The sequence below is a fragment of the Durio zibethinus genome, chromosome 5, assembly GCF_047325235.1.
Source record: "Durio zibethinus cultivar Kanyao isolate XHJ-2024 chromosome 5, ASM4732523v1, whole genome shotgun sequence".
NCBI lineage: Eukaryota > Viridiplantae > Streptophyta > Magnoliopsida > Malvales > Malvaceae > Durio > Durio zibethinus.
The window spans coordinates 1,525,872-1,627,115 of record NC_143166.1 but is presented as its reverse complement, the minus strand read 5'-3'; the positions used below and the strand labels follow the sequence as shown (position 1 = coordinate 1,627,115).

The following is a 101,244-nucleotide window of genomic DNA, read 5'->3' as shown; positions in this document are numbered from 1 at the left end:
ATCCCAAAACTATATCATCACCTTGATTAGTGAGTAGTCAATCTCTACTGATAAGAGATACATTATATGTCCAAACTTCTCAGAAAAAGCCTCCTGCCTTGAAAGGGTCATACCACTTTATATGTCTAAGAGACTTTTCAAGTTATTGTGCATGAGGAGTGAATGGACTTCTCCTAATGTAGGGGTATGGCCAGGTGGCAAACAATCTCTTTCTTTCAACTGTCTCCTTTCTAATTCAATCTTCACCTCTATAGGAGAATCACATTTGAACAGCATAGATGAGGCATAAACCTGATATTATGTGAAATCTATGAGGACATTTGCTGAAATAGTTTTGGGGCAAGAATTCTATGCATTATGTGAACATGTTCATGAATGTGTGCAAAAAAAATAAAAGGAAAACAAAGAAATTAGTCAGTCATTTCAAGGAAAAACAAGAAAAATATAACAGTTAAGATAATAGCATGACTTAGAATTTGGATTTTCTACAGAGGGTGGGAAAATAAGGCTCTATCTACGATTGGGCTTCCAAAGTCAACTATATATAGTTTGGGCCATTTCTAAAAGGTTTCCAAATTGTTTCCTACATCATGGTCCATTACAGACTAGTAAAACACCTCAATCCTCACCCATTATAGGCTTCAAATGGAAAGGGTTCAATCTGAGTGGGAGTGTTTCACAGGTCCATGCGAAGACATAAAATCTCATGAGGACATAGGTACTTCACTCCCTCTTAAAGGTAGAGCCCAAGTGGAGGGCTTATATTATGCACTTGCAAATGAATGACAAATATAATAAGCATGTATTTAGGTAAATAAATACTGAATAATAGGGCAAACAAATAAATAATAATAAAGCAGAATAAGCAATGAATATGAGTAATTTTAAATTTGTTAAACAAGGCCTGGATAATAAGCAATCGTTTACTGGCTTGACTCTCATAAGGTCTCCAATAGAGTCACCAAGCTGTCATAACATATAAATCTGTGGACCTACCGCTAGACTTAAAATGAAAAGAAGTCGCCACCAATCTTTTTTGATTAGGTGTCATTGGTCACTTGATTGAAGCTAGTATGCAAAACAGAGGTTAAATTTGGAAGTCGATTACGCTTGGAGAAAGTTGTAACACCCTCATAACGCCTATCCAAGGATGATACCAGTTTCGATGTCAAATTATCCAAGCCTTATTCATTTTTATAATATACCAAATAGTAAATTTTATATATATTTTTTTTTTGAAAAAGTTTTTTTTTCTTAAGAAATGACAGAATAATTTTTTTATTTTTTTTGCTTTTTTTGTTTAAAAAAAAGAAATAAAATATGGATAAAATAAATAAATAAAAATAGAAATAAATAAAAATAAACAAATAAAGAAAAACATGTGGTCGGGTCAGGTTGGGAAGCGGGTCAGCACGTGGATCCTCAGGTTGACGCGTCGATCCTGGCTTAGCAAAACGACGTTATTCTAGAGCGTTATAAAAGGGCTCTTTCAATGTTTTTTCTCGTAAACCTCAGAACCTTTCTCTCTTTACCTTTCAAAATCTTTTGACCTCTCTCTAGAAAACTTATCGAAAATTTCTACCGAACACTAGAAATCCTATCAGTTTCTGAAAACTTAATCAAAAAATTCAATCAAAAATTAAAGAACCCACCGATTTTTGGAAAGCTTACTAGATTCTAAAAATCTCATCGAAATCTCATTGAAAAATTCAAACCCTGCCAAAAAATTTATCATTCATCAAAAAATTCATCCCAAACCTAAAAAAGCCTAGAAAAATTTCAAAAAAAATCCTGAAAAATCTTGAAAAATTAAAAAAAAATCCTAGGTCATCTTAAACCTCCCCAAAACCTTTTACTACTTTAAAATCACTTCCAAAAATCCAAAATCCCTCCAGAACTCCAAATCAAAACCAAAGTCCCAATTTTTGAATCCCAAAAGCCCCTTCTGCCAGAAATTTCCCAAAATTTCTCTAGTAATTTTTTTTTGCTTTCTCTTCATTTCTGTGTTTTTCTGTGTCATAATGAGTCCAATTTATAGGCAACCTAGGATCAAATTCAAGAAACAGACAGAATCAATCACAGGCTTGAGTTTTTATATTGCATTTTATCCAGACAAGATTTTAGGTCCAAAATTTTAGTCGTATTAATTTGATTCTATGTTGACCCAAAAATATGGTGATTCTGATTCTCATTCACATGCAAATTGAGCAAAAAATGAAACAAAAATAATAATAATAATAATAATGGTAACATAATCCAATTGGACCAAAATGGGCCTAATTAGGTTTGACCAAAATGGGCCCAACTAGGCTTGGACCAATATAGGCCTAATTGAGCCCGAACCAGAATGAGCCCAATTGGGTGAAGGACAGAATGGGCCCAGTTGGGTCAGGGCCAGAATGGGTCCAACTGGGCTTAAACTAAAACGGATCCAACTGAGCTTGGATAAGAATAGATCCAGACTGAAATGAGTGTCTACAAGAAAAGCAACACCAGTGAGAGGAGTACTCTCGTTAATAGTAGTGGAAAGAATGACCTCAGCTTCAATGACATCTATGTCTTCCTTCTCTGTCCTTATGGCATCCTCTAGCTCTTCTTCTAATGCCTCATCTTCATCTTTCTCTTTCTTTTTTTCTTTTTCCTCATCCTCTTCAAGCTGATTTTGAACAAGCCTCGATTTGATATTATTTATATCAATATCAGAGAGATCGAAGTTGAGAGAGGAGAATTTAAATTGCACCTCTTTTTTGGCTAGCTAGAAGGCACTAAGAACATTTTTCTTAGAGAATTTTACCTTTACTCGAAGACACTCATTAGAGGCCTTATTTTTCTCTATAGCTTTCATTTTCAACTCTTCTTCCCTCTTGTCTCGATCTTTAGCTCAGACCTTAGCCTTGCAATTTCAGTTTGAGCATCATTTAGTTTCAACTTAGCCTATTCCTTCATCGATTTAGCTGAGACTTTGTCCACCAAGATGACTTCTAGCTTCGTTGTCAGGTCATCTACTTTTCTCCTTAACTTTGCCTCTTTTTCGTGGGATGTAGTGAGGCTCAATTTGACACTATCCAATGCCTTCATGCTCTTTGTGTGCTCCTCGATGAGGGCGATCATGTCTTTTTCAACCCTTAATATATGTCCCATGGCCAGATAAGCATGATAGAGAGCCTAAATGTTGTTCCTCACTAGTTGATAAAGGAATTTCTTTTAGATTGCACAGAAAAACCTTAAATTTAAAAAAATAAAAATAAAAATAATAGTAAGAAATCGAGCTAAGGTCTAGAGATACTCATAAAGAAGATAAACCACGACTTTACAGAACCTCTTAGTAACATCGGGGTTAGAGACAAGATTATTAGTTAGAGCAAACTCTAACCCCACAGATATTCTTTTCGAGCTAGGTATCAACACCCTAGCCTCAGGGTTCTCAGGAGCAGAGGATAACATCTCCACCTATAGTTTTTTAGTTGGAAGAGGTGGCATTGGTGCTGATGTGAAAAATAGGTCCTGACCTGCTCTAACCTTTGATTTTTGACCTGGGAGAGTATGAGATATAGATATGCTGACAACTTTATCTCCCCCACACAACAGAGTCCTAAGCTGAATTTTTCCCCTTTTTGAGCCTCAGGGTGTGTTGATATAGGGCAACGTTGAAGTCTACCCCGGCTTCAGCCATATATGTAAAACCAAGCTAACAGTTGGATGAAAAATTAACTCAAAATAAAACCTAACAAGGTTACCTTAAACCTACCCCAATATTTTATCATGTTTATTACTTTCGAGGAGATCAGCTTATGAACATTGATACAAGCTCCTTTTACGTGTAAAGTCTAAAATTTTATCCCGATTTAATAGATCAGGAATAAAAAGGGTCAGCGGTGCATCCACAAAGGAGTCGGGTGTATTTCTTATTTTCCAAGCCTCAATCTCGAGCTCATTATCTTTATTAACTTTTTATTTTTCAAAGCATAGGAAGAGTAGCTTTCAATTCTTTATTGAGCTCAACCAATCAGCAATAATCTTTTTATTTGACCAAGCTATGATATAAAATCACCCATTATCACTAGGATTTTTTTTTAAGAGAAAAGAACTCTCTGAATAGAAAGAAAGAAGAAAGAATATTTAAATGTTGACAAAGAATAATAAAAGAGACTATGAACCAAACAAAATTTGGAGTGAGCTGAGTAATTGTTAAATTATACAAATTAAAAATTGAAATAAATAAAAGATGAAGTGAAAACCTTAGACCAGCCATGAACGAATCCCAATATATGTAGATTCGATGTGGCTCTAGTCTATTAGTGACTCGATTTGAAAAGTTTGGAGTTATTATACTGTACCCCTCTTTAGAAAAGAACAAAGGTACCCAAAGCTCAAACGTGATAAGTTGAGCACATGTTAGGATGGTCTTCGGGATTTGTTTTACCTTTTAGCTCACTTATCACATCCTTAGGGATCACGCTGAGTTTACATGTAGTATATATAAGAACTTCAATGAGTTTGTTCTACTCTATAAAACTCTCTCTCTCGTCATCACTTTTTTTGACTGAGGTATTCCTTTTTTTTTGTCCTTTATCAGAACCTCTCTCGTCAGAAGAATCTAACTCTTAGGTAAAAGATGGATCCAACAAAAAAAATAGTGGATAAAAGCAGCTCAATTTAGAAGAAAAAAAGATGAAGTGAAGACCCCTAAAAAAAAAGATGAGATGTTAAGAAAAATTAAGGGGAAAAGTAAAAATGGCAAGAAGTGAAAGAAATTAAACCCCAAAAGAAAGAATACTTAAAGAAAAAAGAAGGTCGACCATAAAAGATCGATCGACTTAAGAGACAAGGAAAGCAAATGGATTTTAAAGCTCGAAATTGATCTGAGCACACAGTTCTTCAGTGCTCAAAACTCACTCACCTTTTGCCAGAGCATTCTTTTCATTACATCACTGCCCTTCTTCAAATATCGAGTTAAACCAATAAGCCTTTTCTTCGTAATTATGGCTCTCAAGAACATGAGGGATCAAGTCATTATCTTGTTGCTTTTGCTAACCTTCCCTCAGTTTATGCTATAACTCTCAACCCCTACAGAACTTATATTAGAAGACATGGTTAGAAATACATACCGAAATGAGTGTAGAAAAAACTTTAAAGGACAGAAAGTTGTAAAAATTAAAAATTTTAGGTTCGATTGAAAGCAAAAAAAATGAAAATAAAAAGATGAAGCCCTACCAGCCCTTTTATATAAAAATGTTTCAGCCTAGAGGGATGGCACGATCTGTTCCATGTGTCAGACCACAAATAGGTAGACGTCTTTTCATCTTTCTACTTTAAATCTCATCGCTTAAACCATCTCTCTTTTCATTTAATACTGTCAAATCGACCTAATTAGATGAATCTCAGATCGGACCAACTAAACTGGATAGCTGTCAAGGATAAACATAGAGCTTGATTCACTTTCAGGGTTTAAAATAAAAACTTAAGCCCAAATTTTTGAAAAAAAACACAAGTCTCATTACGACCATACGAACTCTAACAATAATCTTGAATCACCCTAGATAATTATCACCTTGGTAACCTTTTAAATCGATTATGCACTCATCTCGAAACACATGAGCAAGATTGAATAACCACTAGGTCAAACCGCGGCTCAAAGCTAGTCATCGTCCATAACCAACCTCCCCCTGTAACATTCACCTTCGATGAAATATGCAGCCACTTACCCCACACTGAGGATGTCGGTAACAAATTTGATGATTTGATACTCAAACTGCTTGATAGAGGGACAGAGTATTAAAGGCATATAATGGTCAAAAGGGCATAGTAATCTTTTTTTCTCTCAATCTTCAACAAACAACTAAAGGTATCTTGATCATTTATGTCGACTTGACAAGTCAAGTTGTTCTGACATTTTTAGTGCCACCTCAGCTCGGTCCTATCGTAATTGTCTCTTTTTTGTCTCCCTCAGCTTACTTAGAAATATAAAGATTCAGGCATCATGCAGTCAAGTTCATCTAATTCATATATTTCTCTCCTTCCTACTTTTTCACTTCCTTTCTGACCTGATTATTACTAACTTGCGTATTGAATACAAATGCAGGAAACACCTTTTGCTTTTACCTCTAACTATCTTTTTTTTTTTTTTGCATTCACAAAAATATCTTCAAGTCAAAATTCGATACCAACCCATACTAACACATATTTTTTAGGGTGTAATAAAAACATATATCTAACAGTCCATTAATTTACTTATAAAATTAAAAAATTTTGCTGTCATTATATCAAAATGAACTTTTTTTATGATTTAAAACTGTGATTGATGCCATTAAACTTCCTATGGTTGTTTGCTAAGACAATAACATTAATAGACTTCATATACTATATTCTCTCACCCTATTAATTATTGGGATGGATGAAGTAGACTGACCAAGCTAATAATGGTGTAATATCCTTTTCACACACATGACACCACAATAACAACATCAATCAATTTTTTTTTTCAAAAAAAAAAAAAATCTTGCTCTGCTGATGCAAATATATAATTTTCCAAAATGTGTGACAAATCAAAATTTAAGTAAAATTATAGCTATCTAGTATTGAAACCAAAACTACTTGAAAACAATGAGAGTAACCCTTTGAGCCCATTTTTTAGTGGCTATGGCTGCAAATCAATTCTTTGTGGTGCCGTGCCATTGTTTTAGTTGTTCTAGAAAATGAGAGAAAATATTAGGACTGCCTGTTTGAATTTGATGGCAACTTTTCAGGCAGTCCTAATATTTGTGTCCTATCAGTCCTATCAGTCTCAATCATGGACCTTTCATGTTTTTATCAACTTCTAAAATTGGAATTGATCATGATTTGTTGACTTGAAAATCCAGTACCCCATTCGTTTCTTCATCATCAACAATGTTGAATCAGAAAAATTGGAGGAAATTATCACCAGGAAATCTATAATTTATTTGTCAGTTTAAGATTTTCCCGGTGAGTAGTTAGTGCTATGTAGTAGAAAACCCAGGAGATATTCTTCTACAAAATACGTTCTAAAATCGAATCTTGATCGTTAAAATTAAAATTTTAATATTTTTATCTTCGACTGTTAACTTTTTATAAGTTCTTTAAATATTGTAAAAGATTCCAACGTTATTTTCTTTGGGATGTGAACGAACTTTAAAGTTTAGATAGGTAGATGGAGACTGATTTTGTGCAGAAAGGGACCCTCAGTGCATAAAAGCCTTTCCAGCCAATAAGTTGGGTAACCTAATCTTGCATTTGTCAATTACTGAGAAAAGAAATGTCTAAATCATATGATAAAATAAGAAAAAAATCTACCCCCTTGCTCGTGGTCCACTTATCTAATATTATCATGCTTGGTGGTAGCTTAAGGGCCTGCCTCAAGATGAATGTATCCCCTGTCAATTAACATATAACTGTAAGTCGACAGAAAATGAATAGAAATTTTAGCATGACAAAAACCATTTTGATTGTTTATTGTAACTTGCAACAAACTAACAAAAATTCAACCTAAAAAAATCATTAAATTTTCACAAATATATCCAAAATTTGGCATAGAGGTTCTTGAAGAAAATAAAGTTACTCTTAAACACACATTAACTACAAAATCCATAATTAAATTGGATTGCCACCTGCTAAGGATAGAGAAATTATCATTAACCAACCAATGATCCAATATAGCATGTCCTTTACCATATGACTGCAATCTCACCCAAGGCCAAATTGGACCTAATAATCTGAGAAGTGGCACCTGGGAGGCTGGGACTAGGCCAAGAATAATGGGCCAAACGACCAGCTGGCAGCTAAAGAATTTGTCACCATAGAACTGGTTAGTCGGTCTAGCTATGTCAAAAATTCTATCTCGTAACTTTGGGCTTCAAAATCCAAGCTTTCACGAATGGATGGATACCATCACCAACCAGATTAGGATCTCTTTCATGATTTTCTAATGCCCAAATGAAATACCTGACCGGTAAGCCAGATGCTTCTTCTGAAGTTTCATACAATTGAAACTTTACAATAACACAAGTACTGAGGCCAGAAAAGCTACCTGATGATAAACTTCAAAAGAAACTACGACTTCCTGCTATGCCATGGAACTACTTTAAAATGGGGAACAAAGAAAGGGATCCAATGTAATCAAACTGTCATTGCTGTTAGTAATCAGTAAGAAATTTTAAGCACTACATAGGTTGTATGAGGAAAATAGCACCGATACCAGAATTTTCGGTTTTCATACCAAAGCCTTATCAATAAAATTGATAAGAAACTCTTAGCACCTTTCTCCCTATAACATGGCAACCATTGTTTCAGTATTCAAGATATAGCATTATCATCCTATGCCTGTCAAAAGGCAGTTTTAATCTCCAATCCCTCTGTTTACGACTAAAAGGTCTACCCTTGCTGTTGGGGTCCCTGTTTTCCTTCACATCTGCCAACTTCCATACACAGTTCTCTTGCTCAATGGAATCTAGTAAGAAGACTCCACTCTTTTCGGTACAGTTAGGCTCTGCATCTTCAATATAACAAACTCTCATAGCCATATCTTTGAACCGATCTAAATCATCTGGTACCTTTAATATTCTCTCTGCACCAGGAGATGATACCTTCAAAACATAAACATCTTGTTTAGATAACAAATACATTAACAGTTTCATGGCAAACTTCAGTGACAAACAGTAGAGACTAGAGAGCCATATCTGAGCCTCTGAACGTAAGAACTAGCCACTTATTACCTCTAGAGCCAAATCATCAGGTATTTCTCTCCGTTCTCCAGCTTCATCTAATCTTTTCTTGTATTCTTGACTATAGCTCTCCAGCTCCTCCATGCTGGGACAACCATATCTGATGAAAGGCAGATTGGTCTTTTAATATTAATATTAAGAACCCTAGAGATTCAAGTTCCAAGCTAAATACATTTACACTCAAACACATATCAAAAGATTATCCATCACAAAATGAATACATAGTTCCACTGAAAATTTTATATTTATAAAGAGAAACTTCCTTCTTTCTTGATCAAATACCAATGAATTGGGTCAAGCACAAGAAATTAGACTACTTGGTTATTGCTTTTGCTACTTATATTTTACTTTCTAAAAAATTGGTTAAAAGCTGCACAACAAATGAGAGAAAAAAAATACCGTCATTACTGAAAATGAACAAATGATTAAAATGTAAAATTCAAAAATTACTGTTCTATGTAAAAGTAAAATCATGTATTGCATATTTGCGGTCTAAAAGAACACACAGACACACAGACACACAGACAGATATATATTAATTTTAAATTCTTCAAAACCATTATCTGCCTTTGTATCCAAAGGTGATTTTTGCTTTTCATTTCAATAAGCAAAATATAAGTGATAAAAACAACAATCAGATGATAGCTAGTTTCTCAAAAAAAGATACTCTAGTTTCTCACATTTGTAATCCCAAATGAAGAATAGAAATAGTAATACTTACTCATTTGACAATTTGTCTAGTCTGACATAAATGTATCCTCGAGGTGTAGTCTTGAAAGCATAAAGTTTAATGTCATCACTCAACACCTTTAGAACATCATGGGCAATAGAAAGAACAGATTCACCCCATGGAACACCTTGGAATACAACACCACCACCATCCCCTCCATCACCAATCTATATAAATCAAACCAACTCGTTATCAAAAAGCAAGGTAAATTATATAGCATCATACAAAATCAAAGAAACCAGAAATAATGTACCTTGGGCTCGACAACTTCATCCTCTTCTTCCCACCCATCTGTGGTTTCCCCATCATCTTCAATTGTTTCATCTGCAAAAACCAAGAAGTTTACAGTAATCAGTTTTAGACACAGAACTTTGATCAAACACTAGGAGCCAAAGCAGAGAAGTACTAAAGAAACAAAGAGATAGAGATATACAGAGCAATGGGTCATCTTCTTCTGGCTGGTTCTCGTGCTTGTTGTGGCTGGAAGTGGTGCTGCTTAATAGACGGTGAATAAAGGAAGAAGAGGAAATGGGTTGTAGTTGTAGAGAAGAACCAACAGCAAAACGAGAAGGAGAAGCAGAAAAGGGAGGGTCAAGGGCGGTGGGGAGAGGTAAAGGAGAGAGCCTTACGGTAGAGAAAGATGAAGCAACGAAGCAAAAGGGAGGCCTTCGAGAGCTTTGTAACAGAGACTGAATAATTCTACTATTGATCATTCTTCTCTGTTCCCGTCCCGTCTTCAGCTGCTATTGTCGGCTCTAAACACAGGGTTTCGTTCGTTGCCGACCCCTCTAAATACATGTGAATGCCAATACAAAATATTATACTTTTCCCAGTCTGAATTTCTCAAGTTACCATTCATATATTTAGCTTAGATGAATTCCATATATTACTTTTTTTTTAAGATAAATCTAAAGTAGATAAATTACTCACTCCCAAGTTAGGAAAATTTTTTTAAGATAAATATGAGAAAAATAAATTACTTAATCTTTAAATAAAAAAAATATATTATAACTAATAATTTAAAATAAGTAATTATAAATTGTATCTTTGAAATTATTTCAACAGAGATGAAACTCAAACTCAAAATCTTTGAATCAATAAAAATGAATTTTAATCAATTAAATTAACTATTTATTAATATGTATTTTAAATTTATGAAAAAGTTATACACTCCAATAATTTCCCATGGAACCAATTCAAAGATACATAATTATACTAAATTTATTTATATTAAACCTTACGAATTGATAAAAAATTCTTCCCATAATTTCTTTCATCGTGTTCGTTTTCTCATTTTGGTTAGCTAGAGCTTAATCCATCAACAGCCAATCTTTGCACAGACGATGATGAAACACCATTGGTTTGGTTTTCTTATCATAGATGATGAAGGAAATATATGATAGAAGAAAATTTGATTACATTCATTTTTGCTATCATGCAACCTTACAACATAAGGAGATAAGAAAAATAACATGAACAAAAAAAAAATGTAGCATATAAACTATCTACAACCGGAGAATGGTTCGTAGTGTGTCACATAGGTTTTGAATGGTCTGCTCCTCCTGGGTCGCCTGCAGCTCTTGCAGTGGCATCTCATCATAGCACCTGCAATGAATAGAAGAAAAATGGGGTAAAAAAAATGGTAGCTGATAATTGGTGAAGTTACCGATACTTACATTTTATGGTAAGCTAGGGCCTGCGCCAGATTCATTAGTGTAGAACTTGAAGTGAGTCTTTGGTAAACGCTAGGTGGAAGTGGCATCTGTAGCATGTTAAACTGGCAAACGATTCATAAACCTCTGAGAGATATAGACAAGGAAAAGGAAAGGGAGAGAGAGAGAGATATGGAGAGAGGAAGATGGGAATCGACCTCGTTTTGTGCTCTTCGACCTTTCTTTGGTTGCCCATCACCAGCAAAAAGTTCCTGCAGTGCTTCCACTGCCACAGTTCCATTACTATCCTGCTGCGTGCTTCCAAGGACATTGTCCGACAGCAGGGCAATTGGGGATATGTCCGAGGCCCTCAAGAATGGAATGGGTACTGTATTACCAGCTGCATATATCGAAAATAGCTGCAAAAAACAAGTGTCAATTGGGGGAATGAGCAAAGCCGAAAGGGAATGGGCTGGAACCAACGGGAAGCACATATTTACTTGTTAGTTAACAATTGGGGGAATGAGGAAAGATGAAAGGGGAGAACCTTGTGAAGCAGAACGTACTAAATAATTGCAAATATCAAGACAAACAACCCTAAGTGCCTCACGCTTAGATTCAAGCTAATTAAACTTTGAATAAAAGGGCAGAAAACTTCAAAAGCAGAAAAAATTCAAATTCATTGTTAGCAAACAAAGATTCACTCGAATTCCATGAAGACCAAGACCATCTATTAATTGGTGCGGATATAGGTGCAGAATGAAAATAACCTTATCTTGCAAAGCAAAAGCTTTCTTGCTGACAGTTTCATTCTTCAATGTGCTACTGCGGATTTCACTGCCACCTTTTGCCTTTGCCTGCTGAACAATATCTGAACTCAGTTCAGGAGGGACAAATATTGAAGGAGAAGATCCCTGAGCCATTAAATGTGATTCTTCCATTGTAGTATTGTTTGCCAAAGCACCCCTTCTGTTATCCACCCTATAAAACAGGCCCACTCAATTGAATGCTTGAGTTGGCAACTAGATTAAAGGCTTCACTACTTTAGTGATACACACACACTTACAAGACATGGAGCAAAAATATATAGTAATTAAAACCTATGGTGTTTATCAAGTATTTTTTAATAAAATTCACTTTAAAAAACCTACACACATAGAATCATGAACTTGGAACTTATTAAACTCAGAAGAGTATAGGAAGGGAAGTACCCTGATTCAGCTAAATGGCGCCCTGTGCCATTAATCAAGGAGCTGTCAGCATGTTCAAGAGCAGTTGAAGCTTCTTTACCTCTGTGAAGTTGACTTTGAGCAAATGACTTCTGCAACTCATCCCCACCATGAACTATTACAGTGCCAAACTCACCTGTTAAACATCAAATTAGAAAAAAAAAAAAAAAAAAAGGGAGAATACAAGACGACAAACAAAGTTTATCCAAAAAAATAATGAAGAAAAAAGTCGACAAATTTAAAAAAGTACATTTATGTTAGTTCCAGTCCGCTCCATTGAGATGACAACCAGCAAAGCAAACCTCAGAACTTTCTAATTGGCCCTTTTTTTTTTTACGAGTTTGAGCAAATAAATGCATTATTATCCCTAAACCGTATGGTACCACCAGGACGACTAGATATTGTCTAACAAAAAATAAATTCGGTAAACAAAGCTTTCACTATTATTTTCTACCCCCTGTAAGCAAAACATAGAAATAATATTCTCGTAGTTCTACCATTCACTACCAGATTAGGTCCACAACAAACATTCCCTGCAGCAACTCAGAGTAATTAAGGTATTCTATCCAAGATTTATCGAATAAAAGAAATCCGTTGGAGAAATAAGTACACTTCTGACTTCATAGCTTCACCATTATCCTCATGAATGCAAGCTAAGGAATGAATTCCAAGCCCCATTAAAATGTTATACCAGTATTACAGCTCAGCTGTTCATCCACATAAAACCTGTCTTCATATATCTAAAAATTTCTTTTAAAACAAGAAACCGAATCCCATGAGTTTAATTATAGATCTCCCAAGCAAGCCCCTTCCCCTATCCCCTTTTGCTACAAGTACATTTGCACAAGCATTGACTACCATCAGCCCTACCACTGAAATCCAACTAGATTATTAGATATGGCATGCAAAAAAGAACTCCATACCTTCACCTGTCACTTCCACACCATCTGATAAGTGATGCTTCTTCAAAGTGCCAGTTGCAGGAGCCTCATTTGCAACTTGAAGACCCATATTCTGAGGCATTGATGGAACAGTATCTCCATAATCCTCATTTAACTTTGAACTTACCAATGGCTGCTACAAATCGGAAGCAGTTAGAACCAGATGAGATACATATGCATGCACACCACAGACGATAGTTAGTTTGTCCCTGTGTGTGAGAATATTTGCATATCCACAATTATGTGGTCATTTTGGAAAGAGGGAAAAAAAAAGATATAAGTGCATTTAGAACAAGAGAATTCATACATTAAGTCCTGAAACGGTAGGAGCAAGAATTTGTGCTTGATGAACCATTGCAGCCCTTATTTGCTTAGCCTTCTCAATCTTTGGCAACATTACAGAAGCTCCACATTTGCATTTCTCAATGAATTTGTGCTAAGTTTGAAACACGGATGATGATTTCAAGTCAGAAGTATAAACATAACAGAAAATAAAATTAAAAAAAGCCAAAGAAAATGCAGGTAAGGTGGAGAAGAAATAAGTGAATAAGCATATTGAAAAAACTCCTTTGTTTCCCCTTTGCTATCAAGCAAATGCTTCATTTAAACTCTATTAAGATGGTGTATGGCTATTTTGAAAAAAGCAAAGCAGTAAGCACAAGATGGTCATTTATATGCAGGAAGCATTGATGATAGATGAAGCTGATGTCATGGGCCGGGAGCTTAAGCCTAGAGGACCCGTGCGGCCTTAGGCAGGAAACTACAGCCTAAGTCAGCCTTTTCCCCGACTCTGTGCCAAGCACTTGTGCTGTCCACTCCATTGGCTCCCTAAGAACTTGGGAGAAAGCTAGGAAGGAGAGAGTTAATGCAACTGTACTTCTATTTACTTGATCTTATATATAATTATTCAATGCACATACAATGACTCTGATGTCTATCCCCAAGTGTCTAAGTATGGCTAAGTCTAGGACTAACCAAGTACTTCTTCTCTATGATGTACAAATGAGGGGAGGGCCTCCCCGGCACATGTGACCCTTATTGAACCAAGTGTGTGGCCATCATAGTCCTTCTAGACCATTCCATGGTCCCTAGACACTATCTAGGTCAGCTAAGGCCTTTGCAGAATCCAGCTGGTTCCAGGCTCCCTACTGAGCCTCAAGTCTGAAAGGGCCCAGGCACTCCCACTGAGTGCCTGCACTTAGTGGGTTCCAGAACCTTCTCCTTCTGGTCGCTACTCCACCCACAGCTAGGGCCTTAAATAGCCTTCCTTGTCTGGATGCTACAGTACCCGCTACTGGTCCCGCACCTGGCCCTTCTGGAACCTTCGGTGCCTGTGCACCTGACCTGCCTCCAGGCTTCTCTAGACCCTTCATTGCCCACTCGCCTGACCTATCTCTAAGCTTTTTTAGACTCTTTTGCACCCACGGGCTTGGCCTGTCTCCAGGCTGTTTAAGAGCCTCCTGTGCCTGACTGCCTGCACCACTCTTCTAGAGTGTTGTAAATCCTTCCAACGAGCAGTCCTCGTAACCGGCTCTAGGCTGCTCACCTTGCCGTGCTCTCGCACCTTAGCCTAAGCCCTGGTCCGCACACTTGGGTGTCATATGTGCCTTTACGACCTTAATTTTGATCCTTCGCAGTCCTTTGCCCGCACCAACTTGAACAAGCTGTGTCTCTCGACCCACTTGGCTGAGGATTTGTGCACTGACCGTGACACTAGCACATTGTAATTCTTTTCATTCTAGTCTTATACTGCAGGTTCGTAACTCAGAATTCTCCTGCCATGTTAAATATTATTACCATTTTATTCAAACATAAAGCTTCTGTAAGAGGGCCTGTCACTGCCGCTTGCAACTCCAATGGTAGATGACCAGAATGAAAGGGACAAGGATGTCCTTGTTCCAATGTCAACATCCCACAGCATGTTAGTTTGGGATTTTCTATGGCCAAATAATCAGGTTGAACCTCTCCGCCTAATGTCAATTTGGTTTAAGCTAAATGTTTTAACACTTACTAGCACAGATGACAAGTTGAAAGTAATAGAACAGATTTTAATAATGTTTAATCTGAGAACACTTCGACATTCCAGCATACAAAACATATATATAAGAAACAGTAAGATGAAAATTCCTAAGAATGTGAAATTCCTGCAATAAAGGTAGACAGATTTATTACCATACCTTCAGCATCTCAGATGCTGTAGGGCGTAGTCGTGGATCCTTTGTAAGGCTCTTAGCAACAAAATCATGAAATACAAGAGACCTGAATGTCAAAACAACCTAAGTCAGAACACAGAGATCTATGATGTTTTTAATGAACTTAACCGTACTTAAATCAAATTTATTAAACTCATATTTGACAGCCACTTGTAGCTTAAAACACCCATGGTCAAATGTGGAAAATCAAGTGTAATCTACCTCATTTTAGCATGGAGAAATACTGGAGAAGGCTACCCAAATTAAATATTTTACAAATAATGGTTAACAGCTGAAGTATGACATGTAAAGAAAAGCACAAATTGTCAACTTGATTATTCTTTGAAAAAGGATCTCTGTACTGCTTATTCGAAGAGTGAATTACCATTGCTGGATGTACATCAATCTAGAAACAACAACCAATCATTCTCCTCTTTTAAGTTACCATCTTTCCAAAAAATCAATCATGAAAACATAACCTCACAGAAATAAACAAATAATTAGAAAAAAATCAAAGTTCAAAACATAAGATATCATGAAAATCCATCACAATGAAAGTTGAAAGCCGCCACATCTGTTCACAGAACTTTTAAAGAGGGAAGAATAATAAGACTCTTCCTCTCCCTCTTAACATCAGTTCTCATAGCTAATGTCTATATTTTCTTATGTTTTTTGTCAATGAAAAGCTACATGAATACTGGCAAAAAAACCTTGAGAATATGCAGACATGTGATGTGAACTGATCATAAAAGACCCAAAAGGTCACTACTGATGGACAAAGGAAAGATCATGAATTGGATAGCATAGAGTAACAGTGACAACTATCACGGTAGAAGGATTTTGTGAAGTTGAAAGATAAAAAATGATATAGCAAAGTTTAAGAAAGTCAGACTATTGCACATATAAGGATTTTGAAAATGAGTCCAAACTTCACAATAGTAGAAGGATTGAACTAATGAACCCATTGGAAGTTGCTAAAGACAATTCAGATTAAGCTATTATCTGCAATTGAAGAGATGACATTGACAACTTGAAAAGTAAAATGGTGGGGGGAAAATCATGATGAGGCAGCAAAACAGCACTATGCCACATGGTTAAGCTAAAGATAATTCAGGTTATGCCATATGGTTAATGTAGTGGTTGGAAGTTGCTAAATAAAATTCAGGTTAAGCTATTATCTGCAATTAGACAGATGACAACTGGAGAAAGTAAAATGGAGGGGAAAATGGTGATGAGGCAGTAAAACAGCACCATGCCACATGGTTCAAAACACAATATTGGTACATGATTTACTCATAGTGGCCAGAAATTCACGTAGATGGTGCTGTACAACAGAAATAAGAATCTTTTAATTCTGGTCATCAGTTTTGACGTTTCAGAGCCAACTTGTAAGCTACCATTCTTTAAGCAGCTACAGAAAATACTGCTCATAAAAAGGACTAGAGAGACAAACCATTTTTCTTTGTCCTCAAGCATCGGAGCTGGCTCAATCGATATCATAAACAAAACCTATTACAGACAACATTATGTTATCCTTCAAAGACTAATTGAGAATGATGGAAAAAAAAAATCATCAAAAACAACATTAATAAGAAAGGCTTGAGGATCCAGAAACATTGAACATGATATTTTATATATGCAACAACAGTCAATCACATAAATATAGTCACCCATATGCATCCCCTCTAAGTGGCCAAACACTCATTTTCGGCTGATATTCCTACAACAACAAACACTTATTTTCACATTTTATCCAGCAAACACATGCCCAAAACTGGAAGTGAAGGTCAGAAAACCAACAGAGGTCCATTTGAATCAATTTATAACAGTAACGTGGTGCCATAGGTGAAAGTCATGCTCCCATCCTGACCATCAAAATCCAACTGTGTCAACAAATTTTAAAAATATAAACCTGAAACACTTGATAATTTACTGAATGACTAAAGAAAACAAAGCATCTATCATCAATAACCTCTACGGTTCAATTTTGCATGCTAACTTTAAAACAAAGGCCAGAGTGTACAATAACATAAGCCAAAAGAATTTCATATTTGGCAAAGGACATTGAATGCATACAATGTAGCCACAAATCATACTTAAGGCTATCTTTTGACCCTGGATAGATGAATTGCTTTAATATGTACCATTTCAGAAGATCCATTCCTGGAGGCACTACTTTTAAAGCCATCCTACGCAATATTATTAATCAAGACTTAATGTCTCTATCAAGGAGAAGTAATTCACATTGAGAGTGGTTATGGCATGATGTATCGTGCATACAAAAACCAAATTATCAAAGTTTAAATGCTTCATATCATGCACTTACCCTCATTGGATGCACTGCTGATCTTGGAGGAAGCCCCTGAAAAAAAATCGAAGATGTCAAGGGTTGTTATCATTGAGTTTCATTCACCTTCAATAATTCTTTCTCAAAAGTCATTCAATAGAGACAAGCCTCAACTATTACAAATAAGAGCTACAACAACTATTAAACGAGTTTTGCTCTTATTTCGTCCTCAATGAGTGTGGTCCCACCTTTTTTATCCTAAATATTGGAGCTACTAATAAAAAAATCTTTATCCAAAATTGCTTGGGTAACCAATAAATTCAATTCAAGCAACGAATCCACAAAGTCAAATACTTCTTCTAGAATATCAAAAACAACCAATCAGATGCCATTTACAGATTTTGCTGGGAGACAAAAATAATAAGAATACCTCTGCCATTTCAACTGCAGATACACCAAGTGCCCACACATCTACCTGGAATTAAAAAATTTAAAATGAAAAATGAAGTTATAACATGAACGACTTTATCATTTCAAAGATATTAAATCCTTTTAACAAGAATCAAATCAATGATTCATACTAACATTTCCATTAATCTAAGCAATATTTACTAGCAAGAAAAACTTTCAATAAACATGCTGAAAATGCCCAGCCTTCCTCAGGTTTTCTTGAAATTTGGGATTTTACATACTATTTATCTGGTTTTTTTATTTTGGTAAATCTGTTTTATATCCAAGTTATTTCATGCAATTCCAAGTTTTCAAACTTTTAATAATTGTTATACATCTCTATAAATGAAAAACCCCCAAACATACAAAACCAGTGTGAAAAGGCATGCCATGATCATCTCAAAGAAGCCCCATCCTCCAAGTACTAAAATCTCCACTTTAGGTGTCATACTTAAGATTATACTACAGTGCTGCTGCGTTGGATAGCAAAGTCATTTATACCTTTTGTTTTCACAAGATAAATGAGGTATAATTTCACATAAAGTTTTTTATTGCTTCCTCAACTGATCCTAGGAGCTCATAGAAGATTATTAGTTTCCTTTCTTCCATTCTCTAGTTCTATTACAAAATGAAAAAAGAACAAGGAAATCGGCAAAGTGGTAAGCCAAAAAAAAAAAAAAAGATCAAAACCATTGAGATCAATGTATATGATACCTTTCCATCATAGCGACTTTCCTGAATAACTTCTGGAGCCATCCAATGAGGAGTGCCAATAAACTGAAAACAAATAAGAATAATATTATAAAACACACACATATACACACTTCCATTAATTTAGGACAAATAAATTATCAAATAATTATAAGATATCAATGATGCAAGTCAAGAAATCCATCAATGTCATTTACTATGAAGGAGGTAAAAGATAGCTATTACTACATGAGCTGCAGCACTCATCTGCAGGACAGCTGTCCCCGCTTCCAGAAAAGTGCCACACACCATAAGATTCTATAATAAAGGAAGTTAAGGGAGTTTTTGGTATGCTTGTAATGTGTGATCTCTTACACTTGAAAGACTGGTTGATGGGCAAACTAGATGAAGAGTTGCCTTGTTTAGTATATTTAACATGATATCTAAAGAGCTGACCTTATAAATAATTTATTCACCTATCACTTTGACATTAGCAAGAAAGTGTAGGATGAAATTGATTTCTCTTAAGTCATTCAGAAAATTCTTCCAGAATATCCTCTGGCCTAGATACACCAAAACACCGAGATATAACGCATAACCTTTGTCAGAACGTCTATATTATGCTCGAAAGAAGTGAAAAAGTTAGACACATTGCAAAGTAGTTAGAATACTACATACAGTATTACGCTTTGACATGGTCCTTGTAAGCTGTGCTGCTACCCCAAAATCACCTGTTCAATGGTCAAAATAACACCAGATTTACAGATCAGCAAGTTGTCATGGAGAAAAAAAAAGGTAAAACATTAAGCCTAGAAAGAAACAGGATTCATACAAATTCTCTCCCTTCCAATTTGTCTCAGACCTCAGACCTTCTTGACTATCTTCAAGGCATGTCTAAGTCATTACTTATATCTACTTAGGACTATCACCCAAATTCAATTAAAAAGTTCAAGATGTCTGTACATTCATCAAATTTGTCTGCTTAATATTATCATTGAAATTCAATTTATAAAAATTCAAGTTCAAGAAAAAAAAGCACTTTCATTGAAATCTTTCTTTAAATTAAAAAGCATCATCCAATTCAATATAGAAACAGCATAATCCCGCAAAAGGAAAACTACTACACAGACTCACTCCTAAAATTGCAGCCAAATATAGGATATCACAGGCCAAAATACAGAGAATTTCGGTCAACATTTAGTTCTGTAATTTCAGAGTATGCAAATAAAGATAGGCAGAATAGTCACATATGCTTGGTGGAATACAACAACTTTCAGGCCAAGAAGTGCAAGGGCAGATCAAGTCATAAGAGAAGTCATTTCATTCAACAATTTTAAGGATAGCACCACTAGTGAATAACCCCTACAAAGACCTCAGTTTGGGTGGGATCATTAACAACTAATAATCCTCTTATTTAGTTTAGAAAGTATGGCTAAATTAGGATTCTAGTCTAACAAGCATAACCAATGAGCAATCCACAGCAGGTGGTTCCTGCACTGCAGAATCTAGGGCAGGATATGTATAAATAACCATCCTTAACTTCATAAAGAAACAAAGTATAAGATTTCTCAAAAAATATATTTGAATGGAAAACTTCAAATCCAATTTAAGAAGAACGAGAAACTACTGATGAATATCTATTTCAAGTTCAACACCCTAAATCAATATAATAAGAAGGCAATAACTACGTAAGAAATCTTGTTTTCTGTGATAACCTATGAAGCATTAGCTTTAAACAATCTGACAGAAACCTTTAAGGACAGAAGAGGCTTTAAGAAATCTCAAAATACACTTTTAATGACAAAGACTGTTGTTTCTACTGCATTCTTGTATACAAAGGGACTGACAAGTAAAATGTGTTTCTAGGGTGCTTTTTTTGGTAAATACTAAGGATCAAAACAGATCAGATATAAACTTCTTTATGATGGAAATTTCTGTCAAGGACAACAAAATAGTTACTAATCCTACCACATGGCAACAAATATTAGGATGGATGCACTAACTTCAAGAATTTTAACTTCCAGAGTTACAAAAGACTTCAATTATATAAATTTATGCAAAGTATACTCACCCAACTTGACCTCTCCTTGTTCAGTTAACAAGATATTACCACCCTTAATATCTCGATGAACTTTGAAAATTGAGTGCAAATAATCAAGGCCCTGAATAAGAAGAAATTGAAAGGCAATATGTTAATTAGAAAATGGATACAAATTAGATAACGCATGGACATTATTATGGGTAGTTTGCTAGACTTTAATTGTTATTGTCTGGGGCCCCAGTCGTAACAAGCACATGTGACAACAAATAAGCACACAAACATGCACATGCGAACACATTGTTTCTGCATGTAAGAGCTGTTAATATCCTATGACCGCCGAAGATCAAGCATGACAGCAGAAAAACACAAAAAGAGGTACTCAAAGTACACAGAGAAAAAGAAGTTTGATAACATTGGTGGCAATTTCATATTAAGTAAATATGGTTAAGGAAAGAATCTCCATTTTGACACAATAATAGAAAGGAAGAATGTCACTTTGGTTTTCTACATGCTTTAAAAGGAATCTCTACAACCATACGATACTTAGGTTCCTTGTGACCAGTATTATTTATTTCCAAACTCAATGGATTCAATAATACCTTTAAAGCTTCCCGACAGATATATGCTATCTGATACTCCTCTAAAGGCTCCTCCGTAACATTCATCAAATCAGCAACACTTCCACCTCCACAGTATTCCATTACTATCTGTCCAAAACACGGAAATAAGTTATTCCAATAACCAGCTATCAGTAAAGAGCAAATGCTTCAAAAGAACTTACAAAGCAATGCACCTAGCAACTGAAATTAACTCAAACTATCCTGAAACAAAAATTAGATGGAGAAAATTGCTTATTGCACCAACCCAAAGATATTCTTCCCCTTGGTAGCTCCCAAGGTACCGAACAACATTTGGATGACTACATTGTTGCAACATCTCAATTTCACCACGAATTTCTTCATACCCTTCTTCCTACAAATAAACAAACATAAAAGTTCAATTGCCAGTGATTCATCCTGCCAACGCCATCAAGTATATCAAATACAAACAAGAAAATCATACACACCCCTTCGCTTAAAGATATAACTTTAATGGCAACAAGCTCTGAAGTTCTTATATCTCTAGCCTTGTAAACAGCCCCGTAAGATCCTTTCCCTGCAACCCAAAAATCCAATATCAGTTACAAATTTTTCCTTTCGTTTCAATCTCAATAAAATCAGATGAATTCCCATTCATTAAAGAAACCACAGTTCCCTTAGCATTTACATGATAATTATCATTCAATTAGCTTTAAAAAGTACAATTAAAAACTCACCGAGCTCATTGAGCAACTCATATTTAGTGGAAGGATCTTCTCTAGTAACGCTATCGGGAATCGAGCTTGAGGAAACCTTACTGTTTTGAAAGAACCGATTCTCTTCCCCTTGCAAAGACGCACTCGAAGTAGATCTCTTTTGCTTCCCAAACCCTAACTCTCCCATACTCGCCACTGCTCTCTTCACCACCGTCCCGCTCCCTTCCTTCTCATTCCTCACCGTCGATCTCACCACAAACGTCCCAAAACCTTCCCCGTCACCATCCTCATCCTCCTCGTCATCATCAACGTCCACTTCATCTCTCCTTGCCCTCATCGGGCTCACCACCGCCGCCGCCGGTGGCTTAAACAAATAGGACGTTTGACCGCGAGTTTTACGTCCGCGATCGGTTTTCACGATCACAGTTCCGAAATCTCCAGCTTCGTCATCGTCGTCGAAGTCGGCAGGACCGCCGCCTCCGCCGCCGAAGTCTTTAGGCAGACGTTTAAGGAGAGGAGGGAGGGAGGAGTCGTCTTCGTCTTCTTCGTCTCCGTCTTTAAAAAGCATTGTGGCGTAAGGGTCCGGTTCGCGAGGCGGTTGCGGGTTAGGTTTGGATTTACGGGAATCGGAGTCGGATTCTGATTCGGATCCAGAGTGGATGACAACCGTTGAGTATAACTCGTGTTTGGCCGCGGCATTACGGCCCCGGCGAGAGCCGTGCGGATAATCCATTCCTTTCCTTTTCCCACTCGGGGAGTGTCAGCGCGTCAAAAGTCAGAGAACTCAGATCAGTGAACGAGAGAATCGCAGATAGCCGTTGCGCTGGATCAAAAAATAATAATAATAAAAAACAGTAATTTCTTAAATGGAAAATTAAATGGGCCCCTCCACGTGAGATGCGCTGGATTCTTTTGGGCCTTTCCAGGTCAAAGCCTAATTTTCTTTTCAAATAGTCAGTGTTTAATCACCAAGAAATATGAGTCACAGAAATTCCCTTAATTGGGCCTTCCATACACATGGCCTCTATAAGTAATTATTAAAAATGATTAATAAATAAATATATGAAATCAACGTTCATCTAAAAACACTGCGATTACCATAATTCAAGGCTCTTGTTTTCTAGTAATTTTGTAAAAAAAGATGAAAATTATTTTAAATAATTTTGCATTTTCCTGCAAAATGAGTAGGAAAAAACAAGAAATTTTCTTATATCTTGAATTAAAGTATATATAAAGAATAACTTGTCCAAATTTGATCAACAGTGACCAAAGTAAAGGGTTATATAGACTTAATTTTTCATGTTACAATGTCACACTTGATTCATATCAACACACGTAAAATACATATTAACACATGTAAAACACAAAAAATATGCAATCGACACATGCTAGATGATACCAGAATCGAACACTTTTAGCCTTGTACTTGTAACTTGAGGATAAAGAGACTGAGAGACAAGGTAAAATGACAGAATTATACATATATAACATTGTTTTTCATAGTAACTGAGCTCTGAAATAGATGTTTGTGCATCTAATCTGGAGAACTCTTGATTGAATACACTGAACAACAACCACAAAACCTGTATATTACACCACATGCGACTTAAGTTTTCATTCCTCATATATGAAGACACAATCTCATTTACTACCCCCAGGTCCCCCACCAAAAAGGTAGCCCAGAGAAGATCCACCTCCAGGGGCAGCATGAATTTTGGTGGAAGGTCGATCCTGCATCCACGGGAAAAAAAATGACAATGACATAAGTTATTATAGGAGTTCAACCTGTCCCGTAAACTTAATTTCAATACACCCTGAATAACCTTAGGCGGATGAATACAGACATTAATCCATAAAAGGGTAGTAACTGGTTGATTTAAACAGCAAAATCAATTATAAACACCATCAAAGCAAGTATTTATCTAATATCTTACCACAAGTTTTACAAGCATAATATTATAGCTTCCAACACACATTGGAATGATATCCTCCCTGTATATTCAATTATCGATTTTCCAAGCCAATTCCCTTGTAAAATAGTTAATACTTCAAAGTTATTTAGTCATTTATCACTAGGGTCAAGGAAGGAGAGACGGACACTTGGGATAAAACATTACATATTTCAGCTATCTTCGAACAGTAATTAACGAAAAGTGTACAACTATAAAAAATTATACTTTTACTGGATGTGTTAATCCCAAACAATAATTAAACTATAAAAAGATTCAAAGCTTCCAACCTAATTCCCGGAACTTTGATACACATTACTTAAAGATGCAGGCATGACAATTCCTCACTTATTGTTTCTCCTCAATAAGATTTAAGTTTCTAACAAGCACAAATCATATTTTCAAGGCATTTATCAAAAGCACATAATTAGCTCTTTCTGAACTACCCAGACATCTATTCTGCATAACTACTTACACCACCAAAAGGGCAAGCCTTCTAGTATCATACAATTTTAAGGACTGATAAAGCAGTCATAAAGGGGTTATACCGTAATGAAACTGCCAGTGTTCTGACTATCAGCATGCATACTGTTAATACCAGCAGGAATTTGCTTGGTAATATCTACTGGCTGAGGAGCAGGAGCAGGAGCAGGAGAAGGTTTTGAGACAGCAGGTGCTTCAGTTGGAGCAGCTTGGGAGTTGTTTGTGGCTGGTTTTGGAGCTTCTCCACTCCCAAACAGATAGCCCAATGAGCTCTGCCCACCACCACTGCTAACTCCACGACCCATCTTTTCCAGCTTACAAGGAAATGAAGTTAAAAACCTATCACACAGGGAGGGATGAAAGACAAAGTAAAAATCTATAATCCAATTTTACCACTAAAGGAATGAATATAAATCAATCGACAACACCAACGGACATTTTAAACGATATCGTTCAGTACAAGCAGAAGACATGAAGCAAAACAAGCATACTGAAGGAACTTCCATCACAATTCTAGACAAAAAATATTTTCAGCAATGTTATTCCTAGACTTCACAGTTCACACCCCCTTTCACTTCCGAAATGCAATGCCGGTCTTGAATACCACTTCCAAACAAGATTCTTTCTATCCAAGTAACACTCAATGAAATGCCCCAATGCTTAGCCATAAAGGATAAAACCACATATCGCGAGGTCCTATGAACATTTGTTCCATTATAACACACTGGTTCTCATTTTTAAACCGTCTCCTTTTCCTTTCATAGTTTGATTTCGAGTATAGCACATATTCCTCACTCAAAATCAAGAAGATTGAATACTCCATAGCACAATTGAATGCCATTTACATTTCAACTACAGCAAACAGAGCATATAATTCATAATTTCACAGAATTTCCCATACAATTAACATAAAATAAAATAAAAAACTAATAATTTCTAACACATTAAAAAAAATCAAATAATATGACAACAACATCGACATAATCAACGATTCAGAATAAGAAAAAAAACGTCACAATCAAAAAGCTTTGACTCACTACTTCTAATCCAAAAAGAAAAACATCAAACAAACAAATTGAAACACAAAAAATGAGTAGCCAAAGTGAAAAGCATCGAATCAGATACAGTAAATAAAACGATTAGAATCAAGAAATTGACGGCTGAACTCAGTGAATGACACACTAAACCTTTGAAATACGACGAAGAAGAGGAGATCTAAGGCTAGGATTTTGAAATTACCTTGATTTTTATTTTTTGAGATCAGATCTGGAGAGAGTGATAAAGTGCAAGGGCGTGACAGTATGTATGTCACAGAGTCACAGCAACTGGCCAACTGCACCCAAAAAAGAAAAGCGAGCGTTTTTGTTATTTGAGGATTGAAAACGACTATTCCTTAGTAAATGAAATATGATAAGTTCACTTATGATTTTTGCTTATTCCACGTTTTTTGATTTTGTCTTGTAGTGGCAAGTGTGAGGAGTTTGAAATTGTTTATAGTGAAATTAGCCAAAAATGGGGAGCGAAAATTTTAGCTTAGCTTGTAAGTTAGGATTGGTATGGATAAGGCTGATAATGACAATTTAATTTTGGATATAATATATAATATTATAAATTTTTAAATTTTAATATAAATTTAAATTAATTCTTTTAAAATCAATTCGATTCAAATTAAATTTTATAAATTTAATTCAATTTAATTCATCTATTTTAAAAAAAATTTTTATATATTAATTTAATAAAATTTATAATATATTAAAATTAATTTTTATATAAAATAATTAATTTATATTATAAAAATTTAAAATATATAAAAATTAAAATATATATATAATTAATTCGATTTGATTTGATTTTTTTATTTTTTACATTTTGGTCTAAAATATAATTTAAATTTAATATATAAATTTAATCCAAAGATAATATAAAAAAATATTAAATGTGCCATAGATTTTTGTGCTTTTTTATTTTTAAAAATTTAATTCTTATAGTATTATTTAAAAGAATATAATCTTTATAATATTATTTTTTTAGAAAGTTTAATTTCTAAAATTATTAACCATTAAATTGAAATTTTTAAAAAATATATATTACAAAGATTAAATTTCTTAAAATAACATTAAAAAGATTAAATTCTCAAAAATTTGTGACACATTTTGATAAAAAAAAAATCAATCCCAATCAAATCAAATATTATAATTTTAAATCAATTTTCAATTTTTTTTATTTTTTTTCTCTCCCAAAGATGTGGGGGAGATTATCTGGCATCACCTGTGCAACCAGCAATCTGCAAACTGAAATGATGAGAAAACGCTGTCGTTTGTCTCCTAATATTGTCTTTTTCTCTTCTTTTTTTTTTTTGTCACAAGTGGAACTTTTTTTTTTTGTAGAATTTAAAAATTTTTATATAAAATGATCAAAGGTATCTAAGTTTTATTGGATGAATGATTTAAAAAATGTAATATTTATATCAATTTAATACATTTAAAATTTTATTTTGGAAATATCCATTGTAATGATTGAAAGTTGGTAAGAAAATAATTCCTCCCTTACCAAGTTTATTAATTACTATCCTCAAACTAAAAAAAATTAAAGGGGGATGAACCTTTTAATAGCATATCACCAAGGACAAAGTGTGTTGAAAATTTTGGTAATGAAATTTCAACAGATTCATAATGAAGGGAAAATGGGTTTCATTAAGTTATGCACAAATTCATTGCATCTAACTTGGATTTGAAATGGTGTTAAAATTTGCTAGGCTAAACATCTGAAAATCTGGTAGGTAGGTATGATGGTACCAAATCTAAAGGCAAAAATCTCAGCTACAGGTTTTTTATTCTTCCCTTATCATTTTGCATTGGTGGTTGGTGGTAGATTCTTGTTAGCAAGTTTTTTGGTAGGCCATGGCACCAATGAGGAGGCATAAACTCAGCTTTTTGCTGTATAATTTAGTTATTTTCCATATAATTATCATGTAATTGACCCAATTATGTAGCTGGCCAAAGCAGAGGAGAAATCATTTTGTTTCTTTAGTACAAAAGAGATCATAATATGAGAATAAAAAAAGCAGTTGCAGGTGTCGAAGAGATAATTGCATGAAGTTACCGAAGTAACTGAGTTGAGCTGTGGGTTCAAAATCATTTTGTTTTTGCTGTAAGGAATGATGTCTAAGTTGGTTTATGTTCCTTATAAAAATGGTTGTTAATACGGGAATCATAGATTTTATCAACAATATAGAGGTACAAGTAAAAATGCTGGATGACAGAATTTGCACATTACAAATAGGAATACAACAGCATATATATATATGCATGCACATGATTATGAATAATTTGATGGTGGGTTAGTTTTAATCTCACATGCATGGACATGGTTCTGATCGCAAATATCACAAAATGCAGCAGTTGCAGATCAGAATGTGTCATATTCCCAAAGATGCCTTAGCTCAGGTGTACTGCCACAGGCTTGCTTTGGTGGAATCTTTGCTATTTCTGTAAGTATCTTGTGTAACCCTTGAGGCCTTGCGAAAAAAGGGGCATGATCAGAACCCTTAAGCTGGAAAACTTGTTCTGGTGGGTTGGATTTTATCATGGCATCCTGTAAAGGGATGGTAATGGCACAATCTTCTTGAGTTTTTATATAGAAACGTCGGATGGAGCCATAGTTCATATCAGAAAGAGAAAGCTTCTCTAAAACCGGTGCGAAAGGAATTGGTCTCATTGATACTGATGCCAGGGCAACATCCTGGAAGAAAATCATTTATCATCCTTTGCAATGACATTACAATCCCAAATTCTCAATGTAACTATGATGTTTTTGGAAACAATACCTTGGCAGAACTTTGATTGAAGAACAAGTCTCTCAACAATGTTTTGTCGAGATCAACAGCTGTTGGAGGGTTATTATTACCATTGGCATACAAAAATATCTGAGCCTGTCGCATTAGATCATTTGAATCCATCTGGAATAGAGCAAAGTATTAGATTACGTTGCACAGCAGTTCAATTAACTTCATATCAGGATCAGGAACTTAGCCTTCGAGTCTTAGCACTTTCTATAACAGCAAGATAGGGTTTCTGTTCATTTATGTTCATTTATTAGTTTAACAAACAATCACAAACAATATTTTAGGGTACATTAATTAAACAAACAGATTACGAATATAGTAAAGTTTTTCATATTCTATTCGTTTGCAACGTGGAAGTGAACGATTTGACAAACAGTTAGTGAATGTAACCTTTATCTGTTTGTTAATATTTGTTTATTAAACTTAACAAATGATCACTAACAACATTTCAGAGTTCGTTAATTAAACCAACAAATCATGAATGTAGCAAAGTTTGTTCATCAGTTCATCAGTTACTTGAGTTGTGTCTGATTATTAAGGTAATTAATCAGAGGCAGTTTGGATCTTTCTATTGCTAGCTGATTCTTTCTTGAATTCAATGTACAAAGTGCCGCAAATCAAACCTGTTGGGAGAACATATCCAGGGTACTCTGACCACAAGTTAACATTGCTGCAGCTATAAAAACAGCTTTTGCAATCTTAGATGGATATAACTCCATCACAAAAGATATACAAGCGCCACCAAAATCATGTCCCACCAAAATGACCTGCATGTTCAAACCAAGGAACCAAATTCTGGCATGGTCAATCAACCATAATTAATCTACAGGCTGCAGCATTTTTTTTTTTTTCTCTTGAAGTAACTTTGAAATATGAAATTCACCAACCTTCTTCCCGTCTTCTAGCTTATCAAAGATATCAGTGAGTGGTTTTACATACTGTGCCAAAGAAGTAATGCTGTTGGTATCAAAAGAACTAACTCCAGAACCAGTTAAGTCAACAGCATCAACTTGAAATCCATTTTCCTCCAAAAGTGTCATTGTTTTATACCAACACCAAGCACCAAACCCACCTCCATGGACAAGCACAAAATGCTTAGTTTCAACACCATCCGTGTTCTCTACCTGGAGGAAGAATGTTGATTAACTAGCTAGCTAAGTTCCAATATATCAATCATTTTACTTAAATTTATATATACAAACATAATAAATATGAAAAATTTTATTCATCAGTTTTACGGTTCGATCCTAACAATCTCAAATATATATGAAAAAAAATAAGAGAAATTCTATTCATGGAAAATATATACTTTCTTTCTGCAAAATTCAAAGGTGGCCAAAGTCCACCTATCAGCCCTATTTTGTTGAACTTTTCAGTTTTCAACCATATGACAATTCCAAGATGGAAAATAAATGTGGATTAGACAATGAAAACTTTGAAATTTTGAATGATGATGATCTCATGTACTAATTTTATAGCAATATAATGGATGACCAATCCATTTGAACCAAATAGAAAATCTCCCATGACTACAATTTCTGCAATAATATAAGGTCACCAGTCACCACTACCAAATGATTTCTAGAAGAGGTTGATAAAATATCAGAGAATCAACACTTTGACCAACTTAGTCAACTGTTATGGCTAAAAATGATTGACTGAGGCAATATTCAAATTATAAAAGAGTAATTCACCACCTAAATTCACACACACACACACATATATATATATATATATCTAATATTGTAAGATTTTATTATAACTTTTTAATGATAATATAGTAAATTAATGTAAAAACTTCTTTTAATATTTTTTTATAAAAAGTAAATGTTTTTCTGTGTTAATGTGTGTTATGTGACAAAATAAAAATCAAGTTAGCATTCATGTCAAAAAGACTTTGTGGTCGAAATTAATGACAAATAGTTATCAATTGTTTTTTAATTAATTTTCAATAAAAAATTAAGAATTAAGTTCATTAAAATTGATGTAATCAAGTAAAATCGTAAATTCACACTTCAATCTAAAACAAACTTATAATGCATTTGTCAAAATAATTTATTTATTTATTTATTTATTTAAATTCCTAATTAAAATTTTTATGGTTAATTTTCTAAGCAACCCTTCGTGACTTTTCAATTAATATAAAATAAAACAAAGAATTAAATTGAAATTATTCATGAAATATCTTCCATATATATGAATATATATAGCTGCTACACTTTTTTTTTTAAATAGATTATGTTCAAACTAAATATTATGATTTATAACCATGAGAATATATATATATATATATATATATATATGCAACAAATAAAAGAAAAATCTAAAAAAAACCCAAAGTTATTGAATATCATCGAAGTCAAACCTGCTGGCTATGAACAAGTTGTTGACGGTTTATCATAGGATCGGATAGTGAAGGTTGCCTGGTGCTTGAACTCCTCGGGAAACGTTGTTTCTTTGAACCCGGTGAGGGATGAACAACCGAAGTTGATCGGATAAAAGGAAGGGAACCGTTTATCTGATGATGTCGATACAATAAGGCAGCGGCAATAGCTTGTTCTTGGATAATAGAAGACTCATGGTCGTCAAGGTCAAGACTCCCTGACGATGATCCCCTCTTGTTTTTCTTCTTCTTCCTTGAAGAAGTAGAAGGAAATAGAGATGACAAGCTCGGCCTGCTTCCATTGAAGAAAGGAGTCCAGGAGGAAGAGGCGGAGGCAGAGGAGGGGAAGGGTAAAGTTAGAGGGCGTGGAGGGGGCGGAGGATCCTGCCTGCTTGAAACTCTCTTCGATGACGCGTTTGCACCGTCAGGCAAGATGCAACCAAACGCATTTCCCATAACAACCTCCGCCTATCTTCTGTTGTTGTTCTTCTGAATAAAACAGAGACAGAAGCTTGAAGGTTGCTTTTGCATGAAATTTTGTTGGCCAATAAGCTCTTTAACTTAATAATTTTATCAAGACAAGTCTTTATTATGTTTTTTTTTTTTATTCTTAATATACCTTTAAACCTTATTATTTATTTGATTGAAAATGACATTACATAAATAAACTTTTTTGAACTTATTATTTTCAAATATCAACTCTAATGATATATTAATTGATAAAAAAAAATATTTAATAATGGCCGGAGTTACATCATGGGTTTAATTTTGTCCTTAACGAGTTTTCTTACATATTTATACAAAATCAAAGCAAAGACTTAGCTTATAAACCAAGACAGCAAAGTTGCAATATAAATCCGTTGTCCTAATTTTTTTATTAATTATATGTTGAAGATGTTAAAAAAAAAAAAAAAAACAATTGAACCATCTTACAAGATTAATGTTGGGCGGTTTGAGTAGAAACAAGAAAAAAGAATGATAAAAACATGTCTGAAAAGATGTAATCTTAATCTTATTCTAATGTAAAACTACATAATTAGGTATATGATGAATCTTGGACCAACCCAATCTACTAAGTTCTCCCCATGAGATTCCACTTTGAATGAAAATTAAAATTTAATCAGGAATTTGGTGTACTTTTTATTGACCTCCGCTATTACTCGGTGGAGAACATGAACATATAGATGATATCATTTAAAATGTGTAGCATAATTTTTATATTTTAAAAAATTATTTCATGTACAATTAAATTTTTAGATTCTTCTAATAGAATTAGCAAATCAATACATATTATTTAAAATATATTAAAAAATAAAAAAAATACCAATCTTTTTATCTCGATTGTAAAATTAAAAAAATTTCACTAATAATATATAAAATCAAACTCATATGGGTATTCATTCATTGAAAGAGATAAAATTTAATTGGCAAATCATCTAGCCAACAAGATGATTACCCTCGCTCCCTAAAGAAATACATAGAAACATTACAATCTGTTAAAAATAATAATAAGAATATTTATGATTCAAGCAAACTAGGTTTAATCAATACTCTTAAGGCTTTACAGGTATTCTTGATTCTAAAATGAGGAGCAACAACTACACGAGGGGCAGGCAGCCAATTGGCTTTGTAACTTTACAGGTAGAGGAATGTGATTGTATGAAGAAAATACAAACAACTAAAACTGGTAAAAACTAGCCTGTCATGTGGAGGGAGTTGGTAAACTGTAAGTCCTACTATCAACTCAAATATGCTGTCAACTTCTTGAGATCTGCAGTTTGGATTGCTTCAGCAGAGATGCCAATGTTCATGAATGGAAAAAGCCTTCCCTTCGTCAACCTACGCATCAGAAATTCCATGGAACTCCATCAGAAAGCTATAGCTATTCAGAAGTTGAGACTATTTCCAAAATTTCTCAGCTATCCTATCTGTGACAGCACTCAAAATTTGAACCGTGAGGGCATAACTAAATTTCAATGTTGAAACGATTGCATCAAGGCCACTTATCTCAAATGTAAACAATAGATATCTAGTTAAGAATGCCAAACCTCCAACCAACATCTTTTGCTGTCGCAGGACGTAACTTAAAATATCAGAGTCAGCAGCTCTGGGAATTATTAGATGTCAAAGAGGCATGAGAAGTGATCATAGAAAAGTGTGAAGTGGCTTAATTATTAAATATATATCATATAAGATCAAGTTCATTTTCCAACATTTAAGCTAAGAGCCAAAACATCGATCCTAAACCTTAAAATTTTACAAAGCTAGGCACAAATATAGATTGTGCATGTATTATTTGTAAACGACTACCGTACAACTCAGATTAAACCATTCTATAATGGACTCTGCAAAGGCATTCTTCTTTTCCACCCCTAATATGTTGGAAAATATTCAGCAGAAATTATCCAGTTCCAATGCAAACAAGTAATGTCATTGTTTTAGAGCGTCAACAACATGATCAAATGATGAACCGAAATAATACCCAAGAATATTATTGGTTAGTACTCATACCAGAAATATTATTACTGCTTGGCATAAAAGTGGGGGGCTAGCTCAGTCAACCAAAAGCCATCAATTATTGTTATGTTGCGGATGTACTTATTAGTAGTTTTGACAAACTCGTTGAAAATAATGCAGTCAGCTTTTGTCCGGAATAATACAGATGTAGGGTGGATCTGCACCACCTCACCACTTGCCAAAGCCCTGCCATTTGATTAGGTAAATGTGAGAGAGCTCTTGTAAGGACCTATTGAATAACTAAACTAACAATAAATGCTGATCTAATAGGATAAAAGTGACCATAAAACAAGGGGAGAACAAGTTAGAAAATATTGAGTATATCCTTAAAAATGAATGCTCCACTATAAAGAGTTACGACTAGATAAACATCGACAAGCTTGCCAAAAGTAAACCTGTATGTTCCTTCAGGCTGCTTCAAAGCCGCATTGAGGAAAAAAGCAGCTGCAAGGCATCTGCGGAACTGAAGTGTGTCATCTCCACAAGAAGAAATACAAAGGCCCATCTGTTCAACATGTCGCCAGATTTGACTGCAATAAAGCACCTAATTAATTTAGAGATCAATACTTACAGGTTTTTGGAGACAACATTGCCAAGAAAAAAAGCACAAGAATTACTAATTACCAATTTATTAGATGTATAGTAGAGGTGAAATTGAGCTGAGCCGAGCTGATATACTGAGAAGCTTGAGCTTGACTCAAAACTCATTATTCAAAACTCGGTTTAAGTTTGAACAAGTTTAATTTTTAAGCTTGAGCTCAACTCAAAATAAAAATCGAACTACTTGAGTTCACTTAATGAGACTCGTTTACCAAATACAGAACGAATTCAATTCCTATATTCGACTTCAAACTCGATTATTTGTGCTTATACTTGAACTCGAGCTTGAGCTCAAATTGATATATATATATATATATATATAAAGGCAAAATAGTAATTTTCTAATTAAAATAATAAAAATATATATGAAAATATAAAAGCTCGATTAAACTCGCAAGTCATTTGAGTCAGGCATTAAGATACTCAAACTCAACTTGCTTGATAAGTCGAGCCGCTAGAGCTCGAGCTAAGCTCAACAATGACTGAGCCAAGCCTGAGTAGCTTGCAAGCCGTAATTTATCATTTACACTCCTAACGTATAAGAGCTTTTGAAAAGGTTCCCTGGACCCTTGTTTAACAGGAGTGTGTCTATTGTGTGTGAAAGGAGAAATCCAACAAATTAAATATGAGTGAGTGTGTCCAACCTGTGGATGTCACGGGCATGTCTTAAAGAACGGCTATTGATAAAATTTTCCTTGCACCATTTTCTGAGAATTTTTATACGCTTTTCCTTGCCAACCTCTGAATTTTTCTCCAATAACTCATTAGATGCTCGATATACATTAATCAAAGTGAGATGGTCTCCCTCAGGACTTGCAAAGCATTTCTTTGCAGTTCTTGCCTGTACAATAAGAAAAAGTACGTTATGCTTTTCTTTATCATTAATAGGGTGAAAAGAACCTAGAACTAGAGCAAAACATCTAAGTCCACATGCATGAAAATAATAACAGACAAGCGCATACTTCATCTAACTTCTCACGTGGCTCATAAAAAATAGATTCTACTGAGAGCATTGCAACAGCAATCAACATTTCTTCCAGGCAGTTGAACTGGCTAGCTAGGATGAGAGCTTTAGAATAAATGGGATCTAATGGAAGCCGAGCCATTTGATGACCAACTGGATCTGATAGTTTGTATTCATCTGTAAAAGCGCCTAGCAAGATCAACTCCTCCACTGATTTTTTAATAGCTGCCCTGTTCAAATATGAATAAGAGCCACTCATCGTTATATACCATATAAAAAAGGGAAAATTAAGCAGCAATAAACCAAATCCAATTTATCCAAATTTTCTGAATGGTTACCGACATTATCTTTCAAACAAGTAATGTAAGACTCAAACAGCAGACACAAATTGATGAACCCAAGAAGCCAATTATAACATATGAGAACAAAAGAGAGAAAGGACATTTTGAGAAAAGGCCTATTTTAAGGAATGACTAAATGAGTGGAAGAGGGGTTCAAGTCTTCAAAGCAGATGCTTGTACAGAATGTTAAATTATTAGACATGTAGATCACCTCTCTCATGAGTCATGACTATCATGACTATGTTTGGCAAAGATCCTCAGCAGACAATGATATGTATTATGATTTTATGTTAAGATCTCAAGAAGACATGGTTTTTACCAAATTATAAACAGCCCAAAACAAACTTCAAGATCCAACCAACTGCAGAAACAGGTTGACATCAATTTTAACTAAATTTTTGGATGCACTGTTTTTTTCATTAATATTACTAAGAACAACAAAAAGTAGGCCTGCCATCTGGTTGTCCATAGTGGATGGATAACTTTCAAGCTGGGGACACTACAAACTACTACAAGGAAAGAGGAAGAACAAAATTCAGATTGGGTAGATGTTTTCATCACAAACGATATTGTATGATCTGTAAATAACGATAGATAAAGCAAAAGAGATCTACACAATTAGCTGAAATTAACCTAATTAAGTTCTATTGATGCTCAAAGGCTCAAGCAATAACTCGTCAACAAAAATGCATAGATATACAACTAAATTAAGGAAAACCTCTAAAGAAGTTCACCTTGAGGGTTTCTCTATGAAGTCAAACCCAAATATATCATCGATGCCAAGGGCCTTAAGTTGCAAAATGACATTCGAGAGGTTGCACCGCTTAATCTCAGGCTTGGTTGAATCCTCAAGCTTCTCAAACTCACTCTCTCGGTAGAGACGGAAACACTTCCCAGGTCCTTCACGCCCTGCACGTCCACTACAGCAAGAAAATTATTATCATTATGATTTATATTAGAAAAACCATCATTTTAACCATTCACGTTTGTCAAGAACCTTACAAGAGAAAAAGGCCATACAAATAAGTCAAACATCAAGAAAAAATGAAATGCAAGTCACCATATAGAAGCATATAAAATAGAATCAACAGTTTAAGAAAAAATACTAGCAACACACCATGAGTTATGACTCCCTCAACAAACCACTCAATAAACTGATATCAACTAAGGCTTAAATCTAAAAAGAATGTTTATTGTTCACCCCCTACCTTCTCTGGATTGCTTGTGCTTTTGAGGTTGGAACAATAATCAACGATTCCATCCCTTTGACTGGATCATAGGAGCGTGCTTTAACAACTCCAGGATCTATAACATACTTAATTCCAGGAATTGTCACTGATGTCTCCGCAATATTGGTTGCCAGTATAACCTAAACATAAAAATGCAATGAAATGATTAACTGATCACCCGAATGAACGTTTCATCAAATACTTTTTTCACTTACAGCTTGAGAATTTTACCTGACAAACTAAAATGAAAAAAAGGAAAAAAAAATAAGACGTCAGACGACAAAAAAAGTGTAGAAGACTAGAGTGTTATTCAAGCCAAATACATCTTTAAGGTAAAACTGCGTTATAGTGTAAAGATACAAGCTGTAAAATTTTACCAGTATGATCTACATAGAATTTGGAGAATATATACACTTGCAATCTCTATATTTTTTTAACATTAAGAACAGTCTGGTTAAAAATGAATTTGGTAATGTATGCGTATTACATTGCAGATAATTCTCATACCGGCAAGTGGAAACATTATGCACAGTGTGTATTTCCTACATTAATTACTATACATGAAGGTCACCAGATTGTACACATAATCTAAGATAATTATGAAGCTACCTTACGGAACCCTGCAGGAGCAGGTGCAAAAACTCGCATTTGCTGTTCTGAAGGAAGAGATGAGAATATAGAAACTGTTGATATTTTTCGCCTATCTTCAGGTAATTGTTTTAAATTCTCCTGGATTTGTTTTTCAACAGATTCAATCTCTTCTTGCCCAGTCAAAAATACAAGAATGTCACCAGGCGCCTCCTCTGAATGAATCTAATAAAGTGAAGAAAGGTACATATCAGGACCCATATGATTAATATTTAACAAAAATATTTCAATGCTTCCATAATGTGCATTGTTTGGGAAAAGACAAGGAGATAGATTCCCACAAATTTATAAAAATGCATATAAGTATACCTTCAACATTTATCATAACTAAAGAACAAAAAATTATGATAAACAAAGTAATTTATCAATTCAGAAAAAACAATAGACAGATTGAGAACAGAATAAATGCAGAAATATAGATGGCCGATTAAAATTGATAACCACAAAAGAATTCTGGTAAACAAAAATCAGCAGCCATTCAACATGAACTTTGAATGCCAGAACCAGTGCAAAGATGCAGTACCAATGATAACAATCCTAATGAGTATTGACAACAAACCTGGAATATGGTGACAATAGCTGAATCTAAATAATCTGTCTGGGGATCAACAGTATAAAATACATCCACTGGAAACTGTCGCCCTTGAATGTGAACGGCTCTTGCACCACCAAAGTATTCAGAGAAAACACGTGCATCCAAGCTGGCAGACATTATGATTACTTTCAAAGGTGTTAATTTTCTTCCCTGGCATTGCTTTAAAATACTGATGGATGGATCCGCATTTTCTTTCTCCAATATTGCACCATTGCTTGCCCTCTTATGACCAACACTAGTGTGGTCTTTTATATATTTGGACCTCACGTTTTGTACCCTTTTCAGTAAACCCAACAATACATCAGTGTGGACAGTTCTCTCATGAGCTTCATCAACAATTATCACTGAATACCTACTAAGATAAGGATCCAAAAGTGCCTCCCTGAAAGCACAAAAAACCTCATATCAGCTCACACCTGACTAAATTATCAAAAATGACAATCCCAAAGAGTAGTCAATCCACCATATTATAACTTGACAATATTTCTAATGTTCATTAACAATTCATCTATATGTTCTAAAACCATATAAAAACCAACGTGTCATTACCATGCAAAAAAAAAAAAAGATTACCTAAGAAGTAATCCATCTGTCATGTACTTGATCCTTGTTGAGCTAGAAGTGACATCCTCAAACCTAATAGAATACCCAACTTTCTGGCCTAACTCAACACCACATTCATCAGCTACCCTTTTTGCAACGGTAACAGCAGCAACACGCCTAGGCTGCGTTACCCCAATACATTTCCCATCACGACAGAACCCAGCATTGAATAAAAACTGAGGTATCTCTACATAGAAATATGCCAGCCCATAAATATCACCATATTATCAAATTCAACAGCAAAAAAGAAAAAAAAAAAAAAAAAACCAAAGAATACTAATACTCACGGGTTGTTTTCCCACTTCCTGTTTCACCAACAATAATCAAAATATCATGTTTTCGAACCTCCTCAATAAGTCTTCTCTCAACTACACAAGCAAAAGGAACAACCCTTTTATAATAGAAAAGCAAAAACGTAATAATAAAGGAAGAGACTTTAGTAATCTAACAACCTGAAGCAATAGGAAGGGACTTCCGCTGCTCTAAAATCTTTTGTCTCCTGCAAATTCAAGTAATTATTAGATTCAAAAATTGAATTTTTATTCAGTTTTTCTGAGCGAAAAAAAAAAAAGCAAGAAAAAGAAAGAAAAGTGAAGAATAGACCTAGAAAAGAAGTTGGGTTTGTTGTTATTGTTGTTGTTATTGGTGTGGTTAAAGGAGAGGTTGCCGTTGGGCTTTTGGGTTTGCGCCATTGAAGGCATCTTTGCTCTCCAACTGAAAAAGAAGAAACTTAAAAACCCTTTTCTACCTGTTACAAAATCTAAACCCGCTAAAATGGAATCAGAGAATTGAACGGCGTCGTTTCCATTGCTTCCAGTAACAGTTGCTGTTTGGCGACGATGTTTTAGTAAGCCAGTAGAGACGCGCCACGTGGTATTTTAACTTTTCCTTTTTAAAGATTTTAGACAACCGTTTTCTTTAAAAAAAAAAAAAATTTAGACAAGAACAGATTTTTTTTTTTTGCAAAAAAAGCATACCCAAGAAAAAAAAGAGACTGTGATGTCAATTTCTTTAAACCGATAACATGATAACATGAAATAATTAAATTTAAATTTAATTATTTATATATTTATATTATGTAAAATATTAAAATTTGTATATTTTTATCATATTTTACACAAAAATTTTATGTTATAATTCATGTAAAAAAATAAAATATATATTTTTTATTTTATTAAATTTAGATATAATTATTATTAACATTTTAAGTTACGTTATATTCATTTTTTATATTCATTTTTTATGTTCATATAACGTGTCTTATATTCATATCATATTCATATTATGTCATCATATTATGTTTTAAATTATTTTATCTATTTAATGATAAGTTGTTTTAAGAAAATTATACTACTACCTTAAAATGTCATTATTGAAATTGAAAATTAAATTTCTTAATAAAATTTATATAAAAAGAAAATAGATGCATGTATTCTTTTGCTAAAACTTCAGCAATATCATATTCAATGAGAAGGAAAAAAACGAAAAGCTCCATAAATAAACAATTGTTACAAATATGTAATCACTAATAATTCATATAGAGTTTGTCCAGTGTACATGAACAGATATCTACCAGCAACAAGCAACATGACACTTAGAACACCAATTGGAAATGCTAGAGACACCATGAATTACTTGGTTTTAGCCTTGTGGCTTGATGTTGGGTGCTGCTACTAGGTTCGAACTTGGCAGCTGGGGATATCGAGGCTTGGTCTTTCGTAAATGATGAATAAGATTCAATCTCGTTCACTGTTTGGAAATGTTGATTGCTGACTATGGTTGCAGATATGTTTTCCCTCAGTTCCGGATTGCCTGCACAAACCGACCGTCCTATTTGGCTCCCATGAAGAGCTTTGTCTCTTCTGCTGTTCTTCTCAAATCAACGTCATTCCCGGTTTTCATGTTCCGTGTATGTACACAAAGGATCTCATACCGAGATTCCAAATCAGGTAGCGGTACATAAAGCAACTATAGTTCATGATAATAAAAGTTGGAAATGATAGATATGGCCCCAAAGCTTTTTTTGCTTCTCTGTTTCAAGGTTCCGATTAAAGACCATTCGAACAACAGTTTAATGAGCTCAGGTATTTTCTGATGCATGGCACATAACTAGAAACTTCAGAATATCTAACTATGAATTAGATGAAGAAATGCCAGATTTAATAGTGTACTCCAATTGCTTCACCTTTCAAAGGCTAGAAAGGAATGAGGAACCATATGATTGCATTGGAAATGGGAAACAGCAAAGTCACAAGTCAGACATACGATAGAACAGGGTTTTTTACCAGATCAATTGTCCAGGGCGCATGAGTGCAGCATCAATTGCATGAGGTCAATTGGTAGCAGCTAAAACAAGAATCCCCTGAAAAAGAGTTAATTCAGATTAGACTCCTTTTTTATTTTTTGAAAAAAGGGATTCTAATCACACAAAGAAAACTAGACAACATCCTTATTTCTCAGATGGATATTTGTCTAACAAACAGAAAAAACATGAAAAAAACATATTTCTAAACTTTTTCAGAAAGAGTTGCACACAAAATCCTAGAATACAAGAAAATCTACATTTTACAGAAAGACCCTTGGTCTTTCAATGACTCTATCAAGTAAAATACTCCATATTAACCAATTAGCAGCAGCAACAGCAGCTTCATCAAAGAAAATTATGCTTGGTGCTGCCAGACGTACTCTACAAATGTATTTTGCAACAAAGCTTCACCCTCTACAACATACATTGACTGTACCTCTGCACCTGAAGCCAACAGGCCAAATGTAAACATATTAAATCCTAACTCTACAGACTAGTAGGTCATTTGTAGAAGCTTTCATTATCTGCTGAGATTTTACGTAGATAAGCATGTCAGACTTGGAAGCATATTTATACAGTAAAAGATTATCTAACCTCAAAGAGAAAAAAGAAGCTTGGGCAGCTTGAGCAGCAGCTTTAGAAAGAGTTTTTTTTGTCGAGCATCCTGGAGGTCCATGCAGAAGAATTCCATGCATAGGTGATATCCGAAGCCTTGCAAATGCAGCTGAATGTTTGATAGGCCACTCAACAGCTTGCCGGAGCTTTTTCTGTTCATGAATTTATGTAAAATGAAATCCAGGAATCCCAGTACTAAATAAACATGTAATGCTCACCTTCAAGTCTTTGAGTCCTCCAATATCTTCCCAAGACAGCTTTGGAATTTCCACAGTAACACCTCTTGTTATGATTGGGCCAACCATGAACTTAGCAAGCTTCCAGTCTTCCATTGTTAAGCTAAGAAAACCTGGGTTTTCACCTATATCCGTGGACCTTTTAACTGCAAACATGGTTGCTTCACGACATAAAGCTTCCAAAGCAGCCCCAATATATCCATTGCAAGATGCAGCTACAGCTTGCAAGTCAACACTGGGATCCAAAGGAACCTTCTTTGTGTAAAGCTGCAAACAATGACTACAAATGCTTTAAGACTTGAAGCAATGTGAGTCAGGATGCCAATCAAGCAACTATTACAGTGCCAACTCATGCTTACAAATGTTCATATAGTTAGCGTGTCTGATTGGTGGAAGTAAGCAAAGCAACACATATAAGGAACATAGATGCATGGGAAATTCATTCTTACCTTGAAATTTTGAAATTGTTCTTCTTCATTAGGCGTGGTAACTTCAACTTCAGCATCAAAGCGTCCTAACCTCCTTAGAGCTGGGTCGATTGCATCCACTCTTGAGGCACAAAAATAATGACTTCCACAAAGTTCAATCTAATAGGTTAGGAGCGACTGCAACTAGCCCTCTATGAGTGTGTCACCATACCATCAGTTAAGACATTATAGCCTGGATTTTTTTAGCAAAAATTAGGAATTAAACTAAGGAGATCAATTGACTGTACAAAATTTATAAGCCCAATGCATTTAAATTGACAACAAATAGCATCATAACCAACAATAAATGAAGGATACTAGTAAATAATAAAAATAAGAGCAAGAAACCCTTAAGCCTCTTGGAGAAATGCTTAGAACGTAGTGGAGAGTAGTAAGCATGATACAATTTAATCAGTATCCAATATTAGCATAAGAGGACAAACAATATGAATGCCGTTTGAATCATTATGCAAAATCTAGAGAAGCTTACCAATAAGTTCAACATAAACAAGGCTGAGTATTCCATAACTCGTACAAAAGAATGGTGTCTCACAACCTGAATTAGAGAAAACCTGTTAATTGATGTAACCACAACAAATCTTGGAACAGAAGTTCGTGAGGGTTTATTGGAGTCCATCAGTGTAAAGAGTTGCATAGTTAGTCGAACATCCTGCTCACATCTGCATTTGAAGCATAGTTAGTTCAATGAAACCAAAGTGTGCTTCAGAATAGCATCACTTGATTACATGCAAAGCGCAGATGCGCACATATCCTGAAAAACATACTATGTATGATGGTTTTGCTCAAATTTTGCAATTATCAAAATATGAATTTTTTTAGCCAAGAGAGCCATCCATAGCAACCTATAGTGCAATGTAGATAAAGAAAATGGCATATACAACTTTAGTTATACATTCTGTTTTCCCCCCAATAACCGAGTCCAAGATATCAACCATCATACATTTGTTTCATTTCCAATTCCATGAATTCTCAACTTCTTTCTCAAAAATTCATTCGTTGTGGCTCTGACTTCTTACAATACCTCAAACACAACGAGGGCAGAGTGCATCTATTTCATCAATAAAAATAACAGATGGTTTGCCCGAATTTGCATGGGATAGTGCATTTGATAAAGCTTCCCGCAAAATTCTCTCACTTTCTCCAGAATGTGGACTACAAGACACAACCAAAAATCATAAAACCAACTGAAAGTAAAATATGACAAAACAAACTACTCGAACACATAACTTTTGCACCATATAGATGCAATTCCATATCATTACAAAGATCAATGGAAAAAAATGCAGTACCTGAGAACTATTAAATGGGCACCGGATTCCCAAACAATTGCAATTACCAAGCTTGTCTATCATGGCAAACAAAACCAAATTAATCATCTTTCTCCCTTTTTCCCCTCTACTGGCAATAGATAGAAAATCACCCGTTTTAGAACAACAACTAATACTATATATTAGCTTTCTTGATATTCATAGAAGGTGATAAAATTGAAGAAGAGGAAAAAAAGAGAGAGATAGATAGTTTGATAAAGACACTTACCTTCCCGGTGCCTGGTGGACCCTATAGGAGCAAACCACGAGGCCACTGAAAGAAAACCCAGAAACCAATAACTCGAAACCAAAGCTATAGATTGAGAAAATAAAAAAGTGAAGAAAGGTAAAGCTGGATACTTTGAGGCCAAGCATTTGGGCTTCACGAGAGTAGAGAAGAGTGAAAACGATGAGTTCTCTCAAGGATTGGAGAGCCTGGGCGTTCCCTCCAATTGCTTCCTCAGCTTTCCACTGCTCCTCAATTACGCTACTTTTCTCGCCGTTAACGATGATGCTATTGCTATTGCTGCTGCTAAGAGTCGGTGTAAATGATACATCAAGCTTGCAAGTTATACTTGTGATAAAATTGGAATTCGATTATTGTCCAGTCCAGTTTAAGTAGTTTAATTTATTAAATTTAGTTTTAACGTTTAGTTCGAATAGCTGATGAACGTAATGGAGTTTTAAATTTTAATATATTTATTATTTTAATTAAAAATTATTATTTTATTTATATATATATATATTGATTCGAATTTAAATATATAATTGAATTTAAAATTAAATTTATATTTTATTAAATAAATTTAATCAAATAAATTCAAATAAGTTATTTTTTATTTTGAATCAATTTAAATTTAAAAATTAAAGTTTAGTCCAATTTAAATCAAATTTCAAATAATAAATTTTAAATTAAATTTAAATTTAAAATTTTTATTATATTATTCGATTCAATTACACCAGGGACGAGAGTTCAATAGATGAACTTAGAAGAAAGAGAAAATAGGTTGGAATTTGGACGCTCCGGGAAAAAGTAAATTAGTGTTAAGATCAGGGGTATTATTGTCAATTTGATCAGAGCGGACCCCACATTGGATTCGGATATGTGCAGTCAACATTCAACTAAAGTCAAAGATCCCTATTTTCACTGACTCTTTCGGTGAGGTGTGAGAAGGAGGCTTTTGATTGGACCGTCACCTTAACGGCAAGGGACTGACGTCATGTTATCTATTTCAAAATCAACCGATCAGCGGAGCCGTACTCTTTGTGCTTACGTCTCAGTATGTAATTGGTCCTTCACTGATCACGGTTTCATTAACAACGAAATGCTAGCCTGGATTTCAGGCATTTTGTGCATGTAGTTAAAAGTAATAAGCACCGCCTTTCCTTTTCGCGTTCTCTGCACGCTCTCTAACTAATACGAAATCTGGAAATGGCACGCTTCACCTTCCACTTAAGCGCGTTTTTTACTCGAGTTATCACTTTAATCCATTCAATGTTCGAACTATAATCAAATCAGAACCGTCAAACTCATAAAAGCACCAGATCCTGAGCAGATCAGGACCATTCAAAATTCCTATGTCCACATAATCGTCGACAGCGATAAGCGAAGGGACCCACTTTCAAAACCAGCAAACCTCACCTAGAATACGAGAATTTCCCTCCAATGTATATAAAGTCGGATTCAGGGAAATAAAATAAAATAAAATCTCTATAAAATCTCATTAAGCACCTCCTTTTTCGAGATTTGTAGGTAACTGCTTCTTTTGATAATCTCTCTTCACTCTATCTATTCTTCCCAGTGCTGGCAGGGCACTGTTTTTCTCAAGGTACCCATATTTTTTTCTTTTTTTATATGGTTTTAGATTGCATGTATTTGTTGTTTAATTATTGATGGATCTGGGTTCAACATGAATGTTTGTTTATTTTGATTGTAAATTTTTTTTTTATATGGCAAGGATAGCCTGAATCAAGCAAAGTTTTAATATTTAATCTGATTTTTCATTAAATTTATTTATCTTTTTAGAATTTGGAATGCTATGACCCTTTATGGTAATATATGATTATCCATGATTAAATTGTTTAATTGATCTTATTTTTATTTATAGTGAAGATTTGATTTTGGTGACTAATGAATCAATTTTGCTAATCAATTCGATTCATATTAATTTCATGATTTAATTTACTGGAAAAGGTCTGGACTTTAGGGTTTTGAAGTTTTTACGTGTTTTTGATATAAATATTTTGTACGCTTTGAGATTCTTGTAAAAGATATTGACAATTCCCGTGTCTCTAAATTCTCAATAATTGAGTAGTTCTTGAAAGGGTTACGTTATGTTAGGTTCTTACATCTTCTGTGCTTAAATACTTATGATTTAGTGTTTTCTGTTGGTAGATGACAACGCAATCGGAAACTTCCCCTTCTGACGCTCAAGGGATTGGGAATGCCTTTGTGAAGCAGTTCTATACTGTTCTTCACAATGACCCTACACAGGCTTATAAATTTTATCTGGACTTGAGCGTGCTAAGCCGCCCTGATCCCAATGGTGTGATGAAGTCTGTGACTACCATGAAAGTAAGTTTCTATTTGCAAACAATGCATCAGGAATCATCGTATTTTATTTGGTTCATGTTTACACCAATTTACAATAATTTTGGTAATGATTGAAACAGGATATAAATGAGTTGATTCTCTCATTGGACTACCAGAGTTATAAGGCAGAGATATCTTTTGCTGATGCTCAATTTTCATATGCAAATGGTGTGTTTGTTTTAGTTACTGGCTCTTTGATTGGAAAGGATGATGTGAGGAGGAAATTTACGCAGTCATTCTTTCTAGCTCCACAAGAGGGAGGCTATTATGTCTTAAACGATGTATTCAGGTATGTTGATGACAAAGAACTAGTGGGTGTGGCAAATAACGATGTTGATGAGAACATTCAGGCTGTTTTGTCCCCAGATCCTGGTGAGTTTTATGCATCAGTTTCATTATGAATTTTCATCCTTTAAAGGGATAATGTTTAATTTTTAGCTCTTGATTGCAGAGCTAACTCACATGCCAAAGAATGACGTGGCAAATCATACTGCTGCCCCATCTGGAAATGGCGATAACATTTGCAAAGAAGTCAGTTATTCATTGGATAATGGCAAGGTTTCTGTTACAGAGAATGGCGTTGTTGCTGAACAGCTAGTACCTTCAACTGAAGAAGATCAGAATGACTCTCATCCTCTGAGCCAGACTGCTTCCCCTAGAATTCAGGATGATGCTCCAAAGAAGTCATATCTATCAGTTGTGAGTTCATAATGCATACGAGCATTTATATACCACTTATTTGAAATGGGGAAATAGTTTATTCTATTAGAATGCATAGTGCAATTGGGAAGCTTCCTTGGGTAGAATTTATCACTTTTCTTTTTTTAATAATTGTTTCAGGTACATGCATTGTCGAAGAATTCTGCTCCATTTATTGTGAGAGCTCCACCTCCAAAACCTAAACAAGTGGAGCAGTCACGTAGAACTGCAGCAACTGAGGCATCAACTCCTAAAAGCAACAAGGCCTTGGAAAGGAACAATGACTTTTCAGGTTTTTGTTCATTGTTCTTCAAATTGACAAGTATCCAGTGGTTTAAAAATTATGCATTGCAGAAAAGCCTCTTTTTTTTCATTCACACTCCTCATTTCCACTTGTTTCAGGAAAGAATACTTCCATATTTGTTGCAAACTTGCCTTTGAATGCAACCGAGGAATTGCTTAGGGAGGTTTTCCAAAAATTTGGACCAATTAAACCCAATGGTATTCAAGTCAGAAGCTTTAAGGTCTGTTCTGTTTTAGAATTGCTTCTGTCCCTTTCCGAGTTTTGTATGTTTTTGGCATAACACTGACAAGCTTCACTTGGATTTTATGTCTTCAGGACAACAAAAACTGCTTTGGCTTTGTAGAATTTGAATCTTCTACTTCTGTGCAAAGTGCTGTCATGGTATTGTCTTGCCTTCTCCTATGACCTATCATCGGTCTTAAGTTCAATTAGATTTTTGAAAAATTATATTTTTGGATAAACCCTGACTAATTCAGACAGTTGTTGGTGTGTTTACTCTCCTGTTTCATAAATTTCTTGCATCTCACATGTATAATTAGATAAATTTCATTCTGTGCTGCATGAGGAACTATGATATGCATGTCTAAATTTTCAATTCCCATAATTTCAGGCTTCTCCAATTACCATTGGCAACCGACAAGCTAATATTGAAGAAAAGCGAGGCAAGTTAACAATCTTCTTGTACTTGTGCACTTTTGTGTTAATATTTTTTTATTTTATGAAAAGCAAGATTTCTTGTCATAAATATATATTTAGAACATGATGTAATTTATTTACATGCATGGTAAAAGTGTGTGAAAGATTCTCTTATTAGAACTCTAAACTGAATAAAGCATCCCAACTAAACTAGAAACTCCGTTGAATAAACTAAAAGCAAATAATTATAACAGTGGTATCAGCTTTTTTGATGAGTTGTGTCTCAATATGACTACCTTGGTATTTGCAGGAGCCAATAATGGTGGGAAACCGGGTAGGGGTGGTTATAGAGATGAAAATGGTTACCGACATGACAACTTCAGGGGCCGTGGGAACTTCACTCGGGGCAGTAATGGGCGAAATGGAGATTCTAACTAGAAAATTTATCAAAATGGTGGACAAAGAGTTGCTGTTCGCCATGATGGGCGTGAAAGTTAAAAGGTCTTTACTTTTTAGCACCAAAAAGGAAAAAACAAGAAAAAAGTAGTCTTTACTTTTTATTTCTACTTTTAAAGTCTATAGAGTTATTAAAAACTTGTCTTAGGTAGGCAGATGGTGGCTTTTTGAGTTTTGTTTTTTGGAAAAGAATAATCTGTGGAATTATTATTCCTTTTTCTTTATCTGAGTTTACTTTGATAAGATTATCTTGGAAAGTTGGTTTTTCCTATGTTTTATTATTCATTCAAAAAAAAAAAAGACAAGATTCAATTTAAATTACTAATTTAAAAAGTGAAATGACAAATAACAAAATCTTTAGAAAAACAATATTATTGTAAGGAATTAATTAAAAATAGTCACATATGTATACATGTTTTTAATTAAAATACTCGTTAAAATACAACTATTAAGAGTTTATTTGGGAGTTTAATTGAATTGGAATATGTGTTTTATAATTGGAGTTTAAAGAGAACTGGTGGAACACATGTATAAAGCAGCCTCCAAAAGCATTTTTTCCCCAAAATTCACATATGCTATTTTCTTCATATCAATAAGGATTGTCCTAAGCAAGGGGAACAGGAAACTTATTCCAACCAAAACAAGAACCCCTGAACTTTACAGTTCGGATTTTAGGTGCTAATGTACAAATTACAAGTTTGTTATGATTTGTACACTTAACTTGTTCCTTCTAGATCATGGCATGCACCCAGAAACCACATTATCGTACCAAAGAAGGTTGAATTCGTTTCAACCTTTGGACAACTTGCCTCATAGTTGGCCTGGTTGAGAGGCTATCAACTGTACATGTGATGGCCAAATGCAGCAGTTCTACCAGATGGTCGTGAGGACCTGTATCCCATAACCTAGTAGTGAACACATCCTTTGCCTGACCTTGTCGCAGCAGCATGCAGGCCCAAGAGACAATATTAAAACCATTTGCACATGAGGAGAATGAAGGATCCAAAGCTTTCTTATCTGATATCAACTCAAGCAGCACAACTCCATAGCTGTAAACATCAGCCTTCTCAGATACACGACAGGTCATAGCATACTCTGGTGCAACATATCCAAATGTGCCAGCTACACTGGTTGTTGCATGCGTCTCAGAGGTACCCAAAAGCCTTGATAATCCAAAGTCAGACAGATAAGCATTACAATCATTGTCCAACAATATGTTACTTGGCTTGACATCACGGTGCAGAACCTTTGGAGTGCATTGGTCATGCAGATATGCAAGTGCATGGGCTATATCCAGAGCAATCTTGTGAATAATCTTCCAATCTACAGCTTCTGTGGACCTTTCCTGAATAAAATTTTCTAAATTACCACGTGACAAATAATTATATATGAGAAACATCTCCGTCTCACTGGCATGGTACCCTATTAGAGTTACAAGATTAGTATGTCTCATACTTTCAAGGGTCTTTATCTCAGCATGGAACTGCCGAACACCTTGGAACCTTCCAACAGCAAGCCTTTTCACAGCCACTAGGGTTCCTGGAGCTATTTCAGCCTTGTAAGTGGCACCAAAACCTCCACTACCAATGCATTTGCTGGCACTAAAATTCACTGTTGCCTGCACAATAGTTTCATATGTCAATGGAACCCCAATGTCAACAAAAACTGTAATTTCCCTTGATTCAGAAACCTGAACCCTGGATGTTGGAACCCATTTCCTGCTGTAAAAGAAGAGGACAACTAGAACTAGAAGAACTGAAACTATGGCAGAGGCAGATGCTATGGATGCAATCTCGATGGAATCTAAACTTTTGTTAACAGTTGTGTTACCCGAAGGAGAAGGTACACCAGTTTGTGAATCTTCAGTGTCTGTTGTCACATCAACAGATCGAACAGAAAGCGAGAATACATAGTGTGAATGAAGGAAAGGCTTTCCATGATCGCTGGTAGAATTCACAGCATCACCATTCAATGGTAATGAACCTGAGAGGTTGTTGAAAGTAAGCATAGAAAGTGATTTCATGTTAGACAAACCAGAAGGGATTTCCCCTGAGAGTTTATTATTGTTGAGCTGAAGAGATGTTAAGTTTCTCAGATTGACAAGACCTCGTGGAATCTCACCAGATAGCGAATTTGACGAAAGTTCTAATACTTCAAGGGAGCGAAACTGCCCAAAGCTAGAAGGAATGGCACCAGTCAGATTGTTGCTTGCCAAGGAGAGATGTTTGAGATGCTTCAACTGATGGAGCCCTTCAGGAATCGGACCTCTAAATTTATTTCCACTTAGGTCAAGGAAAACAAGAGACTTCAAGTCCCTGAAACTTTGGGGAATCACCCCCGCAATCTGATTCTCAGAGACATCCAAAAATCTAAGTGATCTGCAGATTGCACCAATTCCTGGCGGAATATGACCAGACAATCTGTTCTTGCTAACATTAGCAATCATCCCATGGAGCTTATTACAGTTTCCAAATAAACTTCCAGGAAATGATCCAGTGAGCTTGTTTCCACTAGCAAGAAATGCATAATCAGTCTGCTTACCCAATCTTGTTGGTGCAATTGGTAGCCGTGGGAGAGAACCCGAGAAGTTATTTCCACCAAAATTGTGAATCAACACAGCTTTAGAACCAGAAAATGGCAAAAGCATTGTAAGATGTATTTTATATGTAAAGAATGACAGATACACAGAAGCCGGATCATGGGCTTGGCGAAGTTCATAACTCAAGGAGAAAAAGCAGGGGCATACACTGTAATTAAACCTAGGGATTGATCCTGACATGAGGTTTCCACTGATATCAAAAAGTGTCATACAAGGAACTGGAAGTTTCTCATTGAGCTCCCCAGTTAGCCTGTTCGAGCTCAAATCTAGATGTTGTAGTTTCTTGCATCCATTGAATACTCCCAAGATTTCCCCTCTGAAGTGGTTCTGAGCTAAGTTCACAATTTCCAAGTTCTCACAAGCACTCCAATTTCTTGGTAACTTACCCTCAAGATTCGCCTTGGGCATCCAAAGTACTTTAAGCTTTGGAAGGGTTGTAAGTCCCACTGGAAGGGAGCCTTGAAAATGATTATACTCATTGGTAGTAGCAAGCAGCAATCTAAAGTACAGCTCTTCACTTGAACTCTTCCCAGTCAGCACAGGATCAAAGAGATTAGAAAGGACAAGAACCGACAACTTAACACAATTTCCAAGCTCCATGGGGATCAAACCGCTAAGGTTGTTTCTAGAAACATCAAGAATCTCAAGCTTATGCAGCTGACCAAGCTCATTAGGAATAACACCATCCAACATGTTCGAAAACAACAAAAGAGTCCGTAACTGTCGACAATTCCCCAAACTACTGGGAATACTCCCAACTAGGAAATTCCCTGACAGATCAAGATGCTCTAGATACCGACAATTACCTCCAAAATCATCAAGCATCAACCCATTTAGCTGATTATTAGACAAATAAAGCCCCTTTAACTTATAGAAACTACCAAAATAACCAGGCATATACCCTTTCAGTTTATTCCCAGCTAAACTGAAAACCTCCAAATCCACACATTTTGACAAAGATCCTGAAATCTCCCCTTCTAGTTCATTAAATCCAAGATTCAAAACCCGCAAATTTCTCAACCCCACAAACTCATTAGGCAACTTCCCAGTAAATGAATTCCCTTCAAGATCAAGTTCTTCTAATTTCTCTAAACCCCATATTTCTAAAGGAAGTTCACCACCAAAGTCATTAAATGCAAGAGACAAAACTCTAAGTTCCTTAAGGTTACCAATCAAAGGTGACAGGTTTCCCACTAATTTCCCATTCGAACATGCCCTCCTTCTCAATCCAAAACCATAAAATGGAAACTTAGACAGCTTTGAAGAACAAGAACAAGCTTGAGTAAAGTTACCTTTAAAACCTTCACCACAACCACCAGGGATGTTGATGGAAATGACCTGAGACCTTGAATTGCATGAAACTCCAAACCAGGAGCAGTGATTTGGGTTCTTTGAAGAGTTCCAGCTTGAAAGAATCCCAGAAGGATCAAAAACAGAACTTTTGAACTCCAACAAGATTCTTTTCTCAGGAACCAACTTCCCTGAAACCAAGGAGAAGACAACAAACAGTTGAAACACAAACAAGATCAAATCTTTACAAAACAGATAACATTTCATGTTTGTTTCCTGAGAAAACAAAAACAATCCAACAACAGAAATATCACTCTTTTCTTGAAAGAGTCCACCCAAACGACCAAAAATCACTCTCTCTGTTTCTTAAGGGTAGAAAAAAATTTGATTATTTTTGGACTAAAAAATAAAGAAAAATGTGTTATTTCTATTGGAGAAAAAGAAGTCTTTGCCTCTGGAGGAGAAAGTTCTTTTTTTTTTACTTTGATGGGGTTGTGGAAAGTCTGGGTCTCCAGCTTTGCTCTGTATTTTCTTTGGTTCTTATTTCAGGTTTTTTTTTTTTTTTCTGCAAATAGAATGAGGGGAGAGGGACCCAGGTAGACTAAAGGGTGACGGAGGTGGGGTCCAACTGCCGGTCAACTAAAACAACAGAGCTGTCAACACACGGCGGCTCCTGGAAAGACCAGGCGGATTGTGGGTCTCACTCCTTTGTTTCCTTTTGTCTTTGTAGGTCAACGTGGAATATCTTACTGTTACCAGGAAGCTGCGTCGTTGTTGAGAGGTCACATCACATTAACTCTCCTCAATTCCATTGGTTCAATCAATGCTTTTCTATATCCAGGAAAAATATTATGGAGTTAGTACTCATATATCATGATTCCTGGTTGAAAATCACAACGTAACTGCACAAAACAAAGCTTCTAATCACGGGTGTATAGAAGATACATAAATTAGTTTGTTTAGGATAAAATTTAAATTTAATTTAATTATCGTCTAATTGAATTTAAACAATTTGATTTGTAAAAAAAGTTAGAGCTTAAAAAATTTTAATATTTGACTCGTATAATTCATGAATGTGATTAAATTTTTAAATTTTAATATATTTTAATAATTTTATTTTTATATATCAATTTGAATTTAAATATATAATCAAATATAAAATTAAGTATGAAAGTCGAATTTATTTTTTATTAAACAAATTTAACACAAAAATAAGAAATAAAAATGATAAGTTAAAATTATAATAATAATTATATATGTATTTAATAAAATAAAAAATTTATATTTTATTATTTTATGTTGATACGAATTATTACATATAATTTTTATATAAAATACGGTATAAATATATAAATTTTAATATTTTATATTATACAAATATACAATCATTAGGTCTAAACTCATGACATATAATAATTGATTAAAAATTAGTTTTTCAATTTAACAAATAATATGAATTGAAGCTAATAAGAAAAACTTAAATTAAAATTAAATAAATATTAAAAATTTTATTTTATTATAATCACTTGAGTATTCAAATATTCATTTTCATCAAATTGATTAATCATAATTACTAATTTATATCTAATGGAATACTTAATTAGATAATAATATATATTTAAAGATTTAATTAAATAAAAATAAATATTTGAGAATTTGGAACTGGAATTATTAAATGGAAAAGGCACAGCTTGAAAGAAAACCTATCATGAGGCAAGGGTCACACTTGGGCAGCTATCTACAGTGCAAGCCAAGATGTCCCTATAATCCCGGGATATTGAGAAAGAATCATAAACTTTTCCATCGCTACTCTTCTTATACTCGCATAAGAGGTTTGAATGGTCGAATGCTGTGAGTTTTACGAATCCATAATCATAGTCTTTGAAGAAACTCCATTTGGTGTTTAGGGTGGTAAATTCTGCAAGGCCTGCTCCACCACCACCAGCAACCACATGTATTGTCCCATTCAAGGTGCCTTGGTAACGTTGTTTCTCATTGTTGGTGCATATATTCTGCAGCAGTGATCAGTTCAATAGTGAGTAATCAAAGAGTTGAATTTCAAATTAGGTCCCTGCTTTTATTTGATTGCATACTGAAAGTTGGACATATGTTAAGAAAATATATTCTCTAAGCTACTAATAACACTCAAAAAATATAACGAAGACAACTGCATTTGATGCTATAAATGAAATCAGTATGCAGATTAATGCTTCTGTTTGCTTTTTTGTTTCCTAAAGCAAAGGATTTGATCTTCGGATGCTCTCGTGTTACTAACAAAGTAATTATCTCAGCAGCACTCACAGCAATCGTGTTTCAGCAACTAGCATTGAGAACCGGTTAAAGTCTTTTGGTGAAGTTGCATCAGATTGAAAAAATGTTTGCTGAAAGAATGATGTGTTTGACAAGTAACTAGCAGATACAAGGACAGCACATTGCAGACATTTACCAATTTTTATGTCAAGTGACTTCATTGTGAATTATTTATGACCGGTGTATCTAAAGTAGGTGAGACATGTTGTAGGTTGAAAGGGAAGATTTCGGATGAACAAGCTGCCTAAATTTACTTTTCCTATCAAAAGTTTACCTTCAACAAGAGACTAAAATAGGTGTCATCAACTTGCAAAACGTATCAACATTAAAATAAACTTGAAGATTCCACATTTTAAATTTTAAGTTGATTTACAGCTGGAAAAAGTTTCCTTTAGATAAGATGATTTCCAGAAACAAAGAATGAAAATGCATGCATAACAGTTTCATCACTTTGTGAAGATCGATGTACCTGGTAAATTGGACACGTCCTTTCATAGTGGTGTGCATGGCCATAGATGGCAATGTCAACTTTGTACTTCTGCCAAAGTTTTTGAAGGCTCTCCCTTCCCATTGGCTCCCCAAAAGATCCTGTATCAGCATAAAAGGTAGCAGAAGAATAGCCCAATACTCTATGTGCAAGGAAGATCAGCCATGGTTGCTTTTGTCTATCAACAGATGCAAGGCAGTGCTCTATGAATTGGTATTGCTCTGTCCCCTCCCTCCAATCATGTTCTGTGTCAGCAACACAGAACCGGAACATGCCATAGTCAGTGGAGTACCTGACAGAAGTAGACAATCTATCAACACTTCATGAAGCATCCTATACAGAACCATTTGATAGCTGGTTCTGTGAGGTAATCAGATAGAATGTGGGATGTATCTCAAAGGAAATGTTTACTGATAGAATAAAGGAAGAGGCAGCATTTTCTTTTGCTCGGCATGTACGGGTTAGACTCTAAGCAATGCCATAAATTGCAGTAAAGGTATTATATCTGAAACAAAATCATGAATTTCTGAACTCTATTTTAATTGAAAAAAGATTAGTTACAAATGGAAGACATTTTCTCTGGCTAGATATTTTATATACTTCTAGAGAATCTTGTAATCACGCACAAAGGTCAAAGTTGTGAATGTCAGCAGAAGATTATAAGGTCATAATTTCTTAAAAAGGAGGACAGCTAAAAATATACGATATTGTCATAAAATTCTAGTACCAGAACTTTGCCCTGTTCTCGGTAGGAACATAAAACATAGTCTCTGCCAACACGCCACATTCTCCTCCAGAATCCTTGTTCCCATAGAAGGATCCTGTTCCCGGCCAGTCACGCTCATGGTTACCACTGAGAGAACAGACCACCAGTTTCCGTTTAAGATGAAGCAGATATTATATATATATATATATATATATATATATGCTCAAAACAAGCAGACCGGATAAGTTATGGCAGACCTTGCAATCATGTAAGGCACATTTGATGCAATCGGCTCAACCTGTGCGGTGAACTGATCCCACTGTGAAAGGTATCCGTTTGCATAACATATGTCTCCAATGTGGAATATTATATCAATGTTATTCAAGTCTCGAATAAGCTGCTTTGTTGTGTTAAGAGCACCATGTTGGAAATCATTGTATTCATTGGAACCATCAGCTTCATCCTATAGTGTATCATGGTAATTGTTTATTGGTTAAAATTTAGGCTTCATAGCTAGCTTCAAATAAAAGTTTAAACACTTTAGCAGCATATTTGATGGAAACGTTAGCACTACAAAATCTTTGAAAAGAACATACAACGATCATGCTTCACTTAGAAAAGAGGCAGCCCCAAGTCTGCCTCTTCTTTTTCTTTGCTCAAAATGTTGCAAAGTTACGCCATTTCTGAGCATCTTAGTATATGGTAGTATTTAGGAAGCAAAAAAGAAATACATAGAATCTAAGATTACATATGCTTGGATACCAATATATAAGGACACTAGACTATCAAAGCAATAGTATGCTTAGTAAAATGTTATTGAAGTCATATATTAATCCAACCGACAAAAACAGCTTTCTTTGCATGTACTTAGAGTTTCCAAGAAAAGTTCAAACCTTTCCCATGTCTCCAAAAATGACAACACGTTGTAAAGAATTTTGACCGGGATAAGGAGATGCTCTAAAGTTGTATTCTTGACTCCAAACATATATTCCATTGGACAAAATATGTCCAAGCTTGTAGGTGTACCTGCAAGTTCAATAACAAATTTCAGCAGCATGTAGAAGACAAGTTAATCATTCATTTTTTGAGTTCTGTTAAACTGATCCAGGTTACTCTAGAAATCATTCAGTGAACTTTATTGTAGCACAAAAATGCTACTCCAATGACAAAGCTTTACCAACATTTTTTAACTTTATTGTAACAAAGCCAGAATCTAATATTTTAAGCTAGAAAAAAAATGACACATACAGTGTGTTGGGCCACAACTCCTTCAGGAAGCTGGTGTGTATAAACCCAGGATCTCGCCATCCTACTGTCCTCGCTGGCTCACCTGAGCACATTAATATGATAACACCAATCATATGCCTTTGACTCGAGAAACAACAAACACAAGGTTTTTGGGGATTTTCAACATATAAGTAAACAGATTAGCACAAACTGTCTTAGCTTATAATATAGGAATTTCATAAAACTATAAGGATACACAGAAGAAACAGATAAGCAATTGTCTATGATATTGCTGAATTCTAGATTGTAAGAACGATCAACTTACTAGCTCTACTTGCTAGAACTTGGAAAACATTTAATGCTAACATACAAATCAATAAAAATAGATCCAAGATCTTGAAGTCATCCTTCTCTTCCTCTTCGTTCTTATACTTGGAAGTGTTTTATATGTTTTCCTTTTACATCACGGTTCTTTTAACCCACTTGATATCTAATCTTCAATGCTTGCAGGGAATCTATTTCCAAGATAAAGCATAACATTCATTTCAAGATCACATACAGGCATACATGGAACTCCGACATATCTTGCAAAGCATAACTTGGGTAAATGAGTTACACACCACACATGCTGTTCCTATCAAAAGTCAGTGTTCCAGCTGGCGATCGCTTTGGCAGTCCTCCTTTTGGACCCCATTCAACAAAAGGTACAGCTTCACCGATCCCATATCCACTGGTCCAGGTAACAGTCATCTGAGAATCAACTTTCAATTGTATTATTTCCCCAAGAAAATGTTAACTTGAAAACAAAATAGTACTACGCAGGACAACATCATAAAGCTTTATAACATCTAATCAATTGTTCACAATATTAGTAGCTTGTCAATAGATAAAAAAAGAAGGGTGCACGCAATGAAAATCTTTTATGTTGGTATCTGAAACATGCAGCATAAGAACCTTCATGTACTTCTATGTTTCACTTGCAAATTGAGACAAAAAAAGGAGAAATTGGACTTACTTCGTTCCATACTTTTCCTTGAGCTAATCGTGGGTAAACTGGTGCATTTGGATTTGAGAAAGAAACTTTATTTGACACCGCCACCACCTTTGGCTATTATATAATCAAGAAAAATGGAGTTATGTAAATAAACAGTTGATAGGATGGTCAAGGTTGGAACCCAACAAGTAGCCTAGTTCTCATATAGAATTGATTAGAAAATGCCAACTGCAATAAGTAAAGATGATGAAAGAGAATAATTAGACTGATGAAAGTGAAATATTTTCCAGGTATAATTATGAACAGCCAGCCCGTATACACGCGCACACATTAGCTGCTACTTGTGTAAAACGGGAAGAATCACAAAAATTTTATTTAGCTACACACACTATTGAAACACCAGCAGACCCACTATTTGGCTTGTATTATAATGAGACAAATTGTTCTTCGAATGAATATGCATAATATAGAAAGACAATTATAAGCATACATTTAACAAACCGCCAGAAAATAGCACCAACGAGAAGTCAGATCTCTGGTTAATCAACTGAAGTTTCAATGACCCTTTTCCGGTTTCTTTATACTTGGGAGTACTGTAGTTTGCATACTGATACTGCAAGAAGAGGTCAGAAAGTTCAAGTTCACATCCTTTTGCATTCCCATTTCACAAATAGCAGGTATTTCAGCAAAGTAGAAAGCAAAATCACAGGCAAGCGGCAGTGGAAACCTTAATAGGTGCTGAACACAATAGTGGAGGGGCTACCCATGGATTATCTGCTGAAGCAGGACAAGAAGAAGCGCTGGAAAATTTGAAACAGATTAGTTTCTAGATTGAACATCTGAAAACATGATTCAAAAGGTTCTGGATGTTGACTATAATGAGATCCCACGTCTCGGCAACCTGGAAATGTGATAAAGACACATGTTTTACCTGAAATTGGAAGGAGAAAACACTCCAATCCAATCATCAACTGATGGATTAGGAGAACTAAACTCCACTGTCACCCAATCTGCATTTTGCCCCTGAAACACTTATGAACGTTTATATACAGTTTTGTAATGCACATAATCCTAAATGTCTATTGGGTGATTATTCTTTTTCTTAATGGAGGAAACTAATCTTTTCCTTCCTGAAAAAATGTGTAGTTTTTCAACTACAAAAACTTACATTCAACCCAAGAACTGTAGGAGTGACTTTTATGTAAGCTTGAAGGTTGAGAGCAAAAGTTGCCTTTTGAACAGCAATCGTTGAAAGAGGCTGATCTCCATGAGAAGCAGCCTCTTCAAGTGTTGCGAGAATGAAAAGAATTGACAAGAAAATCAATCTCAATTCCATCATCCCACCAAATATCTGAAACCAATCACAAAAGAAAAACCTCTGAGTTACAGACAAGAAAAAGAACCCAACTCTGCCTGAAAACAAACCCAAAAGGTAGTTTCAAAAGATAACATCAAAAAAACCAACAGGACATTGCTATTTGTAATGAACCAATCCCTTAAAGGGCATACATAAACAGATACAACTAAATAAATAAAATATTAAAGTCAAAAGGTAGATTCCTGCATCTACAAGTTTGATTATAATAAGTAATTGGGTACCCTAAAAGACACTAAAGTTTAAGAGATAAAAAGAGAAAAAGGATTGGACTGAGCAGGGGAAGCAATCAATAAGATTAAATCATATGAAGAGTTCAAGGAATATGGACTTTGGGAATTCTCTGATCAATCAATAAGAGCAAACAAGTTGAAGGGTAAATGATATGTAAGCATAATTGGTAAGCAAACTCTTATAAAAGCAAACATCGAATCTATCCCCGGAAGATTCGAATTTTAAAGATTTAAAAACAAAGTGAAACTGTCTGAGTTTAACGTTGAACTTGCTGTCACGTGTGATGTCGGGCAGGGCACGTGGGTATGAGGATTAATGGGCTCCACCGCTTCTGTTGCTAAAAACGGGCCTTTTCAAAGCCGTTGCCTGACAGGAAATTTTCTTACAATGGAGGATGTTCATCGTTTCAAATGAACTGTAGGGAACGGATTCGACCAAAGTAGATATTACAGCTGTTATCCAAAAATTGAATATCAGTTATGTCCACAACAAAATCTCACTCTAATGACAATCTGTTTCGTTGATGGAAAGCAAAAAAAAAAAAAACCTTAAATTAGATGAGATATTTAAGGTAAAATTTCCTGTTAACAGCAGGAACTTCTTAAAGAGGCTTTCCAGCAACACCCTCAGAAGGACTTCAATACCCACTTTCGATTTCAACATGTATGAGATGATGCCATCTTCCCTAAACAAGAAGCAAAATCCAGAACACCGCAATGACTACGAAGAATAAGATAAAAGAAAGAATGGGTTTAGGGTTGTGATCAAAGAAATTTCCGTTTAACCTCATTCCATAGCATTAAAACAGTGAAATATTTCTCTGCAGTAACATAACCATTAATCAGGAACAAATATGTTTGATCATTTGGCTGAAACCGCAGCAAAGCCATCCTTCTGAAAGTCCTCCTAGGATCTTCCAACCGTCCAGCTTTACAGAAGGCATGAATAATTGAGTTGCAGTCATGAGTTTTTTACTTCATTGCGAGGGTCTTCAACAACTTCATCTACAAATGCAGCCATCACCTCAGGTCTTTGATTCTCCATCGGACCTGCCATTGTAGTAAGGTAACTCCTTTTCAAAAAGTAAGTTAACTCCTTGTCAAATAAGGTGGTCTTGCATCTCGCATATGATATCCCTAAACAATGTAAAAGCACTGAATACTGAAAATCATATATTCCTGTATCCAACTGAAGCCCTCAACCATTCATGTCCGATAGATCATGGATCCCTTGTTCTCAACATAAGCTATAGGAAATTAGGTAGCTAATCCGCACCAAGCAGCTGGAATAGCTCAGTTGGTTAGAGCGTGTGGCTGTTAACCACAAGGTCGGAGGTTCAAGCCCTCCTTCTAGCGTTTCTCTTTTATTTTCAATTTGAGATAATTTTTCTTTAATATATTTGTAAAAATAAATGAAAGGAATAAAACTTATTTAATTATTTTCCGATTAAAAAAGGGGTCAACCAGCATGACCTGGGAATGGAACCAAAGTGCATTAGTTTGAAGACAGAAGCCGACCCAGATCACAAGTTCACAGCTACTTATGTTTCAGAAGTGGAAAAAAAGAAAAAACATAACGTAGCATGACAAGAAGTTGGGCATGGAAGCCCCAAAAAGGACAGAGCAGCAACTCATAATCGAAGAATGGAACGGATCTTCTTCTGCCAAGCTTTTCAAAACTGCCATTATCACTCTCTCCCCCTCTCTACAAATCAACAGGTCTTTTTTTCTCCTTTCAACTCTTTTCATTGATTTTCTCTTTCTCTTTCTCTTTTTTTTTTCCCTTTGCCAAGTTGTTCTTTTGTTTTGTTTTTATTTGGTTGAAGCAGATCAGCTAATCGATTCAACCATGTTTGGAGACAATTCCTCGATGCATTTGTCCCCTAGGCAAGTTTCTTCTTTCTGTTTGTTCCTATTATTTGGTATTATGCAATTAAAAAATTTTAAAAAAGTCCATTTTGTTTGTTGGGTAATATGGTTCTTTTCGTTTGTTTTCTTTTGAATTCTGAAAGTCAGCTTGAATGCAGGGTTTCCAGGCAGTGTGACTACGGATTATGGCCCTTTATAAGTATGGGACTCTCTGCAGGTAAGAGAACATTGATGGGCAGTTGGACACTACTTATATTAGTAATCCTCACCCACTGAAGTTTCAATCTTTTTTTTTTTTTGTTTATAATCCATTTGTAGGGACTTTCAACATACATGAGAACAAGGAAAGGAATTGTTTTATTCTCTAGATAAGATATAAATATTTAGGTGGCTAATCTTACCAACCAGCTGGAATAGCTCAGATGGTTAGAGCGTGTGGCTGTTAACCACAAGGTCGGAGGTTCAAGCCCTCCTTCTAGCGCTTGTTTTGGCTTTAAACTTATTTTCAGATAAAAAGGGGTCAACGACCATGTTTTATTGACCTGGGAATGGAACCAAGTGCATTAGTTTGAAGACAGACGCCGAACCAGATAACTAGTTCACAACTGCTTATGTTTCAGAAGTCGAAAAACAAAATCATAACATAGCATGACAAGAAGCTAGTTATGGAAGCCTCGAAAAAGACAGAGCAGCAACTCATAATCGAAGAATGGAACGGATCTTCTTCTACCAAGCTTTTCAAAACTGCCACCATCAGTATCTCCCCTTCTCTGCAAATCAACATGTCTTTCTTTCCTCTTTTCAACTCTTTTCATTGATTTCTCTTTCTCTTTCTCCTTTTTTTTCCCTTTGCCAAGTTGTTCTTTTGTTTTGTTTTTATTTGGTTGAAGCAGATCAGCTAATCGATTCAACCATGTTTGGAGGCGATTCCTCGATGCATTTGTCCCCGAGGCAAGTTTCTTCTTTCTGTCTGTTCCTATTATTGGGTATTATGTAATTAAAAAAATAAAAAAAAAATCTATTTTGTTTCTTGGGTAATATGGTTCTTTTCGTTTTTTTTCTTTTGAATTCTGAAAGTCAGCTTGAATGCAGGGTTTCCCAGGCAGTGTGACTCCAGATTATGTCCCTTTCCAAGTATGGGACTCTTTGCAGGTAAAAGAACATTGATGGGCAGCTGGGTACTACTTATATTAGTAATCCTTATCCACTAAAGTTTCAATCTTTTTTTTTGTTTATATTACATTTGTAGGGACTTTCAACATACATAAGAACAATGCTGTCTACCCAAGTAAGGGTCAAATTCAATTAATAGTGGGCTTGTTCTGAATTGTGTATAGAGTATAGACTCTATGTTGATGATTTGTGTTTACTTTAACTTCTTTCTCAGGCTCTTTTGAGTGCTATTGGAGTTGGTGAGAAATCAGCAACTATTATTGGTGCAACATTTCAGGTAGAATTGGCATCCAATTTACATTTCTATATCAATCTTTCCCATATTGTTATACATGATTTCTCATAGTTGGGATTTCTATCAAATCCTAAATGATATGAAGTGAGTTTATGCCTTCTGATAATAAGTTTTGGTTATTGTAATTGTTGCAGTGGTTCCTGAGAGATCTAACAGGAATGCTTGGAGGCATCCTATTCACATTTTACCAGGTTTGCTCATTTAGACTTCTTTGATTGCATTTTTGTTCTTTATCAGGCTTTTCAAGTTCACGTTGAGAGTCTAACACCGTAATGCTTTTTCTTTAGGGCTCAAATCTTGATAGCAATGCTAAAATGTGGCGTTTGGTTGCTGATCTCATGAATGATTTAGGTATGTCAATGTTTCTTCTGAAGAAATTGCCTTGCAGCACAAAAGAATGACTGCAGATCTTTGACCTTTCTCTCTCCCCCCTGCATGTATGCATTTACATGGGTGCAAATATATGTGCATGGGATATAGCTTATGGCTATAAGTTTGTTGGGTAATTTCTCTTATATTCGATATTGAGTTAGAAATCCTGTATTATTCAGGTGTATCATTTTAAAACTTCCCTCTGGATGATTGATGCCTCTACTTACCTTGTTCTGGTTTTTGGTATCTGTGTCATTGAAGCCAGTTCTGACTTCTGATTATATACTTGGTTGCGGAGATTATTAGTAGTTTTATTATCTCCTGAATTTTTTAACTTCATATAACAACTAAGGCTTCCATGTTCATTGCAGGAATGTTGATGGATCTTCTTTCTCCTTTGTTTCCTTCAGCTTTTGTTTTCATTGTTTGCTTAGGCAGCTTGTCAAGATCATTCAGTAAGTTTCTAAACTCCTTGCATCTAAGAACTTATAACCACTAAGTCTGCTGAGACCTTACTTATCAGTTATTTTGAGCCATTTGTACATGCATAATGCAGTTGCTATGCGACACATTTGGTTTTTGCAATAGTCACTTTACTACCTATGAAGTGTCTTCTTCTTGTGTAACAGTGAAACAATTTCTGTTACAAAGGAAGCTCAATTTGAACTTCTAATTCTTTGTTTTCCTACATCGTTTCCCTACCCAGCCGGTGTTGCTAGTGGAGCCACCAGAGCTGCTTTGACACAGCATTTTGCCCTCCAAAATAATGCAGCAGATATATCTGCCAAGGTACCTCAAAAGTGATTCTTATGTTTGGATGACAATGGAAAGAGCTATTGTTAAAGGGCTAGTTTTGAGTACTGAGTATTTATTTGTTTCAAAAATATTGGCAGGAAGGAAGCCAAGAGACAATGGCCACAATGGTTGGCATGGCATTGGGAATGCTTCTTGCTCGCATGACTACAGAAAACCCACTAGCTATTTGGTTTTCTTTTCTCTCCCTGACAATGTTCCATATGTATGGTAAGTTTGGTTGACATAGAGACTCCTGTAATCTGTAGCTGTTAAATACAGCTAACACATGCAATTATTGTTTTGTTTTTCCCTGTGCATAGCAAATTACAAAGCTGTCGAGTGCCTTGCTTTAGATTCACTGAACTTTGAGAGGAGCTCAATTCTTCTACAACATTTCATAGAAACTGGCCAAGGTAGTAAACACAACCTATCACTATTGTTCCCTTTAGGCCATTTTTTATTGAATTGTGGTCCTGGATTTAACTGCCATGGAAAGCTGTCTATCATTGTCAGCTAGCCATGCATAGTCAATATCAGGCTACTCTATACATTTACAAAGGCAAATTCATGGTATTTAGCTTAAATTCTTTGTGATTTTTCTTTCTGACAAAACCAATTTAGTGCATAAGCACCATATCTTGAAAATTATTAATGATAACATCCTAAGTAATCTTGCACAAGCTTCATTGTTAAAATGTCCATGGGCTATTTAGCAAGAAAATACATCCAATTTTATTGCTTCTGTGAGTTCAATATGAATTATGTTTTCTTTTTCTTTTTTCAGCCTATTTCCAAATTCTTAATGATTTCATGTGCCATCTTATTTTTAAAAGTTGATGTCAGCTCCTATTCCTGAATACACTTTCAGTTCTTTCTCCTAAGCAGGTCTCAACCATGGAGCATGTTTTGCCCTTATGGACCACTTTAAGGTTGTCAAAGAGTGCTAAGCTCCTGCACACAAATGTAAAATTAGGGTTAAGGGTTTCCTCTCTTGATCACATAGAAATGTGAGTATTTAAGTTTATATTAATTACACAACAAGGGTTGCCTACCATCTGCATTGTCTTGATAGAATTGATGTTTTGATAGTGCTTCCGCATTAACTGCTATAGGACATTCAAAAATTATCATGATCACTTGATCTTGATGCATGTCAATTAAAATCGGCCTTCAACCTTCTCCTTCAAGATTGCTGCTCTTATCATTTTTATGATTCTGTATGGAACTGACAAGTGTAATGATAATCTCAAACAGGGTCAACCTTCTGAATTCAGCTGGATCATTTTACAAGAAAGGTTGAACGTTTACTCATATTTTGTAATACTCCACTTTTATTTGTATTAAAATTCTCACTCATTCTAGCTATATTATTACCATTGGTCTATCTAGCAAAGTATTTACTGGTGGAGAGGAAGGGAATCGTTAGCGTCATCATGCACAAAGATTCAACAGCTGCAGATATCTTGAAGTCATATATTCATGCACTTGTTATGGCCAACCTTGTGGATGGAAAAAGATCTCTACACCTGGAGAGCCAATCATGGATGGATAAGCAGTATGAAATTTTTATTCAAAAGGTATGTCTATGAGTTTGTCCTAAATGCCCCTAATGTTTTTTGAACCTCCTTGGGCCTTTATTAACCAAACTATAGAAACAGAAAGTTGGTTGACTTTGCAAAGATGAATAATACTTTTAAAAGCTATAAGAAGAGTTTATGGGGAACCGAACTTTTATGAAATATCAGCTCTTTGTGCATTATTTGAAAGGCATCTTCAGTACTTGGGACAATGCAATACACCTTGCTGTTTATATTTGGCTCTATATCAGATGCATCAGAGTCTATATCTGGCGTACCATATCCCCCAGCCATGTGAAATGAAAAGTTTTTTCTTTAAATGGAAAAATGAAATGCTTATCAGTTGATGGATAAATAATGGAGCTAAACTCATGTAAAGACTAGGTTTTTCCTTGTGATAGTCAGGTTCTAATGTTGCTTTTGTTTCTGGTGTACTCTTTTTCTTGGTCAAGATACATCGAATCTCCTTTTAATTTCTTCTCATTTTGCAGCTAAAGTCATCTGGTTGGAAAACTGAAAGGCTTCTCTCTCCCTCAATCATCTGGAAGGCACACTGGCACTGTGAGTCATTGGATGAAAAAACTGACTAGGTTTCTTCAGTCTACCTCATGAGAATGGTTGATGGCTGTTCTACTGGACTAAATTGAAGAAAAATGAAAATCGTGGATGATACCTCAGTTTGAGATATCAACATCACCTTTTCATCCACTGCTTCAATGGTGCAAAAATTTTAACCTGGTTTAAACTGTCATGTCTGAAGAGATGGAATCCAGCAAAGAAAGTTGAGGCTATGAGTTGGAGACTCAAAAATCACATAATTATTTTGCTTTATGTATTTTATATTACCAAAGTTCAACCATTGATCAAAAGTCTTGACATTTTCTCTTATAATCTTCAATCCATAGCCCCTCTCGTCCATTGACAAAGCAGAAGCATATTTTCCACTGAATCTTCCATCTAACACATCCCACACAATGAGCTTCCTGCACACTTTCTTCTCCACAAATTATCAAGGTAAAGCATTTGAGTTGGCTCTTTATAGGAAGACCTTGATTTTGCCAGGCACCTTCAAACTCCAGATTTCCTTCCAAGCCTTGCCGTCCATGATATATATAAAAACTTTTTTACAATAAGGTGGTTTATTCAAAGAAGATTGTCATTTTTTTTTCTTTTTAACAAAGGAGGTAACAATATTGGAGACTTGAATTTCGGATCTGTTGAATATCATCTCTTAAGGATGATAGTTACATAAATGAATTGGGTTGAATTTTAAATTCAAAATATCTTTATGTATTCAGTTATATTATTAGGTTATTCGATAAGTTGTGATCATCGAAAAGTTTTTTTTTTTTTAATGAAATAAAAAATTTGTTATAAAATAAAGATATATCTCCTTCCAAAAAAAGTAAGGATAGATTTTCCTCATTCTATAATCTCCAATTTTCATTTCTCTAATAATTTATATACATAACATTCAAATTAACATCATTAAAAATAAAAGTTTATTATCCAAAGTCCATACGATAATTGTTGGCATTGTTGAGCACAAACAAATTCTTTTGAGCAAAAAGCACCTAAGCAAACCATATAGTTTTTATGATGTGAGGTCTTGGACATGAACCAGCAAACAGGCTGCAGTCATGAAGTATATTTGACTCTAATCTAAGTTGTGGTTTTAAAGCTGCATTTTCATTTCCTATGTCCAGCTGATGCCATAAGCATTCCAACAGCAGCAATGAACATGAACAACATGCTGAATACCAATATATATGTTTTTCGTGATGATCAGCGATACTTACTCCCCAAAATGTGCTCACCAGTGGAAGTGCCTGTTACCATCAACGATTTAAGCATTTGAATTCAAATATGATAGTAATTGATATGTAACGTGCAAGTCAAGTAACGATGTGCTTTTGCGGATGAAATGATCTTTAAATCGAACCTGAACAGCGTCTGCTGCAGCATAGCCTGCAGCTTGGCCTCCCATGAACTGGAGACATTTAAGGTAAAATTTCCTGTTAACAGCAGGAATTTCTTAGAGAGGCTTTCCAGCAACACCCTCAGAAGGACTTCAATACCCACTTTCGATTTCAACATGTATCAGATGATGCCATCTTCCTTAAACAAGAAGCAAAATCCAGAACACCGCAAAGACTACGAAGAATAAGATAAAAGAAAGAATGGGTTTAGGGTTGTGATCAAAGAAATTTCCGTTTAACCTCATTCCATAGCATTAAAACAGTGAAATATTTCTCTGCAGTCACATAACCATTAATCAGGAACAAATATGTTTGATCATTTGGCTGAAACCGCAGCAAAGCCATCCTTCTGAAAGTCCTCCTAGGATCTTCCAACCGTCCAGTTTTACAAGCATGATTAATTGAGTTGCAGTCACGAGATTTTTACTTCAATGCGAGGGTCTTCAACAACTTCATCTACAAAAGCAGCCATCAACTCAGGTCTTTGATTCTCCATCAGACCTGTCATTATAGTAACTCCTTTTCAAATAAGGTAGTCTTGCATCTCTCATATGATATCCCTACACAATGAAAAAGCAGACCGAATACTGAATATCTTGACTCGTCATGGTTGCTTCTATCAGTGCGTTACTCCTGTATCCAACTGAAGCCCTCAACCATTAATGTCCGATTGATCATGGATCGCTCTTGGTTCTGTTCTTAACATAAGATATAAAAAATTAGGTAGGTTATTTAACGAAGCTGGAATAGCTCAGTTGGTTAGAGCGTGTGGCTGTTAACCACAAGGTCGGAGGTTCAAGCCCTCCTTCTAGCGGTTTTTCTTTTTTTTTAATTTGAGATAATTTTTCTTTAATATATTTGGTAAAATAAATGAAGACTGAAGTCGACTCAGATCACTAGTTGCAACTACTTATGTTTCAGAAGTGGAAAAAAGAAAAAACATAACATAACATAGCATAACAAGAAGTTGGGCATGGAAGCCTCAAAAAAGGCGGAGCAGCAATTCATAATCGAATTAAGGGAACGGATCTTCTTCTACCAAGCGTTTCAAAACTGCCACTATCACTATCTCCCCTTCTCTACAAATCAACAGATCTTTCTTTCTCCTTTCAGCTCCTTTCATTGATTTTCCCTTTCTCTTTTTCTTTTTTTTTTTTTTTCCCTTTGCTAAGTTGTTCTTTTGTTTTGTTTTTATTTGGTTGAAGCAGATCAGCTAATTGATTCCTCGATGCATTTGTCCCCGAGGCAAGTTTCTTCTTTCTGTTTGTTCCTATTATTTGGTATTATATAATTAAAAAATTAAAAAAAAAATCTATTTTTTTCTTGGGTAATATGGTTCTTTTCGTTTGTTTTCTTTTGAATTCTGAAAGTCAGCTTGAATGCAGGTTTCCCAGGCAGTGTGACTCCATATTATGTCCCTTTTCAAGTATGGGACTCTTTGCAGGTAAAAGAACATTGATGGGCAGTTGGGGCAATACATACATTAGTAATCCTTATCCACTAAAGTTTCAATTTTTTTTTTTTTATATTATTTTTGTAGGGAGTTTCAACATACATTAAGAACATAATAGGTAATGATTCTGTTCTATATATAAGATATAGATATTTAGGTGGCTAACCTCACCAACCAGCTGGAATAGCTCAGTTGGTTAGAGCGTGTGGCTGTTAACCACAAGGTCGGAGGTTCAAGCCCTCCTTCTAGCGTGTCTTTTGGTTTTCAACTTATTTTTGACCTGGGAATGGAACCAGGTCACTAGTTCACAACTACTTATGTTTCAGAAGTGGAAAAAATTGCATTGCAGCTCAAAAGAATGACTGTAGATCTTTGACCTTTCTCTCTCCCCATTACATGTATGCATTTACATGGGTGCTAATATATGTGCATGGATAGAGGATAGAACACACATTAGTGTGGAGGCTGCTTTGATTCTTGTGCACTGGGATCTAGCTTTTGGCTCTAAGTTTGTTGGGTAATGGCTCTTATATTCAATATTGAGTTAGGAATCCTGTATTATTCAGGTGAATCATTTTAAAATTCCGTCTGGATGATTGATGCCTCTACTTGCCTTATTCTCGGTTTTGATATCTGTGTCATTGAAGCCAGCTCTGACTTCTGATTATATATTTGGGTGCAGGGATTATTAGTGGTTTTTTTATCTCCTGAATTTTTTAGCATCAAATAGCAACTAAGCCTTCTGTCTTCATTGCAGGAATGTTGATGGATCTTCTTTCTCCTTTGTTTCCTTCAGCTTTTATTTTCATTGTTTGCTTAGGGAGCTTGTCAAGATCATTCAGCAAGTTTCTGAACTCCTTGCATCTAAGAACTTTATAACCACCAAGTCTGCTGAGACCTTACTTATCAGTTCTTTTGAGCAATTTGCACATGCATAATACAATTGCTATGCGACACATTTGGTTTTTGCAATAGTCACTTTACTACCTATGAAGTTTCTTCTTGTTGTGTAATTGTGAAACATTTTCTGTTATGGAGGAAGCTCAATTTGAACTTCTAATTCTTTGTTTTCCTACATTGTTTCCCTACTCAGCTGGTGTTGCTAGTGGAGCTACCAGAGCTGCTTTGACACAACATTTTGCCCTCCAAAATATACAGCAGATATATCTGCCAAGGTACCTCAAAAGTGATTCTTATGATGACAATGGAAAGCGCTATTGTGTGAAGGGCTAGTTTTGAGTACTGAGTATTTATTTGTTTCAAAAATATTGGCAGGAAGGAGGCCAAGAGACAATGGCAACAATGATTGGCATGGCATTGGGAATGCTTCTTGCTTGCATTACTACAGAAAACCCACTAGCTATTTGGTTTTCTTTTCTCTCCCTGACAATGTTCCATATGTATGGTAAGTTTGGTTGACATAGAGTCTCCTGTAATCTGTAGCAGTTAAATACAGCTAACATATGCAATTCTTGTTTTATTTTTCCCTGTGCGTAGCAAATTACAAAGCTATCCGTTGCCTTGCTTTAGATTCACTGAACTTTGAGAGGAGCTCAATTCTTCTACAACATTTCATATAAAATGGCCAAGGTAGTAAACACAACCTATCACTATTGTTCCCTTTAGGCCATTTTTTATTGAATTGTGGTCCTGGATTTAACTGTCATGGAAAGCTGTCTATCATTGTCAGCCAGCCATGCATAGTCAATATCAGGCTACTCCATACATTTACAAAGGCAAATTCAATGTGTTTAGAGTAAATTCTGTGAGATTATTCTTTCTGACAAAACCAATTTACCGCATAAGCACCATATCTTGAAAATTATTAATGATAACATCCTAAGTAATCTTGCACGAGCTTCATTGTTAAAATGTCCATGGGCTATTTAGCCAGAAAATACATCCAATTTTATTGCTTCCGTAAGCTCAATATGTTTTTCTTTTTTTCAGCATATTTCCAAATTCTTAATGATTTCATGTGCCATCTTATTTTTAAAAGTTGATGTCAGCGCCTATTCCTGAATACACTTTCAGTTCTCTCTCCTAAACAGGTCTCAACCATGGAGCATGTTTTGCCTTTATGGGCCACTTTAAGGTTGTCAAAGAGTGCTAAGCTCCTGCACACAAATGTAAAATTAGGGTTAAGGGTTTCCTCTCTTGATCACATAGAAATGTGAGTATTTAAGTTTATATTAATTATACAACAAGGGTTGCATGCCATCTGCATTGTCTTGATAGAAGTGATTTTTTGATAGTGCTTCAGCATTAACTGCTAGAGGCACGTTCAAAAATTATCATGATACTTGATCTTGGTGAATGTCGATCAAAATCAGCCTTAAACAAGCTCCTTCAAGAGTACTGCTCTTAGTCATTTTTATGATTCGGTATGGAACTGACAAGTGTAATGATAATCTCAAACAGGGCCAACCTTCTGAATTCAGCTGGATCATTTTACAAGAAAGGTTGAACTTTTACTCATTGTTTGTAATACTCCACTTTTATTTGTATTAACATTCTCACTCATTCTAGCTATATTATTACTATTGGTCTATCTAGCAAAGTTTTCACTGGCGGAGAGGAAGGGAATCGTCAGCGTCATCTTGCACAAAGATTCAATGGCTGCAGATATCTTGAAGTCATATATTCATGCACTTGTTATGGCCAACCTTATGGATGGAAAAAGATCTCTACACTTGGAGAGCCAATCATGGATGGATAAGCAGTATGAGATTTTTATTCAAAAGGTATGTCTATGAGTTTGTCCTAAATGCCCCAAATGATTCTTGAATCTCCTTGGGCCTTTATTAGCCAAACCATAGGAACAGAAAGTTAGTTGACTTTGCAAAGATGAACGATATTTTGAAAAGCTATAAGAAGAGTTTATGGGGAATCAAACTTTTATGAAATGTCAGCTCTTTGTGCATTATTTGAAAAGCATCTTCAATACTTGGGACAATGCAACACAACCTTGCTGTGTATATTGGGCTCTATCTCTGATGCATCAGCAATTATATCTGGTCTACCGTATCCTCCAGCTGTGTGAGATGAAAAGTTTTTTCTTTAAATGGAAAAATGAAATGCTTTTCAGTTGATGGATAAATAATGGAGCTAAACTCATGTAAAGACTAGGTTTTTCCTCGTGATAGTCAGGTTCTAATGTTGCTTTTGTTTCTGGTGGACTCTTTTTCTCGGTCAAGATACATCGAATCTCCTTTTAATTTCTTCTCATTGTGCAGCTAAAGTCATCTGGTTGGAAAACTGAAAGGCTTCTCTCTCCCTCAATCATCTGGAAGGCACACTGGCACTGTGAGTCACTGGATGAAAAAACTGACTAGGTTTCTTCAATCTACCTCATGAGAATGGTTGATGGCTGTTCTATTGGAGTAAATTGAAGAAAAATGAAAATCGTGGATGATACCTCAGTTTGAGATATCAACATCACCTTTTCATCCACTGCTTCAATGGTGCAAAAATTTTAACCTGGTTTAAACTGTCATGTCTGAAGAGATGGAATCCAGCAAAGAAAGTTGAGGCTATGAGTTGGAGACTCAAAAATCACATAATTATTTTGCTTTATGTATTTTATATTACCAAAGTTCAACCATTGATCAAAAGTCTTGACATTTTCTCTTATAATCTTCAATCCATAGCCCCTCTCGTCCATTGACAAAGCAGAAGCATATTTTCCACTGACCCTTCCATCTGACATAGCCCATATAATGAGCTTCCTTCACACTTTCTTCTCCACAAATTATCAAGGCAAAGCATTTAAGCGGGCTCTCCGTAGGAAGACCTTGCTTTTGTCAGGCACCCTCAAACTCCACCCTCAAACTCCACCCTCAAAACTCCAGATTTCCTTCCAAGCCTTGCTGTCCATGGTATATATAAAAAACTTTTCTACAGAAAAGTGGTTTATTCTAAGAATATTGTTTTTGTTTTTTTTTTAACAAAGAAGGTCACAGTATTTGAGATTTAAATTTCGGATTTATTGAATTTCATCTCTTAACAATAATAATTGCATGAATTATCTGAGTTAATCTTCATATTCAGATTATATTCATATATTCAGTTATATTGTTAGGTAATTCAATATGTTTTGATCATTGGAAATTTTTTTTCTTTTTTAATGAAACAAAGAGTCTGTTATAAAATAAAGATATATCTCCATATAGAAAAGGTAAAGGATAGATCTTCCTCATTCTATATTCTCCAAATTTCATTTCTCTAATAATTTATAAACATAACATTCAAAACAACAAGATGAAAAATAAAAAGTTTGTTATCAAATGTCTAAACAATACAATTATTGGCTTTGTTAAGCACAAGCAAATCCTTTGGAGCAAAAAGCACCTAAGCAAATCATATATTTTTTATGATGTGAGGTCTTGGATATGAACCAGCAAACAGGCTGCAGTCATGAAGTATATTTGACTCTAATCTAAGTTGTGGTTTTAAAGCTGCATTTTCATTTCCTATGTCCAGCTGATGCCATAAGTACTCCAACAGCAGCAATGAACATGAACAACATGCTGAATAGCAATATATATGTTCTTCGTGATGATCTGCGATACTCTCCGAACAGAATTACTCCCCAAAATGTGCTCACCAGTGGAAGTGCCTGATACCATGAACGATTTAAGTATTTGAATTCACATATGATAGTAAGTGATATGTAACGTGCAAATGTGCTTTTGCGTATGAGATGATCTTAAATCGAACCTGAACAGCGTCCGCTGCAGCATAGCCTGCAGCTTGGCCACCCATGAACTGGAGACCATTCCCAAAACCACATAGAAGACCGGCCAAGAAGGCCCAGCCTCGGCCATTCCAGTCTTTTAGATAGGCCTTAAAGGATGATTTGGGTACTCCCAGAGCTGGATGGTAAAGGAAGCTGATATTTAGGATGAGAGCAATCACAAAACAGGAGAGTGAGAAGTAGAAAAATGCTGTGTAGACAACCAACTTAGGAACCCCTTCCTTCAAAGTGTGCCATTGATCATTTGTTGCCAGGTTGATTGCTGGTGAGAAGAGGGAGAAGCAAACGCCAGCGAAGAAAGTTAAGGACAGTCCAATGAAAGTGCTCTTTCCAAACACCTGTAAAGAAGAGTTAATCAAACCACAAGAGTACTTTGGCAGAGAATGAAAAAATGTGCTCTTCGAGTTACCAAGACCAAGTAAATGGTGAAGTGAAACTTCCAACCTTGATTGACCTTCTTTCCTCAAGCTCTATCAGGAAGGTCGCTGTTCCTGCTTTTGCCTTGCGTACAGGAACATTCCCATTTTCTGGATCCTTTGTCACTGTTATATAACAAAAGGAGGCTTAGTAAATGGAATTAGAAAGACAGATATGAAGTGTTATGCTTGAGATCCAGGATGCTTCTTACCCTTGCTTGGAATTGCTTCTTCGGAAACAGCTGAAAGCGCAGCCCTGGCATATTGGCAAATGGTTGATTTTGTGAAGCAGTATTATTTTGCAGCATAAGAAATCAAACTTTTATCTAAAATTAAAAATGTTTTGGCTAACGACACTGATCAGTCTCATCAATTGCATATATAATAACAAACTAATGAAACAGGAAATGAAAATATATCAAATCAATAGTCATAACAATTTGAAAAGATCATATGATTTGTTTAGCCAATGTATATGAAGGAATGAAGCATACTCTCTCCCTGTTTCGTTATCATTTGACCAACTGCTAAGTTTTGCTTTGTTATCAGCTGAATTGGATGAGTGAACAGCTGATGCAAGACAAACTGCTAGAAGGAAGCAACCAACACCTGGGAAAAGGATCTCAGCTCTGTTGATTCTGTCATCTAAGAAGTAATTCAAGGTTGTACCTGTTAGAATCAAAGAAAAAAAGTATCAAAAAAAGTCAGAAATGTTGCACTCTACAATGAGATAAAAAAATTCAAGTTCTTTTTAGTGTTCGATCAGTAACCTATTACAACAGTCATGCTTGATGAAATCACTTGTACAACTGATAAACCAACAAAAGCCCATGCATATTGTGTGGAAAGGTTTCCCAGGCTGAGAACCACCCCACCAGCCATTGCAAACAAAATAGAGGGCCAATTATCCTGCATCAATTCCCATGACAATAACAACCAGTTCAAACTATTCATATTATGCCATTTTCAACAAAAAAAAAAAAAATGTAGAGAACAATGCTATATCAATCATTTAAAAGGAAAATAACCCATTTAGTTCTGTACACATACTCAGATATGTGAAATAATAAATGGTTACTAGAAGCTTATTAGTTATTAGAATCTTTCCTGCTAGCCAAGAATCATCCAACAGATTCAGAACATAGATTAACAGTCCACTTGAACCACAAAACTCAAAGCCAAAGAGGAAACTCACCTGAGAAAGTTGAGCAAAAAAATTGGGTCTTTCGACCGTGCTGTCCCCTATCTGACCAAATGTTAAAGCTATAATGACAGCAGCCAAGAGATTTGTCATTGTATAATCAAGGTAAGTGTGTTGAGGAAGGCGTCCTCGTCTTTCTAGCAGAGTGATAATAGCAGGCCATGTGCCCAAGAAGAAAAGAGCAAGCAGCATACAAGCTATTGCACCTCCTTTGCTCTCCACTAGATACATCTTCAATTTACTGAAGATACAATCCTCTAAGGTTGAAGCCTGATTGAAGAAGAAATGTCTGGTAATCCTAAAACCATGAAAAATTATAGTTTAAAAGCTGGAATTTTCAAAGCCCAAGTTCACCAAACCCCACTAGCTTGCTGACCTCTGCGAAAAAAACAAAAGTTGTACAAAAAGAAGCCTTTTGGCAAAGAAAAAATCAAGTCTTCAATGGGCTGAGCCTGAGAGGACTAGTGAGAAAGAAGAGAAGCAGCAAGTCAGAAATGAGAAAAAAGAACCTTTTTAGAGACCCCACGACTTCATAAAAGCAAGATGTTTGAAACCTTTGACAGATAACACTTTTAGGCTTAAACTTTGAAAACTGTATCAATTGATACCTTTCAAACTTTACCTCAAAACACCGGATCTTGAACAAAAGAACTTTATAGAATATTTGAGGCGGCTGATCCAAAGTACTTACTGAACAGTTTATGCATAAAAATATATGCTGATTCCAACATCCAATCGTCAGTTTTATAGCTTACTTTATGAAACAAGATTCATTTGAACGCAACTTGTTTTATAAATTTGGACGTTTCTTCTTTCTTGTCACCATCCATAGTGTTGAAAAGTCGAGAGGTTTAACATTTTTCAAGCCAATAAGACCCCAGAAATTGGCATCCTTGTTTGAAAACCGAGTATACATATGTTCATACATTGATCAACCTAAGCTCATTGGTTTGTGACAACATCATGTTCCATAATTGGAAGAACCAGCTGGTTTTTTTATGGAGTCGGATTCGGCAGGGCACCTTATATTAGTGAGATTAATTCATCATACTTGGAAAAAATGATGAAGTTCCCAACTGAAGCTGAAAACCAACCAAATATGAAAATAACGGTTGCCTTGAAAGAAATACTGGATTCTATATCTCATGCAGCTGGCAGTAATATAAGAAGAGGGTAAAGTGGAAAGAAAGAGATATGACAACGAAAGTTTATTTAACCACGGCCAATCGCCATATAGAAAAGAGTACCTAAGCTCAGAGCCAGACAAGGGTGGACTTTTCTGCCTTTGGCCTTTGAGGTATATCGAACCTAGTCAAAACCAAACGTGGGAAAAAACCAAGAGACGTTACTAAGTAAGATTCTTCAAGCCAAGGAAATGATTTTTTGACTTTTATTTTTTAAAATTATTTTAGGGAAAGGAGGATTGAAATCCCACTCTTTTGAGAAGAGAAATATATGCATTTATCATTCAGATTGAGCACTTAAATTTTCCTCTCCTTTTATCACAATTGGACTAATCCTTTAATCCCTTAGTATCTACTTATATATTCTACAATCATCAAGCAGATTATTACAAGTTGATACAGGAACAAAAGAAAGTGTTGTTAAAACCAACCCGTGAACAAGAAACAAGTTGTCAATAACCGTGTGGTCTATTATTAAAATATGAAACTTAAGGTTTAATTCCTAGCAGTCTCAATTATCCAAAAGAAAAGGAGAAACGAGTTGCTGATCCCTGGGTAGAGTGTACTCTCTGAATACTTTAGGAGCCAAGAATGTTTGATGGTTTAGCTCCTTTTTTATGCTATAAATTAATTCCATATATCATGCTTCTTTTTTATTTTATCAAGGATAAATGCTCTGAAATTAAAAATTTGAGTGGTTGCTTAATTAAAGATTTCAATTTTAATTTAATTCAATGTAAGATATGATGTTTTCAAATTTATTTAAATAAAGATTAAGTTGCAATGACTTACACGCGCTGTCAAGTCTATTATCCAGATATCATTTTCTGTTAAACCTATTAACTCTAATGAGAAAAATACAAAAGTTGAACACAGAATTGATGATCAATAGGGAGGCAGAGAGCAAAATTAAGTACCACAATTATCCTTGAACAATCAAGCAAGGGAGGCTAGACAATAGCAATTCACAATCAAGTCATTGAAAAGCAAGAAAATTGGGCAAAGTTTTTGAATCTTTGAAGAGAGGAAAAATTACACAATAAATCAATTGTTCTAGAAGTTTTTTGGGTTAAGAAAAATTTTTTTGTTTGGCAATCAACAAAGCAAATTCATTATCAACAAGATAAGCAATCAGCAACTAGCCTCAAATAAGCAATTGATCCAATAAGAGGTTCCAATACACAGAAGCAACTACAGCAGCAAGATTCTAAAATTCATCAGTAAGGGTTTTTTCTGGATTTGGTTATTTTTGGGAATTTCTTTTGGGTTTGATTCTTTTTGAGAATTTCTCAACAAGAAGTTTTTCTGGGTTTCATTTTTTTGAGAATTTCTGGGTTTTAAAACAGAGCTAGAAAAGGGAGGAAGCACTAATCTATCGGCAACACAATAAACGGCGAATAAATGGCGAAAGGCGTTGGATTCTGACAGTGAGATTCTGTGATTCTTGAGCTCTTTATTTTTTAGGTTGTAATTGGGTTTTGATTTAGAGATTTAAGAAAGAAGAACATAGAAGAGGGGTTGAACCGGAAATTCTAATCTCAGCCATGAAAAAGCTATGCTGCTGGTGAAGGATGAAGACAAACGGTGAAATCAATGGAGAAAAAAATTGACTTCTAAGTATTTGTTCTTCGGCTAGAAAGAACAAGAAAACAGAGTTCACTTGAGAAGAGAAGCAGGAGAAGATACAGTTTTTTGCTAAATTTTACTGTTTATTATATTGCAGAACAGTAATTCACGCTTTTTTGTGGGTGTGTAAATCACAGCCTAATAGAAAGTTTATTTGAACAAATTCAAAAACGTTATATTTTACATTGAATCAAATTAAAGTTAAAATCTTTAATTGAAAATTAGGTAAATGTTAGATCTTTGATTTAACCTTTTATCAATCAAAAAGCCTTGACACACATCTCATCAATAATAGTAAATGGATTCTACCTCTTTGTTAGCAAGTTTTTCTTTGATACCAATACTCAAAAGTCTATGTTGAAGAGTTCCAATTATTTGGAACTTCTTCTACCTTCTAGCCAAATAAATATATAGACAAAGAAAAGGGTGCCCTATCAGTCAGCTTGAAAGCTCTCACCTGTATTTTTGTCGAGGCAAGTTTCAGAGATAGCGGTCCAAGTGGTTTATTACCTCCCAAGTCAAACATGAGATAGCAGATACGGCAGGTTGTTTAAGGACATCAATAGCCGAAGATCACAAAGTGCTATGAGAAGAGGACGGTCCGCCAGTTGCAAGTAAGGCTGCGGAGGTCAAAAAACAAGATTCATGTACAGGAGTTAGTAGTGGTGAGGTGCATTTCAGGTTCACTTTAGACTAATGAATTTGTAGTGATATCAGATTGGACTCGAGAGTGAAGAGTCAGTTACAAGTGCTCAAGCTGGATGTATTTTTCTCTTCGAATTTTTAAAGACAAACTAGCACCAACTTCACAATTCACATGCTATAAAAGAATAAATATGGAAATGGAGTAATGTTAAAAAGAAAGTTGACAAATTTTGGCCAAGGAAAAAAGATTTCCCTTTTCTTTTCAAAATATGACGTTGCAATCCTTGTACATTTTCAAATGAACAGAGCCAGTAGCATGCAGGCTATGGCACCTCCTTTGTTTTCCACCAGATACATTTTCAAACCACTAAAAACAATCCTCTTAGTTGGTAAAGAGATCAAGGATGCAATGCCTGGAAAATCCTGTTATAAAGAAGAAGGCTTGGTGTCTAATCCATCTTTCATTTGGTCAAATTTAGTAAATTTACTGGCCTGTTAAGCCCTACATGGAGTCATGGAGATTCCCCAGAATTAAGGAATTCCAAGTAGAAGAAACCCTTTCATTTCTAAACCCCATTGGTTTCCCGAAATACCATTGCACGCCAGGCTCCAAGCAGCTGGCAATTGGCATCCAATCAAGCTAACAACTATTGGAAAACAAGAAGCCTTTATATAAGCAAAAACACAGATATAGAGAGGACAGTGCAAGCTCTTCTAAGTAGATTGGACACCTCAGAAATGACTGGTTGACAGCTCACATTTCAGAAAGATAAGGCAAAAAAAAATCCAGAAAAGAAGAATATGCCAGCAAACAGACAGCAAAGCAAGCATAGCCTGAGGAAAAACAGATTCAGAGCAAGAATTAAAAAGTCAACTGAACAAACCCATAATCAGAAATTCAATAATCCAAACCATTTGGAAAGTATGAACTATGAAGCTTTTACCTTAACCAGTTTAATGGTCAGAAACTTTCGGAGAAGTGCCTTAGAACAAAGCTGCAAACTGAGGGAGGACTTGGAGAAGTGCAAATAACAAAGAAGAAAAAACAATCTGCAAAGGGAAAAGGCATTCATTGACTCATAAAACAAAAAGGGTACCGTGATGTCTTGATATAGAATCTTGGAAAGAGATTCTTTTGGATTTATAGTCAGTTCAGAAAATCTTGGATCATTGCACGCTGCTTTTCATCGGTTCGTTGATTGGCTTAGTCATAGGTACTTACTTCAAGTCAATATGTCGTGAGAAATTGATGATCTTGTTTGAGAAATTTCATAAAATCTGAATCATCTGTTGAATAATTGGCCAGTTGTCCTGACCCATGCGCAGTGCGTTGTTGAATTAGAATTTGGATTAATAAGCCAATTGATCTCCCGCTCAAATGGAATTTCCAAAAATGAAATTCCATAACGATTGGATCGAGGGAAGGGAAAGAAAGGAAAATAAAAAAAGCAATAAAAATAGAAAAATTATTTCTTTATTTGCATAAAGTTTTAATTTAAAAGAAAAGAAAAAAAATTGAAACTCAATAATTTTTTATTTTTTTATAATTTTTATTTTTTTAATAATTCAATTTGACGAAAAAGCTAAAAAAAGTTTAAAATTTTTTATTTTATAAATAAAACTATTATATCTATCTTTTTTTTAATATTAAAAATTTAATAAAAAAAACCTAATCACATCACAATTTTTTTTATAATTTTTTTAAAATCATTTCTTTTTTTTAAGTAAGCTTCACATGTCTTTTTAAATATAAAAACTACTTATATAACAACAATTATAAAGTCAAACAAGATAATAAACATATCATGATTTAAAAGTATTTTAAAATCACAAAAAATAAAACATTATAATTGAAAAAAATTATTATAATAAATCATTTTCTTTCTTTTTCCTCTTTATTCAAATAATAGATATTAAAATTTTTTTTCTTTCTTTTATTAATTTTAATTATCCAGATAAGAAGTACATATATTTTTTCTTTTCTTTTAAAAAATTTTCTTTTATTTTCCTTTCATTTTCTTTCCTTTCTTTTATTAATATTTATCCAAATATTGTATAAAACTAATAAGTGTCAAAAAAAACTTTGCTCATGTTTCACGTGGGATTCAAATTAAATTAAGAATTTTAAAAAATAAATATAAAATAATAAAATATAATTTATTTTTTCATATTAATTTTAAATTTACATGATTTATTAATAAAATATTATATTTTAAATTTAAAACTTAATTTAAGTGACACATATAATTATCCTAAAAAAATAACTTTTAATAAATTTGAAGTTCAAACTCAAATATTTACAATTATTCTTAAATTGTGATCTTTTTTATATAAAAAAAAAAAACCATATTTTTAATGTTTGATAATTATAATTCAATCTTTAACAGCCTTAACTAATAACCATAATGACGATGATCTAAGCTGTAGCAAGTTCATTTTAGAGACGAACTTTGCTCTAGTATTATACTATTATCTCTCAAGCAAACACCAAGAAATTACCTGAGCCAATGTGAATGAGAATCCGTGGATGACTAGAACACAGAAATAGAATTGTTTTTGCCTACTATTAACTTGCAATCACATGTATAAGAACTTGAATAAAAACCAATAAGCATATTGACAACAGAAACAAAGAGGAAGAAAACCAACACATTTTACAAATTAAACAATCATGAACAAATGTAAAAAAAAAAAAAATTATTCTGCCTTTATTTTCTGGTAACAAAAAGCAATATATCGAGTCTCTCTCCAATATTTCATCCAAAAAAAATGGAAAAAAAAAAAAAAAAGACTCACTTATATACCATCCAGAAAAAAGGATGATTAGCCAAAAATGTAGCTTGAGAAAATCCATTCAAGTGACTTTCTTTCTATGTTGTATATAAGTTGTGCTGATCATTTCACTTTATGGAAATTATTGGAACTTAAGCATCTGACTTAATTTGCCTCACACCAGGCACCTGTCTTGACACATTATGAAGGAAGTTACCAAGCAGCCTTTGATCGAAAACCATATTGGGCACCTGCAGAACAAATATATGAGCCAGGCTCACAAAGAAAGACAAAGGGACAAAGTGAGAAGAAAAGGCAGACCTTGTCCCCAAAGAAAATTTTTGTGTTATCAGCAATGGCCTCAATAAACTTGAGTTCAAGAAATTCTGGAGTCAGCTTCAATTTGTTTGCCTCAGCTTCTTTCATTACACTGAAAAATGCAGAGAGAGGACTGAAATATCAACACCTCTACAGCATCATTTCACATAGCTCTTACTCCAAGTTAGAAAAAAATAAAAGTAAAAAATGATTTTAAAAGATTATTTTACCGATAAAAACCAGCATCTGCTAGACTCTTTTCACGAGCTATGTACATTTGGTTCTCAATTTCCTGCTGCCTCCTGGCACTCTCCTTCTCCATCAGCTTCTGTTCCATCAGGATCTTGCTAACAGTGGCAGCCTTCTCAGCTTCACTAATAGCCATCTTTTTCTGTGTCTCTACCTCTTTCTCAACTACCTTTTGTCTCTCAATAGATATTAAAACCTGCAGAATAGCATTATAGATTGATATAAATCATAAAATTATCAAAAAGTACTAGACAAGCAAACAGTAAAGTTATGTGCTTATAGAAGATTAGAAAGTTATATACCTTGGTGCGTTCCTCTTCCATTTGTTCATAATTTCTTCTAATGCTGTCAGGTATAGTGGGCTTTGTAACACGTACACTAAGAATTTCAATTCCTGGAGCATAGCGTGTGCAATCACCCTGTAGAGCATCCTTCATCTTTTCATCAATCTGAAACATCAAATTTTGATTTAGTTGACAAAACCTTAAGAAATATTATTACAAGAAGAGGAAGGTGAGGAAAGAAAAAAAATTTATACAGCACAATCCTACGGACAATTCAAACATGAAAAAATAAGCTCAAGGCACTTTAACAGGTGAATATTAAATCTTTGTTTAAGGGATCAGAATATAGTAAACTCCCAAAAAACACTTCAATAGGCTTAGTATTCTGTTATAGCTTTAAGTTGCATCACATATGTCATAGAAAAAGGGCATTATAGTTTAAATACACTTCATTTATCTTGTAGTCGTGGGCGAATGGAACTGGCAACCTTAGCCTTAAAGAGCATGGTTCAGTTTGCATCCTTTCTTACCTGATCAAACACATCTATATAAACTTGTTGAAGAGTATGACAGCTGCAAAACTGATTGATCTCATGATGGATCTTGTCATATATCCATGTGTTGTCATAATGCACACCATAGTTGAACAGCGTTTCATACACATAATCTTTTTTAAGCCGATTGACAACCTGAAACAGATGTAATTCAAACAATATCAATGAAGGAAGAAAGTCAGACTCAGACCTTAAACTACACATATAATATGAATTAAGAATAGTTTACAGCCTTACCTCTATCTTTTCAAAGTTGATCATCACTCCCCCTTTCGTACCACATGGAATATCCCTCACCTACATTTTTTTTAAATGAAAAAAGAAATAGGATATTATTATGAAGGCCAAATGATAGATAATTTTCACAATTTTTGCAAAAAAAAAAAAAACCTGATCTGTTTGCAGAGTAACTAGAACGGGCTCATAATGGGTTATCAGAGGCATCTTCAAATGGAAACCTGATTACTGTAAACTTAAGAAGGCTGCAGACAAAACCAACACAAGCAACCAGCTATTGTGAATCATAAAAAGAAGACTCAAGCCTAACCTGGCTCTGTTATCGTCTTTAGAAGAGCACCACCCCTCCAATACACCCCAACATGACCTTCTGGGACTTGATGCAAAATGGAAAAGGTATTTTTAATATTCGAAGATGATGGATTCATTGCCTGAAAATGTCATCGTTATACCTCATTAATTTCGGTGCTAAAGTGGCTTTGGCAAATAATCTTGCACATTTGTTTCTACAACCTAAGAAGCAAAATTCTCCAGTTGAAGAGCCCAAGGAAATTGTTGCCTTTCATATGAGCTTATATAGATGTTTAGATTATAGCAACTCTCAAAAATAAATCAAACTAAGCAACTCTGTAGTGTAGCAATTTCCATACGGAGAAGCAATCCCCTCTGTCATGAGAAGTATCCTTTACAAATTAAAAGAACAATAAATAAAGCTCTAGGCTAAATCAAGCGGGGGCTTCAGAAAACAATCGATTTAATACTGTGATAAACGAGCTTTAAATTGTTAAGTGATGTTCTTAATGATGAATTTAGGTTTAAATCAAACAAGAGATGTTTGACACAATCAGAAATAAACATTAAACAAAATGTTCTTCAAAGAAAAAAAAAAAAAAAGGATAACTTGACACCATGTCAGAAAAATCACTGCCAATCAAACTCAAGAGAAAAAGAATATAAGGAAGATTAAACTTAAATAAAAAAACCTAAAAGAATTAAAATCATCACTCAAAAAAAGCAAACAAAACATTTATTAATAATAAAAAAAGATATCACCTTTTGATCGAACTTCATTAAAATGAATCGTGATTTGGAAAAGAAGTACTAATAATGAAGCTAAGACATCCATAAATCAATAAGAAGCAATCAAAAGCGTTGTTTACAAAGACAATGAGCGTATACGTATAGAATGCGGAGAGAGAAGACGTTTAATTACCAAGGAGCCAATAACTACAAAAGTAATGACAATCATGATGATTGGAAAAGAATCGCCTCTTTGAGCTGGAGAAGGCGGTGGGGGTGGCGATGGCGATGTCGGTGTGGTTTCGGATCTCTGTTGGTGAGGAGGATCCATGGCGGTTAGAATGTAACACTGCTTTCGCCTTTAACCTTTATTCGAAACAAAATGACAATTGAATTTGATTAATATTCATTTATTATTGCCTATATATATAGCTGAAGCTGCTATCGTCGGATTAAACGTGGCCGTTGACGTTGAACACGTGGATTTATTAATTTTTTATTATTTTGTATGTATAAATAAAATCTTTTCAAATATCAAATAAATAAAATTAAATCTAATATATTGAAATCCCAAATATAACAACCCATCAACATATATATTTTAAAATTATTCATATTTAACATTCAAAAATTTTAAACATCAAATAAATAAAATAAATAGTATTATATTTTTAATAGCCTGATTTAATGAACATATTTTATTTTTGGATCATATTATAAATAATAAAAAATGACTATGAGAAGAAACATTAGAAAGAAATTAATTAATTAAAATAAAAAACAAAATTTTTTATTAATAAATTAAATAAAAAGGGTCAGATCGATATACAATCTTAAATATATTAATTTTCTTTAAAATTAATACGTATAAGCAAGTATCATGAAATGTTTGATTCATTTCCTATTTGATTCATTTTCTATTGTACAAGCAACGAACTTTGGAGGAAAGTTTTGTGGAAAAGAAAAAGTAAACAATTCATTATTTTCCATACCTTTACAAAGAACTAAAATATTTTTCTCTTTTTACTTTTCTTGAAATAATATCATGATAGTGATACAAAATATGCATAAATAAAGATTTTCAAGATTTTTTTTACTTAATTTATAAAACACATAACTTTTATTGATTTTCAATTTTTTATTTTAAAAATAAAATTAAATAGATAAACAATCGAGTTATTCGTAAATTAATTAAGTTAAATTTAAATATTTAAATAATACTCAAGTATGATTCATTTATTATTAAATTAAATTCGAATAGTTTATTATAATTAATTCAATATTTTATTTGAATTTTGAAATGAAACTCAAATTTAAACTTGAATTGAGTTTTTATTTTTAAATCCCTTATTTATGTTCATAATAATTGAGGTTGAGTCCAATTAAGTAGAGTTTAAACAATTAAATTACTTTTTAAGTCAAAATTGAAAAAAAGAAAAAAGTTCTATCTAGATTCAAATCAAACTCAAATCAAGATAAGATTAGATTAATTTAATGACATTATCACATCCCTAAATGAAGATGATAACTTGATAGAAGGGTAATAAAATTATTTGTGATTTTTTATTTTTACAAATAATTATAATGATTAGATTTATTAATTTTAAATACGATATGATAATATAATACGAAAATAATATGAATAAAAAATAAAAAAATGATATAATTTAAAAGTTTTGTAAAAATCATAAATAGATTTAACAAAACAAAAAATATATACATATTTTATATTTTCGCATCAACATAAATTATGATACGTAATTTTTATAAAAAAATATGAATTACATTACATGAATACATGAATTACTAAATCCACTAATAATATATTTAAATTTATATTTTAATATTTATAAATATTACTTCATCCTCAAGTACGATTTTTTTTATAAAAAAAAATACATTCATTCTCAAACATATACAATTATTATTTATTCAAAGAACTGGAATGTTCTTTATCTGTCCCATTCCACAACCACCCAGAAACAACTAGTTAGAAGAAAAGGCCACCCATTCCATGACTATAGACTAAAAAAGATTTGAATATATTTTTCTCTTAAAGAAAAAAAAAAGTCCAACCCAGAATTAGCGTGAACTGAATGATGAAATTCAGGGAAATTTCCCCCTTTTTTTTTCCTTACGAAAATGTAATGTTTTTTTGACGAAACATATGATGTCGGATCATTCGAACTTGCCTCATTTTTTTGGAGGATGTTCCTGCGTTTGACGAGCATTGACAGAAAGTAAGACGAAAGGCGCTATCACACGCGCCATCCACTCGCTTGAGGCTAAAGTTTCATTACAAAGATACGTCTAGGTGCAAACCTCAGATTACGCGGCTATCAGTTATCATTTGGTAATCAGTTAAAAGTACGGTCGATCACTCACTTCATGGAGGAGGCAGCCCCCAGGCGACGTTAATTCCACTCCCTGGTGACGGAAAATCCTCACCCTCACCACCAGCCCCGCGCCGACGTTGTTCCCGAAATGCAAAACCAAAACCCAATGGCCGATCACTGCCAGAAAAAGGCTCAGTTCGTCCCTACGTAATGAAGGTGTAATTCTTTCTCTGGCTCTCTGCTCTAACTATATTTAACTATGATTTTCACTGTATGCTTGATATGATAATGCTTTTCTGCAACTAAATGGTCACAATATAACTTTGTCTTGCCAAGATATGTGAGATCTATACATCTTATCAGTTGTTTTATCATTGTGTTTTCAAATCATGTGGCTTTGTTAGAACAACCAACATAAATCAGAACAGAAACCCAGAAGATTAAGTTTTATGGACAAGATTTTTTGTCAGTAATACAACAAAAAATTTTGTTAGTATCATCGATAATGCTATTCCATCAATAATTACCGATGAAAAATATATCAGTAAAATTCTTTGATAATTACCAATTAATTGATTACCGACGATTTTATCCACGAAATTTTCATATATCGTATCAGAATGTTTAACAATTCATTCATCGTACTGGAAACAAAGATGCAGCATATCTAGATTTCAACAATGCTATAAAAAGCATATCTGGAATCGCTTGACATGTTAATCACAATGGTTATTATCGTTTCTACTTGTTGTGTTTGGCGAAATTTACTGTGATTCCATTCATGTTAGGACTGTTGCTGCTTTCTACCAAAAGTGAAGAAAATGTTGTTGGTTGTTTTGAAGAGAGCCATAGCATCACGAGTATAAACGAACCAAAGAGATTTCTTTTCGTATTCAATTCGTATTCAGTTCAATTAAATGAATTCGTATATAAATATTAAATGAACATTTTCATAAATATATATAAATAAATTATAAATAAATTTAAAAAAACAAATTATAAATGAATAAAAATGAACCAAAATGAATATAAATTAACCTTAAAATAAGATTAAAATAAAAAATAAAAAAATAATTTTATTAACATTATTATAAACAAATAATAAACGAATCAAATTTAAAACAAACCTTAAACGAAATTATTTACAAATATAAATGAATGGAATAAATTTTTTTCGTATTTAATTTATTTAATAAATAAATATAAAATTATTGTTTAAAATTATTTGTTAAATTCAATAAACGAAAAAAAATAAAATATATTTCAAATAATTCATCAAAAATCATGTTTGAAGAAAAAAACAAAAAAGAGTCAAGTAAAATTATTGGATTGTGCTTTGGGATGTTTTTCACTGTGATTTTTTTTTTTTTTTTTTTTTTGTGAGAGGCGACTTACTGCTTATGTGGAGATGGAATGAGTCCCTGTGGTTGTCCCTGTGGGTGGAGTCCCTCTGGTTGTCCCAGTAGTTGGAGTTGTGCCAATGCTACTGCCAAAATTTAGCACAAAAAAATAGAATGTTCGATGCTTTACTGTTAAAATAAAAGCCCTCGTGGATTAGAAAATTTTACAGACCCACTAGACCTAAAAGCACTCATGCTATGAAAGCAACATGGAAACATGCTAACATGAGAATATAACAGATGTCCAACAGAAATGGGGAATCAAAAAAAAAATTTTTTGGTTACAAGGAATAAAAAATACTTTGATAAGAAAGAAGACAAACAACTTCTGAAAAATCAAATCATGACAGCTCGCAGCTGTAAGCCAGAAACAAAGATGATACAACCAGCCTCCTTCTGGAGGAATCAAAGAAAGATGATTTCGCTATTTGGGAGGGGCTAGAGCGACTCTTTTACTTAATTGAGCGTCATACAAATTATTTAATGAAAATTGACAGAGTTGTAAATTGCTTCTGAAAGCAAAATCCAGATCATATCTACAATGTTGGTTGTACCTAACAGAAAAATCCCAAAGCTGAGACATAAGAGAAAACATAGATGATAGTTGGAAACTTGATAAAAAATTTTCATTCAAAGTGGCAGATTCTAGTTTTGACAATCACAAGTGTTCAGCGGAACATGTCAGAAGGGAACTTAGATGTGAAAGCGACTCTGAAACCTTACTGCAGAATCAACAAGCTGAGAGGCATACCTTGAGGGATAGCTGCAAGTGGAAGCAATATCCGCAAATGTTGTGCCAAAAAAATGAGAAAAAATCCAAAAATAAAAGAAAAGAAGAAAGAAATATGTGGTAACAGAAGGGATAGGTTAAGGGACTTACTGGTAGGAGGATTAGAACTAACTGTAGCAGTGCCAGAAAAATCACAGCTTCCTGTAACTTGACCTTTGTTTTGGAAATAACTATTAACAGCATAGTTGCAGTGATCTTTCACGGTGTTGGGATTATAGCAAGCACCATTTTGGAGGATTGCAGTACAATCAGCTCCAGCTCCACAAGCATAATCCAGGGTCTTTTGGAGAGCTTGATCACTCACCCCATCTTTACATAAGCAATAAGTAGCACCTATAGAAAGAAAACGCAACACCCCAAAACCAAAAAAAAAGTTAGCTTCTAACAGCTCAATCCGAAAAACATTCAATAGCACTATGAAAAATGAAAACTTTTTTCTTTTGCGTTCAAACAAGAAAAAAAAAGATACAAAAGATTCTCCATCAAAATTCTTTACAAAAAGAGATGAAAAGAAGAAATCTTTTAAGAAACCATCTGAATATTTCTTAAGCAAAGAAGAGAACCCATATCAGAAATCTTGAGTTATGATAACTCAAAAATCTTTATATCTAATCCGAAGTTGAAAAAGAACAGAAAAAAGTTTTAAAAGTAAGAAGAAAATCACAAAATCCAATGAGCTTACTTGAGTGGCCAGTCGTGGCAAAGACAAGCACTAGGCAAATTAAAAGAGCCATGGTTGATGCAAGATTTAGAGGCGAAAATTTGAGAAATTAACTGACTTTTAGTATAGTTCATTCAAACTTCAATCAAAGATGGCAGAAAAAAAAAGAGAGAGAGATGGAGAGAATGGAGACTTCTAGACAAACAATAAGAAAGAAAGTATGATGGTGGTCGGTGGGTAGTAACTGGTGATAGTGGGTGTCTGTATCTGATATATATATATATATAGGGTACTTATTACAATATACCAATCTTTATTGTATTGGATTCTTTTTAGGTGGTCTGGGAAACTGAGCAAAGCCCTTAAGCAAAAGGTTTTTGTCATGTATTTGACTGTTTTTTTCAGTATTTCTATGTATATCATCCATGTTCATATTATTTCATATACATTTTTTCTCAAACGGTCATTAACTCAAGTGAATCATCAAAACTTAACCCCACCCAACCTGGTTCAGGTTGGTAGAGTGAAAGTGAGGTTGAAACTGATGTCTGATGGCTCTACCATTGGGGGACCCTTTGAGATCTTTCATCAATGTGCTGTCACGAAGAACTTGCATTACATATGTGGTGTTCCCTTCTTGTTCAACTTTTCTGAATGGGAGTATAAATTAATGAACTTTGGTTCTACCTTGCACATTGTATATGGATGGATTTTGTTTCATGGTTTCTCAGCTTCTACGTAATCCACAGGACCCAACATTCAAACAAGATTGTGTTAAATGTTATGAAATTCAAAGATTTGTCTGTTTTGCCATTCAAATTCAACCCTTTGAAGTCTTAAGTCTACCTTGAAGGCTCAGCAGTGTGCAATACGAGTCGGCACTTACTGCGGATCTAATGGCAACAATGAAAACATTTTAGAAGAAATTATAAAACTTTTGGTGTTTGGTACAAAAGAGAGAAGATTGGACAAAAAGAGAATCAAATTGATCAAAAAGAATAACTTGTTTTAATAATGAACTAGTAAAAAATATGAAGATTAATAGAGGTAAAAAAAGGTTGAATCTTTTGATTTAGTCTAGTTTTTTTTCTCAACTATCACATTTGGCCTAGAAAAATGATAAAATTTCTAAAAATATAACTGTCCAAATTTTTTTTAAAAAAAAAATTCACATTTATCATTATTTTTTTCTCTCTTTTCAACTTTTGAATTAAATTTGATAATTCATGTATTTATATTGTGTATAATAAAAAAATTTATGTATTTATATCATATTTTATATAAAAATTATGTATCACAATTCATATCGTTACAAAAATATAACATATATATTTTTTTTGTTAAATTTATATATAATTATTATTAAAATTTTAATCCGTATCATTTTATATTTTATTTTTATATAATATTCGTATTATATCATTATATCATGTTTTACATTATAAAATTTATTTTAAATCATTTATCAAGATATAACTCATGATAAAATAAATAATATGATTTAGAAGTCAAATTTATTAAAATAAAACAAAAAAAAAGAGTGAATGAACCATTAATGCTAATAATAATGCTTTTAAAGTACTTAATTTTTTAATTCAAATTTATCTCAATTGAATTTATAAGAAATATCATTTAATAAATCTAAGATTCATTCAAATATTAATATCTATAATATATATCTTTGTCTCTAAAACATGACCTCTTTTGTAAAAATATATATATATTAAATTTCTTTTGCCAAGTTGATTGCTGGTGAGAAGAGGGAGAAGCGAACGCCAGCGAAGAAAGTTAAGGACAGTCCAAGGAAAGTGCTCTTTCCAAACACCTGTAAAGAAGAGTTAATCAAACCACAAGACTACATTGGCAGAGAACGAAAAAATCTGCTCTTAGAGTTAGTAAGACCAAGTAAATGGTGAAGTGAAACTTCCAACCTTGATTGACCTTCTTTTCTCAAGCTCTATCAGGAAGGTAGCTGTTCCTGCTTTTGCCTTGCCTACAGGAACATTCCCATTTTCTAGATCCTTTGTCACTGTTATATAACAAAAGGAGGCTTAGTAAATGGAATTAGAAAGACAGATATGAAGTGTTACGCTTGAGATCCAAGGATGCTTCTTACCCTTGTTTGGAATTGCTTCTTCCGATACAGTTGAATGCTGAATGTGAGATTCATGACTCCTTTTTAAGATCATGACATTCTCCCTCACTCCAACGAAGGCTCACTATTAACTTGTGAGATATTATCCATTCTAACCCGTTGATCTTATAGATTTATCCTACAAAAAACTTCTCACAAATTAAAAGTGGTATGAACTCTTATATCTCAAAATCAACTCTAATACACAACCAATGTGAGATTTATGACTTATCTCTATGACCATGACACCTGTCATATTGGCAAATGGTTGATTTTGTGAAACAGTATTATATTGCAGCATAAGAAATCAAACTTTTATCTAAAATTAAAAATGTTTTGGCTAACGACACTGATCAGTCTCATCACTTGCATATATAATAACAAACTAATGAAACAGGAAATGAAAATATATCAAATCAATAGTCATAACAATTTGAAAAGATCATATGATTTGTTTAGCCAATGTTTATGAAGGAATGAAGCATACTCTCTCCCTGTTTCGTTATCATTTGACCAACTGCTAAGTTTTGCTTTGTTATCAGCTGAATTGGATGAGTGAACAGCTGATGCAAGACAAACTGCTAGAAGGAAGCAACCAACACCCGGGAAAAGGATCTCAGCTCTGTTGATTCTGTCATCTAAGAAGTAATTCAAGGTTGTACCTGTTAGAATCAAAGAAAAAAGTAACAAAAAAAGTCAGAAATGTTGTACTCTACAATGAGATAAAAAAATTCAAGTTCTTTTCAGTGTTCGATCAGTAACCTATTACACCAGTCATGCTTGATGAAATCACTTGTACAACTGATAAACCAACAAAAGCCCATGCATATTGTGTGGAAAGGTTTCCCAGGCTGAGAACCACCCCACCAGCCATTGCAAACAAAATAGAGGGCCAATTATCCTGCATCAATTCCCATGACAATAACAACCAGTTCAAACTATTTATATTATGCCATTTTCAACAAAAAAAAAATGTAGAGAACAATGCTATATCAATCATTTAAAAGGAAAATAACCCATTTAGTTCTGTACATATACTCAGATATGTGAAATAATAAATGGTTACTAGAAGCTTATTAGTTATTAGAATCTTTCCTGCTAGCCAAGAATCATTCAACAGATTCAGAACATAGATTAACAGTCCACTTGAACCACAAAACTCAAAAGCCAAAGAGGAAACTCACCTGAGAAAGTTGAGCAAAAAAATTGGGTCTTTCGACCATGCTGTCCCCTATCTGACCAAATGTTAAAGCTTTAATGACAGCAGCCAAGAGATTTGTCATTGTATAATCAAGATAAGTGTGTTGAGGAAGGGGTCCTCGTCTTTCTAGCAGAGTGATAATAGCAGGCCGTGTGCCCAAGAAGAAAAGAGCAAGCAGCATACAAGCTATTGCACCTCCTTTGCTCTCCACTAGATACATCTTCAATTTACTGAAGATAAAATCCTCTAAGGTTGAAGCCTGATCGAAGAAGAAATGTCTGGTAATCCTAAAACCAAGAAAAATTATAGTTTAAAAGCTGGAATTTTCAAAACCCAAGTTCACCAAATCCCACTAGCTTTCTGACCTCTACGAAAAATCAAAAGTTGTACAAAAAGAAGCCTTTTGGCAAAGAAACAATCAAGTCTTCAATGGGCTGAGAGGACTAGTGAGAAAGAAGAGAAGCAGCAAGTCAAAAATGAGAAAAAAAGAACCTTTTTAGAGACCCCACTACTTCATAAAAGCAAGATGTTTGAAACCTTCGACGGATAACACTTTTAGGCTTAAACTTTGAAAACTGTATCAATTGACACCTTTCAAACTTCACCTCAAAATACCGGATCTTGAACAAAAGAACTTTATAGAATATTTGAGGCGGCTGCTCCAAAGTACGTATTGAACAGTTTCTGCATAAAAATATATGCTGATTCCAACGTCCAATGGTCAGTTTTATAGCTTACTTTATGAAACAGGATTCATTTGAATGCAACTTGTTTTATAAATTTGGACGTTTCTTCTTTCTTGTCACCATCCATAGTGTTGAAAAGTCAAGAGGTTTAACATTTTTCAAGCCAATAAGACCCCAGAAATTGGCATCCTTGTTTGAAAACTGAGTATACATATGTTCATACATTGATCAACCTAAGCTTATTGGTTTGTGACAACATCATGTTCCATAATTGGAAGAACCAGCTGGTTTTTTTATGGAGTCGGATTCGGCAGGGCACCTTATATTAGTGAACACACTTGGAAAAAATGATGAAGTTCCCAACTGAAGCTGAAAACCAACCAAATATGAAAATAATGGTTGCCTTGAATGCAATACTGGATTCTATATGTTATGCAGCTGAACAAGAAAGTGTTGTTAAAACCAACCCATGAACAAGAAACAAGTTGTCAATAACCGTGTGGTCTATTAGTAAAATATGAAACTTAAGGTTTAATTCCTAGCAGTCTCAATTATCCAAAAGAAAACGAGAAACGAGTTGCTGATCACTGGGTGGAGTGTACTCTCTGAATACTTTAGCAGCTAAGAATGTTTGATGGTTTAGCTCTTTTTTTATGCTATAAATCAATTCCATATATCATGCTTCTTTTTTATTTTATCAAGGATAAATGCTCAATTTGAGATTAAAAGTTTTAGTGGTTGCTTAATTAAGGATCACAATTTTAATTTGATTCAATGTAGGATATAATATTTTCGAATTTGTTCAAATAAAAACTCAGTTATAGTGGCTTACATGCGCCGTCAAGTCTATTATCCGTTAACATTTTCTATTAAACCCATTAACTCCAATGAACAAAATACAAAAAATGAACATAGTAAAAATTGATGATCAATAGGGAGGCAAAGAGCAAAATGAAGTACAACAATTACCCTTGAACAATCAAGCAAGGGAGGCTAGACAATAGCAATTCACAATCAAGTCATTGAAAAGCAAGAAAATTGGGCAAAGTTTTTGAATCTTTGAAGAGAGAAAAAAATACACAATAAATCAATTGTTCTAAGAAGTTTTTTGGGTTAAGAAAATTTTTTTTGTTAGACAATTAACAAAGCAAATTCATCATTAAGATCAACAATCAACAACTAGTCTCGAATAAGCAATTGATCCAATAAGAAGTTTCAATACATAGAAGCAACCATAGGAACAAGATTCTAAAATTCATCCGTAAAGGGTTTTTTTAGGGTTTGATTCTTTTTTAGAATTTCTTTTGGGTTTGATTTTTTTGAGAATTTTTGAGGTTTAAAACACAGTTAGAAAAAGGGAGGAAGCACTAATTGATCAGCAACACAATAAATGGCAAATAAATAGCGAATGAGATTCTATGATTCTTGAGCTCTTTATTTTTTAAGTTGTGATTGGATTTTGATTTAGAGATTTAAGAAAGAAGAACATAAAAGAGGGGTTAAACCAAAAATTCTGATTTCAGCCATGAAGAAGCTATGCTGCTGGCGAAGGATAAGGACAAACGGTGAAATCAATGGAGAAAAAGATTGATTTTTAAGTATTTGTTCTTCGGTTAGAAAGAACAAGAAAACAAAGTTCGCTTGAGAAAAAAAGCTAAAGAAGACAATTTTTTGCTAAATTTTACTGTTTATTATATTGCAAAACATTGATTCATACTTTTTTTTTTGTGTATGTAAATTATAATCGTAACAGAAGGTTTTATTTGAACAAAGTCGAAAATGTTACATCTTAAATTAAACCAAATTAAAGTTAATATCCTTAATTGAAAATCACGCAAATATAAAATCCTTAATTGAGCCTCTTATTAATTGAAAAACCTTGATACACATCTCATCAATAATAGGAAATGGATTTTACCTCTTTGTTAGCAAGTTTTCTTTGATACCAATACTCAAAAAGTCTACATTGAAGAATTCCAATTATTTGAAATTCTTCTACCTTCTAGCCAAATAAATCTATAGACAAAGAAAAAGGTGCCCTATCAGTCAGCTTGAAAGCTCTCGCCTGTATTTTTGTCGAGGCAAGTTTCAGAGATAGCGGTCCAAGTGGTTTATTACCTCCCAACTCAAACATGAGATAGCTGATACGGCAGGTTGTTTAAGGACATCAGTAGCCGAAGATCACAAAGTGCTATGAGGAGAGGACAGTCCGCCAATTGCAAGTAAGGCTGCGGAGGTCAAAGAAACAAGATTCGCGTACAGCAGTTAGTAGCGGTGAGATACATTTCTGGTTCACTTTAGACAAATGAATTTGTAGTGATATCAGATTGGACTCGAGAGCGAAGAGTCAGTTACAAGTGCTCGAGCTGGATGTATTTTTCTCTTCGAATTTTCCAAGACAAACTAACACCATCTTCACAATTCACATGCTATAAAAGAATAAATGTGGAAATGAAGTAATGTTAAAAGGAAAGTTGATAAATTTTGGCCAGGTAAAAAAGATTTCCCTTGTCTTTTCAAAATATGACGTTGCAATCCTTATACATTTTCAAATGAACAAAGCCAGCAGCATGCAGGCTATGGCACCTCTTTTGTTTTCCACCAGATACATTTTCAAACCACTAAAAACAATCCTCTTAGTTGGTAAAAAGATCAAGGATGCAATGCCTGGAAAATCCTGTTATAAAGAAGAAGGCTTGGTGTCTAATCCATCTTTCATTTGGTCAAATTTAGTAAATTTACTGGCCTGTTAAGCCCTACATGGAGGCATGGAGATTCCCTAAAATTAAGGAATTCCAAGTAGAAGAAACCCTTTCATTTCTAAACCCCATTGGTTTCCCGAAATACCATTACACGCCAGGCTCCAAGCAGCTGGCAATTGGCATCCAATCAATCTAACAACTATTGGAAAACGAGAAGCCTTTATATAAGCAAAAACACAGATATAGACAGGACAGTGCAAGATCCTCTAAGTAGATTGGACACCTCAGAAATGACTGGTTGAGAGCTCATATTTCAGAAAGATAAGGCAAAAAAAAATCCAGAAAAGAAGATAAAGAATATGCCAGCAAACAGACAGCAAAGCAAGCATAGCCTGAGGAAAAACAGATTCAGAGCAAGAATTCAAAAGTCAACTGAAAAAAAAACCCACAATCAGAAATTCAATAATCCAAACGATTTGGAAAGTATGAACTATGAAGTTTTTACCTTAACCAGTTTAATGGTCAGAAACTTTCAGAGAAGTGCCTTAGAACAAAGCTGCAAACTGAGGAAGCACTTAGAGATGTGCAAATAACAAAGAAGAAAAAACAGTCTGCAAAGGGAAAAGGCATTGATTGACTCATAAAGCAAAAAGGGTATTGTGATGTCTTGATCTAGAATCTTGGAAAGAGATTCTTTCGGATTTGTAGTCGGTTCAGAAAATCTTGAATCATTGCACGTTGCTTTTCATTGGTTGGTTGCTTGGCTTAGTCTTAGGTACTTACTCCAAGTCAATATGTCGTGAGAAATTGATGATCTTGTTTGAGAAATTTCATAAAATATGAATCATCTGTTGAATAATTGGTCGGTTGCCCTGACCCATGCGCAGTGCGTTGTTGAATTAGAATTTGGACTAATAAGCCAATTGATCTTCCGCTCAAATGGAATTTCCGAAATTCCATAACAACGTGATTGGATTGAGGGGAAGGGAAAGAAAGAAAAAAAAAAAGTAATAAAAATAGAAAAATTATTTCTTTATTTGAATAAATTTTTAATTTAAAAGAAAGGAAAGAAATTGAAACTCAATAATTTTTTATTTTTTTTATAATCCTCAATTTTTTAATAATTCAATTTGATAAAAAAACTAAGGAAAGGAAAATTTAAAAACAAATTTATTTTTATAAAAAAATTATTATAATAATTTTTTTATTTATTAATACTAAAAACTTAGTAAAAAAAACTTAACTATATCATAATTTTTGTGTAATTTTTTTTAAAGTCATTTTTTTTAAGTAAGTTTTTCATGTCTCTTTCAATATAAAAATCACTTATATAACAGTAATTATGAGGTCAAACAAGATAACAAACATATCATGATCGAAAAATACTCTAAAATCACAATCAATGAAAGATTATAATTAAAAATTTATTATAATGAATCATTTCCATTTTTTTTCTCTTTATTCAAATAATGATTATTAAAATTCTTTTCTTTTCCTTTCCTTTATTAATTTAATTATATAAATAAAGAATATATTTTTTTTCTTTCCTTTAAAAAGCTTTTTTTTACTTTCTTTTCATTTCTTTTCCTTTCCTTTCCTTTCTTTTATTAATATTTATCCAAATATTGCATAAAACTAATAGGTGTCAAAAAAAACTTTGCTCATGTTTCACGTAGGATTCAAATTAAATTAAGAATTTAAAAAATAAATATAAAATAATAAAATATAATTTATTTTTTCATATTAATTTTAAATTTTTTCTGCTAACAAAAAGCAATATATCGAGTCTCTCTCCAATATTTCATCCAAAAAAAATGGAAAAAAAAAAAAAAAAAGACTCACTTATATACCATCCAGAAAAAAAGATGATTAGCCAAAAATGTAGCTTGAGAAAATCCATTCAAGTGACTTTCTTTCTATGTTGTATATAAGTTGTACTGATCATTTCACTTTATGGAAATTATTGGAACTTAAGCATCTGACTTAATTTGCCTCACACCAGGCACCTGTCTTGACACATTATGAAGGAAGTTACCAAGCAGCCTTTGATCGAAAACCATATTGGGCACCTGCAGAACAAATACATGAGCCAGGCTCACAAAGAAAGACAAAGGGACAAAGTGAGAAGAAAAGGCAGACCTTGTCCCCAAAGAAAATTTTTGTGTTATCAGCAATGGCCTCAATAAACTTGAGTTCAAGAAATTCTGGAGTCAGCTTCAATTTGTTTGCCTCAGCTTCTTTCATTACACTGAAAAATGCAGAGAGAGGACTGAAATATCAACACCTCTACAGCATCATTTCACATAGCTCTTACTCAAAGTTAGAAAAAAATAAAAGTAAAAAATGATTTTAAAAGATTATTTTACCGATAAAAATCAGCATCTGCTAGACTCTTTTCACGAGCTATGTACATTTGGTTCTCAATTTCCTGCTGCCTTCTGGCACTCTCCTTCTCCATCAGCTTCTGCTCCATCAGGATCTTGCTAACAGTGGCAGCCTTCTCAGCTTCACTAATAGCCATCTTTTTCTGTGTCTCTACCTCTTTCTCAACTACCTTTTGTCTCTCAATAGATATTAAAACCTGCATAATAACATTATAGATTGATATAAATCATGAAATTATCAAAAAGTACTAGGCAAGCAAACAGTAAAGTTATGAGCTTATAGAAGATTAGAAAGTTATATACCTTGGTGCGTTCCTCTTCCATTTGTTCATAATTTCTTCTAATGCTGTCAGGTATAGTGGGCTTTGTAACACGTACACTAAGAATTTCAATTCCTGGAGCATAGCGTGTGCAATCACCCTGTAGAGCATCCTTCATCTTTTCATCAATCTGAAACATCAAATTTTGATTTAGTTGACAAAACCTTAAGAAATATTATTACAAGAAGAGGAAGGTGCGGAAAGAAAAAAATTTATACAGCACAATCCTACTGACAATTCAAACATGAAAAAATAAGCTCAAGGCACTTTAACAGGTGAATATTAAATCTCTGTTTAAAGGATCAGAATATAGTAAACTCCCAAAAAACACTTCAATAGGCTTAGTATTCTGTTATAGCTTTAAGTTGCACCACATATGTCATAGAAAAAGGGCATTATAGTTTAAATACACTTCATTTATCTTGTAGTCGTGGGCGAATGGAACTGGCAACCTTAGCCTTAAAGAGCACGGTTCAGTTTGCACCCTTTCTTACCTGATCAAACACATCTATATAAACTTGTTGAAGAGTATGACAGCTGCAAAACTGATTGATCTCATGATGGATCTTGTCATATATCCATGTGTTGTCATAATGCACACCATAGTTGAACAGCGTTTCATACACAGAATCTTTTTTAAGCCGATTGACAACCTGAAACAGATGTTATTCAAACAATATCAATGAAGGAAGAAAGTCAGACTCAGACCTTAAACTACACACATAATATGAATTAAGAATAGTTTACAGCCTTACCTCTATCTTTTCAAAGTTGATCATCACTTCCCCTTTCGTACCACATGGAATATCCCTCACCTACATTTTTTTAAATGAAAAAAGAAATAGGATATTATTATGAAGGCCAAATGATAGATAATTTTCACAATTTTTGCAAAGAAAAAAAAGAAACCTGATCTGTTTGCAGAGTAACTAGAACGGGCTCATAATGGGTTATCAGAGGCATCTTCAAGTGGAAACCTGATTATTGTAAACATAAGAAGGCTGCAGACAAAACCAACACAAGCAACCAGCTATTGTGAATCATAAAAAGAAGACTCAAGCCTAACCTGGCTCTGTTATCGTATTTAGAAGAGCACCACCCCTCCAATACACCCCAACATGACCTTCTGGGACTTGATGCAAAATGGAAAAGGTATTTTTAATATTCGAAGACGATGGATTCATTGCCTGAAAATCTCATCGTTACACCTCATGAATTTCGGTGCTAAAGTAGCTTTAGCAAATAATCTTGCACATTTGTTTCTACAATCTAAGAAGCAAGAATTCTCCAGTTGAAGAGCCTAAGGAAATTGTTGCCTTTCATATGAGCTTCTATAGATGTTTAGATTATAGCAACTCTCAAAAATATATCAAACTAAGCAACTCTGTACTGTAGCAATTTCCATCCGGAGAAGCAATTCCCTCTGTCATGAGAAGTGTCCTTTACAAATTAAAAGAACAATAAATAAAGCTCTAGGCTAAACCAAGCGGGGGCTTCAAAAAACAATCAATTTAATACTGTGATAAACGAGCTTTAAATTGTTAAGTGATGGTATCTCACTTAATGATGAATTTAGGTTTAAATCAAGCAAGAGATGTTTGACACAATCAGAAATAAACATTAAACAAAATGTTCTTCAAAGAAAAAAAAAAAACCAAATAAGGATAACTTGACACCATGTCAGAAAAATCACTGCCAATCAAACTCAAGAGAAAAAGAATATAAGGAAGATTAAACTTAACTAAAAAAACCTAAAAGAATTAAAATCATCACTCAAAAAAAGCAAACTAAACATTCATTAATAATAAAAAAAGATATCACCTTTTGATCGAACTTCAATAAAATGAATCGTGATTTGGAAAAGAAGTCCTAATAATGAAGCTAAGACATCCATAAATCAATAAGAAGCAATCAAAAGCGTTGTTCACAAAGACAATGAGCGTAAACGTATAGAATGCGGAGAGAGAAGACGTTTAATTACCAAGGAGCCAATAACTACAAAAGTAAAGACAATCATGATGATTGGAAAAGAATCGCCTCCTTGAGCTAGAGGAGACGGTGGGGGTGGCGGTGACGATGGCGATGTCGGTGTGGTTTCGGATCTCTGTTGGTGAGGAGGATCCATGGCGGTTAGAATGTAACAGTGCTTTTGCCTTTAACCTTTATTCAAAACAAAATGACAATTGAATTTGATTAATATTCATTTATTATTGCCTATATATATAGCTGAAGCTGCTATCGTCGGATTAAACGTGACCGTTGACGTTGAACACGTGGATTTATTAATTTTTTATTATTTTGTATGTATAAATAAAATATTTTCAAATATCAAATAAATAAAATTAAATCTAATATATTGAAATCCCAAATATAAAAACCCATCAACATATATATTTTAAAATTATTCATATTTAACATTCAAAATTTTTAAACATCAAATAAATAAAATAAATATAAAAATTAAAAAATATAATAAATATTATTATATTTTTGATAGCCTGATTTAATGAACATATTTTATTTTTGGATCATATTATAAATAATAAAAAATGACTATGAGAAGAAACATTAGAAAGAAATTAATTAATTAAAATA

General features: G+C 34.3%; 15 protein-coding genes, 4 non-coding genes and 1 pseudogene across 42 annotated transcripts; 7 read left to right on the top strand and 13 right to left on the bottom strand.

The window, feature by feature from the left end:
- Window positions 1-8,130: 8,130 nt before the first annotated feature.
- Window positions 8,131-10,323, bottom strand: LOC111283071 (uncharacterized). The gene is made up of 5 exons (XM_022871460.2): window positions 9,902-10,323; window positions 9,722-9,792; window positions 9,460-9,635; window positions 8,730-8,838; window positions 8,131-8,600 (listed from the first exon to the last, which is right to left on the bottom strand). The coding sequence occupies exons 1-5, from the start codon at window positions 10,179-10,181 to the stop codon at window positions 8,304-8,306; spliced, it is 933 nt and encodes a 310-aa protein (XP_022727195.2). The 5' UTR covers window positions 10,182-10,323; the 3' UTR covers window positions 8,131-8,303.
- Window positions 10,324-10,812: 489 nt separating this feature from the next.
- Window positions 10,813-23,074, bottom strand: SIK1 (Protein kinase superfamily protein). 4 transcript variants are annotated; one of them, XM_022869441.2, is made up of 18 exons: window positions 22,266-23,074; window positions 22,017-22,105; window positions 21,815-21,922; window positions 21,550-21,657; window positions 20,981-21,071; window positions 19,588-19,640; window positions 18,934-18,996; window positions 18,200-18,244; window positions 17,809-17,844; window positions 16,936-16,991; window positions 15,468-15,549; window positions 13,598-13,726; window positions 13,273-13,426; window positions 12,332-12,485; window positions 11,891-12,101; window positions 11,339-11,539; window positions 11,145-11,245; window positions 10,813-11,073 (listed from the first exon to the last, which is right to left on the bottom strand). In XM_022869441.2, the coding sequence occupies exons 1-18, from the start codon at window positions 22,975-22,977 to the stop codon at window positions 10,974-10,976; spliced, it is 2,493 nt and encodes an 830-aa protein (XP_022725176.2). In that variant the 5' UTR covers window positions 22,978-23,074; the 3' UTR covers window positions 10,813-10,973. The 4 variants fall into 4 exon arrangements, with proteins under 4 accessions (XP_022725176.2, XP_022725178.2, XP_022725177.2 ...); XM_022869443.2 differs by having other exon boundaries at window positions 11,145-11,230; XM_022869442.2 differs by having other exon boundaries at window positions 13,273-13,423.
- Window positions 23,075-23,698: 624 nt separating this feature from the next.
- Window positions 23,699-26,051, bottom strand: LOC111282063 (protein SPIRAL1-like 1). 2 transcript variants are annotated; one of them, XM_089760532.1, is made up of 3 exons: window positions 25,916-26,051; window positions 24,742-25,015; window positions 23,699-23,975 (listed from the first exon to the last, which is right to left on the bottom strand). In XM_089760532.1, the coding sequence occupies exons 2-3, from the start codon at window positions 24,979-24,981 to the stop codon at window positions 23,886-23,888; spliced, it is 330 nt and encodes a 109-aa protein (XP_089616658.1). In that variant the 5' UTR covers window positions 24,982-25,015; window positions 25,916-26,051; the 3' UTR covers window positions 23,699-23,885. The 2 variants fall into 2 exon arrangements, with proteins under 2 accessions (XP_089616658.1, XP_022725719.2); XM_022869984.2 differs by having other exon boundaries at window positions 25,864-25,921.
- A 1,817-nt stretch (window positions 26,052-27,868) lies between these two features.
- On the bottom strand, window positions 27,869-31,487 carry LOC111282362 (putative methylesterase 11, chloroplastic). The gene is made up of 5 exons (XM_022870414.2): window positions 30,886-31,487; window positions 29,408-29,644; window positions 29,144-29,287; window positions 28,503-28,634; window positions 27,869-28,417 (listed from the first exon to the last, which is right to left on the bottom strand). Exons 1-5 carry the CDS (start codon window positions 31,357-31,359, stop codon window positions 28,085-28,087), a joined length of 1,320 nt encoding a protein of 439 aa, XP_022726149.2. The 5' UTR covers window positions 31,360-31,487; the 3' UTR covers window positions 27,869-28,084.
- A 912-nt stretch (window positions 31,488-32,399) lies between these two features.
- Window positions 32,400-39,212, bottom strand: LOC111282584 (RNA helicase family protein). 4 transcript variants are annotated; one of them, XM_022870728.2, is made up of 13 exons: window positions 39,004-39,212; window positions 38,853-38,899; window positions 38,688-38,768; window positions 38,371-38,587; window positions 37,762-38,179; window positions 37,164-37,367; window positions 36,534-36,694; window positions 36,060-36,245; window positions 34,983-35,214; window positions 34,665-34,861; window positions 33,816-33,950; window positions 33,415-33,606; window positions 32,400-32,742 (listed from the first exon to the last, which is right to left on the bottom strand). In XM_022870728.2, the coding sequence occupies exons 1-12, from the start codon at window positions 39,099-39,101 to the stop codon at window positions 33,426-33,428; spliced, it is 2,157 nt and encodes a 718-aa protein (XP_022726463.2). In that variant the 5' UTR covers window positions 39,102-39,212; the 3' UTR covers window positions 32,400-32,742; window positions 33,415-33,425. The 4 variants fall into 4 exon arrangements, with proteins under 4 accessions (XP_022726463.2, XP_022726464.1, XP_022726466.1 ...); XM_022870729.2 differs by lacking the exon at window positions 33,415-33,606 and having other exon boundaries at window positions 39,004-39,156; XM_022870731.2 differs by lacking the exon at window positions 33,415-33,606 and having other exon boundaries at window positions 32,604-32,742; window positions 33,816-33,964; window positions 39,004-39,157.
- A 655-nt stretch (window positions 39,213-39,867) lies between these two features.
- Window positions 39,868-43,998, bottom strand: LOC111281473 (cell division control protein 48 homolog B-like). Of its 6 annotated transcripts, none has more exons than XR_016342059.1 (9): window positions 43,712-43,998; window positions 43,581-43,625; window positions 43,334-43,389; window positions 42,514-43,196; window positions 42,006-42,216; window positions 41,539-41,836; window positions 41,300-41,472; window positions 40,686-40,762; window positions 39,868-40,431 (listed from the first exon to the last, which is right to left on the bottom strand). XR_016342059.1 is itself a non-coding variant. In XM_089760529.1 (9 exons), exons 6-9 carry the CDS (start codon window positions 42,059-42,061, stop codon window positions 40,747-40,749), a joined length of 543 nt encoding a protein of 180 aa, XP_089616655.1. In that variant the 5' UTR covers window positions 42,062-42,216; window positions 42,514-42,703; window positions 42,985-43,196; window positions 43,334-43,389; window positions 43,581-43,625; window positions 43,712-43,997; the 3' UTR covers window positions 39,868-40,746. The 6 variants fall into 6 exon arrangements, 5 of the variants coding, with proteins under 5 accessions (XP_089616655.1, XP_089616653.1, XP_089616652.1 ...); XM_089760529.1 differs by having other exon boundaries at window positions 39,868-40,762; window positions 42,514-42,703; window positions 42,985-43,196; window positions 43,712-43,997; XM_089760527.1 differs by having other exon boundaries at window positions 39,868-40,762; window positions 42,514-42,703; window positions 43,066-43,196; window positions 43,712-43,997.
- A 1,022-nt stretch (window positions 43,999-45,020) lies between these two features.
- On the top strand, window positions 45,021-48,296 carry LOC111282312 (nuclear transport factor 2-like). Its single transcript, XM_022870341.2, has 9 exons — window positions 45,021-45,180; window positions 45,747-45,926; window positions 46,025-46,316; window positions 46,396-46,643; window positions 46,785-46,935; window positions 47,046-47,167; window positions 47,263-47,328; window positions 47,558-47,609; window positions 47,894-48,296. The coding sequence occupies exons 2-9, from the start codon at window positions 45,747-45,749 to the stop codon at window positions 48,019-48,021; spliced, it is 1,239 nt and encodes a 412-aa protein (XP_022726076.1). The 5' UTR covers window positions 45,021-45,180; the 3' UTR covers window positions 48,022-48,296.
- Window positions 48,297-48,568: 272 nt separating this feature from the next.
- LOC111281813 (LRR receptor-like serine/threonine-protein kinase RPK2) lies at window positions 48,569-52,625 on the bottom strand. 2 transcript variants are annotated; one of them, XM_089760525.1, is made up of 2 exons: window positions 50,161-52,625; window positions 48,569-50,022 (listed from the first exon to the last, which is right to left on the bottom strand). In XM_089760525.1, exons 1-2 carry the CDS (start codon window positions 52,193-52,195, stop codon window positions 48,800-48,802), a joined length of 3,258 nt encoding a protein of 1,085 aa, XP_089616651.1. In that variant the 5' UTR covers window positions 52,196-52,625; the 3' UTR covers window positions 48,569-48,799. The 2 variants fall into 2 exon arrangements, with proteins under 2 accessions (XP_089616651.1, XP_022725249.2); XM_022869514.2 differs by having other exon boundaries at window positions 48,569-52,624.
- A 903-nt stretch (window positions 52,626-53,528) lies between these two features.
- On the bottom strand, window positions 53,529-60,443 carry LOC111281814 (putative inactive purple acid phosphatase 1). 3 transcript variants are annotated; one of them, XM_089760518.1, is made up of 15 exons: window positions 60,047-60,443; window positions 59,809-59,946; window positions 59,530-59,713; window positions 58,821-59,003; window positions 58,584-58,675; window positions 58,380-58,452; window positions 58,143-58,265; window positions 57,674-57,766; window positions 57,279-57,408; window positions 56,680-56,761; window positions 56,325-56,457; window positions 55,689-55,894; window positions 55,453-55,578; window positions 54,708-55,017; window positions 53,529-53,940 (listed from the first exon to the last, which is right to left on the bottom strand). In XM_089760518.1, exons 4-15 carry the CDS (start codon window positions 58,989-58,991, stop codon window positions 53,635-53,637), a joined length of 1,845 nt encoding a protein of 614 aa, XP_089616644.1. In that variant the 5' UTR covers window positions 58,992-59,003; window positions 59,530-59,713; window positions 59,809-59,946; window positions 60,047-60,443; the 3' UTR covers window positions 53,529-53,634. The 3 variants fall into 3 exon arrangements, with proteins under 3 accessions (XP_089616644.1, XP_022725252.2, XP_022725253.2); XM_022869517.2 differs by lacking the exons at window positions 59,530-59,713; window positions 59,809-59,946; window positions 60,047-60,443 and adding an exon at window positions 59,252-59,485; XM_022869518.2 differs by lacking the exons at window positions 59,530-59,713; window positions 59,809-59,946; window positions 60,047-60,443 and adding an exon at window positions 59,359-59,478.
- A 99-nt stretch (window positions 60,444-60,542) lies between these two features.
- On the top strand, window positions 60,543-60,616 carry TRNAN-GUU (transfer RNA asparagine (anticodon GUU)). The gene has a single exon. It is a non-coding gene; the product is annotated as a tRNA-Asn (tRNA).
- Window positions 60,617-61,536: 920 nt separating this feature from the next.
- On the top strand, window positions 61,537-61,610 carry TRNAN-GUU (transfer RNA asparagine (anticodon GUU)). The gene has a single exon. It is a non-coding gene; the product is annotated as a tRNA-Asn (tRNA).
- Window positions 61,595-66,633, top strand: RUS3 (root UVB sensitive protein (Protein of unknown function, DUF647)). 2 transcript variants are annotated; one of them, XM_022871133.2, is made up of 15 exons: window positions 61,595-61,913; window positions 62,023-62,080; window positions 62,222-62,281; window positions 62,379-62,417; window positions 62,517-62,579; window positions 62,732-62,788; window positions 62,885-62,948; window positions 63,341-63,424; window positions 63,676-63,758; window positions 63,863-63,992; window positions 64,085-64,177; window positions 64,633-64,771; window positions 65,019-65,059; window positions 65,154-65,341; window positions 65,833-66,633. In XM_022871133.2, exons 1-15 carry the CDS (start codon window positions 61,795-61,797, stop codon window positions 65,929-65,931), a joined length of 1,317 nt encoding a protein of 438 aa, XP_022726868.2. In that variant the 5' UTR covers window positions 61,595-61,794; the 3' UTR covers window positions 65,932-66,633. The 2 variants fall into 2 exon arrangements, with proteins under 2 accessions (XP_022726868.2, XP_089616645.1); XM_089760519.1 differs by having other exon boundaries at window positions 61,624-61,885.
- Window positions 66,634-68,060: 1,427 nt separating this feature from the next.
- On the top strand, window positions 68,061-68,134 carry TRNAN-GUU (transfer RNA asparagine (anticodon GUU)). The gene has a single exon. It is a non-coding gene; the product is annotated as a tRNA-Asn (tRNA).
- Window positions 68,135-68,261: 127 nt separating this feature from the next.
- On the top strand, window positions 68,262-72,810 carry LOC111282966 (protein root UVB sensitive 3-like; annotated as a pseudogene). The gene is made up of 10 exons (XR_016342058.1): window positions 68,262-68,565; window positions 68,706-68,764; window positions 69,531-69,614; window positions 69,867-69,948; window positions 70,049-70,178; window positions 70,271-70,363; window positions 70,808-70,946; window positions 71,195-71,235; window positions 71,330-71,517; window positions 72,010-72,810. The product of XR_016342058.1 is annotated as a protein root UVB sensitive 3-like (transcript).
- On the top strand, window positions 68,951-69,024 carry TRNAN-GUU (transfer RNA asparagine (anticodon GUU)). Its single transcript has one exon. It is a non-coding gene; the product is annotated as a tRNA-Asn (tRNA).
- A 224-nt stretch (window positions 72,811-73,034) lies between the features above and the next one.
- LOC111282456 (ureide permease 1-like) lies at window positions 73,035-79,688 on the bottom strand. Of its 5 annotated transcripts, XM_089760522.1 has the most exons (11): window positions 78,414-79,238; window positions 76,394-76,454; window positions 75,769-76,228; window positions 75,523-75,607; window positions 75,141-75,444; window positions 74,716-74,854; window positions 74,440-74,614; window positions 74,158-74,201; window positions 73,974-74,071; window positions 73,493-73,867; window positions 73,035-73,391 (listed from the first exon to the last, which is right to left on the bottom strand). In XM_089760522.1, the coding sequence occupies exons 5-11, from the start codon at window positions 75,375-75,377 to the stop codon at window positions 73,239-73,241; spliced, it is 1,221 nt and encodes a 406-aa protein (XP_089616648.1). In that variant the 5' UTR covers window positions 75,378-75,444; window positions 75,523-75,607; window positions 75,769-76,228; window positions 76,394-76,454; window positions 78,414-79,238; the 3' UTR covers window positions 73,035-73,238. The 5 variants fall into 5 exon arrangements, with proteins under 5 accessions (XP_089616648.1, XP_089616649.1, XP_089616646.1 ...); XM_089760523.1 differs by lacking the exons at window positions 75,523-75,607; window positions 75,769-76,228; window positions 76,394-76,454 and adding an exon at window positions 79,546-79,688 and having other exon boundaries at window positions 78,414-78,576; XM_089760520.1 differs by having other exon boundaries at window positions 75,523-76,454.
- Window positions 79,689-81,283: 1,595 nt separating this feature from the next.
- Window positions 81,284-84,436, bottom strand: LOC149518642 (uncharacterized). The gene is made up of 9 exons (XM_089760524.1): window positions 84,229-84,436; window positions 83,326-83,446; window positions 83,169-83,236; window positions 83,016-83,075; window positions 82,755-82,913; window positions 82,243-82,389; window positions 81,922-82,136; window positions 81,695-81,803; window positions 81,284-81,624 (listed from the first exon to the last, which is right to left on the bottom strand). The coding sequence occupies exons 1-9, from the start codon at window positions 84,364-84,366 to the stop codon at window positions 81,526-81,528; spliced, it is 1,116 nt and encodes a 371-aa protein (XP_089616650.1). The 5' UTR covers window positions 84,367-84,436; the 3' UTR covers window positions 81,284-81,525.
- A 3,249-nt stretch (window positions 84,437-87,685) lies between these two features.
- On the bottom strand, window positions 87,686-89,487 carry LOC149518641 (PLASMODESMATA CALLOSE-BINDING PROTEIN 3-like). Of its 3 annotated transcripts, XM_089761446.1 has the most exons (4): window positions 89,244-89,487; window positions 88,652-88,894; window positions 88,523-88,553; window positions 87,686-87,857 (listed from the first exon to the last, which is right to left on the bottom strand). In XM_089761446.1, exons 1-4 carry the CDS (start codon window positions 89,293-89,295, stop codon window positions 87,770-87,772), a joined length of 414 nt encoding a protein of 137 aa, XP_089617572.1. In that variant the 5' UTR covers window positions 89,296-89,487; the 3' UTR covers window positions 87,686-87,769. The 3 variants fall into 3 exon arrangements, with proteins under 3 accessions (XP_089617572.1, XP_089617571.1, XP_089617570.1); XM_089761445.1 differs by lacking the exon at window positions 87,686-87,857 and having other exon boundaries at window positions 88,038-88,534; window positions 89,244-89,482; XM_089761444.1 differs by lacking the exon at window positions 87,686-87,857 and having other exon boundaries at window positions 88,038-88,894.
- Window positions 89,488-91,495: 2,008 nt separating this feature from the next.
- On the bottom strand, window positions 91,496-93,193 carry LOC149518640 (ureide permease 2-like). The gene is made up of 2 exons (XM_089761443.1): window positions 92,541-93,193; window positions 91,496-92,257 (listed from the first exon to the last, which is right to left on the bottom strand). Exons 1-2 carry the CDS (start codon window positions 92,775-92,777, stop codon window positions 92,111-92,113), a joined length of 384 nt encoding a protein of 127 aa, XP_089617569.1. The 5' UTR covers window positions 92,778-93,193; the 3' UTR covers window positions 91,496-92,110.
- A 4,463-nt stretch (window positions 93,194-97,656) lies between these two features.
- Window positions 97,657-100,848, bottom strand: LOC111283010 (uncharacterized). The gene is made up of 9 exons (XM_022871353.2): window positions 100,631-100,848; window positions 99,716-99,836; window positions 99,559-99,626; window positions 99,405-99,464; window positions 99,144-99,302; window positions 98,633-98,779; window positions 98,312-98,526; window positions 98,085-98,193; window positions 97,657-98,014 (listed from the first exon to the last, which is right to left on the bottom strand). Exons 1-9 carry the CDS (start codon window positions 100,772-100,774, stop codon window positions 97,916-97,918), a joined length of 1,122 nt encoding a protein of 373 aa, XP_022727088.2. The 5' UTR covers window positions 100,775-100,848; the 3' UTR covers window positions 97,657-97,915.
- Between the last annotated feature and the right edge of the window lie 396 nt (window positions 100,849-101,244).

What these genes read in the sequence shown, in the direction of transcription:
- RUS3 (XM_022871133.2), top strand. Translation starts at nt 61,795, where the DNA reads ATGGAAGCCTCGAAAAAGACAGAGCAGCAACTCATAATCGAAGAATGG. An exon ending in TCCTATTCACATTTTACCAG is followed by an intron (nt 62,789 to 62,884) that starts GTTTGCTCATTT and finishes CTTTTTCTTTAG; the next exon opens with GGCTCAAATCTTGATAGCAA. An exon ending in TTTCATAGAAACTGGCCAAG is followed by an intron (nt 64,178 to 64,632) that starts GTAGTAAACACA and finishes ATACACTTTCAG; the next exon opens with TTCTTTCTCCTAAGCAGGTC.
- LOC111281813 (XM_022869514.2), bottom strand. Translation starts at nt 52,195, where the DNA reads ATGAAATGTTATCTGTTTTGTAAAGATTTGATCTTGTTTGTGTTTCAA.
- LOC111281814 (XM_089760518.1), bottom strand. Translation starts at nt 58,991, where the DNA reads ATGATGGAATTGAGATTGATTTTCTTGTCAATTCTTTTCATTCTCGCA. An exon ending in GAGTTGTGGCCCAACACACT is followed by an intron (nt 56,458 to 56,679) that starts GTATGTGTCATT and finishes TTGAACTTGCAG; the next exon opens with GTACACCTACAAGCTTGGAC. An exon ending in GTGCCTTACATGATTGCAAG is followed by an intron (nt 55,579 to 55,688) that starts GTCTGCCATAAC and finishes CTGTTCTCTCAG; the next exon opens with TGGTAACCATGAGCGTGACT.
- LOC111282312 (XM_022870341.2), top strand. Translation starts at nt 45,747, where the DNA reads ATGACAACGCAATCGGAAACTTCCCCTTCTGACGCTCAAGGGATTGGG. An exon ending in AGAAGTCATATCTATCAGTT is followed by an intron (nt 46,644 to 46,784) that starts GTGAGTTCATAA and finishes TAATTGTTTCAG; the next exon opens with GTACATGCATTGTCGAAGAA. An exon ending in TAATATTGAAGAAAAGCGAG is followed by an intron (nt 47,610 to 47,893) that starts GCAAGTTAACAA and finishes TGGTATTTGCAG; the next exon opens with GAGCCAATAATGGTGGGAAA.
- LOC111282063 (XM_089760532.1), bottom strand. Translation starts at nt 24,981, where the DNA reads ATGGGTCGTGGAGTTAGCAGTGGTGGTGGGCAGAGCTCATTGGGCTAT. An exon ending in ACACTGGCAGTTTCATTACG is followed by an intron (nt 23,976 to 24,741) that starts GTATAACCCCTT and finishes CCGTGGATGCAG; the next exon opens with GATCGACCTTCCACCAAAAT.
- LOC111283010 (XM_022871353.2), bottom strand. Translation starts at nt 100,774, where the DNA reads ATGGATCCTCCTCACCAACAGAGATCCGAAACCACACCGACATCGCCA. An exon ending in TGGAAGAGGAACGCACCAAG is followed by an intron (nt 98,527 to 98,632) that starts GTATATAACTTT and finishes GTTATTATGCAG; the next exon opens with GTTTTAATATCTATTGAGAG. An exon ending in GCAGATGCTGATTTTTATCG is followed by an intron (nt 98,194 to 98,311) that starts GTAAAATAATCT and finishes TGCATTTTTCAG; the next exon opens with TGTAATGAAAGAAGCTGAGG.
- LOC111283071 (XM_022871460.2), bottom strand. Translation starts at nt 10,181, where the DNA reads ATGATCAATAGTAGAATTATTCAGTCTCTGTTACAAAGCTCTCGAAGG. An exon ending in ATGAAGTTGTCGAGCCCAAG is followed by an intron (nt 9,636 to 9,721) that starts GTACATTATTTC and finishes TGATTTATATAG; the next exon opens with ATTGGTGATGGAGGGGATGG. An exon ending in CTGATGATTTGGCTCTAGAG is followed by an intron (nt 8,601 to 8,729) that starts GTAATAAGTGGC and finishes TATGTTTTGAAG; the next exon opens with GTATCATCTCCTGGTGCAGA.
- LOC111282584 (XM_022870728.2), bottom strand. Translation starts at nt 39,101, where the DNA reads ATGCCTTCAATGGCGCAAACCCAAAAGCCCAACGGCAACCTCTCCTTT. An exon ending in AGGAAGTGGGAAAACAACCC is followed by an intron (nt 38,588 to 38,687) that starts GTGAGTATTAGT and finishes ATTTCTATGTAG; the next exon opens with AGATACCTCAGTTTTTATTC. An exon ending in TTCATAGAGAAACCCTCAAG is followed by an intron (nt 35,215 to 36,059) that starts GTGAACTTCTTT and finishes ATATTTGAACAG; the next exon opens with GGCAGCTATTAAAAAATCAG.
- LOC111282362 (XM_022870414.2), bottom strand. Translation starts at nt 31,359, where the DNA reads ATGGGAAATGCGTTTGGTTGCATCTTGCCTGACGGTGCAAACGCGTCA. An exon ending in AACTTGTTCATAGCCAGCAG is followed by an intron (nt 29,645 to 30,885) that starts GTTTGACTTCGA and finishes TTCTTCCTCCAG; the next exon opens with GTAGAGAACACGGATGGTGT. An exon ending in TGGATATGTTCTCCCAACAG is followed by an intron (nt 28,635 to 29,143) that starts GTTTGATTTGCG and finishes GCTCTATTCCAG; the next exon opens with ATGGATTCAAATGATCTAAT.
- LOC149518642 (XM_089760524.1), bottom strand. Translation starts at nt 84,366, where the DNA reads ATGGATCCTCCTCACCAACAGAGATCCGAAACCACACCGACATCGCCA. An exon ending in GCAGATGCTGGTTTTTATCG is followed by an intron (nt 81,804 to 81,921) that starts GTAAAATAATCT and finishes TGCATTTTTCAG; the next exon opens with TGTAATGAAAGAAGCTGAGG. An exon ending in AAATTTTCTTTGGGGACAAG is followed by an intron (nt 81,625 to 81,694) that starts GTCTGCCTTTTC and finishes TTTGTTCTGCAG; the next exon opens with GTGCCCAATATGGTTTTCGA.
- SIK1 (XM_022869441.2), bottom strand. Translation starts at nt 22,977, where the DNA reads ATGGATTATCCGCACGGCTCTCGCCGGGGCCGTAATGCCGCGGCCAAA. An exon ending in CTTGAGGACAAAGAAAAATG is followed by an intron (nt 15,550 to 16,935) that starts GTTTGTCTCTCT and finishes TTTGACATTCAG; the next exon opens with GTCTCTTGTATTTCATGATT. An exon ending in GTCGAAGAGCACAAAACGAG is followed by an intron (nt 11,246 to 11,338) that starts GTCGATTCCCAT and finishes ATCGTTTGCCAG; the next exon opens with TTTAACATGCTACAGATGCC.
- LOC149518641 (XM_089761444.1), bottom strand. Translation starts at nt 89,295, where the DNA reads ATGGCTCTTTTAATTTGCCTAGTGCTTGTCTTTGCCACGACTGGCCAC. An exon ending in TGCCACGACTGGCCACTCAA is followed by an intron (nt 88,895 to 89,243) that starts GTAAGCTCATTG and finishes TTCTTTCTATAG; the next exon opens with GTGCTACTTATTGCTTATGT.
- LOC111281473 (XM_089760526.1), bottom strand. Translation starts at nt 42,061, where the DNA reads ATGCTGAAGTTGAAGTTACCACGCCTAATGAAGAAGAACAATTTCAAA. An exon ending in AACAATTTCAAAATTTCAAG is followed by an intron (nt 41,837 to 42,005) that starts GTAAGAATGAAT and finishes AAGCATTTGTAG; the next exon opens with TCATTGTTTGCAGCTTTACA. An exon ending in GAGGACTCAAAGACTTGAAG is followed by an intron (nt 41,473 to 41,538) that starts GTGAGCATTACA and finishes ATTCATGAACAG; the next exon opens with AAAAAGCTCCGGCAAGCTGT.
- LOC149518640 (XM_089761443.1), bottom strand. Translation starts at nt 92,777, where the DNA reads ATGTATCTAGTGGAGAGCAAAGGAGGTGCAATAGCTTGTATGCTGCTT. An exon ending in TTTTTGCTCAACTTTCTCAG is followed by an intron (nt 92,258 to 92,540) that starts GTGAGTTTCCTC and finishes GAATTGATGCAG; the next exon opens with GATAATTGGCCCTCTATTTT.
- LOC111282456 (XM_089760523.1), bottom strand. Translation starts at nt 75,377, where the DNA reads ATGTATCTAGTGGAGAGCAAAGGAGGTGCAATAGCTTGTATGCTGCTT. An exon ending in TTTTTGCTCAACTTTCTCAG is followed by an intron (nt 74,855 to 75,140) that starts GTGAGTTTCCTC and finishes GAATTGATGCAG; the next exon opens with GATAATTGGCCCTCTATTTT. An exon ending in AAGCATGACTGTTGTAATAG is followed by an intron (nt 74,615 to 74,715) that starts GTTACTGATCGA and finishes TGATTCTAACAG; the next exon opens with GTACAACCTTGAATTACTTC.